The following is a 144,179-nucleotide window of genomic DNA, read 5'->3' as shown; positions in this document are numbered from 1 at the left end:
CATGTTAGGAATTTAATTAAAAGTCGATTTATAAAATGAAATGTCACAGTTTATGACTGTCAACTTAATAAATAGATGTAATTGCAACCCCGGATTCCAAATTATTGGCCTCTTAAAATACAGCAATGACCATAACTCTTCCAAATTTAATAACATGTTTATAACTTTATCGTTTGTTAAATGAATTTATCTTAGATGAATGGAACCGTGTAGGAAACTATAATTAAATCTTTGATAACATAAGGATGCTTTAGCTTTACATGAAAAAGAAAGGCGAACGACATCAAAGGGATTTGTTTAAACATATAAATCGTAAACAATGTGACAATGTCGTGGCGAATAACTGATAAAAGACAAAATGCAAAATAGAAAGCTAAATATTAAGCAACACAATTTAACAAAAACAAACGATGGTACCATGTCCTATGGTCGATTTTAGTTCATTTAAAGTTTGACATTCCTTCTGTACATGTTTACGTTACTACATGTTCAACTTGTGAAAATTTCATATTATTATCATGTTTATTCTGTTCGGCTTTTATTTTTGTAATCATTAGCTATACTTTCCAATAGTCTTCTAAAACAAATAAATCGCCCCTTTTATTGATCTTGTTTGCCTATTCGGCTATTTTTGTTATCTTGTTTACCTTTATGTTCCTTTTTTTAAAACCCCATCAAACCTTTTTAATGTGGTAAATTGAAGACAAAGAATTATAAGGTTCAATGCCAAGCTAGTAGGATAAATGGAAGTGAAAAGCATTTTGTCAATTCTAATAATGAAGGGGAGCATAGATCACATCCCGGTGTTTTAATTGGGTTCTATTACTTGAGAATTGTACGGAAAAGTGATATTCTTAAAGATAAAGACAATATGCCTTATCATTTTAGAGAATATAGGAATGAAGGATCCCCAAATAGAAAACTTTTTGTAAATTAAAAATGTATAACTTGTTATAAGGCAAGATATCTTCTTAGCTTCTAACGACCACGTATTTCTTTTTCAACACTATCTAAGTTAAGATCTTCAGATGCTTCTTTATTTACAAAATCGATTATATACTACAATTTAGTTAAGATACTACAATTAATGTTCCTAGGAATAACATAGCTATAAATATGAATGATAGGAAATGACGTCGGTAACGAACCATCCAATGTGGAAACTCTTTTATGTCTACATAATAAGATAGAAAAGATACCAAAGGTCAATAAACAGATCATCGTTTTTTTTTGCAAGGAGTCAATTTTAAGATTGTTGTAAACAAACATTTGTATTAATAACAACGATAAGAAACACAAAATTCAAAATTATATTACAAACAGACAGCATACTGGCCTAAAAGAAACAAAAAAGAGTGTATGTGGAACCACCTTCAAAGCATGAAAAGATTGAGCAGCAAGTTTTCACACAACAATGGAGTTGAACTCATTTGATCTCGACGGCGCACTGACAAATCTGAAGTCTAAAACATACCGTATTTAAAACTTTAAGACCTTGTAAAAGTTGTCGATTGTTTGAAAAATCTAAATTTGGTTTAAAAAAAATAATTCCTTGACTTCTTTGCAAGTACTAGATAGAATAGATTGTTCATCAATTCGGATTAGTTAACAAACACATTTCAAACATAAATCCCCAAATTACCAGAGGTCATAATTTATTTTCGATTACAAAACAAATCGTTAAATTTGACGATCTCGTATAGAAAATAAAACACTTTTTTGAAAATCTGGGTTATTTTAGAATTCCAATGCCATCTAGGCAATTTGATCAAAATCGCACTAATAATTTAGTATTTTCGACGACAAAGCTATACGTGTATTTTTGTTTAAAGTGAAATTGTATTTATAAGAGTTTATAATTTATGATTTTACAAATTTTCGGTCGCGAAACTAAGTTGATTTACAGTATACGTTGATTCATTGACGAAATAAACATTTCATATTAAAACACAAAAGCGCAGACTTTTCATTGATATTGGAATAAGTTATACAAGACATACATAAGATTGAATAATGTGTCTATGTAGTTGTATCAATTTATTCTTTAATAATTTAAAATAATTTTAAAAACTACTTAGAGCAGACAAAATGTCAGTCAATAATATTAAGAAACGATACATGCTTTAACAACATCTGAAAATTCTTATGCTTTTGTTTTCATTTACAATTCAATTTGATCTTACCTTCTGGTGAAAACCAACATGCATTGTAGATCATGTATTCCTAGCTCATAAATGTGTTACAGTTAAATGTCAATACATGAATTGAGGCATTATATAGATTTTTTCAGTATTAACACTAATCGGTTCACGATGTAACGTAAAACACAAGGCAATTATAGAAACTTTATCGTGTTTATATGACTGGTTGATTACGGAAATACCATCACTATAATAGTTGATAATATATAAAATTTACATTATGAAATCTAATATTTTGTAAGGGAGACATATCATATGTTGCCGGAAAATAAACGCATGATAATACATGTACAGCTATAAGATATAGCTGACAACAACAATACATTGTCTTACATGTACGTGTCAATTCTAATATTTCAACCAAATTATCTTCAAAATAGCAGAACATAAATACCAAAAAAAAATTATATTCTTGCACCATTATACATTTTGAACTTAAAAGTAAGGTAAATTTAAGCGGTTGTTTGCTCGTTATATTTTTACCTCATGGATTACTGCTAAAAAATATTAAATCGTGATATGCGTTACGATAAATAACTGTATGCATTTATTCAATTATTTCCTAGTCACAAACATTTAGTTTTAAAGTGTGGCAGTTCTTTTGAACTCATATGTAACATGTTTAAATAAACATCACATTCTACATTTTATGGTTATTTTGATTATTTTGTCCGTAAATGCATATGCATGTTTGCGCCTGTCCCAAGTCAGAAGCCTCTGGCCTTTTGTTAGTCTTGTATGATTTTTTAAATAAGCTTCTTGATTATAATTCGGAGTTCAATTTGACGTCCATTATCACTGAACTAGTATACATTTTTGTTTAGGGGCCATCTGAAGGATGCCTACGGGTGTCTCAGTTTTTCGCTGCATTGAAGACTCATTAGTTGCCTGCGGCTGTTGTCTGCTCTATGGTCGGGTTGTTGTCTCTTTTTGAAACATTCCACAACTCAATTCTCAATTTTATGTAGTAATTAAATTGCACTGAGGTAATGTTTTATATCAATTACTGCTTACAGTGACCTGATCTAGTTTTCTCTATAAGAAGATAAAAACTTATGACATAATTTGTCTGTCCAGGGTGATAATCACAATATATATAGTAATACGAGCTTAACTGTTAAATTGCATTCACTCTTCATAATTGGACCAATTACTTTTAACCTTCAAATTATCCTGAATATTGAGACACTTGAACTTATCGCTTAAAAATTTGTTTGAAAACATAACATAATTGTGACATTATATGTCTGTTTAAAGAGATTAGCGCAAGCTATATAGTATAAGGTACATAGCCGTCAATTAGTAATCGGTATTATTTAGGAAAATCGTGAATTTACAGCAAAATCAATCGTTCTATTAACATTGAGGTCTTCATGTCCAAAATGACAACGACAGTCGACCAACATATGCTTAAATAACTTACATGGATGCATGGGAATGATGGGAAGTTTAAGATATATACTATTGATAACCGTAGAATAACTAGTTGAATGTTAAGGCAATATAATTAAATAAAGGTCACACCTTATTATATGGGAATACTACGTAAAAAGTTACTGTTCATTACTATCGAAGCGTAGAAAAGTATTTTCTGCACAAGAAAATGTATGTACCAAGTCATCAGTTTGACAGCTGTTGTCCATTCGTTCGATATGATTGAGGTTTTGATTTTGTAATTTGATTAGAAAATTGCCGTTTTGAGTTTCCCTTTGACACATATTTGGGTTGGGTATTTTTGTGGTTTTACTGTTTATTCTATAATGGTCTTTGGAGGAGAATTACCTCAATGACAACAATACCATATCTTTCTTTTTTATTTTAAAAATATAGTCCTGTTTATTTCTGTAAAAAACACAGATAAGGCTAAACTATATGTTTACATTTAAACAAAATAGCCGCAAGAGTTGAAATTGAATCAATTTCGTGTTTCTCAGATATCTTAAAAGTGGTTTTTTTTTCACACAGTCAACGTGTTACGTCATCAGCACATGATTGGAATCCTGTAAACTGGGAACTATAACTGAAACCAACAGACTCATCCAATACTATCAGGGCAAAAATAATTGATATCCTAAACAGACAAACAAATAAAACAAAAAACAAAAAAAACATCACCAACAATGAATATTTTCATCATAGAATTAAATTGTATAAGAAGATTTAAAATCTGCAAGAAACTTCAAATCAAGCAACACATATTTGCTGAAAAAACACACTAAGTCTTATGGTTTTAATCGAAACGCACCAATACCTAACAGCTTGACAACTGTTAACAAAGGAACACATTTCTCTAATGTCATGAACAATATGATAAGGTACTTGCTGTTCAATTTCCAAATACAATGTGACATGTAGACATCATTAAAAAACAAGTAAATTGCAGATGGTATTTGTTTGTGTCATGACATTAGTATTTATGAGAGTCTGTATGGAGCTATAAATACAAAATAATGCATAAAATGTGAAAGTATTTGGAAAAGTAAAAAATATAAGCTTAAAAAAGAATGGAAAATAGATGATGCTGAGATAAAAAAAAAAAAGACTATAAGGATCAAACCAAATACCAAATAGAGATAACATGATTTAAAAAGTGAAACAACTAATAGAACGAATTACCTCAAATCTATATACCTCCTTTAACTACCAGACAATTGTTTCAAAATAACTGATGAAGTAGTAACCACGGTTCGCAGGTAAAATTAAAAAAAAATGATAAAAAAAAGAAGATGGATATGGTTAGCAGATTGTTGCTGTATACATTTAATACTGATGTAGTTAAACAGAATTGAAAAAAAATCTGCAATTAAAGCGTATTTAATGATTAATAAATTTCGCATTGTGTATTGCATAGAACATTCCGTTATCTTATCAACAGACTCATTTAATTTGAAAAATCTGGTCCCATGTAAGTTGGTTATAAAGCTGTTTATAAATGTTATTAAATGATACAATATCCACATCATGTGCTTTTATTCAGATATCTGTTGATTGGCGTTTTTATTTTTAACAGATATTTAGAATAGCTTTTACAGCACGAACACCGGACTACCATTGCAAATATTCAAACATGTTTAATATTCAAAGGAATGGAAAAAGCTAAAATACTTTTTCTTCATTTTACTCATATTTTTGTTATTTATAAAACCGCTGAGAGATATGAATTTTTCTAGTACACTGCTTCGCCTTGAAAGGAGAGGATTGAGATGTCAAAATATTATACCGATAATTAATGTTCGCACGATTTGCACACATCATGCATGTTACACTTGAGGGTCCTTATTTCTGTTTGTTTTTAAAATCATTGGGGCCAAATTTCTTACTTCTGTTTTTCCCCCGTTATTCTCTTTGTTATTGTTTACTTTTAATCCACAATTTTTTATCATATAGACATGTTGTTTGTTTGTTTGTGTGTGTGTTTTTTTTATGTCAGCCATTACTTTCTATTCTTAATATCCATTCAATACGCGAGAAAAAAAATGCAAAGCCAATATAATACCTACCCAAAAACATTACAAAGTTTATATGAAAAAGCCAACTAAAACAATTAAAACTTTAATTGAAAAAAAACACAATTTCCGTTATATTTCTCGTGATTCGAACACTACGATGTTATTAGCTCTTTGCACCTTTGATTATTTCTGTTGTACATATCAATAAGGTCTTTATCTCACCAACCTATTACCGACAATTGTTTTAACAGTTGCAACAGTTAAATAAGGTCGATTTCTGCTGTACACTATTCTAAAATTTCAAAATTCAGTATATCTTAAAGGCGCCGAGAAACGGATGTACATTTAGTTTGATAGACATTTGTGAATACAGGTAATAGTGTATTACTGTAACATAATGACTTGCGATAACTGTCATATGTCTTCATCATACTTTCGATCAGATTAGAGACAGATTTATCGGTCCACAGAACTTGTTTATATTGTACAAACACTTGTCTCGTGTTGGATACTTTTTGTTGCTCTCCTGACACAATTTCGTTTTTTTATAGATTGGTTGCTGTAACATTAATGTTATCCTTTTTTTCTGACAGGTTTTGAGACTATTAACTGCATGCTTACCGACGTGTTATCACATGTTTAACGTAGATCGCTGTGGATTTTCATAAATGTTTAAGCGGAATATAATAGTCATAAGAACAGTATGAGGTAGAAATTCTGTGAATGAATTGATTTTGGTTGATTGACGTCTGCTAGCAAATGATTTCAAATGTTTTCACAGGTTGGTTAATAGGATAATGACAATAATTTGGCTTTGAAACAGGCCAATAACAGACCTCTCAAAGAGATGATTCAATTGTTATAAACGTGTATAGTGCAAAATAGTCTTTCTACACAAGGCATCAGGTTTAACGTCCCAATTCTCACCGGACGAGGCGATGTACTTCAAACAACAGCACAGCTAAACGTTGGCAGGTGTTTTACTGCCGGTATGAAGCAGACTCATGATTATATTATTTATATTCCCAAGTCACTCAGGGAGGGTAACGAAGTGTTAGTTGTCATTTTATGTAATTTTATGTAATTCGAATAGACAAGGCTTCCGTGTTTATTATTGACAGTTATAGAATTATTTTATCGTATTGGATGATAAAAAAAAAATGATGTAAAACTCGTGTTAATGTGTTGCAATAATTGTCATTCACATCTATATGATATATTATCTTTTATTAATGTCTAGATGTCTGACTATTACTAAGTCTGAATATATATCGGTTAACATACAGTGGTGGGAATGAATATCATAGTGTAATATGTATACTAGTGATATAAAAGAGAAAACTATATATTTGATTTGGAAGTACAATGGTTTTTCTCCCTTTATAATCTTAACTAAATCTACGCGTCTGGCGTACTAAATTATAGTCCTGGTACCTTTGATAATTATTAACCCCACTGGGTCGATACAACTGCTGGTGGACGTTTCGTCCCCGAGGGTATCACCAGCCCAGTAGTCAATACTTAGGTGTTGACATGAAAATCAATAATGTGGTCATTTTTACAAATTTCCTGTTTACAAATCTTTGAATTTTTCGAAAAACTAAGGATTTTATTATCCCAGGCATAGATTACCTTAGCCGTATTTGGCACAACTTGTTGGAATTTTGGATCCAAAATGCTCTTCAACTTTTTACTTGTTTGGCTTAATAAATACTTTGATATGAGCGTCACTGATGAGTGATGTGGACGAAACGCACGTCTAGCTTACTTAATTATAATCCTGGTACCTTTGTTAATTATTCTACATTCTACGAGTTATTGTCCGATTCACGCTGTTCTACTTCCTTCTGCCATTGAATTATAATATTGAATATTGAACATATTCCGAACTAATAGCAATGAAGCTCAATTATTTCGCCGGTATTTCTGTTGTCGACAAAATGTTATCAAGATTATCTTATTAGAACTCAAATAGTTTGCATGATTTGAATTCACTCTTTGGGCAATCCTTGGCAATGCACTGGTCTATAATTTAGAATATTACACAGTTAGAACATCATCGGTCCATCTCCAGTAGAAATCAAGCCTTACAATGCATACTGTTTTAACGGTTGAATATCATAGTATCTTTTATCCCGCTGTACCTCTGTTAAACTGGTAATACAATTTTCAATAAACAGCTAAATCTGTGCTATTTTTACAATCAATTAAATTTCGTAAACAAATATTTTCTGGATTAGAAAGTTCATATGATTTCAACACTTTGGAATGTGCTGCATGTTTTGTACTTTTAAGAGTAAACACGTATTGTACTAACACCCAATTTATATCTTCAAAGCAAGGTTATTTTTCCACAAAAGACTATTGAATAATAATTCGTAGCCTAATCAGGTTCAATTATGTGTTTTATTACCCAGGGTAAGACATTTATTCTGCTTTTGTTTGTCACTTAGGCCCAATATTTGTTATAATCTACAGTTTCTGGGAATATGGAATATTAAATGCATTTTTAGGATAGAACAGACTATTGTTATGTATGTATTTTCCCTATGCTGATATCACAAGTAAGCATATTAAGGTATTATTGCTTACTTTTCAAATTTCGAAAGGATAAAAACACTGCTATAACAATATTCATAACGGATATATGAATTGAATGGCTGCCCTCAACGGGTTAATGCAAGTTCTTGTTAATTAATTTACACACTTCCATATATAATGATATTCAACATAGTTTGCATACAGGCCTTTATGCAAACCATTCATTCGGTTCAGCACGAATATATGTTTAGTCATCATAGTAAACATTGTATCAGTCTTCATGAAATCTTGATCACACGTTTTATTTGAATTTTGAATACATTTTCTATAAATTCTTTAAACATCAAACAGATATTGCCTCTTTGACATATTCCCAATTCTCATTCTCAATTTTATTTTTATTGGTTAAATTCTAAAATATAGACAAAGTGTTAGCTGCAATTCTTATGTGATTATAATAATGATTTTAGAAAAATCTTCCGTGATTCTTTAGTGAATTTCGTGCTATTGCGTTGTATTGCTGGACTTTTAATTTACATCTTGTCGATTATTTTCTATTACCAACTGAATGTCTGTTATCAGTAAGAATATATATAATAAATGTGTCTTAAGTACATGGATGCCCCATCCGTATCATCCTTTTCTTTATTCAGTTGACCGTGAAAAAGAGGTAAAATCTCTACTTTAGGCATTTACAATTGGACAGATAATATCATAAGGAATATATTAAGTTTCTAGTTGATTGGACTTCATCAACAACTACCTCGACCAAAAACATTAACCTGAAGCGGGACATACAGACGAACGAATAGACAGAAGACAGACGAAAGAACAGGCGGATAAACGGACGAACAGACGGATTCACATACCAGAAAACATAATACACATAAATTGGGCATACAACATAATTAAGATTGAAGAGTGTGTTTCTAATTTAAACTCTTTACATATTTTAATACAGATCATAAACAACGGAACATGCAGTTAGTCATATTTAATAATAATAACACTTATGATTTAAAAGAAGGAAAAATGATGATTCAAAATATACATTTAACAATAATAATAAACGCCAAAACAAACCGATGTTAGATTACATATGGGAAATCTTATTTTTAAACTTAATTGTCTTAAAATCTTAGATTGGATTTTGTAGACTGTTGATTGTTGTCTGTCGTTTCGTCAATTTACGTTTTCGACTAGCAAGTGTTGATTCATGAATTCTTCCTTATTTTTTATTATGTTGTCTCTCTATGTTTTTACGTCAAACAAATACAATTTATGGAACTGTTTGAAACACAGAATAAACTCAATTATTCTATTTTAAAAGCTGCAATCTTTTTAAATTATATATTTCCAAAAATAGGAGATGCATCGATTTATAACACAATTATGTCTCTACACGCACATGACGCAATGTTTCAAGTACATCTTTACATTTTTGTCAACATTTAACAAGGATTTGTTACAAAATCTGAAAAATTTGGAAGTACAACTATATTATCAGAAGGTAAGCTTTTAGATAAGTAAATGTATCAACGATTACTTATTTTTTTATTTCTTTCGCTACCATGTTTTTTGTTGGTTTTTTTTTCATTACTGATATGAGACGAGCGCATTAAATGCAATCATACCACTACGCTTTATATTGCTCATGTTTATATTGAAATACAAAATACGTTGCCAATGCAAAGCAGGTTCGAAATGTATAAGAGTACAGATTGATACATGAACTATATGTTTGTTCTTTATGTAACATCGAGAATTTCTTTAACATGAACTTTTGATGATATTGTCTATAAAGATTGTCATTCTTTTGTGTAGGTTACTTGATATTTGTAATCGTAGTTTACGCAAATGTCTTATTGTCTTTCATATTATGTGTGGCGGATTAATAAAAATAACAACGATGAACAATGACTAGTGCAAATATTTGTAAGAGATATAACATATCAACAAAAAATTAGGGTTCTTAACAGGATCGAATAATATTTGGTAATGTTTGTCTTTATGTAAGTACCAAACTACCAGTCCAACAGTAGAGTAATACCATCAATAGTACCAATATCTATACAAATAATGCTCATTTTGACAATAAAAGAGAATCGAAAGATACCAAAGGGACAGTCAAACTCATGAATCTAAAATAAACTGACAACGCCATGACTAAAAGTGAAAAAAGACAAACAAAGTACACATGACACAACATAGAAAACCAAAGAATACACAACACGAACCCCACCAAAAAATAGGGGTGATCTCAGGTGCTCCGGAAGGGTAAGCAGATCCTGCTCCACATGTGCCACCCGTCGTGTTGCTTATGTGATATCAAATATCTCTTCAGATACCTCTGACTGTTTGACCAATAAAACTTGGTGATGTAATTGATTAACCAACCAACAATATTGCAACCTACAGTCTTAAACAATGATCAAAGCCCAAAACGTACAGTCAGTTAAATCAGGCTTTAACCTGACAAATGAAGGTTCATTCAAAATTGTTAAAAATTTTTAACAAAAACAGAATAATAATCTTTTGATATCTTCAGCAGTTCTCAACTATAAACCACTTACGGCCTTCAATAATTAATAAATCCCAAGCTAAAAAGTAAGTTTAACATGCCCTGAAATGGCAAATATAAAACAATTAAAAGGAGGGAAACTAGTGTTATCAGTCTATTTTACTAAATCCTTCAAAAAGAAGATAACATGAGAAAATGCATCAGCTTTTATGTGAATATAACATGTTTTATATAAGTATTTACGATCTTTCATCGTTAATGTGTCTACTCAGTATTGTATTGTCAGATCAAATCATCCAGATTACTACGTAACAATAAATCTGATAAGAAAATTTTATTCCGTAAATATACAACAGAGTAGTAAGGGGAATCTACATTAATGTATTTTTGTTTGTATTCTTTCTTTTAACACTAATGTTACCCCATTCTTTATATTTAGCCCATTTGTCTACATTTCTTACGTTTTAGCCAATCTTTTTTTTCTACTCTTGTCTGCCCAAAATTCGACTTTGCGTCATCCCGTTTCCGACACTAATGTAATTTTCAGTAACTTGTGAGAATAAATTAAAACTTAAATGTTTTGCGATATTTTTCTTTAACTGAGATTTATTTTGAATAACAGTAAAAGCAGTAATCATTTAAATTTTTGATACATAGCGCGTATATATACATTTAGTATCTATTTGAGTGTTTAAGGGTATTCAGTTCATCTTTTATCAAAAAATAGATTACATTATTTCAAATTGTGTTTTGTGCATATTTTTGAAGCTTATGTTATGTTGTTGTCATTACATTAATGGACTAGTTCAGACAATACGAATCGTTCGAATTCTTTCATATCAGCACCATGCACATTTACGTGATTAAAGCTGAGTCGGCAAATACATGTTGCGATAAGAAAAGTTATTTTATTGAAGTCACATGTTTGTTTCTATTCTACTTAACACATTTCCCATCGGTCCTGAAACAAATCAAAAATAAAAAGAGTGATTAAGTAATCAATCATATTTGAAATATCATACTGTCGATTTCCTTATCTTAAAACAGATAACGCTGTTTCCTGGCATCTCATGTTTCATATTTTAGATGACTTTTGTTATTGTTTGTCGATACTATATTACCGTCAGCAGCATTTACGTAATTGGAGATAAGTTGGCAAATACGTGTTACTATAAGAGATCTTCTAATATAGAATATACATGTTTATATTTATTTTTTTAACAAATTTTCCATCGGTCCTGAGAAACATAAAAAAAAACTAGATTTAAAACCAATCATATTTAAAATTGTATATTGTCGTATACCAATGCATTTAGTGTGATATGATATTTGTTTTAATTGAGACACTTTATCTTTTTAATTACAAAAACGAGAGACCTGCAAAGGGTTTTAAAACCCATTGTCAGTCTATCGGACACCATAAACAATTGGATCTTTCAAACAGTTTCAGGTATCGTGTACGATAGACTATGGATAACTCCTTAGAACCTGTAGGAAAAAGTGTTTTTAAACTTTTTTTTTTTTTTTTTTTTTTTTAATAAAATAATGTCTTTATTGCACTTTTCTTGCTGTTGTAACAAATTACTCGACCTACAGCAGTTGGCCGAGTATCCCTGTGAATTAGTCACTGGATAACCAGGGAATTTATTCAGTGAATTCATATATAAGATCATAGCTTGTTAGTTTTACAGTTCATGGTTATTACATACATTTTACAAACTATATTGTTTCATGATTACGGAAAGTGTACAGTTTTGTCCGGTTTTGTTTCAAAAGATTAAAACTTTATGATCGTTGACCTTAACCTTATTGATGAAAACCGTTGAAGCTGGTTGATCAATTGTCCGGATTAATTTATATGTTTTATTGATACACACAAACAACTTCAACTTTAGTTAAAAATTACATGTGGTAAGTGTCGACATTGTAGTTGGAAATTCATTTGATTAAGTGATAAAGTGTGTGTAAAAGTATTTTGAGACAAAATTCTGTACATTTTCACAAAGCATGCTGTTTTGGTTTATTACCACGTGCTCAGATCATATATTGTCAACTTTTGCTACACAAATTCTATACATGAAAAAAATATTATATCTAGCTATTCATGATCATATGTATCTTTTTACATCATTTAAAAATTTGCTGTTTTTAGCATTAATATATATGTTAATTTCGTATGTTTTTAAAAATTCATTTCTGAAAACTGCATAAGCGTCTATGTCTTTTTGTTTATAATTTGATATATGAGTGCTTTTATGAATTGAATATAATAAGACAGTTAGGAAGAGATTTATATCATTACACATAGGATCATGTATTTTATAGCCAAGTACTAAAGTTTTAAAATTAAAAATATGTGACCCAATTTTGATTTTGCTTACAAGTACATATATTTTCTTCCAAAATTCATGAAAGAATTGACATTTGAGAAAAAAGTGTTCGTAATCTTTAGTCACGTTACACAAGTCACACATACTTGTTTCTTGTATGTGCCATTATAGTAATAATTGTTTACATGGTAGGATGAAATGGAGTAATTTCCATCTTAACATTTTATATTTGTTATTAATTAAATAGGTAAAAGTAAATTGAAGCACATTATTTATTGGAGTGATTGATTCTAGATGAAAGATATTTTTCCATTTGGAGAACCCTAGTGGTCTCTCCTCATTTTTGTTATTTAAATAGTTATATATATCTTTGGATGACATATTTTCAATTATAGTCGCCGTCACGTAAAATTGGCACCATGATTTTTGTCAAAATTTTCTTAAATATCGACCGCGTTTACTCGAGATCATGTTTTTGAATTAGCGGAATAAAAATCCAATCCAAATATATGCTACTGTCCTACCTTTTATTGTGTTTGCACTGTATAATCCTGACCTTCACATTTTTCAAGATTGTTTTCATTGTAAAACCGCCATCTTGGTTTCTATGAGGATCCCTTACTACATAACATTCGTTACTCTCTGGTAATATCATTGTCACTGATGATACGATTTCCCGCGCTTTTTGATTAAAGATGACGCACAGCTCCGAGAGACACAAGAAAATTGAGAGCACGTGGACTCCACGGCAACACTTCCGGTAATAACAATGTCGGATTCCACCATACAAATTAATCTTGGATTTTGTGAAGGTCAGGATTATACTGTGCAAACACAATAAAAGGTAGGACAGTAGTATATATTTGGATTGGATTTTTATTCCGCTAATTGAAAAACATGATCTCGAGTAAACGCGGTCGATATTTAAGAAAATTTTGACAAAAATCATGGTGCCAATTTTACGTGACGGCGACTATAGTTCTGTTTTTTTGTTAACAGTCAAGGACAAGTTTAATTTTGTTTTTACAGAAGTTTTCAAAGATTTGTCAGATTTTAATGTACTAACCCATTCTTTTGGAATGCAATTTTTCAATTTTAAAAGTTCTGAGATCCAATTGGTTTTTGAGGTTAGTTTCTCCAATATAAGTTTTTTGTGATATGTGCCCTTTTTGGTCAATTATATCATTAATGAAAATAATACCATCTTTTATCCAATTTGGATAAACTAAACATTTTCCTTTAAATTTTATATTTTTATTACCCCACAATATTTGCTGCCTAACAGTCAAACTCATGAATCTAAAATAAACTGACAACGCCATGACTAAAAGTGAAAAAAGACAAACAAAGTACACATGACACAACATAGAAAACCAAAGAATACACAACACGAACCCCACCAAAAAATAGGGGTGATCTCAGGTGCTCCGGAAGGGTAAGCAGATCCTGCTCCACATGTGCCACCCGTCGTGTTGCTTATGTGATATCAAATATCTCTTCAGATACCTCTGACTGTTTGACCAATAAAACTTGGTGATGTAACTTTATGATCGTTGACCTTAACCTTATTGATGAAAACCGTTGAAGCTGGTTGATCAATTGTCCGGATTAATTTATATGTTTTATTGATACACACAAACAACTTCAACTTTAGTTAAAAATTACATGTGGTAAGTGTCGACATTGTAGTTGGAAATTCATTTGATTAAGTGATAAAGTGTGTGTAAAAGTATTTTGAGACAAAATTCTGTACATTTTCACAAAGCATGCTGTTTTGGTTTATTACCACGTGCTCAGATCATATATTGTCAACTTTTGCTACACAAATTCTATACATGAAAAAAATATTATATCTAGCTATTCATGATCATATGTATCTTTTTACATCATTTAAAAATTTGCTGTTTTTAGCATTAATATATATGTTAATTTCGTATGTTTTTAAAAATTCATTTCTGAAAACTGCATAAGCGTCTATGTCTTTTTGTTTATAATTTGATATATGAGTGCTTTTATGAATTGAATATAATAAGACAGTTAGGAAGAGATTTATATCATTACACATAGGATCATGTATTTTATAGCCAAGTACTGAAGTTTTAAAATTAAAAATATGTGACCCAATTTTGATTTTGCTTACAAGTACATATATTTTCTTCCAAAATTCATGAAAGAATTGACATTTGAGAAAAAAGTGTTCGTAATCTTCAGTCACGTTACACAAGTCACACATACTTGTTTCTTGTATGTGCCATTATAGTAATAATTGTTTACATGGTAGGATGAAATGGAGTAATTTCCATCTTAACATTTTATATTTGTTATTAATTAAATAGGTAAAAGTAAATTGAAGCACATTATTTATTGGAGTGATTGATTCTAGATGAAAGATATTTTTCCATTTGGAGAACCCTAGTGGTCTCTCCTCATTTTTGTTATTTAAATAGTTATATATATCTTTGGATGACATATTTTCAATTATAGTCGCCGTCACGTAAAATTGGCACCATGATTTTTGTCAAAATTTTCTTAAATATCGACCGCGTTTACTCGAGATCATGTTTTTCAATTAGCGGAATAAAAATCCAATCCAAATATATGCTACTGTCCTACCTTTTATTGTGTTTGCACTGTATAATCCTGACCTTCACATTTTTCAAGATTGTTTTCATTGTAAAACCGCCATCTTGGTTTCTATGAGGATCCCTTACTACATAACATTCGTTACTCTCTGGTAATATCATTGTCACTGATGATACGATTTCCCGCGCTTTTTGATTAAAGATGACGCACAGCTCCGAGAGACACAAGAAAATTGAGAGCACGTGGACTCCACGGCAACACTTCCGGTAATAACAATGTCGGATTCCACCATACAAATTAATCTTGGATTTTGTGAAGGTCAGGATTATACTGTGCAAACACAATAAAAGGTAGGACAGTAGTATATATTTGGATTGGATTTTTATTCCGCTAATTGAAAAACATGATCTCGAGTAAACGCGGTCGATATTTAAGAAAATTTTGACAAAAATCATGGTGCCAATTTTACGTGACGGCGACTATAGTTCTGTTTTTTTGTTAACAGTCAAGGACAAGTTTAATTTTGTTTTTACAGAAGTTTTCAAAGATTTGTCAGATTTTAATGTACTAACCCATTCTTTTGGAATGCAATTTTTCAATTTTAAAAGTTCTGAGATCCAATTGGTTTTTGAGGTTAGTTTCTCCAATATAAGTTTTTTGTGATATGTGCCCCTTTTGGTCAATTATATCATTAATGAAAATAATACCATCTTTTATCCAATTTGGATAAACTAAACATTTTCCTTTAAATTTTATATTTTTATTACCCCACAATATTTGCTGCCTAATATTTCTAAAATTTATGATAGGCGTATTACTTGTTGGTGTATTATATGCTTCATACCAGCTCTTTAATATGTTCAAGTAAAATGAAGGTAGAACATTACTTAAATAAGGTAATGATTTTATGTTGTCAGGCATCATATGAAATATAAGGTTGTTTTTACCAAATTTATTGAAATAATATGTTGGAATAACTTTCCAATTAGCAAATTCTTTTGCCGTTAATCGTTTAACCCATTAAATATTTAGTGCATTTAAGAAGCAATCAATGTCGGTCATTTTTAGACCTCCATTTGTGTAATCTTTGGAAAGTGTTGAGCGTTTTACCTTTTCTTGTTTATTATTCCATATAAAATTATAAATAAGTTTTTTAACATCTTTTATGTACATTTGGGGTATTGAAACAACCGAAGTCAAAAAAGTAAGATTAGGTAAAATAAGCGACTTAACAACTGTTATTCGTCCTATCATGGTTAAATTTCTTTTTTCCCAATCAAGTATTAATTTTTTTGTCTGTTTCATTGTTTTTTCAATATTTAATTTGTCACATTCACTTTTATCTAATCCGAAGTAAACACCTAGACTTTTAATTGGTTCTTTGCTCCAGTGTATATTTTCAATTTTTTCTTTACAATGTTTAAGTCTACCTAACCATATACCTTCTGTTTTAGATTTATTCAGTTTCAAACCAGAAAGTGTTCCAAATATTTCTATTAGGTTTAATGCTTGGTGTATTTCATTTTTTGAACTGAGAAAGAGTGTTGTGTCATCAGCCAATTGGGAAATTTTTAAACTATGCGTTTTTTCATCAAGTTTAATTTGAAACCCTTTAATGTTTGAATCTTGTCTTACCCTACAGGCCAGAATTTCAACTGCTATAACAAAAATAAGAGAACTTAACGGACATCCTTGTTTTATACCACGGTGAAGACTATAGGTTTCTGAGATCCAGCCGTTATTAGACAGGCATCCTTTAGTATCATTGTATAACGTTTTAACCCATTTTAAGAAGGAGCGTGGTATTCCAAATTTTAGTAGAGATTCATACATGAAGGGCCATTCTAAAGAATCAAAGGCTTTGGAAAAGTCTATGAACAATAAAACCCCATCTATATTAAATTTTTCTGAGTAGTCTATAATATCTTGAATCTGGCGAATGTTAAAACCTATGTACCGATTTTTTATATATCCATTCTGATCGCTATGAATAATTTTGGACAACACTATCTTTAATCTTTGCGCTAAGGCATAGGCCATAAGCTTAGTGTCTACATTTAAGAAAGTGATTGGCCTGTAGTTATCTAATGATAATGGATCATTTTTTTTATATAATAAGGAGATAACACCTATTTTTTGGAGAGTTGTCATTTCTTCTTTTACATAACATGTATTAAATACTTTCACTGCAGATTCTTTCAGGTATGGCCAAAATGTTCGATAAAATTCTACACTGAGACCATCTAGTCCAGGGGATTTATTTAGTTTCATGTTAAATATAGCATTTGTACATTCTTCTAATGTTAGGTTGCCCCCCAATAGTTCACTGTCATTATTGGATAGTAAGTGATCTATCTTTGTTTGACTTATATAATTTTTTATTTCTGAAGGGTCCGGTTTAGTACTTTTATACAAATTTTGGTAGTAATTTTCCCCTAGAATAAGAATATCCGACGCGTCTGTAACAATATTACCATGGTCATTTCTAAGGGCGGAAATGGTTTTCTTGGTTTGTCTTGATTTTTCAAGACCCAAAAAATAGTTTGTGTTTTTTTCCCCTTCCTCTGCCCATCTGACTCGGGATCTAATTTGTGCACCTCTAGTTTCTTTTACATATAAATTTTGTAAATTGTTTTCTACATTATTTATTTCTTTTTTAAGATGTTGAGAATTACTTGATTTTTCATTTAAGAATTTTAACTTATTTTCTAAATGTTTAATTTCATTTTTACTTTCAGCAGCCTTTTGTTTGCAGTATGCAATGGTTACCTCCCTTACTTCAGTTTTGAAAATGTCCCAAGTAACTCGAGGATCATTATTTTTGGTGAGCATTTTTTCTTGATTAGTATCAATTAGTTTAATTATTATTTCTTTGTATTTTGTATCATTCAGTATAGTGTTATTTATCTTAAAGAATCCTTTGCCTTTATTTTGAGCTTTAAGTCTTATTTGTAAAGAGATTGCTTGATGATCTGTATGTGATATTAGTGCAGGTCTTATGTCTGCTGATATTATGTGCGGTCTTATATCTGGGCTTATTAGAAAAAAATCAATTCTGCTTGCAACACTTCTATTATTTTTTCTTCTCCATGTAAATCGACTGCTGTTTTGATTTAGTTCTCTCCAAATATCAATAAGTTTATATTTTTTTATAAGTTGCTTTAAACTGTTAACAGGTTTATTTTGATTATTAGGGCTAATACTTTTTCTATCAAATGAAGTTAAACTTTCATTCATATCACCCCCCATTATTAATATTCCTAAGCAGTTATTGTTAATGATATTGTTTACTTTTTTGAAAAAAGAGTTTCTATTTCGACGAATGTTCGGAGCATATACATTCAGTAGCGTAAAAATATTACCATCAAGTTCTATGTTAATGAGTATTATTCTTCCATCATTATCTCTAGTTTCATTAATAGTTTTATATTTTATGTTATCTTTTATAAGAATTGTTACGCCTCTTGATTGTGAATTTCCAAAACTATGGTAAATTTTCCCTTTTATCTCATTGTTTATGACATTTTCATGTTTTTCAATAAAGTGTGAATCTTGTATGAATAAAATATTACATTTTTGGTTTTTGCACCATAGGTTTAATCTTTCTCTCTTTTCTTTTTGCCCTAAGCCTTGGCAGTTTAAGGAACATATATTTAGTTTTTCACTCATTATGGAGATTATTTATTTTTATATTACACGTCATGCACATAACTTCAGAATTATACAATAGAGACAGAAGGTTGAGCTTAAAAAGTAAATAAGTTGATATCATATTGTTAATATACACACTGAAATTGTTTACATACACATATAAATTATACACATATAAATAATATAGATAACAGTTGAATTTTATTTCTAAATTACGTAGTATCATGTGTTTAAACCTAACATTAATCATGATGATGAATTTTATTTTGTGTGTGATAATCATATACTTGTTCACATGTTTGTTTAAGAAAAATAAAAAATAAATCATTATGACGTTTATTTTCTTTTTCAGGTTGATGTGTCTGTTGCATAGAACATGTAGAAGCGATTTTGTATTTTGCGCAAATTTACTTTTTGGATTTTCATGATACACAAATAGGAGTATTTTTCTTATAGCGTTATGAAGACTGTGATTTTGGATATAAAGTAGAAGCATAATAATATGACAACTGAACCATGATGACTGGATTTTCCTGTTCTCTTTGCTCAACAATTTTATTTTGATATTGAATATCCTATGAATATTGAGAAGGAAGTGTACAAGAAAATTAAATATTTGTGCAGTGTATAATGTACATTTGATTGGATTTAACAAGCATAAAAGTATTGGATTTGTGATAATATTTGGATTATGTCTGTGTGAAAATGTGATTCTAGAATTTTCCTGATCTAATCTGAGTGTCTTAGCATGAGGAACTGCTGATGTACATGTACATGTATCATAACTCTTTTTATGCATAATGGTTTTTTTGCGGATAACGTTTACAAAACATTTGATAGTTGTGATCCAGCTTTTATTATGACATTTAGTTGATAGATATATAGAAATTTGTTTGCCGTTAAATAGATCGTGAATTTTTAAAAGATGAGTGCTTTTCAACATGTTCAATATCAAAAATAAATTACATGTATACATATATTTTTGTATTACTCTTTCATGGGAATATGTATAATCTACTATTATACCATATCCGTTTTTTTTTTCATTTTTTATAATATAGGTAAAAACAACGAAAGAGACAAAAATAACATAGATAAATTTACATACACACATGATTATTTACAAAGAAATATTTGGGTGTTGGCCACACAAAAAAAAAGGGGGGAATTAAAAATACAATTTGTTCTTTAATCATAGTACATTGACTTGAATTATTTCGTCTTCAAATGAGTTAATGCCCTTTTGGTTTTTGAATAGGGACGGATCGTTCATGGACTTCATCAGTCGGTGTTGTTGCTGGACGCTTTTCACTGCGAGAGTCTGGTGTTCCCGCGCCAAATTGAAACATTGTTGTCTGAATATTTGATTTTTTTGCTGTAGCGTCTCCTGATTTTTTCCTTCGTTTTGTTGTTTTCTTTTTTTTCTTTTTGGGGTTTTCCACTTCCTCCAAAATATCATTGGTTTTATTTTCGAAAGAAAATGTCTCTTTGGTGATTTTCTTCGAGGCCTTTCCGAGTACATTTGATAACTTTTTCGGATTGACTTTTGTTGCTGATTTTGAAGCTGCTACATGCATGTTTTCTTCTGGTGTATCATCAATTGACTCAGTGTTAGATTCGTCGCTGTCAGTGTCACTTTGAGAAGAGCTGCTTCTTTTTGACTCATTTTCGTGAGGCATGCTGTTACTCTCCTTGTTTTGAGCTTCAAAACTTGGACAGTCAGCCTGCTTATGCCCTGGGAGTTTGCATTGTTTACAGACCCAGTCATTTTGACAGTCTCGAAATCTGTGACCATTTTGAAAACATTTATTACATACTAAGTTTTCATTTGTTGATGGCATTTGATCTTTGTGGAAGACCGTAGCTCTATACTTTCCTATTCTGATAAATCTTGGTAGGGGTTTTTCTAAAGGGTCGCAAAAAATAATGCGGTCACCCGTTTGGCATTCTGTCAGCAACCCATCTACTCGGAGTCGTTCTCTGTTTAATTTGTGAACGGTACATTTGCCTTCATTTTCAATGGCCCTCAAAATTTGACCATCGTCTGCAGAACACGGAACGTCTTTGACTCTGACACGTAGGTACAAGAGTGATGAGTATTCATTTGATTTAGGGTTTGTACTGTACACGTTAATTAGCTTGTTACGTACAGTTATCTTTTTGGTAATGAGAGTTTCTCTGTCATTCTCAGAATCTGGGTAGATGCGCCACATACCTCTTACTCGTTGTAGGCCTTTCAGATGGCTCTTTGGTATACATGAGTCAATGGAGTTGTAGAGTTCGAGGTGTGTAAGGAATTGATCTGGACTGGGTTTCACCTCACCAAAGAGGTCAGTTTCCAGAATAAATACAGGTTTTACAGAGCTAAGAGTTTCGTGAATATTGACATGAGGTTCACCATTCAGATAGTCTTTAGGTATAAGACCTAGTTTAACTGCATCATTGTATGCTTTGGATGAATTAGTGTTATGGCTGATGACATCACTGTCATTTTGTGGTTTACCTGCAGTAGCCATATTGAATTTACTGAGGTTTTTTTTCAACGTATTTTTGTATGAATTACAAGTTCAATTTAACTAATTAAACAGTATATACACGTCACTACATCTTCATAGGTTTGTTCTATCGAAAAACAGTCGTTTGAAGTCTTGTATTTACGATTATTTCGAAGATTTGGTAAGAGCTCAAAATTCTCCTTGGATAAGCTTGAGGCCGCTTACGTATTCCTTCAAGTTTTTAAACTTTTAATCATATTAAAGCATTTAAAAGAATGTAAAAGGATGTTTAGACGGAATCTTCCATGGAAAACTTTTTTTTTACGATCTGTAGAAAAACATGTTCTTATGTGAATTCATAATGTAAGTTGCTCTTATCATGATGTCGCAGTTGTAAATTCAGAGAAAGTTAGAATTTGTTCATCATAAACAGATTTTGATCATTGATAAAACGGATATGAAACAAAACAGGCATAACGAACAAAATACGTATTTTCAGTTTGTGTAAAAGCGATTAAGACTTCCATGTGATTTGATCTCAAAAATACCAACTTTTCTTATTTTGTATCAGTATAGTTTTTTTAATACATATATAAACAATGGTTGTGTCAATTTGCCAATTGCAGAAGACAAAATGAGCTGATGACAAAATTGGAGTTTAAAAAAAAAATTAAAGTTATTTTATTGGTATTATAAGTGTTGTGCTTACTTAAAGATTTAATGTTAATAAAAAAGATTTGAAAAACTTGAAGATTGCAAACATTGTATTCCGCAAATATAAACAATAGGTATTTGCGCAAGTAATCAAAGTTAATCATTGGTATCACAACTGTTGTGCTAAACAAAATATTTAAAGTAAATGAAAATATTTGAAAAAGCTTGAAGATTGCAAACATTACATGTACATTACGCACAGATATTTAAGGTATTTGTGTAAGTTATCAAAGTTAACTATTGGTTTCACAAGTGTGTACCAAACAAAAGTTTTAAAGTGAATGAAAAGATTTTAAAACTTGAAGATTGCAAACATAACATACGCACATATAAATTAGGTATTTCTGTAAGTTGTCAACTTCAAAGTTCATTTAAGTCCAACCAAGGTAAACAATTGAAAAAAATATCTCTCAAATCCAATGGTCAATCACGGAATTGACAAATAAAATAGCTATTAGTGAAGTTAAGCTTCAGTATTTAAAAAAACAAGTGAGTCAAACTACATTATACAACCCGTAATAGACAGATCAGTCAGACTTTGTTCCCATTTCGTTTATGTGTACGATGAATGATATTTGCCTCCAAACAATTGAATCCGCTTTATTTATCTTTTTTTTCATCCGCTGGTTTCTTCTAGACAAATGAATAGCTACGATTAAAATTGTAAAGTTTATTTTCACAAAATGAAATAACAATAAAAATAAAAAAATCAATGACAACCATCGATATGAATTTTTGGAACTGTTTTGTAATTTTGTTATCATTTTATTTATTAAAGTGTACTTGCTTGATTTTACAGTTTTTAGTTCTGCATTGTTTTTATTGACTTTTTTCAGCATTTCAGAATAAAGAATAAGTCTCTTAACTGGTAAAGTGTAATTCAATATGAAATTTCATATCAATTCAAAGTCATTGTATTACAAAGGAAAATCGTTCAGTTTCAGCATGAAGTCTGTTATGAAATATTCGGTATATTTAACCTTTGAGATTTAGCAAAATTGGCACATCTCAAACTTCGAAGTGATGGACATGTTGATTAAGCTTTTATTTAGCATAGCGTAGTAATGAAAATAATGAAAAAATAGGAACAAGAACAAAATGTCATTATTGCCAATAAGATCACCCTCCACCAAAGGCCAAATTGACAAAATGTTATCTTCATAAATGAACAACACATATTTTTTTTTATAGATAACTACGTTGATTAAGTTTTGAATTATTAAAAAAAAATTACGGGCATTATAAACCCAATTACCGTAAAAATTAGGGTTGTGATATTTCATTTTTGATAAAACAAAACTACAGAACAGCCGAAAATTTATTAATCAAATTAATCTATGAATAATATTGAATGAACGCATTACGTTATTTATGGTAACAGTCTATGGAAGGTGCGATACGATAAAAACTTTTCTTATATCAATGAGCGATATTGTCTTATATCAACGAGTTGCATTGTAGGAAATCTCAGACGAATGTTTACATTTTTATGAAGGAATGAAGATTTCTCGGTATAAAGTAATGATTCTCTTCTTAAAACAGGCTGACAGTTAACAAAACATACGTCTGCTGTATAATTTCCATGAATTATTTAAAGTTATACCAAGCAAGGTATATTTAAACGAGAAAATTAAATTGTTGAATAAATGAGACATAAATGCACGATTTATCATTTGTAGATGTACAAATTCAATTAATATCATGTAGCAAATTATGTGGAATGCAATTGAGATGAATTCCAAATTTGTCTTATATCATAGCGATATTTTTTTAATATCAAAAATTTATGAATGCGACACTTTTCTAATATTACTGCTATAGTTTTCTAATATAAAATTACTACGATGACACGTCACAATGCATGTCTAAAGAACCGCAAACACAATTCACAAACTTAGTTCATGACCGGCTTAATGTTTGAGGATGAATATCACTAAAATTTCGTATCTGTAACAAAATTAACGCTTACACGATCTTATCATTTTAAAAATGTTGCTTGATCCTATTGATAATTTTGAAAGGAATTAGTGTCGCAATGATGCCAGAACAATGCCGCTAGCAGCATCATCCGGCACTACTCCGGCAACAATCCTCGGACAACCTAATTAGTTTGCAACTTTAAAGCCGCAACGCTGCGGCAATGCTGCAGCAACATTTTAAATTGTATTAGGGGTTGTAAATAGACTACCAACCTATTAGATTCTAATATAGGTCCAGTGGCCAATCAATGCATTTGAATTGGGACATATGGTTGGACCCCACCCACTTATCCTAGGTTTGGAATCCCCTTTTGAAAACGGCTGGATCTGCCTTTGAGGTCACACTGCTATAGCCTATCCACATGGGTAATATCGAAACAGACAAAAACTAGATATGTCAAAGCAACACGAATTGCCCCGTCTTAAACTGTTGAAAAATCTGCAATTTCAATAACAAATGTGGACACAAACATGATGGTACATGTAGTCTCACATGTCAAAAATCAGCTCAACATCTAGAGGCGTATAGAGAAAGAGTCAGTATAATTGTGATTTTCAACAATTTTCGAAGTTGTTAACCCTTAATTTTTTGCCAAATTTAGCGGAGCAAAACAATTTTAAATTTCATCTGCAAATCATCATAGTTAGCTCACATACAAAAAAAAATCAGTCCAATATCTGAAAGCATTTAGATAAAAAGTCTGTATAACTGAGATTTTCAACAATTTATCAAAGTCCATAGCCCGTAATTTCGGCAAAAATTAGCCAAGCAGAACAAAACTTAATTAACTCACATAACAAAAATCACCCCAATATATGAAAGCGTTTTAAAAAAAAATCCGTATAATAGTTTGTTACGGAATGACGGAATTTCGAAATTACGGAATTTCAGAATGACGGAATTTCGAAATTACGGATTTTCGGATTTTCGAAATTAACGGAATTTTGAACAAGGGTAAAGCTATATGGCACCGACAACTTCGTTGCGTACCATACATATCATTACTTAAAAAAAACCAACATCCTTTCGAACAGTCCAATCCAAATCAGCTCAGAATAACAATAAATATTCAAATGGTAAAATAAATATTCCAAACAAATTAAAATGTACAAATGCTGATGTCCCGAACTTTGAAGATACCAACTGAGTAGCCTCAGACTATAAGTTGAACAACTTCAGATACAACGAAAATCAAAAATCTTGTCAAACAGAAAATTTATTTATTATTAACATAGAAAAAATATTGAGAAGAAAAGCAGTTCTTTTTTATATCAAAGACTTTCCCCGTTGGTAATCGATATCACTATGAACATAATCAGCTCGCCGCCTGGACGCTCTTTTACATCGCGATGACCGTGAGGGCATTCCGATGCATTGTTATCACAGAGATTTGACTTGCGTTTTTGACTAGTAATCGATCGTATAAATTACAATCCGTATCGCTTGTTATAAATTCATTTCTTCAATGATACTAAAAAAAATGTTTAGAAAACAAATGAATAAGATGTAAATGTCTGTTGACGTTAGAAATGTGTATATATTTTTTTCTAACAGTCTCATTTGTATAAAAAACGAGATTCAAAAATGCACAGGCCAAATTTTGTCGATTCAATCTGAACGAGAACAGTATGATTCATCTTTGTCAAAAGTTAGTTTCATTGTTTTCAATAAAGAAAGTCTTCCATGCATGCGTTGCAAGCATATCTGCTATCTATTATTTCGGTGCGTTCATTATACATTTGCTAATGTTATATATATGTGAACAATAATTTTGATACTTAGCTATATGATTACGACATTGTTTATTAAACCCCATCGGAACTGGCATTTTCAAATTTTGAAAATGGTGGATTGAACCTGGTTATATATATATATATATATTGCGCTAAACCTGTCACGTGTATGACTGTATCATCATATTCTGTCATATTTACAACGATGCATGAACAAAACAGACATATTGTTGTTATTTATTTATTATTGTCATTTTGTTTATTTTCTTTGGTTACATCTTCTGACATCAGACTCGGACTTCTCTTGAACTGAATTTTAATGTGCGTATTGTTATGCGTTTATTTTTCTACATTGGTTAGAGGTATAGGGGGAGGGTTGAGATCTCACAAACACGTTTAACCCCGCCGCATTTTTGCGCCTGTCCCAAGTCAGGAGCCTCTGGCCTTTGTTAGTCTTGTATTATTTTTATATTAGTTTCTTGTGTACAATTTGGAAATTAGTACGGCGTTCATTATCACTGAACTAGTATATATTTGTTAAGGGGCCAGCTGAAGGACGCCTCCGGGTGCGGGAATTTCTCGCTACATTGAAGACCTGTTGGTGACCTTCTGCTGTTGTTTTTTATTTGGTCGGGTTGTTGTCTCTTTGACACATTCCCCATTTCCATTCTCAATTTTATAATAGGTAAAATTGTCAAAATATGGACACAGCAGTCAAATATTAACACTAATAATTACTAATATCGATATTACAAAAACACCGCTATGATATTTTAAAAGTATCGCATTGATATTTTAAAAGTATCGCATTGCCTATTTATGTATATAAGAAAAACACAACACTTCAAATTTTACACGGACATAAACGTTAGCTTCTAACTAACTTCTGAATGTATATTTAGACTCAATTGTTGTTTATATTTCAACAATAAGTTTTAAAGTTAGTATTTTCTGAATTGTTCGTTGCCGAAAACAACATTTTCCGCATGGAATGTCTGCATATTTACAATTGATATTAGACAATATCGCTCATTGATAAAAGTTTTTTTTATCGATACGCTTCTTCCATAGACTGGGTAATGAAAGTCATGATTCCATTATTTACCAGTCGTTCATTGACTGAGGTGAAAGTATAACGAGCACAAAGTCGCTCAAATTTACGATAAGTTTTATAAACCGTTTGTTCCATTTGGAGGCTTTAAACAAGGGAACATGTTAAACTATTGTCTTGTGTCTAGGATATGCCATAGGTAGATCTTATGAAGTTTATAAACTTAAGAGGGTTGGATACTCATATTTAAAAAAAAAACAAGCTTTCCATAACACTAGTTTACATTGAAGGGGGATTGTAAAAGGAACCAAAAAAAAGCTATAAAACATATACACAGCTACTTTTGCATAGGTACTTTTTCTGAACTAAAAATTGGTAGTACTTAAAATCTACTTTTAATATTCAGTAATATTTTGTTACTCTAAAATTATTGTTATATGTAGGTACCTGTATTTTACAGTACTTTATTTGTACTTGAAATTTAGGTACTACAGATTTTTGGTTTCTACCGTTACATTTTCAGCATTTTGAAAGTTTTTCTATTTCAAATCTCTTAAAGGTATGATTTCCAAACATGGAATATTGTATCATTTTTGTACCAAAATATTTAGTACACTTCAAGTACTGTAAAATACAAGTACCTAAATAAATATTACAACAGTTTTAAATTAAAAAAAAAGTACTACATATTTAAAGTAAATTTTCAGTACTGCATTCTTCTAGTACAGAAATAGAACCTTTGCCAAAGTAGCTGTGTAGGTGTGTAGGTCAATGGGCTGGTTTTCAAAATGTTAGATATTGATTTTTTTTCTTGATGTTGAAGAGCTTTATCATTGACACATTTACGTTCTCAAAAGCTATTAAAAAATAACAAAGGTTTTATAGAACTTTAAAGATGGACGTTAGATGGCTAAAGATGGCTTATAATTTTTGTTCTTATAACGTGACTCTGTACTTCAAAAGATCCCTTTAGTATAATATTTGTCTATTATATGTTTATATGATATATTTCTATTATGAATAACAATATACGTTGAACCACAAACGTCAATATCATTCAATCACGTAGTGGAAATAACTATTTGTTGATTCTTATAAATTATATATATAACTTTTGGACTATTTTGAATCTCTGTCTATTTCTGAAATTTATTCTTACATACTTTTGATTTGTTAACCCTGTATGCTAACATTTCTATGAGAGCCGTGGTGTAGTGGTTAGTGCATCGGACTACTAAAACAAAGGTTCCTGGTTTGATTCCCGTTCGGAATGACTATTTCAGGAACTCAATTTTCGGCTCTCCCTTGACACCATTTGCTAGTATTATGGAACGCCATGACTGCCTTATGTTAATGATCAGCATTATATGCAGTGCTCACAACATTATATGCACTGCTCACACCATTATATGCAGTGCTCACAACCTTATATTAAGTGCTCACAACATTATATTAAGTGCTCACAACATAATATTAAGTGCTCACAACATTATATGCAGTGGTCACAACATTATATGAAGTGGTCAAAACATTATATGAAGTGCTCACAACATTATATGAAGTGGTCACAACATTATACGTTTTTTGTTGTATGATGAGATTGATGAATGATGAGATTGTTGTATGATGAGATCATTCGGTAAACTTCGTTTTTTAGCGGAAATTGCCGAATCCATAATTGGTATATAATTGGTAAATTACGGTCATGCCCGGCAAACAAATTTAAATAGTTATTAAAGTCATGTTATCATAAGGCAGTATACAATATTCAAAACTGATTGAAATAAGAACAATATAAGAACGAACTATGAAAATCAGTTGTACAAGTACCCGGCCACGTCCACTTTTATTTTTTGTCTATCTGATGAGTTAAGCCTTTTTCAATTGATTTTTATAGTTCATTCTTATGTTGTACTGTTATACCACTGTCCCAGGTTAGGGGAGGGGGGGGGGTTCCACTAACATGTTTAACCCCGCCACATTATTTATGTATGTGCCTGTCCCAAGTCAGGAGCCTGTAATTCAGTGGTTGTCGTTTGTTTATGTGTTACATATTTGTTTTTTGTTCATTTTTTTTACATAAATAAGGCCGTTACTTGTCTCGCTTGAATTGTTTTACAGTGTATTATCGGGGCCTTTTATAGCTGACTATATGCGGTATGGGCTTTGCTCATGGTCGAAGGCCGTACGGTGACCTATAATTGTTAATGTTTTTGTCATTTTGGTCTTTTGTGGATAGTTGTCTCATTGGCAATCATACCTCATCTTCTTATTTATATTAACTAATCAGATGGGTACAAATATAACTACATCTAACAAGAAAATAGAGTGGACGTGGGTGGGTACTTGTATATCCCAACAACAAACAGATTATATAAGTACTGACCTAAGAGTACTCGCAGTTACTGACAGCTAGTTCAAAGTCACTAACAACAAATAAAAAAAAACATGCATCTAAGTTTTGCATTAGGTAAAGTTTGAAACAAACTGTGAGTAAAAAAGAATGATATACTATTATTGGATAGTAACGATAGGCCTTAAAAAAAGAGTCATTTCCAATGCTCTTTAACTTTGTACTTATTTGGATTTATAAATATTTTGATATGAGCGTCACTGATGAATCTTAAGTAGACAAAACGAGCATCTGGCGTACTAAATTATAATCCTGGTCCCTTTGATAACTACTTGACCTAAATTAATTCTGGTTAAGGTACATAAAGATACAAAATGTAATCAATCTTATAATATATAATAATAATATCTTTTAGATCGCACTTCTTTGATAACAATGGACCTCGAAAAAAGATTCAAATGTGTGTTTAGGTCCAGATATTAGCAACAACACATACAAGAGGAATGCTATTTGTTGCTGAGAACTTCTTTGATTTTATTTAAAGTCCACACAATTTATTTTGTAACAAAAGCACAAAAAAACCCGATACTTGTTATTGTGTCAATATATAATTGTAATATAATTATATTAATGGAGAACTTCTAGTATTGTTTTACTGTGAATTCTTCTCGTTGTTGTTATTGGCGTTCTAATTCTTCTCACATACTAGTTTGTCTATAATCTGGGGATTTCTGTTATTTTTGCTACCATTTTTTTTCCATATCCCATGTTGGGATCAATGTAAAAGGTTGAAAATTTCATATCTGAATATTTGTTTCGTTATCTGGAAAGTTACTTTTGACAACGGATCTTATTAGTTACATAGTGTGTTAGTGACCTAATATCATGATATAAACAGGGTCAGTAAATTCCATATTGGGTGAGAGCGAAGCTCTAACCCCATATGGAATTTACTTACCCTGTATATATTATATTAGGTCACTAGCACACTATGTAACGAATTTATCTTACCGACTATCTTTATTTGTTGAATTTAGACTAAAGTTGTCTTATTTGCTAACATAACACATCTTCTTATTTCTGTATTAAAGCCAGTGTTCAAGTGTTCAATTTTAAGAACCTTCTTCAATTGGACTGCACTAAACAAATAACGTAAACGATAAATATCTTTTATCACCAACCTTGATATCAACAATATTGAACAGAACTGTAATAGTTTTGAATAATTAAACAGTGTCCATGTCGTAAATCCACAACTAACCGTGTATTGAAATAAGCCACGCTTCCCTACTAACCTAATATTGAATATACACGGTCTCCACGAGGTCGCTTTTAACCAATCATATTCCTAGAAATGTACTGGAGGTAAGATAATGCTTGTTTCTGTGGGGCTTCTTTCTCATGGATAAGGATCCCTCACGGAAAAAAATGAAAAATTGTCGAAACTAATTTGTCTTTTATGTATAGCATAGTCCGAATTATATTCTTAGAAGAATTTAAATTCACAAACTAGTTATTTTGCAACAAACTTTGCTGTGGCATGCCTTTTTAAAATATGATTGAAAATCGTAAATGTTTAAGTAAAATTCTATTTGCAATTGCTGATCAACATTGATAAAAAAAAAAAAATACAATGAACAATATACATGTACTTCTGACAAATATTTGGTTCTCCATGAAAAATACTGGGTCATTACATGATATCTTAATTACAATCCCGAGTAATCTGAATATATTTATTCAGAAATGCACAATAAAATAGATCTACATGTTTTAATACGACTGTCAAAAAAATGAAAAAAAATTGCTATCACGTCGTCGTCGTCAGCGTCGCCGAAGACAGATGTTTTCCGGACAATAACTTTTGTATAAGTGAATAGAAATCAATTAAATCTTAATCTTAAGAAAGGTTGTGATTGATTTTGGGGGTTACGGTCTTAACTGTTTAGGAATTAGGGTCCAAAAAGGGGGAGGAAATACACATGTTTGTAGTTTCCAGTCAATAAGTGTATAAATCTCTCTGAAATTATACCAAACTACTAAAGGGATGGTTATGATTTGCTCGGAGGTGTAGGTGGGGGAGGTGTTATGGCTCAAACCATTTAGAAATTAGAGGCAAAAAAGAGGGAAAAGCAAGGGTTTCTTGGTTAATGGCCAATTAAGACAATTAAGGCAATTTGAAACCAGTGTAAGAAAGGTGACCCAAATATATTAAGGTAATCCAGACATGTTTCATTACCTCCCTTACACTGCTTTAAAATTATGTGTAAAGATTTTTCCATATCAGATTTCAGAAAATAAATAGAAATGAGTGATACATTTTTCTTTTCTTGAGGTTGGGGTCAGTATACAACAGCAAAGTATATTGCACAAAACAACAAAAAAGGACGGTATTTATTTTGGTGGGCAACAGCGTAGTGCAAAAGCAAAAAATTAGGTATAAATTCAAATTATATAACCAATTTTTAGTTCTTTGACTACAGTTATTCTGTGTCAGAAACCTATTATGTGTCAAATATTTAATTACATTCCAAATTCTGACCTGAATCAAGCGTGAATAGTGTGTCCATTTTTGTCCGAACGGTTCAGGGTTTGCGGTCGTATCCAACTGCGTTCGGCGAAGCAAGTTAATAAACACTTAAATACATATATACATATTAAGTTGTGAATATGGTGAAACTGATCCTCAAAATAATTTTAAAATGCCCTGGTGCGGAATAAATTTGTGTTAAATTGATCATACTTCTTAATTTACTTATTTCAATCAGTTTAAATATTGTATACTGCCTTAATGATAACATATATAATAATAAATGTTTCAATTTGTTTGCCGGGCATTAATTTACCAATTATGGATTCGGTAATATCCGCTAAAAAACGAAGTTTACCGAATGATCTCATCATACATCAATCTCATCATACAACAAAAAAACGTATAATGATGTGAGCACTTCATATAATGTTTTGGCCACTTCATATAATGTTGTGACCGCTGCATATAATGTTTGGACCACTGCGTATAATGTTGTGAGCTCTTAATATAATGTTGTGAGCACTTAATATAATGTTGTGAGCAATGCATATAATGGCGTGAGCACTGCATATAATGCTGTGAGCACTGCATATAATGTTGTGCGCAGTGCTTATAATGTTGTGAGCACTTAATATAATATTGTGAGCACTTGATATAATGTTGTAAGCACATATTATAATGTTGTGAGCACTGCATATAGTGTTGTGAGCACTGTATATAATGATGCGAGCACTGCATATAATGGTGAGAGCACTGCATATAATGGTGTGAGCACTTAATATAATGTTGTGAGCACTTTATATAATGTTGTGAGCACTGCATATAATGGTGTGAGCACTGCATATTATGTTGTGAGCACTGAATATAATGCTGATCATTAACATAAGGCAGTCATGGCGTTCCATAGAGTATGGTCTTGAGGAAACGATGATAGTCCGTCGGAAGGGGACGATAAATGGCTGGCCCGTGTTAAGAGAGAGCCATATCTCTTGCACGTTAAAGACACCCTTGTCGATTTCGAAAAAGAGTCGGCTAATGCCGCTACAAGGCAGCACTCTCACCTGCAAAGTGGAAAGGGATTAATATAAGTTGCAAAACTTGTTTCCCAATCCACTATAAACAAATATGTTTAAACTGACATTGTCTATGTATAATATTTAAATTATTTGTATGCATATTGAACGAAATATGTATATGACGTATATAATTTTATGACGTCAGACACTCAAATCAATGAATGTGTTCGTAGATAGTAGATGTTTTTGTGTTCTGTTAAATTGTTCCTATTAAAATTGGTATACGATGATGACTGATGTACCCATCTTTTGACTATTTTATGTATTGTCTCTGTATATTTAACGCATCAATGTAAATATAACGGAATTTGATGAGACTGTCATCAAAATAGGGACAAAAGATACCAAAGGAACAGTCAAACTCATAAATCTAAAACAAACTGACAAAGCCATGGCTAAAAATGAAAAGACAAACAGAAAAACACTAGTACACATGACATAATATAGAAAATTAAAGAATAAACAACACGAACCCCACCAAAAACTAGGGGTGATCTCAGGTGCTCCGGAAGGGTAAGCAGATCCTGCTCCACATGTGGCACCCGTCATGTTGCTTATATGATTACAAATCCGGTAAATAGTCTAATTCGGTAGGTCACATTCATGAAAGGGAAGGAAATTGTAGTTACGACGTAAGGAACATATCCGATATCATTTGTGAAACGGCCAACCAATTTTACGAAGGGATGATTTCAACTTCACCATTTGGAATTCTTGGTTTAATAGATCCTTGTGAGCAGTAACCCTCTACCAAGACAATCATGATAGAAAATGCAAGCACGGGAATATCGTATCAATTGGGAGATATATACCTGTACATGTACTCATAGCTTTAAATTTACGAATGTTACTCTCAACTGTCAATAAATGATCCAAGGCAATATATAGATTATGTCAGTATTAATACCAATCGGTCTACGATGTTACTTAAAGCACAAGGCAATTATAGTCACTATTGATGACTGGTAGATTACCGAATATCATCATTTAAGTAGTTGACATTATATTTATTCTTTATTAAGAAACTATCATTTGTTAAGATAAACATTACATTTTTTTGCTGGAACGGAAACACACGGTTATACAATTATTTTATAATTTAATGAATACATGTATAATGTTTATTTATTACCGTGTTTTTATGGATGTTTTGTTATTATTATTTGGCAATTTAAACATGGGTTTCATATCATGGTGGTTTTATAATGAGTTGTTGCTTAGAAGGAAGTACACCACGTATTCATGGCCCAATTGCTTTCTACGTTGAATTCCTCAATTTCAAGCGTACACATCTCTTTTGTTTAAAGTTCTATTAAAGTGGCAATGATTACATGCCGAAGGAACACTTTTTGGTGTCTTCTACTTACACAAATCAACATAACTTAAATGGAATATAAGAAAGAACTGGTTACCGGAAATTCGGATTTACCAAAACATGTAGTTCAGATCTGACAAGCAGGCAAAATGTACCTTTTTTATAAAATTTAGTACTTTTTTTTTAGTATTTAAAATTATAAGTCAAAAAGCGTCCTACAATAATCACAAATTCAGCTTTCATTTGATATTAACAATACCTAGATGTTCTACATATTTTGAAAGGTACATTCAGGCGTAGGAACTATATATTTTGTGTTAACTATGTGCTACTGGCTGGTATGTGCTTTCTTGCCGAGCCGAATAAGTTGTATTAAACCTAAACCTTATTGAATTAGTCAAGTTGAATTCATTAATTGTGAGTGTTTACAGATTCTATAACGAGGTGGTAAATGTATCGGTTCTGTAAATCAAACTGCTGGGAACCAGTACAGTCTAATACTTAATTGAAGGTATGTTGAATTGTTAGCACGCAAACGATCAGGTATAGTTTTGAAATGTATGACCTCCAATTTATTTGAACTTACTATTTGAAGGTGCATTATATAATATACAAAGCAATGCATTAGTGGTTGTATACATAAAGAGCTGTTCAGTTCAGATCAGTTTAAACGTTTGGGATACAGATTTTTGTTTGACACAATTTATTAAACCAGTTTATAACATTCACTTAATCACTGGAAGAATGTAATTAATTGTGAATAAGGTAAACCAGAAAATAAAACATAAAATAACCAAACCAGTATAAAAGTGGTAGGATATTACAATGGAGTAGTAGAACACTACTAATCATCTAATCGACGAAAATAAACAATGAAATGGCAAAAATGAAAAATGTTTTAAAAAAAAACCAGAAGGCTTAGTATAAGATAGCATAAACGCTCTTACAAGATATTTGCAAAGGAAAATTCCGTAGTTGAGTTAACACGTTTTTTATCCTTCAATTTTTTTTGTAAAGGATATCACAATCAAGTATTATGTTAAAACCGATCAATATAATTTAGTGGTAGATTACTTAACATTAATAAATCCTTATCCCGATAACCAAATTTGATTAGATATAAGGTTAAAAGAGAAGCGAGAAATGAAAATTAACACGGATACTTTGAAACTGCTTAATAAATACAGGTAGCTTTTGTGAGAAATAAATAAAGATACAAAACATACTTTATTTAAAAAAATATATATGGTGAGAAGTAAAGATATATAGATCGATAATGATTGCAGGTACATGTACATTTGTACAAGGACAGATACTATTTTTAAAGGTTGATGTTAATAATTTATATTGGGAGTTTTTTTTTCTCATTTGCTTTTTCCCCGACAAATGAGACTGTAACAATTGGAGCCCCCTTAATTGCTCCCCTGGGCAACTGAGGGTTGATGTAACAGGCGATTGTTAATAAAATATGTTTTATATTTAAAAAAAAACCCACTTATATTGTAATGTTACAGGATGATATAGTTAAACTGTAATTTACACATATAAATGAGGATCTGTGGGAGGTTTTATCAATTGGTAATAATTGGCAAAAAATGCGAAATAAATGACAAAAGAAACAATAGACAAAAATGATAAAGAATATAAAAGCATGTGGTGCCAAAAAGAAATGGAGTGAGAAAAATGGAAAAAATTAAAACATCAGGAATCCCAAATCCAGACCTTTGTGTTTAATATATATACATAATTCTTAATATGAAAAAAGTGTCTACATACTACTTAAAAACATTAACTTCTGGGGTGTCCTACTTTCAAACAAAAACGGCTCATATTTAGGTGAAATCCCTCCTGAGGATATTAAGGCAGGGTTTTGTTTTAAAGTTAAGCCTTCCAATTGATATTTTATCGTGTGTTTTTCTATGTTATGATGTTATAATGTTGTCTCAGTAAAAAGGAGAAGATTTGGTACCATTATAACGATTTATCCCGCTGCAAATGTTTGCACCTGTTCTAAGTCAGGAATCTAATATACACTAGTTGTCGTTTGTTAATGTAATTTATACGTGTTTCTCGTTTCTAGTTTTTACATATAGATTAAACCATTGGTTTTCCCATTTGATTAATTTTACACTGGTATATGTGGAGCCCTTTGTAGCTCATTGTTCGCTGTGGGCCAAGGCTCTGTGTTGAAGGCCATACATTGACCTATAATGGTTTGCTTTTATAACTTGTTATTTGATGGAGAGTTGTCTCAAGGGCACTCACACCACATCTTCCTATATCTATACATTGAAAGAGGAAGTGAACACATCAAATAACATCCCATATTATTTCATGTCGTGAAACATTTTTTTGGTAATTTGTTTTTTGATTGAAAGAGGAAGTGAACACATCAAATAACATCCCATATTATTTCATGTCGTGAAACATTTTTTTGGTAATTTGTTTTTTGATATACAAGGAGCAATATCCAACGCTTTGGAATTTTTAGTCATCAATGATATTCAACTTGTAACTTGTTAGTCTTTATAACTATTTTGATTTGAGCGTCACTGATGAGTCTTATATAGACATAATTTGACATGTTGACAATTAAAAGGCACTTTAATTGCAGATATTTTTTTTTCAAATTCTATTTACATAGCGTCGGTACAAATTGTATTCAGTAGCAATATCGTTATGACACTAGCATTGATACTTACGATTCTAAGAGGGGGGGGGGGGGGGAATATATACATCAGCCAAAAACGAATTTGAATATTTTTACCTAAGAACTGATGCTCGAACTAAGTGGAAATATTTCTCAAATATCATAAAAAATATGATAATGTATTAGCTTTACAATTCCCAAGCAGATTGTAAACATGTATATAACATTAAAAGCGATTGAATCTAAAAATACAATATGTTGGTATCATAACAACGGTATATATGATAGTCTGGATGTGGCTAAACAAACAGATACATTTCCCATACGTTGCAGAATACAGAGATACAAATGATTGGAAAATGTAAAATATAAGCGAAAAAAGAATAGAGAATGGAAGGGTGCTGAAAAAAAATCAAATAGACAATAAGAATCGAACCAAGTTACGATTATTTATAAAATGATCTGGAAGGTTAAAGAAACTAAAAACTCTATCAGATAACTGGTATCAAATTACTGATGGATTAAAATAAAGGGTTAACAGGGGAAATTAAAAGTAAAATCCCATTGATAAGCATATATTTGGATATGCTTAGTGGACTGGTTGTTGGTGTCTTATTCGTGTTTTGTTTGTTTGTTTGTTTGTTCTGTCTTTATTTTATTTTTGCCATGCTAGTAACTGATGAGTCTGTACGTTTCATTTTATAGGATTTCAAACATGACCTACCGATGGCGCTGTCAATATCACATGTTAACTGTTTGCACACTCTTATGTTCCTTCTGAGAAACACGAATTCGTTGCATTTTCCTGCCTTTTTGTTCAAGTGTAAACATATTTCTAAGACTTAAATTAATTCTTCAAAATGTACGGGTTGAATTCTGTAAAAATAAAATCGGAAGATATGTTATTATTGCCAATGAGACAACACTCCTCGAAAGACCATAATAGGATAAACAGTAAAACCACAAAAATTCTGAACTCCGAGGGAAATTTTAAACGGAAAGTCCCTAATCAAATGGAAAAATCAAAAGCTCATAATGATCAAACGAATAGACAATAGCTGACTTGGAACATACATTTTCTTGTGCTGAAAATACCTTTCTACTCTTGGATAGTTTTGTACAGTAACTCTTTACGTAGTATTCCCTGTATTAAGGTGTGACTTTTAGTTAAATATAGATTCTTTACATTAAATTAATTACTCTACGGTTATCAATAGTATATATTTGAAACTGTCCATCTATCCGATGCATCCCTGTGAGTTATTTAAGAATATGCTGGTCGACTATTGTTTGTCATTTAAAACATGGTGATGTCAATTTTGATAGATCGATTGATTTCAATGTAAATTCACATGTTCCCTTTCAAAAAAGGTTGGGTCACTTGGCTTTCTAAAACGAATGACTCATGAAAATGATAATTTAACTAGAAAATGCATTTAAAGGGTGTTAAATGGTTTACCTGCACTAGGCCTTCTGGGGGCAACACAAATCATGAAATGATAACTTAAATATTTGCTGCATTTTCAAAGTGGTTGAACGGTGAGAAATTTTATAACTTTATTTTTCTATTAACATAATACTGGTATATGTATTTTAGGTCGATCATCTTGTTACATGCAGGCATAAACAAAGAGCAATACTAGTTTTACACAAAGGTCTGTGAATCATTTCCTATATAGTTTGTTTTAGATAATCATCCCTTATTGGCGATGATTAAAAACAATATTAAGTATTATCATTATCATTTCAAGTATAAAAACCTCGCACTTCATCGATCATTGTAATGTAGGTGCATCATCTCTCGGAAGACCATTACCTTGATATAATGTAAAGAAATTAAAACAGCATTCTAAAATTGTAAATAATAAAACTCTTATACATTAATTTGATCAAATTTCTCTTGAAAAAAGACGTATAATTTTGACATTGAAAGTACAAAATAATGAGTCAAGTTCATAAAATTATTTTATTTTCAATAGTATATGGTCAAATCTAACGATTTTTGTTTGTTATCAAAAATTGATAATGACTTCCGGTAATTTGCGGATTTATGTTTGAAATATTTTTGTTAACAAATCCGAATAATGAACAGGTTTTTTTTTTATCTAGTATTTGTAAGATATATTTTATTTGCAAAGAAGTAAAAAACGTATTCTGAATGTTTTAAACCGAACTTATCTTTTCCAAATAATATACAACTGTAACGTGTCTCCAAAGTTTTAAATATGGTATGGTTTTACAATTCAGATTTGTCAGTGCGCCGTCGAGAGCAATGAGTGCAACTCCATTGTTGTTTGGAATCTTGTGTTGCCAATCTTTACCTGTTCCGCAATACCTTTGAAGGTTGTTCCACATAAACTTTTTGTTTGTTCCTGTAAGTCCACATTGCTGGCTGTTGTTAATATAATTTTGCAATTTGATTTTTATCACTGTTATTAATGCAAATCTTTGTTTACAAGATTCTTATATGGCCCACTTGTGTTCTATATTTCGATGATCTTTTCATTTACCAAAGGATTTTAATTGTCCCTTGGTATCTGTTCTATCTTATTATGTAGACATAAAATAGTTGACAGATTTGACGGTTCGTTATAGACATCATGCCTTGTCATTCATATGCATGGCTATGTTATTCTAAGGAACATTTATTGTATTATGGAAACTAAATAATTATATGTATCATCGATTTTGTAAATAAAGAATCATTTGTGGATCTTAACGTTAAGACGTGTTGAAAACAACATGCTTGGTCTTTATAAGCTGAGAAGACGCTAAATTCCCTTAGAACAAGTCATACATGTTGAATTTACAAAACTTGTTCTATATCGAGATCCTTCATTTCTATATTCTCGTAAATGCGTACAGCATTTGTCCTTATCTTTAAGAATAACGCTTTTTCTGTACAATTCTCAAAAAGTAGAACCCAATTAAAACACCGGGGTGTGATATAATGCTCCCCTTGTTAATTAAATTGCCAAAATTCTTTTCATTTCTATTGATCCTACTAGCTCGGCATTGAATCTTATACAACCTTTTGTCTTCAATTAACCACATATGAAAGGTTTGATGGGGTTTAAAGAAAGGAACATAAATGTAAAAAAGGATAACGAAAATAGCAAAATAGGCAAACAATAAAGAAGAACAGGGGAACGTACAACTAATGTTTACAGAAATAAAAGACGAACAGAATAAAGAAGATGATAATGTTTTCCAAATAAAACATAAAGTAACGTACACATGCACAGAAAGAATGTCGAACTTTAAAGCAACAAAGATCGACCGACGAGCATGGTATAATCGGTTGTTTTTGTTTCTTTAAGTTACTCAATCTTTAGCTTATATGCTGAATTTTGCCTTTTCACCGTTATTCGCCAGGACATTGCCGCTTTGTTTACGACTTATATGATTGAAATATCCCTTTGATATCGTTCGCCTCTCCTTTGCATGAGAAGTTACAGCATCCTGGTTTATCAAAGACTAGTTTAGAGTTTCAAATATGCTCTCATTCATCTAAAAAAAATCATTTAACAATCGGTGAAGTTATAAATATGTTTTTAGCTTCTAAAGAGTTATGGTTATTACCTTAATTAAAGAGAACAATAATTTGTAATTCTAGGATGAAATCATTATCTTTAATAAATTTATCTATCTAAGAAATTGAAAGTTATCAAGTGTGGCATATTTTTTTATAAATCGACTCTTTATTAGATTCCGTACATGCATTGCAAGTTTTATGACACCACAATTCGTAGTAACATAATGCACTTAGAAGTGTTGCAGCATATTTGCAGAAATACAATACTGAATGAGAGAGAGAGAAAGTAAAAGACGGTAACAGTAATTTTTCAAGATCTACAATCGAAGGTTGTTACAGGATTGCTGTTTTCATTCATTGATTTACCATACATTATGCCATTAGTTTTTTTTTACTTTTTATTATGCCAGTATTTGATTTGCTCATTTTTCATAATAACACAGGTTGTATTCTTTTCAAATTGGCAAGCATATCTTGCCTGACTTATTATTGTCACGCAGTGATATTAGTTCTCTTTAAAACTAAGAGAATGCAAGTGGATTGCTAATGTTGACCTACAGCATGACGAGTTTTGTCAGGAATATGGCCATTGTTATATTATTGTTCGTTTCTGTGTGTGTTAGATTTTAACGTTGCGTCGTTTGTTTTCTCAGATTTTTTTAGTGTAAATTCACATTTCGATAAGACGCGGCACGGTACTTGTGTATCCCAAATTCATGTATTTGATTTGATGTTATATTTGTTATTCTTGTGGGATTTAGTCTGTGTGTGTTACATTTTAGTGCTATGTCGTTGTTCTCCTCTTATATCTAATGCGTTTTCCTCGGGTCAAACCCTGACCTGGTTTCCATCTGCATAGACATTATTTTGGCATGTGAACGTGACGTCTTATCGCAATGTGAATCTACACTCAAAAATAAGAGAAAACAAACGACACAACGTTAAAATGTAATACACACAGAAACGAACTATTATATAACAATGGCCATATTCCTGACTTGGTACAGGGTATTTTTAAAGGAAAAATGGTGGATTGAACCTGGTTTTGTGAAATGCCCAACCTCGCACTTGTATGGCCATGTGAACTATAACATCAAAATGACAACACAACACAACAGGACTATAATATAAATAAATTGGAGAAGACAATTGACAAAGGATCACACGAACAACAGCCAACAAAAGGCAACAAGTTCAAAATTTTAATATGCCAGAAGTGCATTTTGTCCACACAAGACCTACTAGTGACGCCCGGACACAAAAGTTTGAAAGTCGAAACAAGTACAAAGTAAAATAATATAGACCCAACTAATCTTGAATATACATAGTTTTCACTCGTCAAAACTTACACATTAAATCAAAGTCCTTTATTCTTTATTTTATCTTCAAACTTGGAGTTTCGATAAAATTGTCAAGTCTCCTGATCATAAAATCTAATATATTTACGAGGAAACTGAAAATGATGGGCTGTATTTAGATAAATAAAGCATCTCATTAAGACAAACACTCGATATAAATATCTCGGCAATAGAATGTTGGATACGCAAATGCAAAGTTATTTTCGATACGAAGCGGTGGTTTTTATGTCGATTTGTGCAAGTGGTTATATCACCTTAATCACCAGTCAGATATAAAAACCCAGCGAAATGCATAAAAAGGAGTTTTCTTTAAAAAACTTAAAAAGAAAATAAACTCAACTTGATTTACAACCATGTTATATTAATATAAAGAAGAGATACTATCCTTTTTTTCAGAAAAGGACTATTAAAGTGAAATAGTTAAGGTGGTATAGGAGTCTAAAATAAAAATGATAGAATTTGTTCATACTTTGCCAAAACGTAGTATCTATTGATATATGTTGAAAAATATAATAAAAATGATAGGTCATCGTGCATTTTCTCAAGCTACAGGACTTGACAAAATGATACATTGTGTATGGATTCTACAGGGAAAAACACCATTTTGTTATTAGAAACTAAACAAAATGATAGAATTGTTTAATACTTAAGGAAAAGATAGCTTTCAGACAATGCTTTGGTTATATTAAAAGAAAAGATAGGGTCACCGTACGTTTTTTCCGGCTAAAATACAAAACAGGAAAATTTCATGTAGAATCCTTCAGAAAATGAACTGTTTAGAGTTACCTCCTGTTGAAATACCAATTTAAAAAAAAACAAAAAAACAACCAAAACTAATCAACCTTTGCAAAAAAAACTAATATTTGTAAGTTATATTCTTATATATAAGTTCTTTTAAATAAAAATTCACATTAAATATCTTCATTCATGCATCACTTTTTGCTAACTTGATAGAAAATATAGACCTTTGATTCTCTGTTTTTTACAATCCAAGATAGAGGAAGACACCCATACCACCTTAAAAGACAAAATATTCGTAAAAAAAAATCAGAATAGTTGATAATGGCACCTCATATTATAAAACTAAAAGCCAAGCTATATTGATATAAATTAGATCTGGCTGGTGAAATATACTGTGTCATTTTTATAATTGTATATGGGATCAACCTAGTAGATTTTTTTAAAACACTTTGGATAATATTAAATGCAATAAAACATACTTTATACAATTTGAATAATCTTTCTGAAAATTGATAGAATAATAATACTGATCCTTTATATTTTATATTCTATAAAGTTGGACCAAGAGTCACTTTAACTTTCTTCAAAGTAAGAGACCCTTGATTTTAACTGAAACATATGGAACTGTTTCTTGAAGAGTAAAATACTGCCTAGAAATTATCCTACAGAAAAGGGATAACTTTTATACCAAAAATATTCACAGAAAATTCTTTAAAAAAAATGCTTAAAATTATAAGTGAAAGTGACACAATTTTGAATTTCAAAATTATTATTATTGTAGAATTAAACTATTAAATTAGCTTGCACAGTAGCCCTTTGTCTTTTTTCTCATTATATAGATACTGAAAGTAAACATTTTGAAAAAAAATGGTGCTTCTTCTCTTCAGGTTGCTGTATCAGCTGCTGTATTGTATATAGATTTTACCAGAATAATTGGATATCAATCTCATAAATGAAATGAAATTTGTGGGTCAAATCTTGTGCATATTACATTAATAATTTTCAATGATGATTAAATTTGACAAGAATTGGCCAAATAAATTCAATTTTGTAAGAACACATATTTTGACCTAATAAGCTAGTCTTTTCTCTTACTATTGTAGCTTACTAAGTAAAGAGATAATAATATAAGCAAGATTTTAACTTATAAAATATAAATATAATTAACTGACCTTCATTTCCTTTTTTGGTATGATTTTTCCTCTAGAAATTTCTTTGCTATGCATTTTCTATTGCTATTTTTCTGTGCCTTTGTCCATTGATAGGCTAACAATAATTTGTCAGATTTGTCAGAATTTTGTTTTTAACGTTACATGACGTATGTTGAAAAAAGAAAACAATGTCACCGTCAATTTGTGTAGGAAGTCAAAAGGGGTTTAGTAACTTTAAAATTCAGGTGTCGTATGGAATTGTGAAAAACGAAATTTAATCAAAAATTTATGCATATCTTTAATAAAATCAGTATTTTAGACTGTACTTTTAAAACAGGAACAATGAAAAGAAGCTAAACCTCACTGTTAATGAAATGAAGCTGAAACCAGATACAAATTGACATAGCTGGTGGTCACTCAAAATTAATGTATAACAGTAAAAAATTATGGCTTCAAAATTGTATAGTGATTTAAAATAGGTTTCCCGGTTTTATTTAAAATTATAACCGTTCTTTTCTGTATTTAGATACGCAAACGTCAAGTTAGGAAAATCGATTTTTTTTCGGCGAACAAAAAAGATGGCTATTTATTATAGAACGGACAGGATAAACGAATAGGAATATAACAAGCTTTTTTTATAATGTGTATATGTCATAAAGAAATTATATTGGTCAAATAACCTAAAAAATTTAAAATTTAATTATTATCAAAGCATTACAAGTTGAAAAAAATACTTTAAACGTCAATCTTTTAGCCGATTGATTTGGCGGACTTATTGACGTTACGGACGACTGTAACGCCACCTAATTAAATCCCCCTGCTATTGTTGCTGATAGAGCTTGACAAGAACGGACGTTTTCAAGAACTTGTTTTCCAACTGTATGAGCTAATAAACAAAAACAGTCAATCAGAAAACGCGTTCCGACAAAAATTGAATTCTTTAGAGATGGTAATATTTTCCAGCACTTTGTAGCAGAGAAACTTCTTTATTTTCAACAGAAAAAGAAAAATAATCTGCAGACATTTCAAAAATATTTGAAACTGGATTGACATTTTTATTGATTTAGTGTACCAATTTAAGAAGAAAACTGGCAAGCAATTTTTCTATAAAATAAGCAGACAGCATTATATTTCAGATCGGGACCTTTCTCAGAAAAAAATTAATGAATTGCAATACAAAGTAAAATTACTGGACTCCGAGAAAAATACAAAAATAATGTCCTTAATTAAATTGCAAAATTGAAAGCTCAAACACAACACACGAATTAGTCATATTCTATTCATAATACATGTCTTGTCTTATGTAGAAAATGGTAGATTGAACCTTGTTTCATAGCTAGCTAAAAATTCTATTTTGTATGACATCAAATTCCATTATATTGATAACGATAAATCTACCTGGAATTACTTCAAAGGTTAAATGTTCAATTTTGGAAAAATCCAAGTAATATTTCACGCACGAAAAAGGGAAGCTTTGAATAAAAATACTTTTTTTTAATTCGCAAAATAAATTTCTCTTCCAAGATTCATTTTTTCTTTTTTTTTTAAATATACAAATATCTTTCCTTTAAGCAAAATAGTTCGATTTAATTTCAACCTAAAGGCAAACATTTTAAGCATGATGTCTGGAAAATGCAAACCACCTTTATATTTTTAATAAATATGTGTTTCTCATGCCACATGATGAGTTTTAAATTGCATAAACAATCAACATATATATTCTTTTATTTGTAAATAGCACTTAGAAAGCATAGTCTGCAAACTATCTTAAACATTTAAAGAGTAGAAAAGCAAAACATATGGAATAACCATAAATGACACGAATCCAATGCATATACTTCGAAATATAACACAACGACAAAAAAAATACTTTCCATGTGTGAGAGTATGGATTGTCCTTATAAATATAATTGTCAATACGTTAGTGGCAAATCTCCAGTTATCGCTATAGAGAGTGCACACAGATTTTACTGTCCCCTTGCATCATCCGATCTAACAACATCTCACACCGCTATACTACTGTTGTCTTTATATATCCACCCCTTATTTGATTAATTTTACATTTTCATTGAATCACAGATCACATGTGTTTGTTCAGTGCATGTTAACCAGTGTTAAGACGTCGGTTTGTTTATCAGCTCATAGACATGATTGTGTCATGTGAACGTGACGTCATCAACATATTGTTTCATTATTTATTCAGGTTTAGAAGAGAATAAAGAATTAAATTATAAGAAATGGCTGTAATATTTTTCTACCTATTCAAAATAACATAAAAAAGTGGTGCACACTTTAAATAACATGATACGCGGGTTATTCAGTTTGCATCAAATTTTGATTGTTATTTCTTACTGAACAGAAAAAAATTACTACAGTCATACTTTAAATAAGAAATGATGTAAAATTGACTGTATAAGAAATTTATTGGATTAAAAAGTATCCAGAGAAAGTACTTTCAACGTCTTACATATTTTGCCTTTAATGCAGGAAAGATTATTTAGAACATATGTTTATTAAAAGAGGGACGAAACATACCAAAGGGACAGTCAAACTCATAAATCTAAAACAAACTGACAACGCCATGGTTAAAGATGAAAAAGACAAACAGAAAAACAGAAAAACAATAGTAAACATGACACAATATAGAAAACTAAAGAATAAACAACACGAACCCCACCAAAGACTAGGGGTGAGTCTGTAAAAAAACACGTTCTCCGAACGTAACAAATATGTTGTCAATCAAGAAATCAAGCATCTTGATAATATCGGTTTCAGAGAATTTTTTGTTTGAATCAGAGTGATTCTTTACAAAGTAGGATTTATCCCTCCCTAAGACAAGATACTTGTATCTACATTGGTCATTCTGTTTTAGTGTTGGCACATCTTATTTCCGTAGGTAGTGTTCAGTCCTGTACAATCAGTCATGGATCATTGTCTTTGAATATATTTTACATGTTAATGTATTTCTATTGTAATTGTTTTATTTGCATTATCAAAATAACAAATAGGCAAAACATGTCCCTGTATTAAAAGCTGATTATAAATAAGACATGTACAATTAATATAAAGATAATAATATGTGAAATGATAGCCAATGCATCATAATGGGACGTTTACTTTTCTACATTGGCATAGGCGGATCCCTTTCGTTGGAAAAAATGATTGATTATATAGGGAATCATTGAAGCATGACTGGAGCCCCCACTTCAGTCAGCTCCCCCTTAGGAAAAGTTCGGGGTCTGCCACTGATTGGCTAGAGGTCTATAGGGGGAGGGTTCAGATTTCATAAACAATTTTTACCCCGCCGCATTTTTGTGACTGTCCCATGTCAGGAGCCTCTGGCCTTTGTTAGTCTTGTATCATGTTAATTTAAGTTTCTTGAGTACAATTTATAAATTAGTATGGTTTTCATTATCACTGAACTAGTATATATTTGTGTATGGGCCAGTGAAGAACGCCTCCGGATGCGGGAATTTCTCGCTACATTGAAGACCTGTTGGTGACCTTCTGTTGTTGTTATTTTTCTATGGTCGGGTTGTTGTCTCTTTAACACATTCCCCATTTCCGTTCTCATTTTTTTTTTATATATTTACCAAAGTTCAAATGAAGAAAGTAACTAATTATAGTTAGGCAACTATACAGGCTTCAAAAAAATGTTGTATCATTACTAGGCCATTATAACTACATCAGCATTTATTGTAATATAACTTACAAGAAAATTACAGCACTTCAAATAGTTTCAGCTATGATTTGATAATTGTGCATACAATGTAGGGGCATCAACTGATGCAACTAAAACTGTTAATATGGCATATTCATACTAGAGAATATAGTTGAATTAAACCGTACACAACTGCTGGACCCAAGTATTGAAACTATTAATCTTACAAGAATATTCTTCCATGCAGCTTGTAATTATCAAACCCTACATGTATACTGCATAGCTTTAAAAGACCAGGAAATTACCAATGTAAAACAATAAAACTACAGCAGCATGATTTATGTACAAAACTTTTATGAAAAATGAATATGATAGACAGCAACAACTACCAAATTACTGGGTCCTCAATATGGACAGGCATAATTTTAACTTTTCCCTAACATGTTAAAGTGTACAGTATGTGCATAATCGCAGATATTACATACCCAAAAAATATGGACTTAACTTTTGAAAGTGACAGGATTGGATAGTGAAAACTTCAATGTACAACTATTATTCAATACTTGAGAAATAGCCGAGATAATATGTTCACCAATTTTTCAATAATATTCGTCTTAACTTCTGCAAAGTTTGCCTCTGCTTTTTTACTTAACTGCCTACAGTGCCTTTGGTGCTTTGATTACTGGTATTGATATTGATTTTGATCAGTAAACTGAAAGCAAACTAAATATTATTGTTATATACTTAGACCCGTCATATTCTGTATGTATTTGCACGTCCAAAGTAAGGAGCCTGTAATTCAGTTGCTGTTTGTTTATGTGTTACATATTTGTTTTTCGTTCATTTTACGCAAATCAAGCCGTTAATCATTTTCTTGTTTGAATTGTTTTATATGCTAATTTCGCGAATTTTATAGCTGGCTATGCGGCAAGTGTAATTTGGTTTCTTTTGGAGAGTTGTCTCATTGGCAATCATACCACATCTTTTTTTTTATCAATATAGGTCAACATGCGGTCTTCAAAACGGAGACTTAGCTAACAACGAACAGAATATTTACATGGTTTTTCGCTTATTAGTAACATCAAACGGATCCAGCTTTTTTTTAAAGAGAGTCCAAAGATACCAAAGAGATGTTCAAACTTCAAAGTCAATCAAAAACTGACAATTTCAAGAACAAATAAACAATAATACAAGAATAAAGCTTTCAGTGGCCGTGTGTTACCTTTTCTCGTCAGTTTTACTCTAGCGGCGAACAATAACATTTCCATGTCTAACCACTGGGTTGATGCCACTGCTGGTGGACGTTTCGTTCCCGAGGGTATCACCAGCCCAGTAGTCAACACTTCGGTGTTGCCATGTATACCACTGGGTCGATGCCACTGCTGGAGGACGTTTCGTCCCCGAGGTTATCACCAGCCCAGTAGTCAACACTTTGGTGTTGACATGAATATCAATAATGTGGTCATTTTTATAAATTTCCTGTTTTCAAAACTTTGAATTTTTCGAAAAACTAAGGATTTTCTTATTCCAGGCATAGATTACCTTAGCCGTATTTGGCACAATTTTTGGGAATTTTGGATCTTCAATGATCTTCAACTTTTTACTTGTTTGGCTTTATAAATATTTTGATATGAGCGTCACTGATGAGTCTAATGTAGACGAAACGCGCGTTTCTAAATTATAATCCTAGTACCTTTGATAACTATTATCATGTACTGTAATATGCCGTTAGATTAAAACTGACGAGGAAAGGGAACACACGGCCACTGAAAGCTTTATTATTGTATAGCCCAGGTGGTCATGTGGTCTAGCTGGACGACTGTAGTGCAGGCGATCTGGTGTCGCGATATCACAGTAGCATGGGTTCGAATTCCGGCGAGGGAAGAACAAACAATTTGCGAAAGCAAATTTATAAATCTTACATTGTTGGGTTGATGTTAAGACGAGTTGTATATATATTTAAACGCATAAGGGCTGGTGATACTCTCGGGTAAGAAACGTCCACCAACAGTGACATCGACCCAATGGTCAAAGGTACCAGGATTATAATTTAGAACGCCAATCGAGCGTTTCGTCTACATAAGACTCATCAGTAACGCTCAGATAAAATAAGTTGTAAAACCAAACAGGTAAAAATTAAGTTGAAGAGCATTGAGGACCTTAAAACTCAGAATACACACATTATCATACTTAATACGTTTTTTCTCTTACTTCGCTGTTCGGTTCACCAAATCTGTATTGTACAACACAGAAGACTTTTAACTACATGCTGAAAGTAGCATACACTTATGGTCGGTTTTTTTCCATGTGGAAAGAAGAAACTGGTGTCTTGATTGTACAATCCTGTCATTGTTTATTGTATGGTTTTTTTAATGGATGTTGATTTTGGGGGAGGGGGGAAGGCTTGAGTTTTATTTGGAAATTTGTCAGAATGTATCATTTTATATGAGCAATTAATTACCCACAAGATTGACATAGGCAGATTGGTTGAGAACTAAAAAAACATCGTTTAACTGTGCACTTTTAATGTGTCAAAACTATTTTCAAATTAGTGGTTGAATTTATGCTTTTTTTTAGCATATATATTATGTATGACACATTCAACAATTTGTTTCTTCACGTGAGGGTGTCGATGATTATGGTGTTCACAGTTTATTTGTAATATCTTGTTGTTATTTTGATTTTTGTTATACTTGAATGGTTTGAGTATTTTGTTTTACGTCATTTTATTACATAATCTCATTTTTTTTCAGATTTAGAATAGAAATATATAACAATGCTATAATATGAATAATCTTTTAACACTGTTTTATTATAAAGACAGATAACGCCGAAATATCATTCCTCAGTTTTGGATCTGTGATCTGTCTTTGATAAATAAATTTGATCTACAAAATTTCAAAAAGTCATTACTGGCAAGTGTAACAATTATTTCTTGTATGATTTATACTTTGAATAAATAAATGAATCAATTGAAACATAGACATGTAACGACTTACAAAGAAATATTTATTTTTATTTTTGCTCAATTTCAAAGGGCAGTTTATAAATAAAACAAGGTATCGGAGGTTTCCAGATATATCCGATTACTTTTTAATTGATAGCACTATAATAATACTACATGTACTGATATTTTAACATATACACATCATCGAGTTCTTAACTATTTAAGGCAAAAATAAACTTAAAATATCTTTTTTGTTCTTTCGTGTGTCAAATAGTTAGTTTCAAAACTTAGACTGTATGCTTTTTGTATATCAATCCAGTAATCGTGTCAGTAATATTCTTTTTCATATTCATGCTGTTTGGTTTTCGTCTCATGGACGTGTATTCATAATCTTTTGTATAACACCAGTAAACTATTGTTGCCAAAAAATCATAGTTGGTATTTTTACCTTTTTTAGTCTTGGCGTTGTAAGTTAAATTTTATATTCGACTTATGAGTTTGAATTTCCTTTTGTATCTTTTACCTCTCTTTTAAAAGAGGGACGAAAGATACCAAAGGGACAGTCAAACTCACAGATCAAAACTAAACTGACAACGCCATGGCTAAAAAAAAGACAAAAAATAAGGTGTTTTTTCATATAATATTTATACAACTGTGCATAACAAAACACAGACATGGTGATTCCTAATTTTTTCTTAGATTTTTTTTAAAGTAAGGTAAAAGCTGCATTTTCGGCATAGTATAAGATCATTCTATATGAGGAAATATATAACGATGCCTTACCTCAACATGTGCTTTTCTCTGACGACTTCACTTTTAAAAACATTTCAATCGAATGAACGGCTTTTCTACATATTATTTTGTTGATTGGCTTCAACGGGCATGTTTCAATTATGGTTGATCAGTGAAAAAAAATTGTATTTCATGTTTACATACATCACACTACACCAAATAATTAGATTATTGAATAGTTACCATAGTTCACAAATTGCGTGGATATCAATATATCTACAATATTCATCTGTCCATGTAAATCCATAACTATTCCTCATCAGAACACAGTCCGCTTTTGCATTGTTCCAAGCCACACCATTAGGTTCAGCCGGAAAACCTTGATACCAGTCCGTGTATGTCACAGGTTGACCAGAGATCCATTCAAATGAACCGTCTGTCTTAATGTCTGTTAAACCTATCCACCAGAGATCTGTACAAAGATATAAACAAATATATAGGCATAGTTTTTTTCAATATGAAACGTTATAAAATCATAATGCATCGTCTATGAATAATTTCAAAAAAAAGGAGCGTTAAGCTTGAAAAAATAAATAAAAAATAGCAACTTTGATTGTGTATTGATATGAAAATTCAAATGGAAAAGTCCCTGGTCAAATGGCAAGATCAAAAGGTCAAACACATCAAACGAATGGGAAACAACTTTTATATTCCTGGCGTAGTACATGCATTGCAGAACATCAATTCGAGATATTATAAATTTTCTCCAAGCGTCTTTGAATAACACAAACAAAATTGCGTATGACACAGTAATACCCTTGCAATATTCTTCAAGTTTAGAAGGTTGGTGCTCAAAATAACCTTTGAGAAATGTTAAGGTGTCTTACTCGTCGAAGCGCCTCCAGCAGTTTTTATTAGTGTAAGTATATTCTTTAAGAAATTGTTTTCTTCTTCAGTTTCTATAGTTGTGAGATTTCCACCTTGGTTTTTGCAAAAAGCCTACAAAAGGTAATCCTAGTTAAACGACTACATATATGTAGAAATCAAATTATCATAGTTTAACATGTTTTTTTTCTGATAAAACACATTGATTGGTACCATTTCATCTATCATGTACACTTATAAATACAATACAATCTGCTTATACACGATAAAAAAAGTTAAAAAAAATGGAATTAATGAATGCATACATCTCTTTGACTGTTTGTTCGAGTTCTTTATTGTATTTCTTGCTATTCAAGCGTATCAGCGTTTGCATGGGAATTCGGATCTTTTATTGTTTTGAAAAAAAAACCAGAAACTGTCAGAATGCACATCTGGTATATTAAAGTTTGGAAACATTAATATTATTAGTAAAACTATGACTAGTTTATTTTCATAGTAATATTCAAACCAATATAATAGCTATAACAAAGGATAATTTAAGGTGTGCGCCTTTTCAAATCGGCGTAATTAACTCTATACGCAAAAAGTTCAACAACTGGAACCTTGAAAATTGAACTGGAACTGAACATGATATATACATGAGGAGATATGATACGAGTGCTATTGAGACAACTCTCTATTCAAGTCAATATGTATAGAAATAATAAGTATTCGGTCGTCAACGCATATTCCTTGCTCTTACCACACAGCAAGCTATAACAGGCCTGGCGATGACTAATGAAAAACAATTTGTAATTTGATACTGCTATTTTAATGGGAAAGTTCACGTCAAAAAATGCTGAATTTTTTGTTCTGCCTTTTTTCAGATTTCTCTCTATCAACATTAACATATTGAGTGATACACCTAACCAACAACGACGGACAAACATCGGTAAAGGAGAAATGATATTTTAATAATTTCGTATCTTATTATCGGAAGTAAAGGAATACCTCAGCTTCATTGAATCTAAATTCACCACAGTTTAACTTGTACGTTGATCCATTAAAGTTAACAACCGTTTCTGGACAACCTGCAATAATCAAGTTTACAGCGTTATTTGTATTAGGCAATTACTTCGTTGAGCTATTATTTGAGTATATTATGTAAGAGAGTGAACTTTGCATTCTCATCTGAACAAACTTAAAAAAAATGTATTTTTCTTTTAATGTTTTTATTCTAACATAACATTTTATTTGACTTTGCAAAGGGGAACATATTGTACTTATATATATTAAGGTGGTACCAAAAACTTTTAGTAAAACTTATTTGGCTCGTTTAATTTTCATAAAATTTAGAAAAAAGTATTTACTTTGACCCTTTAACAAAAATATACAAATTTCAAAAATTTTGAACCAACTGTTTTATCAGAGAATATACAATGATTATATAACAGTTTGACCGACACCAATTTCAATCATTGAGAAGCTTAATATTCCTTTAATTTTACAACACAACGTAATTAAAATGTTTAGCTGACTTTACAGAGTTATCTCCATTAAGTGTTAGGTTCCACCTTAAACAAACAACAGTCATCAAACGTAAGAATATAATCAATGTTGTCCATACCAACGCATGTTAGGATGCCATCTCCACTCCATCCTGTTTCTTGGCATTTCTTCTCTATAGATTGGTTTCCAAGAAAAACATATCCTGCTTTGCAAGAAAAAGTTGCAGTGGCACCAACCTCTGTTCCGGTAATATTAACTGTTTGCCCGTTTTGAAGCTGATCCTGCTGGATATCGTCACAATGAACTGAAAACATGTTCTTAAGTTTAAACGAGATAGTTAAAAGAACAACAACAAAAATTGTAATCATCTATTCTTGATTACCTTGATTACCTTAGCTGGATTTGGCAAATCTTTTAGGAATTTTGGTCCTCAATGCTCTTCAACTTCGTACTTTATTTGGCTCTTTTAATAGTTGTGGATTCTAGCGTTATTGGTGAGTCCTTTGTAGACGAAACGCGCGTCTGGCGTATATACAAAATTTAGTCCTGGTATCTATGATGAGTTTATTTACTACCACTGGGTCGGTGCCACTGCTGGTGGAGATTTATTTTCCCGAGGGTATCACCAGCCAAGTAGTCAGCACGTTTTGTGCTAACATGAATTGTCATTGATATGGTTATATTCATAAATTTATATGTTTACAAAATTTAGAATTTTTGAAATACTAAGGCTTTTTTTAACTCAGGCGTAAATTACCTTAGCTGGATTTGGCAAAACCTTTAGGAATTTTGGTCCTCAATGCTCTTCAACGTCGTACTTTATTTGGCTTTTTCAATATTTTTGGATTCGAGCGTTACTGATGAGTCTTTTGTAGACGAAACGCGCGTCTGGCGTACATACAGAATTTAGTACTTGTATCTATGATGAATTTATTTTCTATTATATAAATTTAAACTGATTTTTTTCAAAATTTCTTTGTTCGAAGCACACATCAGAATTGTTATACCTAACATCAATTCTGATTACCATGTCCTTTTTCAAGAGAAAAACATGTTCAATTATTTATGCCATTCAGAATTCAAGAGAAACAGTCATTTTAAAGAAATATGTCCGATACGATACAATTTAGTTCTGGTATCTATGATGAGTTTATTTTCTATAATATAAATTTAAACTGACTATTAAAAAAAAATCTTTATTCGAAGCACACATCAGAATTGTTATACTTAACATCAATTTTGAATACCATGTCCTTTTTCAAGAGAAAAACATGTTCAATTATTTATGCCATTAAAAATTAAAGAGAAACAGTCATTTAAAGAAATATGTCAGATACGATAAAATAAAAGTGCGTTTGTCTGCTATTTAAATTAGAAACTCTTCTTCTTAATATAAGAATATACTGATATTCTATACGTTTGTGTTTAAACGTCAATTAAAAATGACTGTAATAGCGCACTAGACGTCAGATTAAAATAATCATGTTTAACAACTTGCTATATCATAATTAAAGAGACAACGTCAATACAAGCATCCAATGGTAAGACATATGTCTGGTCTGAAAAAGTCAAGCTGTGGAGTTAATATCAAAGTGTGTTGAAATACAGGCACTTGAACAGGAACACTGACATGGTTAGCGTCATATCACTCAGGTTCTAAATGTTTTAAGCAACTAGATGACCTCAAATAAGTAAACTTACACACGCAACATGGTTTGTTCCTACAACATTTCCCTTTTTCCCTCCACCCAGATCCGAACACGCTAGCACACGATAAGCCTTTTTTGCTGCCGCATCTTCCGTTGTCGGCCATACATTGACGGGTGAGTTCTTAAAAGTTCAATTCTATATTATGAAATATATATGTCATGCGACGTTTGTTATTTCTGACTATGCATGTTTGCACTATGAGAAAATAGTTTCATGGAGAATGAGAAAGCACGATGATTTTTATGCTTAAAATTTAAATCTGTTTCGTACGACAATAAAGTGAAACAGAAAAACAATTATGAATAAACTATATGTTTAAAAATAATTACGATACACGCAAACAAACATTTGAATATGTGTTTCTCGCTAACCTGTAAAGAAAAAATATATTTGGTGTGAAAGATAATCGAATGGTTAGATTCGTATAGTATTACGTTATTCGTAATATAATATGTCTTAGCCACTGAAAACATTACTTAAAAACGAAACTGTAGAAGTTGTTGTCCATTCGTTTGAAGTGTTTTGTCACATGATTTTGCAATTTGATTAATGACTTTCCGTTTTGAATTTTCCTCGGAGTTCAGTATTTTTGTAATTTTACTTTTTACATCTGAAACGCTTAACACAATAATAGCGTAGTAACCTAAACATTAAAAATCCAAGTAAGTGTTGGGTATTTAAATGCATTGTGACCCAATTTTACAATGTTTAATTCATATATATAATATTTAAAAAAAAAAAACTTACGTCCTGCGTTCGATACATGGTAAATGCTGAGGGTAATAACAATCACGTGACAAAAATTAAACATGGTGCTGAAAAAATTATATTCTCCATATTACATATTATACAATATTTACATTCTCCATGTTGCCTGTAATACAATATTTACATTGTCCATGTTGCCTGAAATGCAATATTTACATTGTCCTTGTTGCCTGTAGCACATTGATTACATTCTCCATATTTCATAATAGTACATATGGTTTAGCATCCTACTTATTTCATTGGTTATTATGATTACGTGTTTCAAATGTTATTTCAAGTATACATATATCTGAAGCCTTGTTTTATAATTTTAAGTATATTGACGCTATCTTTCCATTTATATGTGAAATTTATCACTTCGTCACAGTAAATTCTCTAGTAAGATGATAAAACTGTTAAAAACGAACAGACAGATGTACTTTTAATTTAATTATTGCATGCAAATTTTTTGTATTAATTCGTGTTGTTTTTTATTTGTGTACCTCTTTAGCAGTACAATGAAAATATACAGTCCGCTAAAAGTTTAGCACCACCTAAATATAGCTAGCAATAATTGTTTAACTATTGCGAAAAAGGCATTTGGTGCTTAAAAACAGTGTAGTCCTCATGTTGATAATCACCCACATGCGTCAAGACCCTTGTACATGGATGACAATGCTAAAACACACATGGCAATGATTGTAACCGAATACCAAAATGTAGAAGACATTGAAACTAACTTTTGGCCTTCAATGTCTCCAGATATGAAACCTCTCGAGCCTATGACTGTCATTGAAAACCGTCTTTGACCTATAATGGATATTTTTTTTTTTATTAACTTCATAATAATTTTATTCATCAAATATTGCTTGTTAAATAAACCATCAAGATTCCAAGCTTCTCTTGGCGTACCCTGTTACAATCCACTGACTACCCAGGGAATAATCAGCTGATTAAATTAATTGACATACATTTTTTACAAAACTCTATATTAACAATTTAAAAATATTATTCATTGACTATGTGTCTTTTAATGTAAAGTAACATTGGACTTATTGCCTTATGTCCATTAAAATTGGTATCTACTCTCTTGGTGTATTCGTTAATAAAAATTCTGAATACGTCTATGTTTTTTGTTTTCTGTTCAGATACATAGTATGACTTGTATATTGAAAAACTAATAATTGTAATCAAAACATTTATTGGGTAATACTTGCTGTCTGTAATTTTGTATCCAAATATCATGTGTTGTAATTTTATTGAAAAATGTAAATTACTCTTTTTTAAGAGTTCGTTTAATTGTTGCCAAAATCTTGTTAAATAAGAGCAATTGAAAAAAATAATGAGCATAGTCTTCTTCTAAGTTACAAAAATTGCATAGACTGTTATTAGTTATTTTCCATTGTAACAAATGCTTTTTGGTCGGTACAATAAACTGTAGTAGTTTCCATCTGTATATTTTTAATTTATTTTCAGTTAAGTATTTGAAAATAAAGTTATATAATGAATTTATATTTAAATCTTCTTGCAATGGTAAAATATTGAGCCATCTGTTTATCCCTATTGACGTTTCTTTTTTACTATTCACTAAAGAGTCATATAAGATTTTATTCGAAAAAAATGTAGTCTCAAAATAACGATCTTTCCATGTGATCTTATTTCTCTGGATATTTACATTACTTTGGAAAGAATTTTCTTGTTTAACTATGTCAATCCAATTTTGTGGAATGGATTGTTTCAATTTATGAAATTCAGCAATCCAGTTTACTTTACATTTTAATTTGTTCAAAATATAATTTTCTGATAGTGACATAGTGTTATCTAGAATGTCATTCAAATATATTATATCACTTTTAATCCAGTTTTCAAATATAATTGGTTTCTTATGAAATGCAATAAAATTATTTCCCCAAATTGTTTGTTTTCTTATATCAGCATATGTCACTGCTTGTTTTGTTTGCCCTCTCCCAGTCAAAATCCAGGACTTTATTACTTCTTTATAAAATTCTGGAACATGTTTCAAATATTCTAAATGATTAATATCATTTAAATTCATATTAAATATAACTAAAATATTATTAGACATTTTTAAATATTTAAAAGGTATTAGCTTCCAGTTGGCAAATTTACCATTTACTAGTCTATATACCCATGATGCTTTAAGCGCTATAAAATAACTTTTAAAAACGACCATTTGTAGGCCTCTTTTTTATAAGGAAGTGTTATCAGGTTTCTTTTTCTTTGTCTGGCTTCCCATTCCAAATATATTTAAAGCTTCTTGTTTCTATTTCTTTAAGATAGTTTTCAGGAGTTAAGCAGACACTTCCCAAAAACGTAAATAACGGCAAAATTAATGCTTTAATAATTAGTATTTTCCCTAAAATTGATAGATTCCTTTTTCCCCATGTCTTGAACAATTTCATCATTTTCTCTATTTTACAATTGCAATTTAATTTTTCGCATTCACCTTTATCATGTCCAAAAAACACCCCTAATGCTTTAATGGGTTTATCTCCCCAATTAATCCCCGCAATTTTATCTTAACATGATTTCAATTTCCCGATCCACAATCCTTCTGTTTTATTTCTATTTACCAATAGTCCTGAAAATGAGCCAAAATTTTCGATTATATTCATTGCAGATATTACATCGTTTTTATCTTTACAAAATAATGTTGTGTCATCTGCTAGTTGTGAAATTTAAATGCTGTGACTTTTCCCATCTAACTTAATAGTGATTCCTTTTACTTCGTTGATGTTCCTTAACTTAAGAGCCATAATTTCAACAGCCAAAACAAACAATAATGCTGATAAAGGACAGCCTTGTCGGATTCCCCGTGAATTTTTGAAATTTTCTGATACCCACCCATTGTTCATAACACATGTTTGAACATCTGTATACATAGTTTTTACCCACTTAATGAATGATTCATTAAACCCAAAATGTTTTAAAGTTCCAAGCATAAAATCCCATTCTAAAGAATCAAATGCTTTTGTAAAATCCACAAAAACAAGTGATCCCTCTATTTTGTATGTTTCTGAGTAGTCTATTACATCCAGGATTTGCCTCAGATTAAACCCAATGAATCTATTTTTAACATAATCGGCTTGATCATCATTTATAATTTTTGGAAGTACCTTTTTTAAACGTTGCGCAAGAACATATGACAGAATTTTAAAATCTATATTAAGAAGTGATATTGGACGATAGTTTTCTAAAAGTAATGGATCCCCTGTTTTAAATATCAAAGTTAATATACTAGTACGATGTGAATATGAAAGACTGTTTCTGTCGTATCCTGTATTTAATACATTTACCAATAATGATTTAAGTTTATTCTAAAAACATCTATGAAATTCTACCGTAAGTCCATCAAGACCTGGAGATTTATTTAATTTCATTTTAAAGATACCATATGTGCATTCCTCTACTGTAATCTTCACATCGCATATTAGTTTGTAATTTTCATCAACGGTATATTCTAATTTTGTATCGGTGATATATTTTTCTGTTAAATCTTTATTCAAACCTTTTTTTGTTATACAAGTTTTCATAATAATCTTTTATTTTGTTTAAAAGTTTCTCTTGATCCGAAATTATTTCCCCTTTATCTCCCATTAGCTTACTTATAGATTTTTTAACTTGGTTTTTTTTTTCTAACCCAAGGAAGTAAGAATTTTTTTTTTCACCAAACTCTACCCATTTTTTCCTAGATCTCACTATAATCTATATAGATCCTATAATGGATATTTACAAATTGTGACTTGGATGGAAGGTTGTATAAATGGCACTCACACCGCATCTTCTTAAGTTTAAGTATTGTTTATTTTAAAACATGTCTCGAATATTCCATTGTCATGCAGTCTTGGACAAACATTTCAGTAAAAACATTGCATAAACACGTTGGCTTCATGAACTTCAACTGTTAATCGAACAAAAATATGAATTTATTTCATTTATCATTTGAAATAATACTGATTGAATGTTTACCAAATTGAAAGCATAAAAATCTACGAAAAATCTTCTAAAATTTGTCTTATCATAATTTTGTTTATTAATTCTCCTTAGATTAAAAATTAATCATTATAATGATAAAAACTAAGATATGTCACAGACTTCGTTTTTACTGGTAACACCATTAAAAAAATGTGTTCTGGAGTAATGCGATGGTTTTGTAACATTTAAAAAACATTTTGACATTGTTGAATGTTACTCTTTTTTTTAAACCTAAAAATTTATTATATCATTTTTTTTAATTTGCACATTTGACAAACCAGATTGTATACCAGAACACAAACATTAAGAGATATTCCAAATAAAGCGAATTCTTAATTCTTTTTATTCTTTATTTTCTTGTTTTAAAAACTTAATCTTGACGAGCAAAATGGTAAAATAGCTCATTAGACACTGCCTTTAAAAAAAACTTCGAAAATATATAAGTTTTAATAATTTAATGGCTACAACGACTAACGATGTACATAATCAAACATTGCATCAAACAATTTCTATAATACAGTATTTATTGCGGTAAAAAACATCTTTACTTACAATTAAAACTGTCCCAATTGGTGATACCAACTAAGCAAATGCTATCAATTTCCTACACTGACAAATATATATACTTTACATAAAAGCATAAATCAATAGAAATATGTTAGTAACATGTGCAACCACAACAGAAAAATACATGTATGTCAAACATTTCTTTCAGTATTTTAATATTTTAATTAAAATAATGCTATAACTTTTTTTGTGTTGAATATAAATTAACACTTGATATATACACAAATATATATACTTTACATAAAAGCATAAATCAATAGAAATATGTTAGTAACATGTGCAACCACAACAGAAAAATACATGTGTGTCAAACATTTCTTTCAGAATTTTAATATTTTAATTAAAATAATGCTATAACTTTTTTTGTGTTGAATATAAATTAACACTTGATATATACACAAATATATATACTTTACATAAAAGCATAAATCAATAGAAATATGTTAGTAACATGTGCAACCACAACAGAAAATACATGTATGTCAAACATTTCTTTCAGCATTTTAATATTTTAATTAAAATAATGCTATAACTTTTTTTGTGTTGAATATAAATTAACACTTGATATATACACAAATATATATACTTTACATAAAAGCATAAATCAATAGAAATATGTTAGTAACATGTGCAACCACAACAGAAAAATACATGTGTGTCAAACATTTCTTTCAGAATTTTAATATTTTAATTAAAATAATGCTATAACTTTTTTTGTGTTGAATATAAATTAACACTTGATATATACACAAATATATATACTTTACATAAAAGCATAAATCAATAGAAATATGTTAGTAACATGTGCAACCACAACAGAAAATACATGTATGTCAAACATTTCTTTCAGCATTTTAATATTTTAATTAAAATAATGCTATAACTTTTTTTGTGTTGAATATAAATTAACACTTGATATATACACAAATATATATACTTTACATAAAAGCATAAATCAATAGAAATATGTTAGTAACATGTGCAACCACAACAGAAAATACATGTATATCAAACATTTCTTTCAGCATTTTAATATTGTAATTAAAATAATGCTATAACTTTTTTTGTGTTGAATATAAATGCATTAATTTTCTAAATTTGATAGAAATAATTAACCACAACCTGAATTCAGAACTTGTCTTTGCATCAGGAGTGTTTGTTTTTCATATCATATTTTTAAATGTTGGTAAAAGATACTTAAATTTAATTTTCACTATAATGAGTTTATTCACTATACTTTACAATGCAAATATTTCTTCTCTTGTATCAGAAATAATGCAACGTCAATTACTAGTCATTATACATGCCTTTCGATAAGAAATTTGGAAAAATTGAAGGGAAAATATGCATACACTTTTTTTTTATTAAGAATATAATAATTTCTTTTAATAAGTTGAATGGAAATATTGAACGCCATTGGATGTTTGTACTTTATCATGTAGATTTGTTTGTTTTTCATTAAAAAAAACAAAAAAAAAACATATCAGATAAAACATTCTAAAATATGGGTCGGATCGTTTAAATTGTTTTCTTAATTTGCTAAAAATATGTTATTTGAAACTAGTTACTGGTTGCAAAGTCCCCATGACAAGTTTTTTTTATAAGAATTTTAATAAAGTAGTATAAACATTTATCAAAGGTACCATGCTTATCATTTAGTATGCCAGAAGTTTCAAAAAGTTGTGCCAAATACGGCTATGGTAATCTATGCCTGGAATGAGAAAGTCCTTATTTTTTTCTAAAAATTCAAAGTTCAAAGTAAACAGGAATTTTATAAAAATTACACATTATTGATACTCATGTCAACACCGAAATGTCGACTACTGGGATGGTGATACCCTCAGGGACGAAATGTCAATCAGCAGCGGTACTGACCTAGTGGAGTAAATAGTTTTCAAAGGTACCAGGATTATAATTTAGAACGCCAGAAGCGCGTTTCGTCTACATAAGACTCTTCAGTGACGCTCATATCAAAATATATATAAAGCCAATCAACAAGAATGAATTTGAAGAGCATTAAGGATCCAAAATTTCAAAAAGTTGTGCAAAATACGACTAACGTAATCTATGTCTGGGATGAGAATGTCCTTAGTTTTTCTAAAAATTCAAAGTTCAAAGTAAACAGGAATTTTATAAAAATGTCGATACTCCTGTCATTACCGAAATGTTGACCTCTGTCATGATGATTCCCTCGGGGACGAAATGTCCACCAGTAGTGGCATCGACCCAGTGGTGTGAATAGTTATCAAAGGAACAGGTTTATTATTTAGTACGCGCGTTTCGTCTACGTTAAACTCATCAGTGACGCTCACATCAAAATATTTATAAAGCCAAACAAGTACAAAGTTGAAGAGCATTGAGTATCCAAAATTCCAAAAAGTTGTGCTAAATACGGATAAGGTAATCTATTCCTGGGATAAGAAAATACTAATACTTTTTTGTGTTGAATATGAATGCAAACAATTCTTCATTGTTATAGAAATAATGAGCCACTATCTGATTTGAGTACTTTTTGTACACCAAGATTAGATGTTCTTCATAAAAGTAAAAGAATATAAGGGGGAACACATACAAAAAAGTTTTCAAACTTATTTTCTAAAAAAAAAAAATCCCGATGTTAGATATATCTTTTTTTTATTTGAATGGTCTCGACATTATTGTGCTTAAAGAAATTTAGAATAATAAGAATACAATACTGAGAAATGTCGAAAATAAGACTCCAAAGTTTCCAATAAATATCATCTAACTTTTCTTTACAGTACTTTTAATCACTGTTAAACATAATAATAAGTAGTTTTGTTTTCGATACTGACTATATCATGTGGAATATCTTAACTCGTCCTATTATCTACCTATTATTCTATATTTACTATACAGATTTTTTTCTGCTACACCACTGTTGTCCACTAGTGTTATAAATTCCGGGGTTCACTTCAATTTATTTTTATTGACTTTAAATTTAAAAGAAGCATGAAGTTAAAACGATTATAAATCCTTTGTACTAAGTTTTAAAGACTGTTTTATAAAGGATTAAAAAATTTATAATTTGACACTGGGATGTTGTAGTAGAGCGTGTATTTACAGAAAAGAAAATAGATTTAGTGATTTATCGGGATTATATTTTATTGTCCTTTATTACATCACAGTTATGAAGTAGAGGTAATGATATTATGAAAATTAAGAACTTTTTTTTCGTATTCAAATTTTCTTTTAAAAATCTGAACCATTTGTATTAAACAATGCAAATATGAAAAACTGATTTTTAGGGTTGAATACAAGGTAATGTTGCTTTGTTTTTTTTATAAAACATGCACTATATTCATACTTAGATGTTAATTCATGTGAAAAACTGTTAAAATAATGAAATAGCAGTGAATTGACCTAATCGCAAGATCTATCACTCTAAAACAAATCGTGGACTAATTCACACGCACACGATCCTATAACTAGCTCAGGCAAAAATGAATACATTATTTCATTATAACAAGACGATGGTGTTGAAATGGATGCGATACATTATTAATTTTGTTCGGTAAAATATTGCAGACAACACTTAAATTTCTTCGTTCATATATCAAACAAAACTACTATATCCAATGACATTCTACACTATTTCCCTTTACAAAAACAAACTAAACCAAATGTTCATGAACACTAACAACACTCATAATACCTTAAGTTTGACGATATTGTACAAACCTGTGTCTGCCTTGATCAAGAAGTGAATCTGTAACTGAAAGTAAATCACAGTAATTGATAAGAAATTGATCTTAAATTACAATACGCAACAGTTGTCACCTTCTTTATTGAATAATTACACACCTTCTTTTTTGAATAATTACATACCTTCATTTTTGAATAATTACACACCTTCTTTTTGAATAATTACACACCTTCTTTTTTAATAATTACATACATAACGCATGAAATTAACAATAGTATAGACATCTGTTTTCGTCAACACAATCTGTTTCAGTTTTTTCATTTTATATAATATTTCTATTTAAAAAAAATTTGGTGAAGAAAAGGACATTCACTTTTTACCAATTATGATGTGGATGGAAAGTTTCATTTTCATTTTCCTAGCATATGACGGGCAACTGTTACCCCGAGGGTATCACCAGCCTAGTAGTCAGCACTTCGGTGTTGACATGCATATCAATTGCATGGTCATTTTTATAAATTTTCTGTTTACAAAACTTTGAATATTTCGAAATACTAAGGATTTTCTTACCCCCAGATGTAGATTACCCAAGCCGTATTTGGCACAACTTTTTGGAATTTTTGGGCTTCAATGCTCTTCAACTTTGTATTTGTTTGGCTTATTAAATGTTTTGATCTGAGCGTCACTGATGAGTCTTATGTAGACGAAATGCGCGTTTGGCGTATTAAATTACAATCCTGGTACCTTTATTAACTAGTTAACCATTAATGTTAGTTTCTTTTAAAGTACAGTATTTCAATGTACTGGTTATTTCAATTTCATTATAATGAGATCAAAGTGGATAACCAAGGGAAATAACAAAATTTATAACATTATGATAAAATAAAACGACAACCTACAAAAAACTAAACAGAAACACTACAGAACGAAAAGAGCCAGACAAACCCGTAAACGGTCAACTCCTCAACGAAAAGACCTTTAGTTCATCCTTAATATATTCGTATCAAAACTAGATCCACAGTATTGTATATATGACGCGAGCTATGTTTGTAATGACGATAAAGTGCCAAAAGCAATAATCAAATTAGAGGATGGAAACTTTATATTTATTCTGGATATAGGTTTGCATCATGGAAGTTGCAGAACACAATGTCCATGATACCAGGGGTCATTTTGGCATAAAAAGCGGGGGGGGGGGTTCAAACATGGGTGGGGTATTTTTTTTTACATATCCTAAATTTTCTATTGTATGTAGTGTAGAACTCTTGTTTCAAATTTTAAAGAATTAAAAAAAAAAGACTTGAGTTATTGTCAGTCGACAAAATGTGCATGTTCTCTGACAAGTTTGAAATACATGTTATTCATCATATGTTTGATTGAATATTCATACAGTCTTGTAAATACAAACATTTCGTGATTATTTAGCATGTTTTAAACAGAAAGAAATGTTCAAAAGTGCAACACATGGTATTCGTTACAAGAAATTAATTTTCTGACAACTTTAAAATCAAATGAAGTGAAAATCATTTGTAAGAGAAATTAATATTATGTAGAAATGACAATCTCTTACACAGAAAAACATATGCACGTGGTTGTTCCACTTGTCGGTCAAACGTAATGTATTTGCAAAAGTAGAAAAGGCGTTTGGTACGAGTTATAGTAACATTAGTTACGTCCTCTCCCTGTGGGTCTCAATAAACATATACAGAAATCTTGGTAAGAATTTAGTCTTAGGTGGATGATTAATTTTTTTATGTCAGATAGTGACTTTGAACTAGCTGTCAGTAACTTCGAGTACTCTAAAATCTGTAATTAGTGTCTTTTGTTGTTAAGATATACCCGTCAACGTTCACTCTGTTTTTGTTATATGTATTTCTATCTGTATTCATCTGATGAGTTAAGTCTATTTCAACTGATTTGAATAGTCTGATCTTATGTTGTACTGTGACACTACTATTTCAGGTTAGAGGAAGAGGAGTTGTAATTTGTCTTTATTGATTTAGAGTTTTCAAATAAACCATATTCTCTTTTTTTTTTTAAATGCAATGTTGTTTGCAATAAGTTATATCAAAATCCTTAAAGATACGATTTGTTTATATAAATTTACATCATAGAGAAATAATGAAAAGCCATATAATTACAGTATTGTCTTAATATCAGGATGAAGGAGATAACTGTGTTGTATTTTAAGCTCCGACGGCATCAATTGGGGATTTGATGGTCGCAAATTAAGTTTACTGGTGATGCCGTCGGAGCTTAAAATACAATATTGTTATCTCCATTCTAATGAAACTGACAGAAAACAACGTTAAAACATGTATTTAAAATCTGTCATATGCCGTCTGCGCTTGCGCGTTCGTCCCATAACATCATGAATGAACGTTACAACCGTTGTTGCATCAGAATGGTTGTTTTCATGACACATGCTGAAATTAATTGGAAAATACTTTTGTTCGTGTTGCTTACAAATACATTGTGTCTTCTTTTATATCAGAATTAATGCAAGGTCAATTGCAATCAGTCATCACGAATACATTACAATACGGACTTTTGTATAAGATGTGAATAATTGAAGGATGAATATTCAATCATTTCTTTACTTTAATGGACATTTTTGTACCGCTACGGGAATTTTTGTACTTTTTATTGTTCAGGACTGGTCGTTTTTCATTAAAACCTCAAGTATATCAGAAAAACATACTTAAATATTCATTTGAAAAAAAATGCAATGATATTTGTGACCAGTTATTTCAAAATCGTGAAGATAAAAGTTGTTTTTATCAGAATTTAAATTATGTATGGAGAAACATACTTATATTTGTTATGTGTTGATTATGAATGCAATATTTCATCATTTGATGGAAAGTATGAACCGCCATTTCATTTCAGTATTTTTTCTTCCTCGGGATTGGTTGTTTTTCAGATATTATACTGAATGTAAAGGAAAAGGTACTTACAGTTTGTATGCGTTGCATTAAAATGCACATTTCTTTTTTTTAATCCTAATAAAACACCCCATAAACACAAAAGTAAAGATGAGTAGAGTAAATATGTCATAGCTTTAAATGAAAAATATAGGTGTTTCCAGAAAAAAAATGGTTAAAATGTCTGGAAAAATCAAAGAAATCAATAATTTACAAAATGATGACGACAAAAAATTAACAAAAATATTTGTCAATCTGCAAAAGGGAATCAATGTTATAAAGTTCTTAGTAATAGCAAGTTTCCTTCCTTTTTTGTTTTTCCTGGTGTTTATCATTTTAATAATCAACAATATGTATTTTTCATATATATTAAATCTATCTCTGTATCAAACTGTAGGTGTATCTATCATATACTATGCTATAACTATGCTTTGAAATTTATATTTTATTCTTAACTTATTATTTGGTTCATGATTATAGTAAGGTACATGCATCTTATTGCATTTTTATCTTTCTGATGAATGATAGACGTTTTCATGCTTTTAGACAATGTCTTTGAATTTATATCAATTCTTATTACATAAACTTGCACAGGATTTAGGTTGAAGATCTGTCAACTTGGTGGAGACACAAATTCCCCTGTAGTATGCTTTCTTTGTATTTGTTTAATTGAAAAATCGTTGATATGTATACTACAGGGGATTATTTTTTAACAAAGATATATGGAATTAGTACAGCAAAGACTTTTATAGAATTAGTACAGCAAAGACTTTTATAGAATTAGTACAGCAAAGACTTTTATAGAATTAGTACAGCAAAGACTTTAATATAATTAGTACAGCAACGACTTTTTGGAATTAGTACAGCAAAGACTTTTTTGGAATTAGTACAGCAAAGACTTTTTTGGAATTAGTACAGCAAAGACTTTTATAGAATTAGTACAGCAAAGACTTTTTTGTAATTAGTACAGCAAAGACTTTTATAGAATTAGTACAGCAAAGACTTTTATAGATTTTGTTAGGTTGAAGATCTGCCAACTTGATGGAGACACAAATTCCCCTGTAGTATAATGTCTCTAAATATATATTCATTTGATATGTTTACCCCCAACTTTATCCCAATTATTTAAAAGATCTAGCCAAAATTTGAAGACTGTTGAAGTATACCCCCCCCCCCCCCTTTAGTATACATATCAATGATTTTTCAATAAAAATAACACAAAGATAGCATACTACAGGGGGATTTGTGTCGCAAACCGTTATTCAAAAAGTTATAATTTAGACTGGCTATTCTGCATTCGTCACATTTACTGAGATACTAAAGGGATTATATAGATACCGTTACCAACAATTTTGTAATCACAATCAATATGTGTCGCATATCGTTTTACCGAAACAAATATTAATCTAGACAGGATACTATTACTTAAATAGTGTGCTAGTGACCTAATACGATATATATGGGGTCTTTAAATTCCATATGAGGTGAGAGCGAAGCACACCCTTGTACTTAACACAAACAAAACCTTATCGCCGCCATAACTAATCTGATTTTAACATAGAAAACGAGACATATCACAGGTATGGTCTGATTCCAACTATGAATATCTTTATGGAGTTCACAGTGGTTTTTGTGTTAAGGTTGCTCAAACTTCAATTTTCGTTTGGTTTCGCGGACTCGGTTGGATTTGTTTCTTCTTTTGGTGGGGAGGTATATATTATTCACTGTCATTAATCGAAAATTTAAAAATATAAATCTTTAGTGTTAACTTTATTCATTTTAACAAAACTGTACATTACAATGGAATACAAATCCATAACATATATATCTAGTATATAAGCACCAGCAAATAATTTGTCCTGTAACTCATAAACTATACAACATCAAAATCTGATTGGACATAACGTTAACAGTTGTATGCTCAGAAACAAATAAATAGAAAATTTAATAGAAAATATAGTAAAACGGTTTAAGATGGTACGGAATGATGTATATCTTTATCAAACTAATGTAAGTCTTTATCAAACTAAACAAAATAATAGTTGTATGTTCTGAGAGAAGGAAAGATAATGGTGTTAACATAGACGGAACGAATTGAAAGGATCATGTCTTAAATAATGGTAGATAGAGGGCTCAAATTTGTTTTCTAATCACCTCACCAGTTTGAGGGGTCGACAAAATCCCAATGGTATCTCTGAGGATCTAATTAACACGGGTTCATTCTTGAGTGCGCATAATGCATGTGTTAAAGGCGCGTGTAGGATTTGTTTTCAAAATCCGTTAGGAACGGGTGTATGTGTTAATGCGAATACCATCATATCGTTATGTTTCTTCTGAAGCAGGCAATTAGTCTCATAAATACGACTTGTATTGACTTTTCCTATTAGGGTTCCGCAGTAAATTTATAAATACTATTTGAAGACATGCTGATACATAAAAAAAGAAGTTGAAAACATAGTGCGTGTATTACATAAAAGACAATACACCGTGAGTGAAGATGAGTATTATAAATAATTATGTCAAGAGTTCCATGAAACGTCCGCATATTTTTTTTAAAAATCAAATACATGTAGATCAGATGTAATTGTTCAAGAATATTATGTCAAGAAATTTTATTTAAAAAATCTCATTATACTTTTTGTAGGATTAAGTAGATAATTATTCAGTATGGGCATTTAAATACATGTATCTGTTATCGGCAAAATGGTCTCCATAAATCCTTTTATTGTTTCTTCTTATAATTAGCTCTTTGGTATATACATATTTGGGGATTAACAATTGATGTATTTTGTTTGTTTTACAAAACAATAGCAGTTTTCCACTGGCCATTTCATTTTAAATATTGCATTAAGAAAATTTTCAAATAATCCTGAAAACTTCTATTTAGCAAGCAATCCAAAAAAAAATTCAAATCAGTATCTGCTACCTGATAAAGAAATTGCATTATTCCAGCTGATGTTTAATTGTTATTATGTCTATTGGCATGAACTCTTAGCATTTAATATATCTACAGTAATACTTAAAGCGTACATTATTTAACGTGTTGCATGTACAACCCTTCAGCTTTGGAGATTTCTTTCCAATTGGGCTTAAGGGACACATAAGGATGTAAATAGTCGTCATTTACTTTAAGAATGTCACTTCCGGAATTACATGAACTAGACTCCGATTGACTTTTTACATTTTGATGTAAATAATAAGTATTTAATGCACACACATTACTCCCAGAATCCAATGAATCGGATACCGATTGCCTTTTTACCCACGGTTCTAAATAGTCATCGTTCACTTGATATACTTCACTTTCAGAAATATAAACATCGGATTTGGTCTCCAATTGACGTTCGACCTCTATTCGCGGCATCGTAAATATCCCCACTTCGTCATTTGACTCTATAGTATTTATCGGCACGAAATTGTCAGGAATGTGATCAGAAGGAATTTCATCATATATACTTGGACCATCAGTGGGTATGGTCCTTGGTCTATTTCCCGATACTTCACCAGAACATCGGTTTCTAATGCAACTACATAATACTGCAGGTAGGAGAATTATAAAAACTACTGCAGCACTGCTTATTACAGCAAATATTGTGAACATGCCTTCTTCTCTACCTTTAAAAAAATAATGCATTTACAACAATGTATACACAACTGGTATATTTTGGTGAATTTGTGTAATTAGTTTACATTTTTTTCTCAGTTTTATTATTCAAATGAAATGCTTGCAAATTATTTTTGTCTGTTGAATTCATTCATATTAGAATTTGAAACATATTAAAGACGCTCGCTTGTTGCAACTAATCGCAGATGATAGCATAACATGCTTACTCTGCCAAAGCACAGTCTTGCTCTTTTTAAAGTATGTGCGATTTCCTCAGCCTAACTTGACCTTGTTTTGAATTATACTCGTTTAAAGAGATTTGAAAACCGGTAATCCACTGATCACTTAGTACTGTAATTTTAAAGTTCTAGTCGAATATGTAATCGTAGGTTTATTACGTTTGTGTACTGGAATTATTAGATTTGTATCTGCGATGACTTCAAACTTTTTTTAAGTTGGTCTTTTAAATTCATTTTCCACAAAAGGCTTTACAAAGTGGTAACCTGCAAAAAGGAGATAAAAACGGCGAGTCCTAGCGTGTATAAAATTAATGATACGATTTAAGGGGATATTGTTTTAAACTTTAATTTGAGTGTTGTGATTATATCAAGAGATAAGACTCAACCTTTTATCTGAATTATTCGTATAGCTGTTTTATTGCTTTCTCCTAAAGCATTTTGAGCAAACATTCGAAAGAAGTATGTCTGTCTCGACCGAAGTCCAGATATTTGCCAAGACAATTCTGCAGATGCCGTCGAATTTAATGACTTCACACTAATCCAATTTATGTCGGCTTCCATTTGGTATTGAATGAAAAATGTTTGTTCTAAACCACCGTCGAAATTTTCAAGCCAGTTTACGATGACCTCATTTATCAATGGTATTACCGAAAAGTTTATCGGTATGCTTGGTGGACCTGCCAAAAAAATCAATGTTGAACATAAAGATGTAGTCTTAGATAGATTATGATATAACTGTGGATTAAGTATTATTCGTTAGATACCAAATTTCTTGATTTTCGTGGGTAAAGTTGAAAGACGATAAAAAATGGCAACGAATTACAGATTTTCCAAAGTCTTGTATGCAGACTTTGGAAAAACCATGAAATAAGTTATTCACCAAGGCACAATATTTTTTACAAACTACGGAAATTAGTATCCACGAAAATAAGTGAGAACACAGTATCGATATATAATTCGATAATGCACTAGTACTGTAGCAATCACACACACGATCGAAAGTTAGAAAAGCCAAACAGATCAATTTTGATTTTGAATTTGTTTGGAGTTTACCTTTTTGAATTAACCTTGAAATTCGGTAATATTGTTCTAAATTTTATTTGTAAGTGCAGCGGGTACAAATGATAAAAGTGGGACGAAAGATACCAAAGGGACAGTCAAACTCGTAAATCTAAAACAAACTGACAACGCCATGGCTAAAAATAAAAAAGACAAACAGAAAAACAGAAAAACAATATTACACATGACACAACATAGAAAACTAAAGAATAAACAACACGAACCCCACCAAAAACTAGGGGTGATCTCAGGTGCTCCGGAGGGGTAAGCAGATCCTGCTCCACATGCAGCACCCGTCGTGTTGCTTAGGTAGCACTCCACAGTTAGAAAATAAAATTAAAAATGAGCCACAAAATGTTTTATCATCTCCTATTCCTGGATTTCTAATACATTAACCTAACTGTTTGTGTTGTACATGTGCATATGTATGTAATCAGTATCTTCCATAGATTTGATTTTCAAAAGTGAAAAGGGTGAAAATTAATTCCTTTTATGTGTATCCATGGCAACATTCTGCATTTATTTTCCATAAAATATTGCAAAAAGGGGGGTGAACATGTCACATTTCAACCAAAAATTTGGATCAAACGAGAATTTCAATCCCTTTGAGTGATACCTTTTCAGAAACTGTTTCCCTTAATCTTCCTAATGATCAAATAAAAAATGGGTGTCTTTCGTCTCATTTTTTCGTAAAATCCAATCACAAAGTTCGTGCGATAAAAAGTTGGAAAAAAACATTGCAATAATTGCCGGACCAGTGTAAGGTAGGGACATGCAAATACGGACTGACATACAGAAAACAGCCTATATTACATACATTACATAACCTTGATGTTCATATAAACCCAATACAAAGGTTATTTTAATACTCAGCTATCCAAAAATGAATTTTATTGCACACTAGCTCTCATATTTGAAAAATTCACAGGGGCCAAAATGCGAAACTACACATCTAACTGTGGAGTGCTACCTTATGTGATTACAAATCCGGTAAATAGTCTAATAAATATCTTTCAATTTGTTTAAGCTAAGTTAACCATTTTTTTAAACAAAACTTACTAGCAGCCTGAATTGTAAAGTTTGTGGTATCCTTTCCATATCTGTTAGATATATCCAAGACGTACTTTCCGACATCCCTTTGTGAAAACGTTGGGAAATGGATTTTTAGCTGATACCCATTTACCTTCACTAATGTGTTGTGAAATTTGAATCTTAACAGAGCTGACTCATCTGTTATAACAGCATCTCTCTGTCGGTTCACGAGGACACCGTTTATATCTTTCAGTTGTATATCCGTAACTTTAGGAACACTATATACTTCTAAACGAATATATGTTGGCTCATTAACTATGCTGTAAAATATTTTCTTGTTTCTCTCTATAAAAACAGGTTTTCCTGCAATAGAATAATGAGCTTTATAAATGCATTGTATTCGTGTTTACTTACCAAAATATACTGTATGTTTTAATTATAAAGTCATGGTTTACAATGACTTATCGTCTGTTCCGGCGTAATATCGTTTACCTTCACAGTCAAACCATTAACAAACGTACGTAATATAGGCGAATTAGTCTTATATGTTTTATCCGTTCGTACAATTCGTAAAGTGACTGTTTTATTGTATGTCTGTATGTTTTATTTTTCCATCGTTTTCAATTTAATTGAATTTGATGCGACTGTCATTCAAGTGAGAGTTTTAGCTAGCTATAAAACCAGATTAAATCCACCATGTTCGACATACGAAAATTGCTGTATCAAGTCAAGAATATGACAGTTGTTATCCCTTCGTTTGATGGGACTGAGCTTTTGATTATGTCTTTTGATTAACGACTTTCCGTTTTGAATTTTCTTCGGAGTTCAGTATTTTTGTGATTTTACTTTTTTCATTAATTAAAGGCTTTTATTTTGTTTTAGTTTATCAGCTTTTCATCTTTTCATACAATTTTGATATTGAAATATTTCGGTCACGGGTATAACTGAAGTGGCATTCATTCATCATTGCCAAAATCCACATCTGGTGCATTAAAATGTGCATCTTTAACATGTTTAATGTTATTTTAAATATTTATTCTTAAAACCTTCACAGATAATGATGCTTATTATATTACCTTGTACAGATAGAAAAGCATCAGTTGACTGGTTCACTTGACCATGCGTATCTGGTACTCCGTTACTGACTGTACAAACATAGAAACCAGAATCTTGGTAGCTTTTGGTTCGAGTGGTTGGGAGGACGAGACTTCCATTCGTATATCCGTCAACGAATCGAATGTGTTCTCCAAATTTTGATCTGTGCTCCCACCGACTGTATGTATATGAATCTGGATTGCCATTAGCTACGCACAGTAATTCTTTTCTGTTTTCATTCTCGGTGTAATTGTTGTAGTCAATATGGACAGATGGTGGATCTGGAACAAACAAAACAAAAACTGGTATTCAAATATATCAATTTCTTTGATTAAAACCGTTACAGAGGATTATATGCTATCAATGTTCTTTCAATTATTTATTTTTTAATAAAAAGACATATGGTACACGTCACTTTAGTTTCTTTAGTTGTAATGGTTTTATTTTTATTTTTAATGACATCAATATCAAATGTGTGCGACAGTCATACAAATGAGAGGTTTTGCTAGCTGTAAAACAGGTTAAATCCACCATGTTTTACATAAGAACATTTCTGTTCTAAGTCAGGAGAACGACAGTTGCTAATAATTTGTTTGATTTGTTCGAGCTTAAGATTTTGCCATTTGCTTAGGAACTTTCCGTTTAAAAATTTTCTCGGAGTTTGGTAATTATATTATTTCACCTGGGTTTTTTTTTATTAAAACATAGCACTGTAGTGGATCATTTCAGGAAAATGTGTACATTAAATGCTTAGGTTAAAGATATCTTAGATCTCGCGGTTATTACTTATTTACAACACACTTCCTTTTTGTTGAAATTATTGTTATTCCTTTATTGTTTTGTCATAAAATCAGATTGTAAGGTTTCTCTTTTGAATCGTTTCAAATTTTGTCATGTTCTGGCCAGTTAAATACTAGTTTGCACATTGTCGTACGGTATGAACTACAGTTGCTTATATTTATGTCACTTGAACTTGGTGAATAGCGTAACATTGGCAATCAAACAAATCTCCTTACTTTCATATCGTTGTTTTCTTTTTTACACAATAACGGTTCCTTTCTTTTAGAGGTTTTAAACAATTTATACTTACAAAGGACATCAATACTGATGTTTGTTGAACCCGTTCCTATAGTATTAGAGGCTTCACATATGTATATTCCAGTGTCTCGTCGCGTGATCACCTTAATGTAGAGGATATGACTATTTGAAAACAAACGTGTTATGCCAATTGCATCAACAAGCCACCATTTGGGTTTACTCGATGGAGGGTTACTACTTTGAGCACACGTAACGTATAGAGATTGACCTTCTAAACTTTTAATTTCATCACTGCCATTTGTTGACAAAACTGGTTTATCTGCAAAGAGAAATGTTTCTCGTCTCTAATTTAAGGCTAAAGTAGATGATATTATTTGTTATTTGTGAATAATATACCAAAGATAAAGTGGATTGTTGGAATCAAAAAGCATCTACAAGATGATCACGTGTAAATATAGAAAAATGAAGGAAAAAAAAACAATTACCATGTGCTAATTGTACAAGTCTTTACCCCGAAGTTGTAGAACTATATGTTTTGCCAATTTTAAAGTTCTTGATTAGCTTAATTAGGTTCTTAGATATGTGTCTAGCGTAAATGTTGGAATGTCAACATATAGTTTTTTTTGTTCCTCCTTTACGAACTACATAAATACTAGAGAGATTGTAAGTGCTGCCGGTGTTACTTTTATCTACATTGTGAACATCAACCCTGTATCAAAGAACTCATTGTAGGAAATATAAGCCCTTGAATAACCAATCAATTCGGCTGTTCAAAGTAAGTTTTCGTAATGCCGGTTTTTCTGTTAGATTTATGATTCTTGATTAGACCTTTTGTCGGTCGTTTCGTTATATTACAATTGAATAAATACTTCTATAACTGTATACCGTTGATATGTCAAATAAATGAATAAACTTACACGCTATAACGAGCTGAATAGTTCTTTCAAGTGGTTCTTGCATCGCTGTGTTATTTGCCATACAGGTATAATTCTGTAAATGGTCTGACCGTTTAGCAAACCATTCTAGTATCAGGATCCTCAGTCCTCCGACTTTTACAACTGTTCCATTGCTTGACCATGACAATGTTTCCCCTGGGTGGCCATTTTTAACAGTACATGTCAATGTTATGAGTTGTCCCTCCGTTCCATGTACTTGGTCAACGTTGTCGCTTCCATCAATTGCAATTTGCTTAGTTGGTTCTAGTTAATGTACATAAGATATGAGAACAAAAGTAAACTCATTATGTTAGAAACCAGGTGACTTTTGAATGTTTGCATATTACGTTAAATTCAAAATATAAGCTCAATTATTCTTGTTACTCTATAAAAAATTACAACTGAAGCTTTCCTATTTCAATTAGTTTTTATATGTATTGTATTCACTACTTAAAAGGAGACTATGTAAATAATAAATGTCAATGGTTACCAATACTGCTTTAAAGCAAGCTCAAAATATTTAAGCAAATGCTGGTCATCTTCGTGTCGTACGGTCTTCGGAAATAAACAATACCCTGAACCGTATACAAGTCTTTGAAACCCCCAAACTAGATGAAATTCTAATTTTTACAGTTATATTTTCAAATCTTTTATCGGAAAGTTATTTTTTTATTTAAAAAGACAGTTGTTGTCCATTCGTTTGATGTGTTTTGTCATTTGATTTTGCCATTTGACTTTACGATTGAACATTCCTCGGGGTTCAGTATTTTTTGTGATTTTAGTTTTTATCTTACCAATTTGTTGATAAACTATCCTCCTAGAATTTTACAAAAAGTAAATATACAACACTGGCGTACGAGACGTGGGAAAGGGGACATTTAAAACATTTGATCCACCTCACCCTACTTTCCAACCTTTAACTACGCCACAATTCGAATACATATTTTTGTCTTGTCTTCATATTTGTGTATGTTTTGTATTGTTTTTAAATAATAATATATTGTACGTGTTTGTGTGCAGAGGGCGTACACAGGAATCGGCTGTTGATCAGTCAAATGCATTTTTTGGGATAAAATATGTTACGGCTTACGTTCTAGTTGTAGTTTTACTGTATGTTGTAATGGTTTACCGTCAACCACAATATCACAAGTATAGTCTCCTTGGTCAGCTGTTGTAACGTTATCAATTACCAATATGTATTCACCATTACTAAAATTTCCAGTGACATTGAATTTGCCATGCATAAAAAAACTGCTGATATGCTGCCCATCTGCAATAGGATACTCGGAATTTGGACCGTTCCATGTTGTAGGAAATATCTCAGTCCGCATAGGGCAGACGAGCTTTGCGGTGTTTCCTTCTTTTACAAAAACTGTGTTTGCTAGAGATGCTACTGTAAAATAAAACTAAGTAACATTTGTTTTGATGAGTGGTTATCATAGTTATATAGAAATTTCCACTAACAGCCAAACTCATAAATCGAAAATAATCTGACAACGCCATGGCTAAAAATGAAAAGGACAAACAGACACATGACACAACATAGAAAACTAAAGAATAAACAACACGAACCCCGTCAAAAACTAGGGGTGATCTCAGGTGCTCCGGAAGGGTAAGCAGCTCCTGCTCCACATGAGGCACCCGCCGTGTTGCTTATGAGATAAAGGTGTTCGTTTAATTGGGGAAAAGATATTAGATGGTAATTGAAACGAGCGTTGATCCAATAATTTTACCAGTGGCTTTAAACTGAGGTCTTTCATCAATTTGATGAACTTGCCTAAAAAAAAGAGAAGCGAAAGATACAGAGAGGGACATTCAAACTCATAACAATTAAGATAATAAACTGACAACGCCATCACTAAACAAGAAAAGAAAAGCTTAACAACTGTTTACATGACACAACATGGAAAACTAATAAAAACTGAGAAACACGAACCCAAACAAAAACTGGCGGCACTGAGGTACTCCGGATGGTAACGTAGATCTTGATCCACATTTGACACCCGTCGTGTTATTCATGTAAGTACACACCCGGTGATACTTTTAATTAACTTGATATATAGAACACTTTCGTGATCGTTAGCGCCCCAAACATGTTTCAAATAGCTATGCTTCTGAAATGTATCCGTCCCAAGTTAAAAGCGCCTGTATAGATTAGTGATTGTCGCATTGTTGATGTATATATCATTTAAATTTTTCGTTTATTGCTGGCATAAATTAGTCGGTTTTGTTTGGCCTTTCACATTTTGTACTCATCGGGTCTTTCACAACTGACTGACTACACAGTATGGGTTTTGTTCATTTATACAGGCCTATAGATGCTTGAATCTAGCGTTCTTGGACTCCGAAAACGCCATAATGGTAAATTGTAGTCGTATTATTAGCAGTCATGCCGCATATTGTTATTTGGTATGGCTACGAGTGGATGGTTGTTCTCTGTACATAATTACCCGTCTGAATATGCATACAATAACTACCACTTACTGTTATTCAATCAACTATCATTCAGTTTATGCGAAAAATGTGCAAAGAAGATATTTGTTGACGATCGTACATGTACGTTGACATATAATGGTTTACTTTAACAAATTGTGACTTGGGCGGAGAGTTTGCTATCTTTATTTGAAAAGAAACTATGAATTAAAAGATATACCTTGTAACCAGAGAAATAACGTCGTGAAATATACGAATTCCTCCATGTTGACATGAATTAATCACAACTATATGATTATAGTTGATTGTGTGAAATTGTTTTGTTAATTTATCAGGAACTTCCTGTAGTTTTGATCGTTCCCCCTTTTTTTAACAATATATACTTGACATGATGATATGAAACAATTAATAGACTATATACCATAAGTTTAAAATCTCTAAAAATAGTAACAATTGAACTGTTTCAATTGCATTGGCATTGTTATATTAGTTGATACTAATATATAAAAGTATTTCCGTATTTATCATTGTTTATTGAATACAATAATATTGTTTTCCTCATACGTAACTGTACAACGGGTTTTTTTTTTGTTGTTTTTTCGCTGGTACCGATTGGATTGGTGTCCAGTTTATGCAAACAAACAAATCCAATAAAACTAAAACAGAGTTGGGAAAATAACTAAACAAAAACAAACGTTAGTTCCTACACATAATCAGAAAGAAAAATAAAGTTAAAAACGAAATGAAACAAAAAATCGGTTTTAGAATCTACCAAGTCAGATATACACAATAACAATCTTCGTAAATTTAAAATGTCCAACAATTATATTTCATAAAATAACTTTTTAATTAACTGATATGACAACATATTTAAACTTTCATTTTAATTAATGTTTCATGGTGTTTCTAACTATCATCTTGTGATGTCATATATACATGTATACAGGTTCAATATAGGCTGACTGTTTGCGCCTGTTAAAAGGTTTTAACCCACTGAATATGTTTGCGCCTGTCCTAAGTCAGAAACCGGCTGTTCAGTGGTTGTTGTGTGTTGATGTGGCTTATATAAATACGTTTTTTTTCTCGTTTCTCGTTTTTTAGCTCACCTGACCCGAAGGGCCAAGTGAGCTTTTCCCATCACTTTGCGTCCGGCGTCCGGCGTCCGGCGTCGTCCGTCGTCCGTCGTCCGTCGTCGTTATTAACTTTTACAAAAATCTTCTCCTCTGAAACTACTGGGCCAAATTGAACCAAACTTGGCCACAATCATCATTGGGGTATCTTGTTTAAAAAATGTGTGGCGTGACCCGGTCAACCAACCAAGATGGCCGCCACGGCTAAAAATAGAACATAGGGGTAAAATGCAGTTTTTGGCTTATAACTCAAAAACCAAAGGATTTAGAGGAAATCTGACATGGGGTAAAAATGTTTATCAGGTCAAGATCTATCTGCTCTTAAATTTTCAGATGAATCGGTCAACCTGTTGTTGGGTTGCTGCCCCTGAATTGGTAATTTTGTGGAAATTTTGCAGTTTTTGGTTATTATCTTGAATATTATTATAGATAGAGATAAACTGTAAACAGCAATAATGTTCAGCAAAGTTAGATATACAAATAAGTCATCATGACCGAAATGGTCAGTTGACCCGTTAAGGAGTTATTGTCCTTTATAGTCAATTTTTAACCATTTTCTTAAATTAAAGTAATCTTTTACAAAAATCTTCTCCTCTGAAACTACTGGGCCAAAATCAAACTTGGCCACAATTGTTATTGGGGTATCTAGTTCAAAAAATGTGTCCGGTGATCCGGTCCACCAAACAAAATGGCCGCCACGGCCAAAAATAGAACATAGGGGTAAAATACTGTTTTTGGCTTATAACTCAAAAATCAAAGCATTTAGAGCTAATTTGACATGGGGTACAATTGTTTATCAGATCAAGATCTATCTGCCCTGAAATTTCCATACGAATTAGACAACCCTTTGTTGGGTTGCTGCCCCTGAATCGGTAATTTAAAGGAAATCTTGCTGTTTTTTGGTTATTATCTTGAATATTATTATAGATAGAGATAAACTGTAAACAGCAATAATGTTTAGCAAAGTAGGATTTACTAATAAGTCAACATGACCGAAATGGTCAGTTGACCCCTTTAGGAGTTATTGCCCTTATAGTCAATTTTTAACCATTTTTCGTAAATCTTAGTTATCTTTTACAAAAATCTTCTCCTATGAAACTACTAGGCCAAATTAATCCAGACTTGGCAACAATCATCTTTGGGGTATCTTGTTTTAAAAATGTGTCCGGTGACCCGACTATCAAATCAAGATGGCCTCCACAGCTAAAAATAGAACATAGGGGTAAAATGCAGTTTTTGGCTTATAACTCAAAAACCAAAGCATTTAGAGCAAATCCGACATGGGGTTAAATTGTTTATCCGATGAAGATCTATCTGCTCTATAATTTTCAGATAAATCTGACAATCCATTGTTGGGTTGCTGTCCCTTTTAAGGTAATTTTAAGGAAATTTTGCTGTTTTTGGTTATTATCTTGAATATTATTATAGAAAGAGATAAACTGTTAACAGCAATTATGTTCAGCAAAGTAAGATTTACAATTAAGTCAACATGACCGAAATGGTCAATTGACCCCCTAAGGAGTTATTGTCCTTTATAGTCAATTTTTAACAATTTTCATAAAATTTGTAAATTTTTATTAACATTTTCTACTGAAACTACTGGGCCAAGTTCATTATAGATAGAGATAAATGTTAGCAGCAAGACTGTTTAGTAAAGTAAGATTTACAAACACATCACCATCACCAAAACACAATTTTGTCATGAATCCATCTGCTTCCTTTGTTTAATATTCACATAGACCAAGGTGAGCGACACAGGCTCTTTGGAGCCTCTAGTTTTATATATATTAAAAGACCGTTGGTTTCCCCGTTTGAATTGTTTTACACTATACTTATTGTCGGGCTATTTATAGCTAGCTGTTCGACGATGACCCAATGCTGCGTGTCGAAGGCCATACTTTGACCTAGGATTTATTACGTTTTAGAAATTGCGACTTGGATGGAGGGTTGTCTCATTGGTGTTCGTACCATATCTTCCTATACCGCTTGAAATAAGACGATGAAGACATGGAATTGTTGGGGTTTTTTGTTGGTTTTTTTTTTTACATTATACACGAAATTGTTTCAGCCTCTTCGTCTTATTTCGCCGTCCATTTAGACCATTTAATAAGGCAAATCAATTCAATACGAATTTAGCGCGAATATATACATGTTAACGTTGCTACTTGACTAATGTATATTATGACGTGACTTATATAGCAATGGCTAGACGTTAGAATAAACACGATCTATACACAACGCATTCTATTTACTTTACACAACATTTATGGTGCCATGATTGTCGGAAACAATGGAATCGAAGTTAAAAGCAGTACGTAGAGGACACAGAGGGCAAGTTACAAAGTTATTCAAGAAATTCGATGAGATTGAAAAGAATTCGGACTAAGACAAAGACGATGTGAAACTAATTTCGGATGCAGTTGAACAGAAACAGAGGACTATCGTGGATTTGAATGAAAAGATACTGGATTTAACGTCGGAAGAGGGTGTAGAAGAGGAAATTCAAGAGTCTGATGAGTATATGTTTAATTTAGAGTCCAAACTTCGGAAAATTAGAAAAATATATTCTGATTCTATTTCTCAAAATGTCGCATCAATGTCTCTAGATCCAAATGCAAATAGCTTTATGCCATCTTACCCTACAAATTCATCGCTTACCAATGCCAATGTTATACGCAGCAATGAAACTGAAATTAATGTACAGCCAACCCATTCTGATAACTTCCGCTCCATGCAAAATACCACTCGTGACTTGCAGTCAACAAATAATTTGTACAATCAAGGCTTTTCTTCGGTGTCAAATAGCAGTCAAAACCACAGATTACCTAAACTAGATTTACCGCACTTTGATGGGGAAATTTTACAATGGCAAACCTTTTGGGATTCCTATGAATCAACTATTCATTTCAACAGTACTTTGACTGAGATACAGAAATTTAGTTACTTGAAGGCCCAACTCCATGGCCATGCCGCCCAAACTATTGAAGGTTTCGCATTGACAAATGTCAATTACACCACTGCCGTTAATTTGCTCAAAGATCGTTTTGGATCGCCTCACAAGATTATTCATGCCTACATGAAAGCTTTAATGGATCTTCCTTCACCGTCAAATGATTTAAACAGCCTAAGAAGGTACGGAGACCACCTAGAAACGTACGTAAGAGGTCTTGAATGTTTGGGTCAAACACAAGAAATGTATGGCGCGCTATTAGTACCTATAATTATTAGTAAACTACCAGTAGAAACGAGAAAAAGTATTGCCCGTGAATATGATAGCGATCATATAACTCTTAACAACCTCAGAAAAGCCATCACGAAAGAAGCGAGAATTCTTGAAGCAGGACAATTTACCGACCGCGACAGTTTACATACTACCGCAACATTTCTGACCGAAGCTCGTAATAAAACACAGCGAAATTTCAATACAAACAATCCACGTTTTAATGACAAAAAACGTCCATGCATCTACTGCACTGGTATACATTTTCCGGGAGATTGCACGATAATTTCTGACGTGAATGAAAGACTGAAAATCGTAAAGCAAAAGAAAAAATGTTTCAACTGTCTAGGAAACCACGGTGTTTCCGAGTGTAAATCACTTAACCGATGTAAGAAATGCAACAAGAAACATCACACCAGTATTTGCGGGGAACAAGCTACAGATGGAAAAGAACAGGAGAGCAAGGAGAAATCAACCGTTGTAGGCTTGGTAAAAACAGAAGAACCAGACACCGCAGTAATGTATACTTCACAACACACTAGCGTTTTATTGAAAACAGCTATCGCACCAATAGCATACGGGAAACAGATCACAGAAGCTAGTATTTTATTTGACGAAGGTGCCCAACGGTCATTCATCACTCAGGGCATAGCAGACAAATTACAGATAAGACCAAGCGGAAGGGACACAATTGAACTGTCAGCTTTTGGAGACAAGGAGAAGAATATACGCCATTTGGATACAGCAACTGTTCAACTACAAACAGACAAATGTGAGATTGTAAACATAAATGCATTGATTGTTCCAGATATTGCAGTCCCACTTCAAAACCAGACGAAATACTTTACACGCAATTTGCCATACTTGAAAAATTTAAAGCTCGCACATCCGGCAAATAACGCTGATAGCTTTGAAATTTCACTCTTGATAGGAGCCGATTACTATTTGGATATAGTTCAAGATCACGTGATAAGAGGGAATGGACCTACAGCCGTAGCATCAAAAATTGGTTACTTGTTATCTGGACCAGTAATAAGAAACGGAGAGAAATCCTTAACTTCATCAGTTCTTTTGAATGTTACTTCACATCATGCAGAGGAAAGCGACATCGAGAAATTCTGGAATCTAGAATCGTTAGGAATACGTTTACCACAACAGGACGACGAGGAGAGTTTTGTAAAGACTTATCAACATGACTGTATCAAATTTGAAAACGAACGTTATTCTGCCAAGTTGCCATGGAAACTGGATCATCCGCATTTACCTTCCAACATCATGATCGCTAAAGCAAGGACCGAAAGCACAATTAGAAGACTAAGTCGTGAACCACATTTACTACGAAAATATTCAGAAATTATTGAAGACCAAATGAAGAGAGGGTTCATAGAGAAGGTAAACGACGAGAACGACAATGGTAAAAGCACTCACTATATACCACATCATGCCGTAAAAAAAGATTCGACAACAACACCAATTCGTATAGTGTACGACTGTAGCTGTAAAAAGTCGCCAGATCACGCAAGTTTGAATGACTGCCTAATGTCAACCCCGCCAGATTTGAACGACTTGACAAAAATATTAATGGGATTTAGAACCAAGAAGTACGCAATAAGCACGGACATTGAAAAGGCTTTCCTACATATTGGATTAGATGAGAAAGATCGAGATTTTACACGCTTTTTTTGGTTGAGCGACACAGATAATCCCAGCAGTACTCTTACAACATATCGATTTAAATCTATTTTGTTTGGTGCAACAAGTTCACCGTTCATCCTAAATGCAACACTGCTTAAACACTTGGATGCATGCAACACAAATATCTCAGCAATGATGAAGAATGACCTTTACGTGGATAACATTTTGTCCAGTTTGGAAAATGAAGATGACGCCGAAAAGTATTTTGTACAAGCCAGATCATTGATGTCGGAGGCTGGATTCAACCTTCGTTCATGGAGTTCAAATTGCTCAAAACTTACAGATTTAGCCAAAAAACATAACGTATGTGAAAAAGAAACTTTTGTCAAAATACTTGGACTGAAATGGGACACAGTTAAAGATACGATAACTTTTCAAAAAGTCGACTTATTTGATATTGAACTACCTAATGTTACGAAACGTGAAATTCTTAAACAGTCTTCACGTATTTACGATCCCCTAGGATTACTTAGCCCTGTATCCGTACGAGCAAAAATCTTAATGCAGACATTGTGGGAACAGCAGTATGGATGGGATGAGCCACTACCATTAGAAATACAGACAACATGGGAAAATTTAGCCAAAGATTTGGAGAAAACGACTTACACAGAATTGAAAAGACCGTATTTTCCCAATTTACCAGATCAGAAAACCCAACTTCACGTTTTTGTAGACGCTAGTACAACTGCATACGGAGCAACTGTTTACATATGTAACCATCATGAGTCATCATTAGTTATTGCAAAGAATAGAGTAGCACCGCTTAAGCAATTGACATTACCACAGCTGGAATTAATGGCCGCATTGATTGGAGCACGACTAGCCGATCACGTAAAATCAGTTCTACACATAGAAGACATAACTTTTTGGTCAGACAGTCAGATAGTGCTACAGTGGTTATCAACTTCAAAGCAATTGAAAAGGTTCATACGAAATAGAGTAACGGAAATACGCAAATTGACCAATACACAAGAATGGAGATATTGCCCAACGAAAGATAATCCAGCTGACCTTCTTACTAGAGGACTCAGCGCGTCACAGTTTGAAAAGAACACACTATGGTTCAACGGACCCGAATGGATCACTGATGCATCAAAATGGCCGTTATGGAAGCCAAATGACACAACAGTACTACTAACCAGTACAGATATAGAAGACTCAAGTACAGCGGACAATGAAATAGATAATCAACAAGGAATACACCAAATTGTGTAAATTACTAGATATAGCACATTATCAAAATTACTACGAATTACAGCTTATCTATTACGATTTATACGAAATTGCCGTTCGCCAATATTACAGAGAAATAAGGAAAAGTACGTTACAAGAGAGGAATTACAGGATGCTACAGAGTGTTGGATACTAAATTGCCAAAGAACTTCATTTAAGGACGAAATGATACACTTGAAATTAAAGGATACTAAACCTTCTGTTTTAGTTAGACAACTTAGATTGTACCTGAATGACAAAGACGCAATTTGCTGTGGAGGGAGAATTCATAACGCACCTGTTTGTGAAAATACGAAATTTCCTTATTTGTTACCCAGAAGTCATCATTTTACGAAATTAGTTGTTCTTGATATACACAAGTACATGAAACACTCAGGAGTTTTATCAACAGTGACTCAGATACGACAAACTTACTGGATACCCCGAATTCGCCAATACGTAAGAGGAATTTTGCGAAATTGCGTAATTTGTCGAAAAATCAACAGTAAACCATATACAGCACCTGATCCGCCGCCACTCCCAAAAGTTCGATTACTGGAAGCGCCGCCGCTTTTACAATTACCGGCGTCGACTTTACTGGAGCGCTGTACGTTCGTGATACACATGATACTGAAAACAAGGTTTTTATATGTCTGTTTACTTTTGCTTCAACGAGAGCCGTACACCTGGAGGTTGTACCGGACTTATCAGAAAAATCCTTTTTACAAGCTTTTAGAAGATTCGCTAGTCGTAAATCTAGACCACATACCATGATTTCGGATAATGCCTCGACATATTTAGCCGCCTCGGAAACATTAAAGAAATTAACCGATTCACCATCGCTAAACAATACGTTATCAACATATGGAACAACTTGGAGATTCATACCGAAAAGAGCGCCCTGGTATGGTGGATAGAACGCTTTATAGGAATAACAAAAACTTGTTTGAAGAAAACATTAGGCAGATCTTACGTTACCATGGATACACTTCAAACAATTCTGACAGAAATAGAAGCGATCATTAATGATAGACCATTGACCTACGTATTACCGGATATTGAGGACGAGGAGCCGTTAACTCCGTCACACTTGCTGTACGGAAGAAGAATAACTTTAACGCCGTATCCACAACCGAATATTGAATACATTGCCGTGAATAGTGGAAAACAAGAACTGCATAAACATTTGAATAAACAGTCGAGTTTAATGGAGCATTTTTGGAACCGATGGAAATCCGAGTACATAACGACCCTGAGAGAGTTTCATCGCCAAACAGGAAACAATTTACAAACTATATACAAGTTGGAGATGTAGTGCAAGTCCAAGATGATAAATTACCGAAAAACCGATGGAACATTGCCGTTGTTGATGAATTGATCACCGGAAACGATGGTTTTACACGAGCAGCTATAATACGAACTAGTGCAGGACGTACTTCACGCCCTATAGTAAAACTGTACCAGCTCGAAATCCGAACAAACATAAACAATTTAGATGACAAAAAAGATGATACTTCAACAGAGGGATTGACAAGAATTCTACCAAAACGAGAGGCATCTGTCCGAGCTCGAGAGAACATAAAGAAATGGACTACCCAAAAGTGAACTACTAGCTGACAATTTTATTTGAATAGACTTCGTTAAAAGTGAAAAATCAATAAGTGAATTATTTGAATTTGTTTTAGAAAGACAATTAACTATTTAATTTTCAGTAATATCTATTCACATGACTTTTAAAGTAATTAATAATTTCATATTTTAACTTTTGCCGGCCCCGAGAATGTCGGGAATTTAGCGCGAATATATACATGTTAACGTTGCTACTTGACTAATGTATATTATGACGTGACTTATATAGCAATGGCTAGACGTTAGAATAAACACGATCTATACACAACGCATTCTATTTACTTTACACAAAACCATCATAAAAAAAAAATGTTTATTAAATATCAAAAATGTTTGGCTGTAGAATTATAAGGATTAAACACAGTTTTTCTAGAGGTTATTGATGTGTTAACCGGGGCTCTTACTCATAAACTCAACCTAAAAGTCCTCTTCGGACTTGTATTCAGTTTGACGTGTGAGTTAATCGCCCGATTTATACATCAATAACCTCTAGAACAAAGGTGTTAAATCCTATAATATTTTTTTGTTTAGAAATATTTAGAGATGTGTTTCTAGAAACTCAAATTGATTGGCGGCGTTAGGAATTCCACAATCAATCAATCAATCAATTTAAACTGGAATAATATCAGAATAAATGCGGTCTCAATAATTAGCGACAACAAGAATTTTAGCGACAAGAAGCGTCAAGCAGCGACAAGAATTATTTTAGTGACAAGAAGCGACAAGAAACTATTAAGCGACAAGAAAACATATTTTTTTTTTAATTTAAATTAATTATTGCAATTAATATTAAAAAAATATGCAAAAGAAAATAATTTTAACGACAAGAAAGTTAAAATTGATAGAAAAAAAATGAAACATTATTTACATAATATTTTATCCTCTGTTATGTATAACAGCCAGTATTACGTTTTAATTATTGTATTATGAGATTACTTTTCCTTGTGTTTTAGAATATATTATTTATCTTATAATTTGTTTTTCAAAACTCTTTTCGTGCAATATTTATTAAGCTCGCAAAATGAATTTTGACATAACAAGAGTACACTTAGAGCATAGTTTGAATCAAAATATCATATTCCATTATGCCCGCTCCATATATATCTCCATTCGTTTATTCATACTTTGACTAATCAATTCAAAATTTGGTGACTATGTGGATCGCATCTATCCCATCGAATTGGAGATAAAGGATACTACAGATACAGTTAAGTCGGCTTCATATCTTGACTTACATCTAGAAATTGACAATAAGGGTCGGTTGAAGACAAAACTTTACGACAAAAGAGATGATTTCAGCTTTCCAATTGTGAACTTTCCATTTCTAAGTAGCAACATTCCAGCAGCACCTGCATACGGGGTATATATCTCCCGATTGATACGATATTCCCGTGCTTGCATTTCCTATCATGATTTTCTTGATAGGGGGTTACTGCTCACAAGGAAGCTATTAAACCAAGAGTTCCAAATGGTGAAGTTGAAATCATCCCTTCGTAAAATTTACGGACGCCATCACGAGTTGGTTGACCGTTATGGATTAACCGTTTCACAAATGATATCGGATATGTTCCTTACGTCGTAACTACAATCCCCTTCCCTTTCATGAATTTGACCTACCAAATTAGACTATTTACCGGATTTGTAACCACATAAGCAACATGACGGGTGCCGCATGTGGAGCAGGATCTGCTTACCCTTCCGGAGCACCTGAGATCACCCCCTAGTTTTTGGTGGGGTTCGTGTTGTTTATTCTTTAGTTTTCTATGTTGTGTCATTTGTACTATTGTTTTCTGTTTGTCTTTTTCATTTTTAGCCATGGCGTTGTCAGTTTGTTTTAGATTTACGAGTTTGACTGTCCCTTTGGTATCTTTCGTCCCTCTTCGACTTTGATGAAAACAGATACACACATCATCTTATACATATTTTTCATATTTGAAAATAAAAAAAGAAGCTCAATCTCTTTCTGCTTCACAAATGTTTAATTTCTTCATCTACCAATATACTAATATAAACTTCACAATCTCTTTCTTCCTCACAAATGTTTCATTTCTTCGTCTATCTATATAATAAAACATTTTAATTAGACATATCAGCTCGATTATTTAATAAAAAAAACATTAAATACAAATATCTATATATCTAATAAAAAAAAAAAGTTTTCTTGTCGCTAAATAGTCTTCTTGTCGCATCTTGTCGCTAAAATAATTCTTGTTGTCGCTTCTTGTCGCTTGTTGACGCTTCTTGTCGCTTTTTGACGTTTGTTGTCGCTAATTAGTGAGACCCGAATAAGTGCAATCGGAACTACTCGGCCTTTCTCGTTTCACGAAGAATTTGTATTACACAATCGTAACTACTCGGCCATTCTCGCTAAGCAGTAAAATAATTTCTTCGTGCAACCAGAAAGGCCGAGTAGTTCCGATTGGGTATTACATAGCGACAATGCCCGAGTAGTTACGATTGAGAATAAATGTCGGTGCCGTACCCTACACGATCAGACAGTTAGAACCCGCCTAGCTGGGATTTTTTGTGGCTAATTTTAGCACAAACACCAAAACACAGCCCAACCATACACCTGAACCTGTACTTTCATTTTAATACTCTTATTATATTTATTTGGAACTTAGATTATAATACAAAGTAAGCAACACACTTCATTTACCTTTTTGGTGCGGTCTAAAAGTAATTAAAGAGGGACGAAAGACATCCAAGGGATAGTCCAAATAATTTTGACGTCTTGAAAGGCTATTATATTTTTTTTTCTTTGACGCCTGTCGAAGTAAGGCGTCAAAGAAATAATTATAATAGCCTTTCAAGACGTCATAATTATTTGGACTTCCAAAGGGATAGTCAAACTCATTAATCTGAATGTCATTAAATTAAAAAAAACCACCAAGCCAGTGTGATTCAATATAAGCAGAAAGGAGTGATATTTGGCGGGACTGCATGGGATAAGTCAAATTATTAATAGGAATCTAAGGACGGTCTTAAAGGGGGTACTATCATAACCAATGACGGACATTTTTTTGTCAAATGACATTAACAGTCATTTTTGGTGTTTGACGATACAATGTAAACTTTTTTTAGACTAAATTATCATAGACTGATTTTGACGAATCAAGTTAATGTTTTTCCAAAAATTACAGTAACGATAATTATTTGAGACTCCTGACCAATCACGAATTGTGACAATAAGGATAAGGATATTTTGACAAATCACAGTAAATTTTTAACTAATTTGAAGCTAAGGGTGGCTGAAAATGTCTGTTTGAATCCTAATGTTTAAGCCATTACCACCCTCTTAGTGTCCATTCTTCCTCCAAAAAACTAGTAATTAAGGAACCAAATTCATATTGAATGTTAGTCCAAATAATTATCATATGACGTCTTGAAAGACTATTATAATTTTTTTCTTTTACGCCTTACTTCGACGTCATAATGCTGAAGCTGCTATTTTCAGTTGGACTTTGAGAGCAAATTTAGCCATCAAACTGAAAATATGAGTTTGGTGTTATGACGTCAAAGAAAAAAATTATAATAGCTAAAAAATTATAATAGCCTTTCAAGAGCTAGATGTCATAATTATTTGGACAAATTGAATGTGTCCATTTTGGTAACAAATTGAATTTATTAGGCCCTAACTGTAGGGGGGCATTAAGTTTTACCCTTGTCTATCTGTGTGTACGTCCCGAAATTGGTTTCCATTCTCAAACTGTAGAGTGTTACATATATATTTTAAAAAAAATTAGTCCATGATCAGACATGTCAGATGATTTAGAAAAGTTTTTGTGAATTTACTTGTAATTTCAATTTTACATCATTGTATGTGCACACAAAATTAATGAGCTACAGTTTTTGACCTAATGATTTCTCTAGACAGAGTTTTCACATAGCATTGCACAAAATGTTGTAACTATATACATATACCTGTCCCTCCCTCTGACCTCCTTCCGTCTGATTATCCTCAACATGTCAGACATCACTTGAATTTTTTTTTATATCTGAGACTCAGACTTCTCTTAAACTGGCTTTATATGTGCGTATTGTTATGTGTTTACCTTTCTACATTGGCAAGAGATGTAGGGGGAGGGTTGAGATCTCATTAACATGTTCAACCCCACTGCATTTTTACACCTGTCCCAAGTCAGGAGCCTCTGGCCTTTGTTAGCCTTGTACTTTTTTTTTCTTTTAGTTTCTTGTGTACTATTTGGAGTTTAGAATTTAGAAATGTCAACGTATATGTTCCACCTGTCCCTGAATAGAAGTTCCTTCATAATATAAGTTCCAAATGGAAAAACTTCTCTGGAATATTATTTCCACAGGAATAAATATAACAGTAGATGTTCCTAAGGGAATAAATAGTATAGAATTTGTTCTGACAGGTATTATGACATTCAGGGGTGTAGCTAGTTATCCAGCAAACTGTAGGCACCAATCGGCAGGAGGTCTGGGGCCGCTTAAGGCCTCCAGTAGGTCCAGGGTATAGCCCTGCTAGTGGGTCCAGGGCCCCCCGACAGAAAACGGTTTTCAGCATTTTAACTGCATAATTTTATGTACAAAAATATTAAATTTACTGGTTATTTATTCATGATAATTATAATATACATGATGAAAAGTTCGAAGAATTATGAGTTATCTGACTAGTAAATTAGATAACACAGTACAGTCGGAAATATGGGGGGGGGTGGGAATTACAATATGCACTGCCCAGCGTAGATCAGCGTATCCTTTTAATTAAGCAGCACACCCTGTTTGGTATTTTCATATCTATTCCGTTCTGATTGATATATATATACATATAACTTAATTAATAGTAAATATTGTGAATCTGATGATCCTTCATTAAAAAAAATAAGGCACCCACGTAAACACTGATATTACTATATAATAAAACAATCCTTTTGGCTAGACAAAAACCATCAATATTTTTTTATTCTTAGGCTTTACCATAGCCACACAAACACATACAATGACATACGCACAGTTCTGTTCTGTTCATTCCATCGTAACAAAATTCAAGAAATTCGTATTTCTTTATATCAATCCTCTTTCTGTAAAATCCCTACCTGTTTAGGAATTTGGACATTTTTTTTTACAATAATACAACAGGGAGCTAGGTCCTGTAATAGGTGTCATCCAGGACGAAGGTCTGGAAATTTGAAAATGCCATGCATTGGAAAATGAGGGATTATTGGATCGGAGCAGAAATTTTGCCTTTCATTAGACCAACTATATTTGTATACGAACTCCACAAAGAGTGGCATTCTCTCTACAACTAGGCATTGGATTAAATGTCCCCATTCTGACCTGACGTGACTGCGTAGTTATACATCCTGCTCAGTCAAACGGACAACCAACATTGGCAAGTCGGGTGAAGGCAAAGTGGAAAGCTAGTTGAAAACTAACAACAACTAATTAAAGTAAAACACTCATGTGTCTAAGTTGAGGTTCATTCAAGTTTTTGTTGATAGAAGTGAAATGATCTGAACCAACTAAAGTTCTAGTTTATAGATGTTATATAAGGTAAAATCATACTAACATTCATTTCTATCCAATATTTCATTCACTATAAGAACGAGAGGCTAGTGTTCAGATGACATTCGATAATCAAAGAGTTTTGACAGATAACGTTGTTTATCATTTTATTTTAATAAAAAAGAATATTTGTGAAAAATTATGTGTAGGCACGTGCCTATAGAAACGGGAAGAATTGTGCCTGATATTCATATGATGAAATCATAATCTTTCAATCAGTTTAACTGAAGTCTTGAGCTGGCATGTCAGTTTACTGCTAGTAGTCTGTTGTTATTTATGTATTATTGTCATTTTGTTTATTTTCTTTGGTTACATCTTCTGACAGCAGACTTGGACTTCTCTTTAATTGAATTTTAAATGTGCACATTGTTATGCGTTTACTTTTCTACATTGGCTAGAGGTATAGGAGGAGGGTTGAGATCTCATAAACATGTTTAACCCTGCCGCATTTTTGCGCCTGTCCCAAGTCAGGAGCCTCTGGCCTTTGTTAGTCTTGTATTTTTATACGCCCGTCAAAATTTTAACGGGACCTATTATGGTATACAAATGTCCGGTGTCCGTCCATCCCTCTGTCTGTCTGTCCAGCGTAAACATGTCGCACCGTAACTTGAGAACGACTTATAAATCAAATTTCATGAAACTTCACATAGTTGTTTCTTATGATGGTCAAATGAACTATATACTTTTTGGTGAAAAATAGATTATAAATTTTTGAGTTACGGCACTTTGTAACTAAAACAGGGGTGTGTTTTTATATGCCTGTCAAAATTTTGACGGGACTTATTATGTTATACAAATGTCCGGTGTCCGTCCATCTGTCTGTCCATCTTTCCGGTGTAAACATGTCGCGCCATAACTTGAGAACGACTTATCCTAAATTCATGAAACTTATTATAGTTGTCTCTTATGATGGTCAAATGATCTGTATACTTTTTGGTGAAAATAAGATTAAAACTTTTTGAGTTACGGCACTTTGTAACTAAAACAGGGGTGTGTTTTTTTCACATGTCCCACTGTATATCAAAAACTATTTTTGATTATTACTTAAAACTTGACACACTTCTTAGTTATATTAATTTTAAGATCTGCATACTTTTTGGTGATGATTCAAAATTTCTTTTTTGAGTTATTGAGTATTTTGTAAAAAAAGGAGGAGGGGGGTTTTTACATGTCGCGCCGTATCTGAAAAACGATTTATGATTATTGCTTAAAACTTTACACACTTCTTTGTAATATTAATCTCAAGATCTGTATACTTTTTGGTGATGATTTATAATTTCAGTTATTCAGTATTTTGTAAAAAAGGGGGAGGGTATTTTTACATGTCGCGCCGTATCTGAAAAACGATTTATGATTATTGCCTAAAACTTTACACACTTCTTTGTTATATTAATCTAAAGATCTGTATACTTTTTGGTGATGATTCAAAATTTCAGTTTTCAGTCATTTAGTATTTTTTTAAAAAGGGGGAGGGTATTTTTACATGTCCCTCAGTATCTCAAAATCAATTTATGATTATTGCTTAAAACTTAACACACTTCTTTGTTACATTAATCTTAAGATCTGTATACTTTTTGGTTATGATTCAAAATTTTATTTTAGTGATATTTAGTTTTTTTGAAAAAAAAGAGGGGGGGGGGGGGTTCATATGTCCCTCCGTATCTCAAAATCAATATATGGTTATTGCTTAAAACTTTCTTAGAAATTATTTATGATTATTGCAATAAACTTTCACACAAGAGGACGGGCGTATCATGCGCTCATGGCACAGCTGTTTATTTTCACATGTCACACAGTATCTTAAAAACAATTCTTGATTATGGCTTAAAACTTTAAACACTTCTTAGTTATATTAATCTTAATATCTGTATACTTTTTGGTGATGATTCAAATTTTTTTTTTGAGTTATTGAGTATTTTGTAAAAACTGGGGGGAGGGTTTTTTTACATGTCGCACCATATCTCAAAAACCATTCATGATTATTGCTTAAAACTTTACACATGTCTTTGTTATATTAAGCTAAAGATCTGTATACTTTTTGGTGATGATTCAAAATTTCATTTTTGAGTTATTGAGTATTTTGTAAAAAAGGGGGAGGTTCCAGGTTTCTGACAGTTACAACTCAAAAATGCTTACAGCAATTCTCATGAAACTTTGGTGAATTGTTTAGTTCTATTGATGTAAGCTCCTTTTATATTTTCATAAATTTCCAATACATGTGTAATATGACATTGAAAAGTAATTGAACTTTATTGTTTCATAATGTGGCGGGCGTATCTGGGGCTCATGGCACAGCTGTTTATTTATTTAGTATTTGGTTTAATCTAATGGACATTGTTTTTAAGTTGGAATCATATAAGATCATGAAGATGACTTTTAGATTTGACCGTTATACTAATTTTGTAATTAACGATATCATTCTATGTATATGATAATATTTGTTTAAATTTTACTTTAGGGACATGGTCATGATGGTGTTAGAAGCAAAACAACACATATTTACCTTGGTTGTATTTTGGACATGCTTGCTGAATCAGTGTGGGGCATCAGGTAAATATATAAAAAAAAAATCCAAGTATGATGAATACAAATTCTATCACTTAATAAACAGTTTTATTCCATATTGATATATAAATGTATATACATGATATAGACTTTAGTATGTTTTTTTTTTTATCTGAATTGGATTTTGAATTAAACAGCATATATTTCTTGCATAAAAAACATCTTTGCAAATGATCTATACATCTTTAACTAACTTAATTTTGGATGTATCACACCTCCCGATTGGCTGACAGTGTTTTGTCTTTCAGCTCATAGACATAATTTTGTCATGTGACTGTGACGTCATCAACATTTTTTTCATGATTGTCTTTGGCTGTAACTTGAATTTATAGAATTTAATAATAAGGAATTTATACTGTAATATTTTTATGAAGAAATAACATAAAAAATGTGGTCTAAACTGATTAACCTGTGTAGTGGTTTAAAAAAACATTCATTTATTTTAGTTCATATCAGTGTATTGACTCCAGATGTAGACATAGGCAGTCCTGTAACTTTCAAATGTACAGAAACCAGAAGTAGTCATAAAAGCTACTTCAAATGGTTTGTTGATAAGAATTATGAATGGATGGATAATAGCACTGACGTGTCATTGTGGACTCTCCAGAATACCACAGACTTGAATAAAGAAGTGAAATGTACCTATGCAAATGAAATTGACATCATTAATAGCACCTCATACAATGATATTTTCTTATGTAAGTTTTTATATAGATGTAAGAAGATTGGGTATGATTACCAATTAGCCAGCTCTCCATCCACGTCAATCCAAGAATATTTATGACTCTTCTAATCAACATGGCTACCTTTGGACTGTTTTAATTAGTCCCCTATCGAAGTCGAAGGTGGATTGAGGTTTGCACACTTTGTGCTTGAATATATTGATTTGATATATGTTTTTTTCTTTTTTTCATTACAAGTTACAGATCAAGTTCAAATTTTGTTTGGTCTGATAATTTTGTTCAGAATTATAGTCCTTGGATTTAGAAAGTTCACTCAAATAATCTGTTTTTCACACGTTTGTTGGTCATGCTTGAAGATATTGCTTTTATAAGACATGTAAGACAGGTCTGTTTTTTATCATGACAAGTTCCAGATCAAATTCCAAATTTTGTTCTGGTCTATGTATAGATTGGGCGTATGACATTTGCGCCGATTTTGTAAATTTTCATTCTTTCATTTGCGCCGATTTCATTTTTTCATTTGCGCCGATTTTATATTTTTTCCTAATTGGATTTACAGGTAAGTTCATACTTTTAATTGGCCTTGAAAAGAGTATAAAGACAAATCAAGTGACATTGCAATTGGTAAATGGCTATCCCAATGTTTCGAGTTACCATTCCTTTCCCTAAATGAAATCGATGACTTCTTCACGTTTGACATTGTCTGACGCTCCGCTCCTTCTGATGACAAATTTCATACATTCGTAGACGACGTACAAGTACACATTCCATAACGGTCAACCAATTCGTGATGGCGTCCATAAAATTAACGAAGGGATGATTTCAACTTCACCATGTGGAACTCTTGGTTTAATAGCTCCCTTGTGAGAAAATGCCCCAACCAGTACGTATGCCAGACAAAGAAAAGATGGCCTTCTTTATCAACAATTACGCCAAATATAGAAGAGACGATATAAACAAAGTGCTTTTATCTTAGGTTTTTACTTCTTGATTTAAAACAGGAGACAACAGTTATATACAGGTTATGATTGACAATTCATAACAAATGTACAACTGTCTGACGGAAGAGGTCTTTAATGATAAATGAAAATAACATAACTGGGATGGAGAGTTGTCTCATTGGCACTCATACCACATCTTCTTATATCATTTCACCTGTAATTTACCTGTTATTTACCTGTAAAAAAATCGGCGCAAATGAAAAGAAAAATCGGCGCAAATGAAAAAAAAAATCGGCGCAAATGAAATGCAGATCGGCGCAAATGCAAAAGCCGGTATAGATTATAACATGCTCTTTTCCATATTGGCCCTGGTATCATCATGAGACGCCCATGTCGGCCTCGAGGCTTTAGCCAATATGGAAAAGACATGTTTAAATAATAATCTTTTTATCACATATTTAAGTTCTGCAGGAAAGAGAGAAAAGGTAAACTATAACAATTTAATGAAACATAAAACGTAAAATCTTAAACAAACGTGTCGTTGACGATGCAATGACATGACGTCATTTGGAATCGGGGCACAATATCAATATACTCTTTTTTGCCATAGTCAATTTCGAGGTTATTGCAAAACGCTTGTTAAACTTATAGACCTGATTCCAAGTTCAAAAGTTCAGAATTTTCCTATAGGAAGTGAAATAATATTAAACAGATATATCATATTAAGGAGGGGTATTTGCAAAAAATACCAGTCAAGAGAATGTTAAATTTCATGAGCCGTAAGGCGAGGGAAATTCATTCTCAAGACAGGTATTATATTTATATATATATTTATTAGGGAAACTTGCATATATAACATCATGAACATGTACTGTAAACCAACTTATTTTCACAAGCAATTTATTTTTGCGACTTTTACGAGTAGAAAAATAAAGCAAAAATAAATCGTCGCGAATGTATAAATCTTGGAACTATCCTTACCAAACTACATTAAGTAAATAAGAAAATCGAGAAATTAAATAGCCATGAAGTTGACTAGAAAGAGGAAAACGCGAAAAAAAGTATCCGCTTGTTAAGTTGGTTTACAGTATTACTGATTAAAACATTTAAATATAAATTAGATACACATCACAGCATGTTTTTCATTTATATTTGCAGATCTGCCAACCAAAAAAGAGATAATCGGCAATTATACCCAAGATAATAGCTTTATTACATTCGAATTGCATTTCCAAAAGGTCTACCCAGAACCAACTTGTAATTTGTTCTCTAAGGTTTGTTGTTTTCATTGATTTAATACAAAATTGAAGTGCCAAGTTAGCTTTTTTCATCACTGAATGTCAATAATCTGTTATCGTTGATCAATGTCATCGTTTTACTGTTACAAAAATGTTCTCCTCTGAAAATACCCGGCTAAATTAAACTAAACTTGGCCTAAATCATCCTACGTGTATCTTTTATGAAAAATTAATTTAATGACCCTGCTCATAAACCAAGATGACCACCATGGCTAATTTTAGAACATTGAGTAATATGCAGTTTTTGTCATATATCTCAGTAATATTCATCTGGTCAGTTATAAAGTCTTAACATCTATTTGCAAAGTTAATTTTTCAAACAAATAAAAATTTAATAAACAATCTGCATGACCTGTAAATACAAATAACAGGAGATTAAAGATAATAAACTACACAGCATTTTTTTAGCACATGTAAACCAAACCTAATTTTATATTTTCCCATGACAAGTTTTGTTATTGGGGTTTAATTAATCAAAAACAAATTTAAAGAAAATCACCAAACACCTAAACAAAGTAGGCAAAATGTGCTATACATAAAGTTTTTGTGTTTTACTCTATTTTATAGAAGATGAAACAGACAGCCAGTTCATTAAACGGCTCATACTACAATGTATTACTCAGAGAAAAGTGGCTAAGGAGGTTTTACAGATGTGACAACAGTTTAAAACTTAAATGTCATATAAAGAATAGAGAAATAACAAGTGACTTGTTACCAAAAGTTCCTTGTCCAGGTAATGTAACAATATATAAAATAATAAATGCAAAAGTTGCAGATTGGGAGACACAGAAATACTTTAAAGTGACAGAACTCCAAAAAGTTAATGTACATTTTTTTTCTTCCCTTAACACTTAGTAACAAAAGGCAATCATACTCAGTTTGGCATCAAATAAATAATGATTGACATAAAAACTAATATAAAACTTGACTTTCGATACAAATTTGATGTACTAATGTAAACTGTTAAATTGACAGTACATCTTTCAGAACAGTGCTGATCAATATTTAGGCCTTGCAGGGAAGTTGCCATATACAGATATACCAATAGTTTTACCCTTGTCCGAAATTCAGAAATTACGTCATTCTGCAACAAACCAGTTTTTTTCTAAATGCTTCAGATATTTGGCTGAATTTTGGTTTGTGAGTTAACCATGATGAAGTTACAGGTCAAGTTTAAGTTTTGTTCCTCTCAATTAATTTATGCCAAAATTAAGGGTTTACAAATTGAAAATTGTTGAAAATCACAATTATACAGACTTTTTTTCTAAACTCTTTCAGAAATTGGACTGATTTTTGGTATGTGAGGTAACCATGATTAGATACAGGTCAAATTTAAGTTTTGTTCCCCTTTGCTATTTTTTGCTGAAATTAAGGGCTTTGGACTTTGATAAATTGCTGAAAATAAGTTTTACAGACTTTTTTGTCTATAGACCTCCACATTTTCAGCTGAGTTTTGTAACAGTTATGCAGACTTTTTTTCTATTGGCCTCTGGATTTTGAGCTGAGTTTTGTTCCTTTAACACTTAAACTATAATTATGAACATCAATGTGAGACTACCATCATGTTTGTGTCCACATTAGTTATTGAAATTGCAGAATTTTCAACGTTTTGGGACAGGGCCATTGGTGTTGCTTTGACACATCTAGTTTATAAAAGAGTTATACCCCTTGGAACATTAACTAAAGGAAAAATTTCATTGTTACCCTTTAATGTGTATTCCACTGCAGTCTCAGTCATTAAACATTCACAAGGTATTATGTGAATATACTAGGTTTGTTTCATTATCAATGGAAATGATTGACTTAATTATAAAGCGGGGGTATACTGTTTAACCTCTGTCTGTCCTTCCGTCAGTCTGTCAGTCCGTCCGTCCCATGAATATTTTTCGTTGCATTTTTCTCAGGAACTATACAATACAAGGATTTCTGAAATTTGGTTTCAGGGTTAATCTAAGTCAGCTATACCGTGTGATGTGTTTTCAGATTGATCACTTGACAACTTCCTGTTTATCGAACACTTGTATGAGTTTACACATGATAGCCAAGTTGAAAATTTTCGTCACATTTTTCTCAGGAACTACAATACAAGGATTTCTGAAATTTGGTTTCAGGATTTATATAAGTTAGCTTTACTGTGTGATGCTTTTTCAGATTAATCACTCAACAACTTCCTGTTTATCGAACACTTGCATATTTTTACACTATTAATATTATCCACTTGCGGCAGCGGTATTATCAGTGAGTAGTAGCTCGCAGTTTCACTTGTTTACACTTTTTATTTTTTTCAGAATCTAAGCAATCCTTTTGGGGAGTAGCTGTACTTGTGGTCATAGTCCTAGGAATTTTTCTTGCATGGTCAATTAATCAAAACTGTACTGTAAGTACTATTGTCATGGTTGTTTATTTATTTTTTATCTTTAATGGCAATTAGTTGATAGAGCAATTTAAATCAAAACAAAAATAAATGGACAGTAATTATGAATGAAATTTTAAAACTGGAATGTCATTAATGTGACAGCAACCTTTTAAAAGAGGGGCAAAAGATTCTAGAAGGAGAGTCAAACTCTTAGATAGAAAATAAACTGACAACACCTTGGCTAAAAATAAAAAGACAAACACCAACCCCACCAAAAACTAGGGGTGATCTCAGGTGCTCCAGATAGGTAAGCAGATCCTGCTCCATATGTGGCACCTGTTGTGTTGCTTATGTTATTACAAATCCGATCAATAGTCTAATTCGGTACAGGTCACATTCGTGAAAAGGGAAAGGATATTGCAGTTATGGCATAAGGAACATATCCGATATCAGCTGTGAAACGGTTATTCCATAACGGTCAACCAACTGGTGATAGCGTTTATAAAATTTACGAAGGAATGATTTCAAATTCACCATTTGGAACTCTAGCTTTAATAGCTTCCTTGTGAGTAGTAATCCTCTATCAAGGAAATCATGACACATTAACATCAAGACACATTATCAGTGCAATAGTATGAATAGGAACAGAACTTTTTTTTTACAGCTGTTATGCCCTATATGTAGATGTACCGTTTCTCTTTCTTTTTGCTAATAAAAATTTGGTAAATAACAGATTTTTAAACTACAGGTAGTGTAAAAGATCAAGTAAGAGAATGATATTATATTTTTAAGTTCTTCATATGCAGATGATGATATTTATATTGTTGTGAAAATTGGAGAGATTTACTCAGATGGTGATTAAATAAGGATTTTTAAAGGGGATTGGCCTAGTGAGCCAACATTGGAATGGATACTTATGAAAAGTCTACTCGTTTATTATATAATAAGCTCCATAAGGAGAGCTTTCTCTTTCTCACTAAATCAACTTTTGTTTCTGGAAAAGTTAAAATGAGCTTTTTTTGGGTAAAGCATTAAGTTTCAAGTTTCTCTTGTAACAAGAAAGCCATGAAAAATGTATACCTGAGACACATGCATGTTTATTAATCATTAGATTTTTTGCCTTGAACAAATTTGTGCCCTTTTTGTTTTCAATAAATAAAATTTGCTTCTCCAATAGGTGTAGTTGTATTAATAAGTTTATATTAAATAAAAAGAAGAAATATGCTTTTACAGAGATTTCCCTGATTATAAAATATGTGAATGCTTTTCAAACTGTGTATAAATGTTTGTAAAAATAGTATAAATAAAATTGAGAATGGAAATGGGGAATGTGTCAAAGAGACAACAACCCGACCAAAATAAAAAAACACAACAGCAGAAGGTCACCAACAGGTCTTCAATGTAGCGAGAAATTCCCGCACCCGGAGGCGTCCTTCAGCTGGCCCCTAAACAAATATATACTAGTTCAGTGATAATGAAAGCCATACTAATTTTCAGATTGTACACAAGAAACTAAAATTTAAATAATACAAGACTAACAAAGGCCAGAGGCTCCTGACTTGGGACAGGCGCAAAAATGCGGCGGGGTTAAACATGTTTGTGAGATCTCAACCCTCCCTCTATACCTCTAACCAGTGTAGAAAAGTAAAAGCATAACAATACGCACATTAAAATTCAGTTCAAGAGAAGTCCGAGTCTGATGTCAGAAGATGTAACCAAAGAAAATAAACAAAATGACAATAACACATAAATAACAACAGACTACTAGCAGTTAACTGACATGCCAGCTCCAGACTTCAATTAAACTGACTGAAAGATTATGATTTCATCATATGAACATCAGGCACAATCCTTCCCGTAAGGGGTTTAGTATCATACCATCCTAACATATATGAGAAGAACATAACCCGTGTCATGCCAACAACTGTTTTTAGAATAAATGTGTTTAGTTCCGACGCAAAGACCTTATCAGTGACTCAATATTAACGCCAAAATATGCAATCTTTAATGACTTGACAACAGTATCGTAATTATATCCCTTCTTAATAAGTCTATTCAAAGGTTTTGTAAGTTTATGAGGTGAATACTGACACCTTTGTGTTTATAAAGAATATTTCCATAAAAAATTGGATGTGAAATACCTGAACGTATAAAAAGTCTGCATGTTGAGCTATATTTACGAATGATGTCTTTATACCGATGATAAAATTTAGTAAATGTTATGACTAGTTTGTGATATCGAAAACCCTGGTGTAATAATTTTTCAGTAATACATAAATTTCTCTCGTTAAAATCTAAAACATTGTTACATACACAAGCGAATCGTACAAGTTGAGATATATAAACACCGTAAGATGGTGACAAGGGAACGTCACCATCTAAAAACGGATAATTAACGATAGGAAATGAAAAATCATCCCTTTTATCATAAATTTTAGTATTCAGCTTTCCGTTAGTGATATAGATATCAAGATCGAGGAAAGGGCAGTGGTCATTGTTAGTATTAGCTTTATTTAAAGTAAGTTCACCAGGATAAATTGCATTAATTTACATACTGAAGTCGTCATTATTGATAGCCAAAATATCATCCAAATATCTAAAAGTATTATTTAATTTGTTTATCAGATGTTGTTTTGATGGGTCTTTGCTTATTTTTGTCATAAATTGTAACTCGTAACAATACAAAAAGAGGTCCGCAATAAGTGGTGCACAGTTAGTCCCCATTGGAATTCCGATAATCTGACGATATACGGAATCCCCAAAGCGAACAAAAATGTTATCTAGTAAAAATTCCAGGGCATATATAGTATCAAAGCATGTCCAATTAACATAGTTTTTTTGTTTATTGCTACTAAAAAATGACCTAAAAGAGTTTGAACATATATATTCACATTCTGATTTTTTGAATGCCCATTTAATTAGGTGTGTGAATTTTTTCTTAATGAGAATGTGAGGCAATGTGATATACAGGGTAGAAAAATCAAAACTGTGAACAGATTCAAAATCACCAATATAAGCATGCAATTTATCAAGTACTTCCAACGAGTTCTTGACACTCCAAAAGTAATTTATTCCACTATTTGTGAAGGCCTTATTTGAACAATTTATTATAAGGTTTTTAATTGTACCAAGTGTGCTGGTAAGAATAATAGACAATTTAGTAGTTGAACAATGGCTTGAAGACGAAATAAATCTATATTTCTAAGGGGTTTTGTGTAGCTTCGGAAGCCAATACATAGTTGGGACTTTCATTGTATTTGGCTCTGCTTGTAAAGCGGTGGCTAAAAGTTTATGTTTGTTACAGATTTCGTTTTCTGAAAATGGAGTCAGTTGGATTACAGGAATGTTGGTGAACTTCCCTGCATAACTTGGAAAAATATATATATTTTCTTTGCAGAATCAGCTGGAGCAAGAAAGTTTGCAGAATCAGCTGGAGCAAGAAAGTTCTGCAACAAAAACTCAACAATTTAGTATAGCAGTTGCACTTTTTGGAAATGCCTTTTCTTATGGATACAACATGGCTGTTTTGAATAATCCAGCAGTGGTAATGAGTTAAAAGCTACAATATTTTAACTGACATCATACTAAAAAAAAAAAAATTCTCTCTTCGTATATTTTCATAGAGTGTCAATTAGAGTCTCTGTTTCAAATCAAATCAAGTATAGTTGCATTATGTTTTCTGTAGTAAATAGTTATCAAAGGTACCATGCCAGGATTATAATTTACGTGTGTTTCCTCTACATAAGACTCATCAGTGAGGCTCATATTAAAATATTCATCAAACCAAATGTTTTAAAAAGTAAAAAGTTGAAGAGCATTGAGGATTCAAAATTCCAAAATGTTGTGCCAAATACGACTAAGGTTATAGTAACCTGCTATATCCAATAGTCCATGAATCTTTCAATAGTTTTTTTTTTAGCTTTTCCCATCTTTTCCCATCACTTTGCATCCGTTGTCAGTCCTCGCTAACTTTACAAAAATCTTCTCCTCTGAAACTACTGGGCCAAATTAAACAAAATTTGGCCACAATCATCACTGGGGTATCTAGTTTAAAAAATGTGTCCTATGACTGGTAAATCAACCAGGATGGCCACCATGGCTAAAAATAGAACATAAGGGTAAAATGCAGTTTTTGGTTTAAAATTCAAAAACCAAAGCATTTTGAGCAAATTTGACAGAGGTTAAATTGTTTATAAGGTCAAGATCTATCTGCCCTTAAATTTTCAGATGAATCGGACAACCCATTGGGTTGCTGCCCCTGAATTGGTAATTTTAAGGTAATTTGCTGTTTTTGGTTATCATGAATATTATTATAGATAGAGATAAACTGTGAACAGCAATAATGTACAGCACAGTAAGACCTAAAAATAAGTCAACATGACCAAAATGGTCAATTGACCCCCTAAGGATTTTTTTTTTCCTTTATTATTTTATAGTCAATTTTTATCATTTTTTATAAAATTTGTAAATTTTTACTAACATTTTCCACTGAAACAACTGGGCCAAGTTCATTATAGATAGAGATAATTGTAAGCAGCAAGAATGTTCAGTAAAGTAAGATGTACAAACACATCACCATCACCAAAACACAATTTTGTCATGAATCCATCTGCATCCCTTGTGTAATATGCATATATACCAAGGTGAGCGACACAGGCTCTTAAGAGCCTCTAGTTCATTTACAAATATTTAAGTCCTTTAATGCTGAGGTTATTATTATTTGGTTTATAGAAGAATTTACTCATTTTAACATGGCATTGTCTTTTTTTTCATCTTAGGAGTGTTAAAGTCCCTTAGTTATATTATGTATATAGCCTCTCTTTTCTATGCTTAGATTATCAGCATAAATGTTTTATGATTACATTTGATTCAGTTTCTTTACTTTTGTACAAAAATGAGATTTATCTTTACGCTACAAATTTATGTATAACATTTTGATTGATTGAAGGTTGCTTAATGTCCAATGGCAAATATTTCATGCAATGTTTAGGACCAGCACAAATTAACAATAAATAAATAGGTGGTTCATGTTATAGATGGCCGTTCTGGTTGAAGGTTGGGGAAAGTTGGACACTTCCACTGGAAAACAGGGGTAAATTGGATAGGTACAGGAATTTTTCCTTGCAATAAGCCACCAGATAGTTGTTGCAAGACTTCTAAAAGTATGTTATGCAAGTTGTAAATATTTAACAATTTTTATAGCAAAAATATTCAAACATGGTTTACTTTTATAATTTGCATTTTGGGTATTTTTTCTTAGGCAATTAAATATTATGAAGATTTATTTATTAATTCAATGATGCTTTTATATTGTAGGTTATTATTGCATTTTATCAAGGAATATCATCTGAACTGGAGACCAGGATGTATATAGAAAGCAATAAGAGTGCTAATTTTCTATTTTCGATATTCACGGCAGTGTACGTTTTTGCAGGAATTATTGGTGTATTGTTAGCAGAAAGGATTGCTGTAAAATTTGGAAGGTAAGTTATGCAATACAAAGGCTTTCACATAATCAAAATTCAATCACAGCCTGATTTTTGATGCCCTACTTCATGAATCAAAGGTAAATTGTCTATATCTATTGTTAAAACCCATTCAATTTTTATACGACCACAAAACAAATTTTACGTCGTATTGGCATGATGCTGTCGTCGTCTGCGTTGTTGTCGTCTGAAGATGCATTTAGTTTCCGGACAATAACTTCAGTTTTAGTGAATGGATCTCTATAAATATTTAACAGAAGGTTCAATATCATTAAAGGAAGGTTAGAATAGATTTTGTGGTTTGGGGTCCCAATAGTTTAGGATTTAGGGCCCAAAAAGGGCCCAAATGAGCATTTTTCTTGGTTATGGCACAATAACTTCAGAAAAAGTAAATACAAATCTATGAAATTTAAACACCAGGTTTATGACCACAATAAGAAGGTTAAGATTATTTTTTGGAGTTTTGGTCCAATCAGTCAAGGAATTAGGGGCCCAAAAAGGGCCCAAATAAGCATTTTTATACGCCTGTCGTATTTTAGACAGGAAGTATTATGGTATACCGTTGTCCGTCTGTCTGTCAGTCCGTCGTCCACACTTCGGACAATAACTCAAAAACACTTTCATTAATTTCCATGAAAATTAAGTGAATTGTTTATATCTATTGACGTAAGCTCACTTTCTTTTTTTTTAATTTCAGATTTTAAGTTTTGGATTTATTGGGCTTTATTCATAAAAAAGGGGGGATTTTCAACACTTAGGACAATAACTCAAAAAGGCTTTCATCAATGTCCATGTAACTTTGGTGAATTGTTTATATCTATTGATGTAAGCTCCCTTTCATTTTTAATAAATTTCAGATTTTAAGATTTGGATTTATGGGGCTTTATTCATAAAAAAAAAAGGGGGGATTTTAACATTTCGGACAATAACCCAAAAAGTCTTTCACTAATGTCCATGAAACTTTGGTGAATTGTTTATATCTATTGATGTAAGCTCCCTTTCAATTTTTATAAACTTCAGATTTTACATTTCTGTGTTATAAATTTTTATGCTTAAAAAAGGGGGATTTTCCAATTTTGGGACAATAACTAACACTTTCACCAAATTTTATGCAACTTTGATAAATTGTTTATATCTATTGACATTCACTATCTTTGTTATCAGCATAAAATGGTTTGTGATTCTGTAACATTTATAATAACTTAGTCTATTTTATCTCATCTATAACTTTTATATAATGTATATGCCTTAATAAATATAAAAGGTACTTGGTACTCAGAAAGTGTGTTGTGAACAAGATAGAATGTATGGATGAAAAATTAAGACAACAAACTTAGTTAAATTTGAGGTAGCCTTAATAGTGCATTTTTATTTATTATTTGGGGGGGGGGGTTGACAGGGCTCACACTATTTCTAGTTGATCATATAAATTCATTTAAAGCATAAAAGACAAGTTAAAAGAGCAATGGGCGTATCATGCACTAAAGCGCAGCCCTTTATTCTTGGTTTTCGCACAATAACTAGTAGACTATGAATTCATTATTATTCGTTGGATACCAATTTTTGTGGGTTTCGTGGGTACAGGTGAACCACGAAATCTAATGTTCAACGAAATGTATATTTTTCATAGGCTTTGTATACAGAGAAGGTCAAAACCACAAAATTATATATCCACGAATATGCAAGTTTACAACCATCCACGAAAATTAATACCCATGAAAGTAAATGAATCCTCAGTAAGTTAATAGAAATCTATGAAATTTTAACACAAGGTTTATGACCATAAAAGGAGGTTTGGATTGATTTTAGAAGTTTTATTTCGACAGTTTAGGAATTAGGGGCCCAAAAAGTGTCCAAACAAGCATTTTTCCTGGTCTTTGTACAATAACTTTATTATAGGTAAATAAAAATCTATGACATTTAAACACAAGGTTGATAACCACAAAAGGAAGCTTGGGGTTGATTTTGGGAGTTTTGGTCCCAACAGTTTAGGAATTAGGGGCCAAAAGAGTCCAAAAATATACTAATTATTGAGGTTCCTTGATTTGACGAATCTAACCGTGTATTTAGAACCTTAATTTTGGGTCACGTTTTAAAATTGGTCTACTTAAAGGTCTAAAAGGTTCAAAATTGATTTCTTAAAAAATTTGATATGACGATTTTAAGCATGTATTTGATTTTGGATATTGGACCATAATATATATGTTGTGTCAACTATTTAATCACAATCCAAATTCAGAGCTGTATCAAGCTTGAATGTTGTGTCCATACTTGCCCAAGTGTTCAGGGTTCGACTTTTAAATATAAGATGTGTCCTGAACCAATCCAATGAACCATGCAGAGGCTTAATTGATCCGTATTCTAGCGATAATTTTTCAACTCAGTCAGCAAGATCAAAGGAAAATTTTATGAAATAGTGAAAAAATATATTATTAGCTTTAATAAATTTTATTATTACAAAAAATTTATATGTGTTGTGTTGAAATTGTTTCTTTTTTCTTTTTTTTTTAGACGCAAACCTATGATGGTGAATTCTATTGTGATGTTACTTGCTTCTGGAGTTGGGGGAATAATGTTTTATTCAGACTCAATAGCTGTGTTGCTGTTTCACAGGATTTTATCTGGATTATACTGTGGTAAATATATCTTTTTCCTAGATTAGTTAACATTGATGTCACCACCAGATTTTGGTGGGGTTTGTGGTGCTTATTCTTTAGTTTTCTATGTTGATTGTCTTTTTCATTTTTAGACAATAGTAGTGGTTTGGTTTAGGGGGGGGGGGGGGCAGAAAAGACTGCATTGAGAGTAATAATGTGCAATATTATTTTGTGTTCATGCCCCCACTGCAGCAGAAAGGTTAGTTAGTGTTACTTAATGTTTGTTTGATGAACGTCTGTACATACATAAATCCAAAATTGGTTTCCATTCTCTAACTTCAATTTGCCTCAACCAAATCAGGGACGTATATAGACTATATAAGTCCTTGACCAAATGTAATGAAATTTTTACATAATATATCAATGCATATGATTACAAAACACACATCAAGTTTGAATTTTGGTGGTGTCACTTTTACTGTTATTATAAAAATAAGATCTGGTATGACTGGCAAGTCTCCACAAGAGACCAAATGACACAAAAATTTACATTTCTAATATGACGTGCTTCTTTCACTTTGTGAACAAACCCATGCTCTAAATCCAATAAAATTTGTTTGCATATGCATATATTAACTTCTTCAGAATAATGAATTTGATCAAATTATCATGCATTTAATATTTTTCCTTAACTTTAATACACTTTCAAAAGCTTAAATTTATAGTGCACATGATGTTACTAATTCATTTATTATGATTGTTATGTGTTGATTCCGAAATTGACATATTTGACCTAAATATGACAACCGTTCATGCTGGCTGTTCAAACTCCTCCCTCTGAACATATTTGACCTAAATTTGACAACCGTTCATGCTGGTCGTTCAAACTCCTCCCTCTGAAAAAGCAACGTGCCAGCCGTTTGCTTCACAAGCACTTTTACACTTATACTTATCAGACATAAAAATTACCTTAATTGTCCTATTCAGAATCAAAATAATTGATGCAAGCTATACTTTATTGTAATTTTAACATGGGAAGGCATTATATGCGTGTTAATTTAGCCTTCACTATTGCCTGGACCAAAATTATCACAAATATAATGTTTACCCATGTTAAAACTACAATAAAGTATAGCTTGCATCAATTATGTTTTATGGTCACTTGAAAAACACCGATATCACTCAGATTACATTTCTACCTTGACAGGTAAGTTTGTATTTAGCCTATGAAATACTTATTTAGCCTTGAGAATTGAAAGGTCAGTTTATCCCATTCATACAATAGAAGTTTACCTATGAGGGTCAGAATGGGGTTTACAGAATAGAGAATACATGTAATAGCAACAAAAAAATAGAGAAAAGAGAAAATGAACAATAAAATAAAATATAGAGAATACTGGGGTGCAAAAGCATAAATAATAAATGTGCAAAATAACTTGAAAAGGTAACTTTAGTAACTGTAATGCAATTCTGTTAATATAATGATCAATGTACATAATTGATAAATAATCTTGTAACAAAAAGACTATATAGTAAAATCATTTTCATGAACATTTTACAGAATGTCAATGAGAGTTATTTTTAAGGCTATTAAACAGGTTAAAAGGAAAATGCCATAAAAATTTAAAGAAGACAGATATTAAAAAACCCATGCAGGTCCTCATGTCATTTACATTGTCAATATATAGGACATGTCCAGTAAAACTGGTTTTAAACTAAACATCTGGTCAAACTGGTTTGATATAACTGATAGTTTCTTGCCCTAGTTGTATATTTCACAGTGACCTTATGTGTTTGTGCTAAGAGTACATTGTAATGTCATATTTATTGATTTTCTGTTGGGACATGACCTAAATTGTAAACATAAAAAACAGTGGGCTGAGATTTCAACTGATATTAGTATAATAAACAATGATAAATTAATATTTGGAATTTTATATCCTGGTTGATGATGTTTTTTTGGGACCAAGATGTTTCTTCATTCTAGTTTATATGATTATTTTAACCTTCAACATTGTTCAACGCACATTCAGGTCTCATTTAAAATATTTTGCAACTAAATAATAATTTGTCAGATTTGGTGTAAACTAAAGACAAGACAATGTAATAGATAACCTGCAAGCATAGACTATTTCTATAACAGTCAAGCAGATAGTTAGTTTTTTTAATATCTGAAAAAAAACTACCATGTAAAGAAATATATGCAATTTAATATAACCTTAAATAACCCCTAAAACTCAACAGTAACAGATTTTTAAGAATTAAATCAAGATGCACAAAGTTTTAAGTATTGTCAGAATATAGGGTTCTTTTGTACTTTGAACAATATCACAATAACAATAAAGTGACCTTAATTTTGGACAAGGTAAATGGCATGAAGCCAAATTTATCAACTTCTATTGTATGTATGGGCTAAACTGACCTTTCAATTCTCAAGGCTAAATAAGTATTTAATAGGCTAAATACAAACTTAGATGTGAAGGTAGAATTGTAATCTGAGTGATACAGGTGTTATTCAACTCACCATAACTATTGGCCACCTTACATGTACAAACTTCAACAATGATCAAAAACTATACTGCATAGTTTAATAAGCTATAAATGGTCCAGAAACGACAATTTTAAAACAATTTAAACTAGAAAGCTAAAAATGCCCCTTTTTAGCTCACCTGGCCTGAAGGGCCAAGTGAGCTTTTCTCATCACTTGGCGTCCGTCGTCCGTTGTCGTCCTCTTAACTTTTACAAAAATCTTCTCCTCCAAAACTACTGGGCCAAATTAAATCAAACTTGGACACAATCATCATTGGGGTATCTAGTTCAAAAAATGTGTGGCGTGACTCTTCAAACCAACCAAGATGGCCGCCATGGCTAAAATTAGAACACAGGGGTAAAATGCAGTTTTTGGCTTATAACTCAAAAACCAAAGCATTTAGAGCAAATCTGACATGGGGTAAATTTGTTTATCAGGTCAAGATCTATCTGCCCTGAAATTTTCAGATGAATCAGACAACCCGTTGTTGGGTTGCTGCCCCATAATTGGTAATTTTAGGGAAATTTTGCTGTTTTGGGTTATTATCTTGAATATTATTATAGATAGAGATAAACTGTAAACAGCAATAATGTTCAGCAAAGTAAGATCTACAAATAAGTCAACATAACCAAAATGGTCAGTTGACCCCTTTAGGAGTTATTGCCCTTTATAGTCAATTTTTAACCATTTTTCGTTAATCTTAGTTATCTTTTACAAAAATCTTCTCCTCTGAAACTATCAGGCCAAAATAATCCAAACTTGACCACAGTCATCTTGGGGGTATCTAGTTTAAAAAATGTGTGGCGTGACCTGGTCAATCAACCAAGATGGCTGCCATGGCTAAAAATAGAACATAGGGGTAAAATGCAGTTTTTGGCTTATAACTCAAAATCAAAGCATTTAGAGCAAATCTGACAAGTGGTAAAATTGTTTATCTAGGCAAGATCTAACTGCCCTGAAATTTTCAGATGAATCCGACAACCCGTTGTTGGGTTGCTGCCCCTGAATTGGTAATTTTAGGGAAATTTTGCTGTTTTTGGTAATTATCTTGAATATTATTATAGATAGAGATAAACTGTAAACAGCAATAATGTTCAGCAAAGTAAGATCTACAAATAAATCAAATTTGTAAATTTTTACTAACATTTTCCACTGAAACTACAGGGCCAAGTTCAATATAGATAGAAATAATTGTAAGCAGCAAGAATGTTCAGTAAAATAAGATGAACAAACACTTCACCATCACAAAAACATAATTTTGTCATGAATCCATCTGCGTCCTTTGTTTAATATTCACATAGACTAAGGTGAGTGACACAGGCTCTTTAGAGCCTCTACTTAAAGAAAATAGAGGCTCTAAAGAGCCTGTGTCGCTCACCTTGGTCTATGTGCATATTAAACAAAGGACACAAATGGATTCATGACAAAATTGTATTTTGGTGATGGTGATGTGTTTGAAGTTCTTACTTTACTGAACGTTCTTGCTTCTTACAATTATATCTATAATGAACCTTGCCCATTAGTAACAGAGAAAAATATTTGGTAAAAATTGACTATAAAGGGCAATAACTCCTTAAGGGGTCAATTGACCATTTAGGTGATGTTGACTTATTTGTAGATCTTACTTTGCTGAACATTATTGCTGTTTACAGTTTATCTCTATCTATAATAGTATTCAAGATAATAACCAAACACGGCAAAATTTCTTTAAAAATTACCAATTGGAGGGCAGCAAGCCAACAACCGATTGTCCAATTCATCTGAAAATTTCAGGGCAGATAGATATTGACTTGATTAACATTTAAACTTCTTGTCAGATTTGCTCTAAATGCTTTGGTTTCAGAGTTATAAGCCAAAATCTTCATTTTACCCCTGTTCTATTTTTAGCCGTGGCGGCCATCTTGGTTGAATGGCCAGGTCATCGGATACATTTTTCAAACTAGATACCCCAAAAATGATTGTGGCCAAGTTTGGATTAATTTGGCTCAGTAGTTTCAGAGGAGAAGATTTTTGTAAAAGATTACTTAGATTTATGAAAAATGGTTAAAAGTTGACTATAAAGGGCAATAACTCCTAAAGGGGTCAACTGACCATTTCAGTCATGTTGACTTATTTGTAAATCTAACTTTGCTGAACATTATTGATGTTTACAGTTTATTTCTATCTATAATAATATTCAAGATAATAACCAAAAACAGCAAAATTTCCTCAAATTACCAATTCAGGGGCAGCAACCCAACAAAAGGTTGACCGATTCATCTGAAAATTTCAGGGCAGATAGATCTTGACCTGATAAACATTTTTATCCCTGTCAAATTTCCTCAAAATGCTTTGGTTTTTGAGTTATAAGCCAAAAACTGCATTTTACACCTATGTTCTATTTTTAGCCATGGCAGCCATCTTGGTTGGTTGACCGGGTCAGGCCACACATTTTTTAAACTAGATACCCTAAAGATGATTGTGGCCAAGTTTGGATTAATTTGGCTCAGTAGTTTCAGAGGAGAAGATTTTTGTAAAAGATTACTTAGATTTAGGAAAAATGGTTAAAAATTGACTATAAAGGGCAATAACTCCTAAAGGGGTCAACTGACCATTTCGGTCATGTTGACTTATTTGTAAATCTAACTTTGCTGAACATTATTGCTGTTTACAGTTTATCTCTATCTATAATAATATTCAAGATAATAACCAAAAACAGCAAAATTTCCTCAAAATTACCAATTCAAGGGCAGCAACCCAACAACAGGTTGACCGATTCATCTAAAAATTTCAGGGCAGATAGATCTTGACCTGATAAACAAATTTACCCTATGTCAGATTTGCTCTAAATGCTTTGGTTTTTGAGTTATAAGCCAAAAACTGCATTTTACCCCTATGTTCTATTTTTAGCCGTGGCGGCCATCTTGGTTGGATGACCGGGTCACGCCACACATTTTTTAAACTAGATACCCCAATGATGATTGTGGCCAAGTTTGGTTTGATTTGGCCCAGTAGTTTCAGAGGAGAAGATTTTTGTAAAAGCTAACGCCGGACGACGCCGGACGACAGACGCCAGACGCCAAGTGATGAGAAAAGCTCACTTGGCCCTTTGGGCCAGGTGAGCTAAAAATGATGAATTTTGATTTTTCATTTCCATATGAACTTGTACCAAAGGCTTATTACTACAAAACTTGGATCAATTGCCAATTTTGGTGTTTTTCACTTTTACCTTTTTTGAGTTATGTCCCTTTATAACATATTACAGGAGCATCATCTGTGTCTCCATTGGATACAAATTACCATTCATTCTTTTGTTTATAGGTATAGGTTTGATATTGTCTGGAATGTATGCCATGGAAATTTCCAAGTTTACTATTAATAGTGTCAAAGGATCTTATGGAACGTATGACAGATGGTTCCAGCTTTCTATCACTGTAGGAATTTGCTGTTCATCCTTTTTGGGTATTGATAAACTATTAGGTAAGATAACACCAATTTTACAATCTATTATAAATTGGAAATTATACCAGCCTTAGTATGATCTTTAAGATACCACAGACTAATTTAAAACCAATTTTGAAGCAGTGAAGTATACAATGTAAAGTTTTTATACGACCGCAAAATTTGAAAATTTTTCGTCATATATTGCTATCACATTTGCGTCTTCGTCTGCTTCGTCGTCGTACTTTTAGTTTCCGCACTCTAACTTTAGTAAAAGTGAATAGAAATCTATGAAATTTTAACACAAGGTTTATGACCACAAAAGGAAGGCTGGGATTGATTTTAGGAGTTTTGATCCCTACATTTTAGGAATTAGGGGCCAAAAAGGGCCCAAATAAGCATTTTCTTGTTTTTGGCACTGTAACTTTAGTTTAAGTAAATAGAAATCTATGAAATTTGACAAAAGGTTAATGACCTCAAAAGGAAGGTTGGGATTGATTTCAGGAGTTTTGGTCCTAACAGTTTAGGAATTAGGGGCCAAAAAGGGGTTCAAATAAGCATTTTTCTTGGTTTTCGCACCATAACTTTAGTAAAAGTAAGTTCATTAGACCACATTCATTCTGTGTCAGAAACCTATGCTGTGTCAAATTTTTAATCACAATCCAAATTTAGAGCTGAATCCAGCTTGAATGTTGTGTCCATACTTGCCCCAACGGTTCAGGGTTCAACCTCTGCGGTCGTATAAAGCTGCGCCCTGCGGAGCATCTGGTTGCTTATTAATTAAACATTTTTATTAGAACGAATATTTCAATGGTGTTTCAACTTGAGTAAGGAAACAGCTGACTTAACTAGCTTCTTGTATGAAGTTTTGTATACTGTACTGAATAATTTACTTATTCTTTCAAAGTTTAATATGCAATGATGCCCTTTCGTCAATATTGTACATTGCAAATTCACATACATTGAATTAAATTTATTATTATTTATTTCATTATTAGGCAATAAGGAGCTATGGCCTTTGTTATTAGTTCTGAATGCAGTACCAGCATTATCTAACTGGTTTCTCTGTTTGTGTCCTGAAAGTCCTGTTTATTTATACCTTCAAACATCAGATCCATTGAGAACTTCTAAAGAAGGTAATTTATTTGCAAAATTTGTATTACTACTTTGAGCACTAGCTGTGTGAGGACACAATAAGATATATTTTGAGAAGATAAATAATATTGCTGTTTAGTTCAAATTAAATGGTGTTACAAACAATGTGAGCAGTTATGCAGTACATTAGTAAAGAAGTAATTTGTTGCCTCTGACAAAAGTTGTAGAAAGAGAGACATAGAGATTGCTTGTTAGCAACTGCAATTGCTAAGGTGTTAAAAATTGTAAAATTTTATGCTTAGGTTGCTTTGATAAGAACTTCTTGTGATAGATTATTGATATTTAAATGAAAGTTGCATTACTATCAGTACATATCAGTTTCACAACTATTTTAAGGCCCTGCCCTCTATGGCATGATTTAGTGACTTTGAATTAATTAGCAAAGGAGTAGGGGCATTAAGCCCTAGTTTTGGCCCAAAAAAATAAAATGTTTGATAACTATTTCAAATTTGCACATAATGTTTAGAAATGCATAGGGTCAAGAAATATAAATGAAAAACATAAGGATTTTTTTCTGATAGCGTCACAATTACGTCATTATGTGTACTATTTTCACAAAAACGATGAAAAATACATAATTTATGCATTTTTCTATCTCTATTTTGGTTGTGGAAACATCCTGCGCAGCCGAGAAACAACAAAATAATTTAACAGAAGCTTTATTATAACTATTGGCATAATCTCACCAAATATAAAGTTGTTTCTTGGGTGCGCACATACTTTTTCAATCTAAAATATACTTAAAATTTGATGAAAAAACAAGGAAAATCACAAAATTTTACAAAATATGCAAATAAAGTCATGATTTGTTGCCATGGTAACTTGTTCGATGTCAAATTTGTTTTGTTTTTCTTAGTACCTTATACCTTAGTCAAGTTTTCAGTAATTTAAAAATATGGATGATAACTTTTAAATTTGCATTAATTTTTGGGCCAAATAAGGGCCTTATTGCCCCTACTCCTTTAAATGTTTATATAAAAAATAAGATGTGGTATAATTGCTAAAGAGACAAATGGCACATCAACATATAGCTATGGCCTTCAACAATGAGCAAAGCTTGCACAACAAAGTCAGTCCTGAAATGATTAATGTAAAACAATTCAAACAAGAAAACCAACAGCCTATTTAATGTAAAATAATATGAACAAAAATAGATATGTTACACCAAATGACATCCACTGAATTACAGGCTTCTAACTTGGGACAGGCACATACATACAGTCATTTTTCTGCTCTTGTTAGTATGATAGGATTAACTTGTGATATATCTATGATATTTTGTATGACGTCGCTGTATTATCAGTATATATCAGTTTTGCAACTTTATTTTAATGAAACTTGTATAATTTTTCGTACAATTTTGAAAATTAGTGCTGATTAAAAATTTTGAAAAGAGTTTTGCCCCTTGGGAATATGAATTGTATTGGAAATTGCTTTTTATATCAGTATAATTAGTACTTGAGCCTTTATTTCTCTTAAGTTATTTGTAAAATGTTATAAAGAAAAACAAAAAAGGAATTTAACTTAGTTATTAGTTTGGATAGATAAAATATGTGTAAACCGTGGGGATATTTGCTATAAATGGCCCCATCATGATAAAATGGAACCTTACAATTACATTGGCCTAACTTTAAATGAAACAATGAAGAAAAAACATATATGACAGACAACCACTGAACTACAGGCTCATGACTTTGAACAGGCACATAAGGAATCTGGCAAGGCTTTGTGAACACTGAACCCTACCCTTAACCTGGGACATGATCTAGCAACTTATAGCTAATTTATCAATGATGTTGAGCATCAGATTGTCCTTTTTGTGAATTTTCAGCTAACAGACAAGACATATCTTCGTGTCAATAGTTTAATGAATTCTTACATCTGAACCAGAATCATCTTGTACTTGTTTTAAAAATCTTTTATTTAAGCCTTGCAGAGGTTATGTGAACGTGAAGATGTTGATTCTGAACTGTCAGATTTAAAAAAGGAGGCTACCAAGCAGAAAAAATTAAAGTTTTTAAGTCTAACAGAACTTGTCCAGGAGCCAAAGTTAAAAGTATGCCTGTTTTTAGTATGTTTTCTGCAAATTGCTCAACAGCTGTCAGGAATAAACACTGTAAGTATGACAGGAGTGGATTGCCTAGTGATTTTTTTTGTTTGATTGTCTGGATTTTGACAATCATCATAAAAAATTTCAGAACCTGATATGGTTGTGTACATACTATTCAAGCAAAACAATGGTTAAAGAAGGGATGAATTAAAGAGATCTCTTTATAAAAAGGAAGATGTGTAAATAAAGGCAACAGTAGTATACCGCTGTTCAAAACTCATTAATCCATGGACAAAAAACAAAAAACGGGGTAACAAACCAAAACTGAGGGAAACACTCTTAATATAAGAGGAGAACAACGACACAACACTAAAATGTAACACACACAGGTTCAACCCACCATTTTCATTCCCCTTTAAAAATGTCCTGTACCAAGTCGGGAAGATGGCTATTGTTATATTATTGTTCGTTTCTGTGTGTGTTGCATTTTAATGTTGTGTCGTTTGTTTATTTCCCTGGGTTTGTTACCCCGATTTTGTTTTTTGTCCATAGATTTATGAGGTTTGAACAGCGGTATACTACTGTTGCCTTTATTTACAGAAACAGACCGAGCATCAGACAAAATCCCACGAGAATAACAAATATAACAAGGAAGATGTGTAGTGATTGCAAATGAGACAACTCTCCACAAGAGACCAAAATGACACTGAAATTGACAATTATAGGTCATCGTTCAGACTTAAACAATGAGCAAAGCCCATACCACATAGTCAGCTATAAAAGGCCCAAAAATAACAATGTAAAACAATTCAAACAAGAAAATTAACGGCCTAGTTTATGTAGTTTATGTTTTGTTTACTTGATTTTGAATTTTTTAAATTAATGGTCATTATTAGTTTTGAAAAAATCTTTGCATTATCTTCATTATGAGGGATATTCCATCATCAACTTTTTAAGTTTATGTCTGGTTAATTTTTTTTCGACTTAGAAATTTTGTCTGTTTTTCAAAATAGATTGATTGATTGATTATTGGTTGCTTTACGCCCCATTAGCACAACAAATAGCTCAAAATAGAATATGGAGGATAAATATCAAAGCAAAATATTTTGTTGTTGTTGTAAACCTTATGATTATTTTAATATAAAAAAGAAGATGTGGTATGATTGCCAATGAGACAACTATCCACAAAAAAACAAAATGACACAGACATTAACAACTACAGGTCACCGTACAGCCTTCAACAATGAGCAAAGCCCATACCACATAGTCAGCTATAAAAGACCCTGATAAGACAATGTAAAACAATTCAAAGGAGAAAACTTTAAGCTTGCTGCAGATGTAACCAGATGTGCAAGCAAATAAAAAAAAGACTCAATGTATTGGTCTTTTAAAACAATGTACTGTCATTAGAATTTAACACATAATCCTAAATTTTTAATAGACAGCTTAATGTTAAGAATTCCTCATGACAATCAGTGGTGTTTATTGTTTACAGGTTATTGCATACTCAGGATTTATATACCAAAGTTCAGGGGTAGAAATAGACCTGATTGAGTGGATGGTATTTGGAACAACATTGATAAATGTTATCATGACAACATTTTCCTTGGATTTGATGCAGGAAAATGGAAGACGATCTGTGCTTTTATTGTCTACAATATCTATGGCTGTAGCTTTTTTTGTGTTGTTTGTCTCCAGTAATCTCTGTCAGGTATATATTACAACATTTGAAAATAAGAAAAGGAAGGATACATGATTTAACAACCTCCTGCAACAATAATGTATTTGTTGATTCATTAGCATTTGTAGTATATTAGATCTGTAGCTTTCTTAGGTAACTGGAAATAAATTTTGCTAACTAAACAAAAATAAATGATGCCCCCTGCAATAATGAGTCATTACGACGCCTTTTGTTGTATGACGTCCGAGAGTAAAATAATTCCGTTTATTTCATATATGTGAATTGTCGGTTTCTATTTAACTGGTAAATCAATGTAATTCATTGCAACCAATGTAATAAAAATGATTAATTAATTGAAATATGTACAATAATTTGAAAGTCATCTTTTTTTTTTACATCTGATTAAGATGTTTTAAACAAATGTTTTGAAATCTATAGTTGGGGTCAGTTTCTTAGAATATTGACTGAAATTATCAGATGAATTGCTCTGTAACTGTTCATAAAACAGTTCTCCTGACATCTCAATAATAGTTTCTGAAAGAAGCAGTTCTGCGTGTACCATAGAAAAACATTTGAGAAGTTTGAACAATTTTCTGTCTTGAATATTTTGCATTCATTCGATACTATGTCCATGTACATGTAATTACATATATGTACATGTATATGAATTATTTATTTGTTTTATTTTTCAGAACTATAATACCATATGTCCATATATTGCAATAGTCTCAGTCTTTACATATATTGTCTTTTTCTCTATAGGACTAGGTAAGTGTAAGAACCCATCTTGTGTTTTCTATTTGTTTAATCACTGCTAAGATGAGATTGTAAGTAAATGTATCAAGCAATTCCATAACAAACATTGATCTAGTACAGCTCTGTTCCAGAAAACTGTCCTCAAAATGAATTTATTATACAAATGCTTGTTGCATACCTGCCAACTTTTGCAAATGCCCATGGGGGTTTTAGCGCGTGACAACAATTTCAAAGTTTAAAATTCTTTGTGACGACTATTTTGCGCGCGTGTTTTGTAGTCTAAAAAAAGTGTCATATTTGCAAGATTTGTAAGATGAGCTTACATCCCTTTTTTTAAGTTTATTTGCATGAATCTAGTTATTATATCAGCAGAAAATATGAACATGTAGCTGTAAGACCAGGAATTATTTTCATGTGTAAGGATACTAAATAGTTGTTGACTTTTCCAATTTAAAATTATATACAAAGAAGGACCTTAATCAGGTTTGGAACAACACATAGGGATCCCCCTCAATGTTAGGACTGTAGCAGGAACAATTCTGCCTAAGATTCGGGAGTGCGGACCACAGCTAATTCTAGTTTGTAAACTGATTTGCGGAAAACGACTGATGCCAAAAGTGATGAGCTGTAATAAATCTAAGTAAATAAAAACCAAAAACTGAAAACAATATATGATTTAATTAACAAAATACAACTTTTATTATGTAAAGCCAAAAATGTAGAAATGGAGCATTCAAGAACACTTCATTTTACCGTACTGTGGAGGCATGTAGCATATGCACTAACCTATTGGTAACTGGTTGGAAAGCTTGGCTTTCCTTAGTGGGACTGAATGTCAGTCCTCAGAGGATTCAAATTAAGAATCTAAAAGAAGCTATATAAAATATATAAATCTCTCACAGAAGGTATCCAGAGAATTTGCGACGATGCAAATATTAAACTTTACAATTAAGATAAATATCTATAACCAATGAATTTAAATAGCAAAAGCTATGTTATTTATCAAATATATACTGAATTAACTTCATGTAAATTCGTTAATAAAGAAATATGAAATTTATAGTTGTAAACAAGGGAAATAATAATGTAATAATAATCCTAACTGCCACAGGACATTAAAAACCACTTTTTAAGTACGAATGAGCACACATTCATATGCATATTATTTGAAGAAACTTTTCCCAAAGAACTATACATCTTATGATTTATCTGGTATTATATGTTCAACACATGTCCAAGAATTTTGATATGTTCTTGGCCTTATATCTTCTTTATTATTCAAAATAATAGGACTCTTCATTTAGAAAAGCTGTTCCAAATATAATGTCAGAATTTCCCATTTTAAAGTAAATAAATCTACATTTTTCTATTATATTTTTTACAAGAGTGACCCCTTGACTAAGGGTAGTCCCTCATTTAAGGGATTCCTCATGTTGATGTGGGTGTGTGTGGGGGGGGGGTCCATGTGAAAAATAATGAATAGTACATTATACTTTAAATGATTGAATACACAAATGAAATTATGTTACAGCAAGTGTATAATGTAATGTCAATAAATTAGTGAATAAACTACTATTTATTATATTCATGATAGTACTTCATAATTGAAGTTTGTCAATCAGCCATGCTTTTATTCTTATTCTGTGTAAGAACCTCCTTGCAGTTGAAAAATCATTTGCCATGTTCACGTTTTTACATCAACAAACAGTGGAATACAACACAAGTTCAATATCTATCATGTTAAAACAATCTTGAGAGAAAACATTTTTGATTGGCTGATTAATTTGATCATGAGAAACACACACTTTGATTGGCTGAACACGATTTTCCTCCATTGGACACAGTTCAAACTCGGGAACAACAATATTTTCGTGTAGATTTTCACCAAATCGTGTTTTAGAGGGTTTTTCAGGAACACGATCGTGCAATTGTGACAAAGGGTCAAAATCGTGTAGTACACGCCTAAATCGTGAAAGTTGGCAGGTATGTTGTTGAGGGGTGTTTTTGGTTTTAACAGAGTATTTGCTTGTATAATGCCAATAAGTCATGTAGTTGCCTGATTTTTTTTTTTTATGGTTATTAGTATTTGATATCACTGAACTATTGAGGTTTCTCACTTTCAAACCATATAAATTAGTATTGAAAGTGACAAAGTAATATGATGCTTCACAAAAGAACAATTATAAATAAGTTATAGGAAAATTCAGTATTGTTGTGAAAACAATCATCAGTCAGGGGCATTACTTAAACAAGTATAACAATTAAAATCACCTATATAAGTAATGTTGAAAACGAGGCTAATTTAAATTTAACTTATATAAGTTATTTTTCTGACTATTATTTTTATAGGTGTCCAATAATACAGATTTTACAAATGAATGAGTTGCAATTGGTGGATAGCAACACTAACAGTCAAGTCACTGTAATAGCTTTAAATAATTTTCACAGTCATCTGGGTTTTTTCCCCTTGATATATAAAAACTAATTCTTTCGAAACACTAATTAACTTTCTGACGCACTTATCTTTCATACCGATGGTTTTGGGTCAAAGATTGGTCTCTTGGGACTATTAAAGTATCATTTTCCTCTAAAATCCTGAAGGTAGACTGATATAAATAGATAAATACTTGTGAATTGATTAAGACCTGAAGGTATTTATAATTTGTAACCAAAATGAATTACATATGTGCCTGACATAAGTGTAATTACTATTTTTTTCAAAGATGTATAAAATAACTTATTCAAGTAATATTTTTTTCATTATTTTTAAAGTAACCCTTTATCTCTATACTCCTCTCAAATCTGATAATTCTTTATGTTATGATATAAAATGTTGTTCAAAATCATGAAAACTACATTTAGTCTATGTTTCTATTGAAAATTTAAATAATTCTATTAAGTAATTTTATTATCTTTCAAAACAAAAATAACTTATATAAGTAATTAAAAAAAATAACTTGTTTAAGTAACGCCCCTGACTGATCATTGTGGTACAATACTTGATAGACATTTATGCAAGTGTACATTTTTAAGACTTATGTTGATTTTGGAGCATGAAAATGCAAACTTGAAGATGAATGTTTAATTTGTTGGTCTGTTTTGTAGGCTTCTTTTAACATGTTTAACAGTCAAATTGTGAAACAGTATTAGATTTTTATGCCCCACCTACAATAATAGTAGAGGGGCATTATGTTTTCTGGTCTGTGTGTCCGTTCGTCTGTCCGTCTGTCCCGCCTCGGGTTAAAGTTTTTGGTCAAGGTAGTTTTTGATGAAGTTGAAGTCTAATCGACTTCAAACTTAGTACACATGTTGCCTATGATATGATCTTTCTAATTTTAATGCCAAATTAGAGATTTTACCCCAATTTCACGGTCCACTGAACATAGAAAATGATTATGCGAGTGGGGCATTCGTGTACTGAGGACACATTTTCTTGTTTCAACCTGAAATAGATTGACAGATGTATTGATATTCATTAGCATAAGGTTGATTTCTATGAGACTCAGCTCATTTTATGTAATTTTGTTGAAGGGATGCTAGTTTTACAAAAGTCATTTTATATTTTCAGGTCCAATACCATATATAATTGTTCAGGAATTATTTGGACAAGAAGCACAAGGTGCTGCATTCAATGCATCAGTTGCATTGAATTGGATATTCAACTCTATTGTGATGTTAGTCTTTAGAGTTTTACAGGTTAGTCTGATCAATGTATATCATGTTTTATTTTCATCTATGAAAATTATGGTATTCCTACAATGTGATGCTTTAGGTCAAAATATTTGAAAATCAAGGCATAATACAAATATTGCTAGACAAATGTCAACTGAAAAGACTAAAAGTAAAGTCAACTAAGTTTCAACAGAATCAAGACTTTGATTGAGAGAGAAACTTCAAATAAAAACAAAAATAACAGCAATTCACAATAAAACAATTTATTGCATAGCACTATAATATTTCCCATAGAAAGTCACCAAAAGTTAGCGTGCAATAAATCTTCAAAATTCATGATGTCTTCAACAACAAAATCCTAGTTTAAACCAATTTTTACTTTCAAATGTTATATTTCTATACAATAAAAGGGTTATTGCATGGATATTGGTGAATATTGTCTCTCATATTATAATATATATTCTACTCGGGACAATATTCCCCAATATTCATGCAATAACCCTATATTATCATGACCATACAGAAGCACTGAGCTAAGTATTCTGGTAATTACATTGAAAATGGAAATGAGGATTGTACCTTTCCAGTGGGGTTTTTAGATAGAAGTCATAGATACTCATCATTGAGGTACAAAAGAATAGCTCTTTGGTTGTTATTGGTTACTAGTAACAGAAGCATAGAAGACAAGCGTTCAAATATGTACAGATGCCTTCAATATTTTTAAGAAAGAAAAACAATGTAACTCTTAGTATGATTGCATTCAGAAAGACATCTTTAAGATTTAATACTTTTATTAGCACATGTTGCACAATTGGAGCATTGTCATATCTTGTTTTCACACAAGTTATTTAACCCTGTATGTTTAGTTTTTCAACTTTGATTTTGTTTGCATAGGTTACATGTTCAATTACTTCCAGTTTAAAGTCATAAGAATCCTTAAATTAAAAAAAAAAAGTGCATATGTCTTTTATAACTCAGTGGATAGTTTTCAGTATAAAACTTATTTACATATACTTTTTTCTGAAAATAATTCTTTAATTTGTTCATATTTAGGAGAAGTTTACTTTATTTTAATTGCTTCCCTCTTTGACATATTTTCCGTAAGCAAAGTGACCTCAGAGTGACCCATCTCGTAAAAATCTGGTGATCGCAATACGCATGGATCATGTTAAACACTTGCTCAATGTCCATGCTTTTTGTTGATTGTTGATAAACAGGTGACAATCGTTAATCTTTGTCTTCAAAACACGAACTTTAATTACCTGCCTTTTTTTCACAACAACACTGACCAATTGAAAAAAAAAATTATGATCATAGGAAGTTTATGTGAAAAAATGATAAAATCGTGCACAGAAGACTAAGTTTATGATGTTTGTATGCATTGGTTCAAGAATTGGAATAATTCATATGACTTGGTGGTATGGGAGTCTAAGATAACAATGAAAGAATTTGTTCATACTTTGCCAAAATGTAGTATCTGTTGATATATGTTGAAAAATATAATAAAAATGATAGGTCACCACACATTTTTTCAAGCTCCAGGGCGCGACAAAATGACACATTTTGTATGAATAATGCAGGAAAAAACACCATTTTGTGCTTAGAAACTAAACAAAATGATAGAATTGTTAAATACTTGAGGAAAAGATAGCTTTAGACAATGCTTTGAGAATATCAAAAGAAAAGATAGGGTCACCGTACGTTTTTTCCGGGTAAAATACAAAATAGGAAAATTCCATGTAGAATCCTTCAGAAAATGCACTGTTTTAAAGTTACCTCCCCTTAAAATGCTAATTTTTGGAAAATGACGCAGTCATTGTTCCATAACTGCCGACCTGATTTCTCTGCCTACCGCGCTTGGTTTCGTATTTACTAATTTCAATACAAACTGGAATGTGCTTGTGTTATCATTATGCATGAGCATTGTGTAGTAATCAGCCAGGAACCAGTTTACAAACTAACTGGTTTCTGTTTGTATTCCACTACAGTCGAACAAAGTGTTGTAGTTTGACAGGAACCAGTCCAGAATTTTGTAAACTACAAAACGTAATCGGTTATTATCATTCCGTTTTGGTGTTTCATACCGACTTATATGGTTTGAATAAGCTTAAGACCCTTCAAACATTAATGTGATAGGTATATTTAAGACTGTTTTACAAAAGGATGAAACAGTTTTGCTTTAAAAGTCGTACTATAGTGATATATGTTATGTACGGATTTCCACTCTCACCGGTTAATTTCTTCTTTTACACGTGCTTTTGAAACTTCCTGTTTAAACATCGCAAGTTTTAAAATTGTTTTTTGAGTGAATTAAACTTATTTTAACAATCACGAAGCGTTCGGGAATCATTTCAAGCAGTTTCTTCGTCTCTTTGATGATGGAAAATAGGTTTTCTCAAGAAAATACCGCAAACGATCGCAGAGGAATTGAAACGTACAAGTCAAGTCGGCACCTGGTTAAATTGGCATCTAGTCAAATCGGCACCTATTTGACGTCAATTCGGCTTCCAATAATATTTATTATAATATTTTCTATTCAATTAATTAATAACTGTTACCAAGTACATAGTGAATATTAGGTAAACAACGAAACCAAAGTGAATATGTTGTTGTGTATAAAAGTAAACAACGAAGCTATTGTTTTAACCATTTAGACAATTATTAAAATTAAATGGAAAACTATGAGTCCCTTTCAATAAATCAAACTTTCATGCCAAATAATTAGCAAATTTAAGGTGTTTTTTTTTCAGTAATGTTTAAACAGCATTAAACAAACAATCCTGTAAAAAAATGGAAAACAACACGTTTTATAATGTATTGCGTCCGAAGCGCTTTTCTGGATTTACCTTCATCAGGAACGCTCAAAGCCAAACATTTGAAATCCGAAGATGTATAAGTACTGAAAATCGTTGAAGAGCTTTATGTCAAAAATACCAACTGTAAAAGACTCAACTGGTTAAATAATGCATAAAAATATCCAATATATCATGTATTAGTCCAAATAATAATGACGTCTGACAAGGCTATTTTATTTTTTTCTGGGACGCCTTCCTAAGACGTTCGTAGGAAGGCTTCCTAAGAAGGCGTCCCAGAAAAAAATTAACATAGCCTTGTGGTCATAGGAAGGTGTCCCAGAATAAAATTTAAAAAGCCTTGCCAGACGTAATAATTATTTGGACTCCGACTACTCATATATATCATTAAAAATACACCAAAAAATTCATGTAGTTGAGAAAAATAAATACATACAAAATGTACATGAACATCCAAAAAAAGTGAAAGTTAGTATTAACTCTTTTTGCTTTAAAAATTTACAACTGCATTTAAGTATTGAATGCTTTTTTTTTGTAAATTCATTGAGGTGTAAAAGCGTTGACCGAAGTACTTTTTGTATGAAGGGCGTAAGCGTAAGCGCTTCATTCTAAAAATGTGCAACGCTTTTGCAACCCTATGAGGTTACAAAAAGAAACATTCAATACTTATAATTACTTTTTTTAGCTAAGATCATGAAAAAACGAATTTTATAACTTTTTTATTCAATTTATCTGTGCACTTTATTGTGGGACCACGTGTTATCATGAATGAAAAGTTTTATTGAGTGATGCAATTGCTTGAGGAATAACATGTGATGTGCAGTTAGCCAATCAGAATAAAGTATTATAATGAAACATATATCAAATGTAATTATAACAAAATACATTATGTTGTAAGAGTTATCTCCCCAAACACTGTTTTTCTTGTGGCCACCTCTCCTTCGTAACCGTAAAAGATTTTATTTTACCAAATTGCTCGTTACATATTTAGGATAAGAATATTCGTTTGAACCATAGCTCTATGGGGACTCCATATGAGAGTTATTCCCCCTTTTTCATTTGATTCAAGCGATATGCATTTTCAACTGGTAAACCATAACTGATAGAGACCTAAGGTCTTCATGAGGTCATTGGTACTAAAAATGAAAATGAGGTCAATATCAAAGGTCAAGGTCATATTATAAATTTTGATTTTGGCTTATTTTCACTTCTTTTCAAATACTGTATGACATTTTGACAAATAATTTTTCATAAATTATTAGTTGCAACATGTCCTTACTTGTATATTTTGGTTGAAAGGCTGCGCATACAATAAAAGGGAGTTTTTGTCCATCTTACATTTAAAATTACGCGTCAAGTGGTAGTACTCATTAACCAAAAATATTAAAGACCTAGGATATTTTGATTCAAGGTCCATGGTTTGTGACCTTGAAATTGAGGTCAAGGTCATAGGTTAATAGGACGTCATAAAGCCATAGGAACTAACATTTTAAACTGATTTTTCATATTTCAATATAAAAATAGATCTTTTCTAGTGGTAAGACTTCAATTGTTCTCTGAACAATTTGTTTTTAATTTACTTCATATTTTGTGGGAGAAGGGGGTTCAGACTATGTGGTATCAGGTCTGTTTGCGCCCAATACACTTTCGCACCTCGCACGTTCACACCCAAGGTTCGTTCGCACTCTACTCATTCGCGCCCAATTTTAATTCAAATTCAAGTTGAATAATTGGAAAATCATGATTGTTGTTTTAAATTGCTTTGGTGTAAATACTGAATGTATTTATAGCTTGGTATGAGTAAAACATTGAAGATTTTAAAGGAAAAACACAAAAGATAATTGTTTTTAAGCCCTTTGATCTGAAACAACGTAACAATAAAATATAGGAACCAAAATATAGCAATCCACTGTTATAACCAAAACATGATAAAATTTATTCAACACACAGAGAAAAAAAAATAGTCAGAATCTCACTTCATTATGAAAGAGGTCAATGAAACAAAGTATAGCAATACACTAACCAAAACATGATTAAGAGTTATTCAACGCTAAATAAAACGTTGACAAAATACCACTTTATTTAGAAAGGATTATTATTATCTTTAACAATACGCTATCCCAAACATGATTAAGATTTATTCAACACAAAAAAAAAAATGCTGTCTCACTTTATTTTGAGACAATGACAACAATTATACTTATAAGAAAACACTTGCTTACAGAGTTATTAAACACAAAACCAATTAAGATTAGTTGCGAACATGTAGGGTGTGAAAGTGAAAGGGGGCGAACATGAGTTGGTGCAAACGTGAATGGGCGCGAATGGACCCGGATTCAGCCTATGTACCAGTGAGAAATATAGAAGCCTTTCCACGGGATTTATTTGTACAATTCAGGTAGTCTTGACCTATTCATTTGTCTTAAAAAAAAACCAGCCAGTTGGCACCTTCACTTCACACACACACATATACGAATATCAATTATATGCTTACGAGACATGTTGCTTTGTTAAACAAATTACGGTATGTGAAAATCAAGACTTGCATAAAAACTATCCCAATATTAGAGACAGTGGCGTCATTTTTCTTCAGAGCTTTCAGCTCTTTGATTATTTTTAAACACAACCAAAAATAATCAACATTTGCAAAAATATTAATATTGATAATTTATATTCTTATAAATCGGTTCTTTTAAATGAAAAATCACATCAAATTCTGCTTACTTGATAGAAAATATGAGCCTTTGGTTCTCTGTTTTTTTTTACAATCCAAGATGGAGAAAGACACCCATACCACCTTAATATCAACTTTTGTATTTTTTGCAATTTTGCAATTTTTGAGTTTGAATATTTCGTGTTTCCAAATTCAATCTTGTAGTAATCAACATGTGATCAGCTGTGTGGGATATAAATTTACCATATTGGAAAGAATGTCAACACATCTGTTAAATAATTTCGGGGTTGAAAATCTCTGCAAAGTCAGTACATTGTAACTGTTGATATGAGCCTTAGGTCAATGTCTATCATATGCATCTGAGGCTATTTGTTTAATTTCAGATGTCAATGGAGAGTTATGTTTACTTTATGTTTAGTGCCATTACTTTTGTCTTATGTGGTATAATGTATATGATTCTGCCAGAAACTAAAGACTTTGCAGTAACAGATATTGAGAACTCTAAGGAATACAAATGGGTGTTAAAGTTGCTTTGTCAAAATGTGGATAAAACAACTGTTACAGATAATCAAAGTCAAAGAAGTGCTTCAGAAGATGATCCATTAGTGGAAAATTCCTTATAAAAGAGAGATTTTATTAGACAGCAGCAAACACAGATGAGGCACATGCAGAACCCTTAAGGCGGCTCAGGCCTTTTCGAGGTTTCTATCAGAAGTGCCATATTTTTTTGTTATTTTAATCTTTAAAGAGAGTTCATCAAATTGGTCGAAAAATAGGGGGTCCCTGACCATTAAGCTCAAAATATTACTTTTGAAAAGGGATGTAAAAGGAACCCTTTTCAATGAAATTAAAGGGAAAATAGAGGTGTTGACATATTTTTATCGGAATATAAAAAAAAACGTTCTATAACACTTAAAGCTTTGGTCCAAAACTGTCATAGAGAAAGCTGAAATATTGCTTCAAAGAATGAGCAAAAATCACTGATAAAGAAAAAAAAAATTTGGCCTAAAACCTAAAATTTTGGCAGGAAAATGGTGAAATTGGGGGAAATGACATTTTTAAAGTTTTTCAAATATACACATAAAAAGGATTTTCATTTGTTAGTGACAAAAGTACAATAATTTAACATTTTTAATCAATTAAAATATTTGAAAAAATAATAGTGAATTTACAATACAAACTTTTCGTGTGCATGGTAATTCAGGAGTGAAATTATGCTCAGTTGAATAGTTCTGAGCCACATACAAGATTTTTTTTATTGATGCCAGTGATATGGTTGTAGTTTTAAAATATCATTTTTATAGGGCATTGCAATGATTATTTCTCACTTATTTACAACAGTTTTTGTTTGTATTTACTTGCTTTTATATATATATATTATTTATTTTTTGTTTTCTTTTAATTCTATATTGGCAAAATTATTGACCATGTTATAATCATTATTAGCAAAACCATTGACCATATTTAAAATTATTTTTAGCAAATCTTTGACCATAGCAATAATCATTATTGGCAAAACCATTGACCATGTTTATTATCATTATTGGCAAAACCATTGTCCATAGCAATAATCATTATTGGCAAAACCATTGACTGTTTATAATCATTATTGGCAAAACCATTGACCATGTTAATTATCGTAATTTGCCAAATCTTTTACGAAGTTTATTATCATTATTTTGTAAAATCTTTGATCATGTTTATAATCATAATTTGCCAAATCTTTTACGAAGTTTATTATCATTTTTTTGTAAAATCATTGATCATGTTTATAATCATAATTTGCCAAATATTTTACGATGTTTATTATCATTTTTTGTAAAATCATTGATCATGTTTATAATCATAATTTGCCAAATCTTTTACGATGTTTATTATCCTTTTTTGTAAAATCATTGATCATGTTTATAATCATTATTTGCAAAATCATTGACGACGTTTATTATCAAGGTTTTCAAAATCTTTGACCATATTTACAATACATTTATTACCAATGTTATTTCAACTGATGGGGCGGAGCTTACGATTTAATTTACATAAGGACAGTCTATTTGAAGATGTGTGTGATAAGGATGATTGCCATTAAAATTATTACTGATTTCTAATCACCTATCAGTGTCATCAAAGGAACTTACAAAAAAATTACTGGACACTTCATTGATGAGTTAATCCTAAAAACCTATCTATAGATGGACTGGTTAATTATGAGCGAACCAGTTACACTCTGCTCAGTCAAGTGAAATAAATCGAGTAGTAGTTATTTGCATAATCATTGATAATGATAATTATTTTTCGAAATCATTGACCTTGGTTATAAATGATATTATTGATATTGGTTATAAATAATATTGCAAAATCATTGACCATGGTCTAAATAATATTGCATAATCATTGACCATGGTCTAAATAATATTGCAAAGTCATTGACCCTTGTTTAAGTCATTATTTCAATGGCAATTATCAGATGTGAGTTGCTTCCATTAATTTATCCCAATGTGCTCACCAACCTTTTAATTATTGTTTTTAAAAGAATCACCTATATTTATATATTTATATGGACAGTATACTTGAAGGTTTTCCTAATATTGTTCAAGAAATCTTAGGTGCACTGAAGTCAGTGTTTGATTCTGATAATCATTAGTCTTCCTGATAATCAAAAGTATTTATTTTTATGTTAGACTATGGATATTATTATGACTTATGTTTTAATCTCTGTTAAAAATGGACTGTGGATTCATTTCCATTTAACATTGTTCATGTTGTTGATGGAGGAAAAATTATTTTGGTGATATTTTCTCTATGTCAAAATGTACACACAAGCCTATAAATCAGTTGTTATAAATTCATATTCATGTTCTACAAATATCAATGAAATCCATAAAATATTTAGGATGTCTCCTAAGGATGTTCGCTCCTCTGTTAAAAAATAACAAGCTTTTCAAAAGACTATTATAAATTGATAGTATATAAATAAAGTAACTAAAAAAGTTTAAAAAAAATAAGGGTCTGTGTGCTCCTTTTCGAGATATAAGCCATTGAAAATTTGCTGGGAAAAAATTATCTCTAGACTTTTCATATATTTAACATTGGCATCTTATTCGTTTCAAAAACTATGAAAAAATAACAAGAATGTTATAAAATTTTGAAATATGACTTTTTAAACGTTGCATAATAAAATTATGTTTAGTGGGCCCATTTTTTTTAATGACAATAAATGGATAAAACCAGAGGATTCCAAAAATCTTGCAGAAAAACAAATGGAGGAGCAAACATCCTTAATGTAAATATTGATGATATTAAAAAAAGTGTTTACCTGAACTGCTAGATGACTATATTTAAAATGAAAGGCAAAACATAACAACAGTGATTATTATACTAATAGTTGTCAGGTGCAGATACAAGATTTTGAAAAAAGGGGGGTGGCTTGATAAGCAAATCCTCGTTGTTGTGGTTATTTTAGTGATTACATTGTTAACATCTATGCTGTTTTAAGAATGACATCAATAGATATAGATTTTTAACATTGGTAATAACTTTAAAACATGTTAACTACTGTAAAGAAGTTATTTTCTAAAATAAAGTTTCATTCATAGTAAATCTGTACAAGTCATTAAAGTAAACCTTAGTAAGTGATCAGAATGATTTCATCATTAGATATAGGCTTCAAATGTTGGTTATATGAATTTCTACCTATATTATCTTGTTTGAAAAACATTAAATATCATTTAGATTTGTACCCAGTTTTTTATGCATGGGAAGGATGATAGGTGTAACATGTGTAAGATTTAAAACCCTTATTTTAATGCTTGTATTAATAGTATTAGTTTTAGTGTTCACTGCTTTGTAAAACCAGTAAGTGGTTGTGTACTACATATATAATTTTTACATATTTTTTGTTTGTTATTAGTCAGTTTATTTCACTGTTTATATCCAAGATATTTAAAATCAAATTTATATTTATTATGGGCTTTCATATTTTTTTGTAAATTACTTGTATTTATGAATTGATTTCATGTTGAAAGTGTTGTAAGTAATTGCATATTATGTACTAGCTGTGGAATAATAATAATCATTGCCATGAAATGCTGGTATACCAGTTATCATTGATTTACCTAACCATAGAATTTTGAGTAACAGTAATCATTGATCAAACTAACCATAAAATGGGATAATGCCAGTTATCAATACACATTGTATTACTTCTCAAGGAAATGAAGGGTATATTTATTCTGACTTGATTGGCAGACCAATTATCATTGATTTTTCATGTATTGGTACTAATGAAAAAGTACTACATATATTGTAGATGTATGACAAGGGCATACAATGTTTGTTCAGTTTTCATTGAGTCAAAATATTGGTATATTTTGGAAAGGTCCCAGTTCATCATGATTGTGTTAACTTTACAGTGGAATACCTGGACAACAGTGACTGATTTGTAAAGTATAAGTATTGTTTGATTTGTATAAGTTTTCATTAATGCACTTAAACATGAAATGATTTGAAGCTATTTAGCAAGTATAAATATTATCAAATTGTTTATTTCAAATGCCCAGGTTTCAACAGTGTAAGTTTAACATTTTTAACCATATCTAGTAAAACTATCTGGTATTTGCAACTCAAACATTCAAATTCATTCATGGTAAATTACACTATGAGGTCTCAGCATAAATGTGAATGTCTCCTGGACCACTTAGTTAATCCTTGTTAATAACTTCTACCTGACCACTTAGTTAATCCTTGTGAATAAATTCTACCTGACCACTTAGTTAATCCTTGTTAATAACTTCTACCTGACCACTTAGTTAATCCTTGTGAATAAATTCTACCTGACCACTTAGTTAATCCTTGTTAATAACTTCTACCTGACCACTTAGTTAATCCTTGTTAATAACTTCTACCTGACCACTTAGTTAATCCTTGTTAATAACTTTTACCTGAACACTTAGTTAATCCTTGTTAATAACTTCTACCTGACCACTTATAATTAGTTAATCATTGTTAATTACTTCTACCTGACCACTTAGTTAATCCTTGTTAATAACTTTTACCTGAACACTTAGTTAATCCTTGTTAATAACTTCTACCTGACCACTTATAATTAGTTAATCCTTGTTAAAAACTTTTTCCTGACCACTTAGTTAATCCTTGTTAATAACTTCTACCTGACCACTTAGTTAATTCTTGTTAATTACTTTTACCTGACCACTTATATAATTAGTTAACTTTTGTTAATAACTTTAACCTATAACTGTAGACTACTAATGACTGTCGCTGATCATTAGTTTCTAACACTATGGTTGTATCCTATGAAGGTATTAAATAATGACTATGTAGCATCTTATTTATTGACTTGTATTTAAATCAACAGCATCTTTTTTTATTGACTATTAGACTAATTGAAACAGAGATTGCAAAGCCTTGGAAAAAACCAGTTAGGCGACATTTTTAGAAATTGTTTGATATTTATAATTTCTTTAACAAAATAACTTTTATGAGAAATCTATTCCGTAATGAAAGTAGCTAGTTCATTGCATAAGAGGGGTATATTTAAAGACGCATTAATTCCACTTTAATATATGATATGCTTACAAAGCTTGTTTTGGTTGTTTTCATTAGTCACTGTAAATGGAACCATTTCACATGAATGGATTATTTGCATGATTTAATGTTGTTGTTTGTATTTCATATATTGAAAAAAATGTAATTTTTGTTTAAGTTGTATAAATCAGAACCAGGCATTGCTGGTGTATTAATTATGTGATATAATCAGAAAAAGTGATAGTATATTTATATATACAATAAATAAAAATGTTGATTTAATGTTTATGTTTATATTATTATGACTAAACAATGCACAGGAATATCAAGCTGTCAAGATAATAAAACTGACAACGCCATAGTTAAAAAAAGGAAAAGACCAAAAGGCAAACAATAGTAAACAATAGACATAATGAAAAAACGTAAGACAGAAACCAACCAAAAGTATTTCTAAGATAGAATGAGTAGCTCCAGCTTTGCATGCGACACCCGTCCACTTTCTCGTATAAAAACATTTTCACCTATAACATGATTAGAAACAACGCAAAAACATATTGTTATTTTATGTTTGCCTTATCTAATTTGACATCACCAAATTCGTATAACATCGATCATATAAATTTTATAATCCTGAAACCCAACAGATTTTGAAATATTATTTTTTTACAATTAATACATGGTTACAACTTGTATCGATCACGATGGTTAACCAACAGGTTTCCAGTCCAATACCAAAGTTCGTAATGGAATTATCATCCTGTTCGGTTTTCATATTTGACGTTGAAATATACATGTCACCTGTTACAGCGTAAAGTGAATAACCTAGGTCATTGATAAATAGAAAAGAAAACAAGTAAGGTAAAACTGTCATCTTGAATAAGAAACAATTCGGTAATTGATGGAGTTTTCGAACAATTTCTTCAGCCAACACATACTTTGAATCATTTGTTTCAATGAATTCAACAGTTTTGTGTTATAACCTGCTACTATTATACCCGTATAAATGACGGTAGTCTTAACAAGATTTCAATGTTGAATCATACTATGAATCTACAAAATGATTTTGGCACTATTAAACAAGATGAACACAATTTGAAATAATGTTTTAATGCGACGACTTTTTTCTCATTTTAACAAACTGGTGATGATTGCTCTCAACCCAGACATACAATTAGGGTAATCATAGTCCGTGTCATTCTTCACGCTTAACCTCAAGTTCTACGGCCATGGCTTGTAAAATTGCTTTCTTCATGTTTATTAAATTCTTCCCTACAGGCCAACAGAAATCTACCAACATTTTCAAAAAAATTAGCTTTGGGCTGTTTTTTTCTCATTTCGTTTGATAACTATTAATTAAGTGATTTAAATTTTAAAGGAACTATCGACATCTTCTGTTTACACCAAATGAGAACAACTGCAAGTATTTATTCTACAATAAAAGTTCGGTCAGTTGTCATATCTCTCCATCGCCTGAAGTCAATACCAAAGATGTTAGTATTATACCGTCGAATGGGCTTATTTGCTTTGGACTACTTAAAGTTTTCTGTTTGTCCTGATGATGTAGATATTGTACAATTTTTGGAAATAGGTATGGCGTTCATTATCACTGAACTAGTATATATATTATTTGTTGAGGGGCCAGCTGAAGGACGCCTCCGGGTGCGGAAATTTCTCGCTACATTGAAGACCTGTTGGTGACCCTCTGCTGTTGTTTTTTTCTACGGTCGGGTTGTTGTCTCTTTGACACATTCCCCATTTCCATTCTCAATTTTATTCTTCCGTCTGTTTGTGCAGTATGTGTATAAATTACTTACTATTTAGATTGTTCGTGGTCCGGCAGATGTTTCTAATTGCTTCAATAACATTCGACAATATAAAAATAGAAAAATGCGGTATGTTTGCATAATATAGTTTGTTGATATGCTGTTTTGTGTCAGATTTGCCTTTTATTTTTCGATATTGTCATTTGAGTCACTTACAATCGATCAATCCGAGTGTTGTTCACCTATTCGAAACCTAAGTCGATAATTCGAACGCTAGTACGAAATGAGTGTGTACCTTCTCACCTTCAGTGGGTGAAAAGTTAGAAATTGTTAAATACGTCCTAAATCAACTTTACTACGACATGTTAGTATTTTTAGTTCAATATGATTAAAAATAACAGCTTCCATGTTGATTCAAAAAAAAAAAAAAACTCGAATATTCAAGTCCTTGATTAAATATATATTTGCAACCGCTTTACATTTATTTTTAAACATTGCCTTCGTAGAAAACATTAGATGTCTATCTCAATTTCTTCTTTTTAATTATATTGAGAGCATATCCAATAAACAATACTGATGACAAACAGAATGATTCCATCTGAATAAAAAAATATAGCGTAGCTTCCGGTTTCATCGAAAAGGCAATCCTTAAAGAAACAAAAAATTAACATTACAGTATTAATAAATTTATCATGGAACAGGCTGGCCCCTTTGATAACTATTTTCACCACTGGGTTGATACCACTGCTGGTGACTGTTTTGCCCCCGAGGGTATACTAAGGATTGTCTTGTCCCATGCATAGATAACCTTAACTGTATTCGGCAAAACCTTTTGAAATTGTAGTCCTCGATGCTCATTGTACATTAAACATTGGGCATGTTGTACTTGTTTGACTTTATAACTATATCGATCTAAGCTTTACTGATGAGTCTTATCGAGACGAAACGCTCGTCTGGCGTATTAAATTATAAGCCTGGTAACTTTTTTTTACCTTTGGTAACTATCATTGATAAAAGGGTTACAAATGAAATGTTCTTCTTTTTTTTTTAAATCTTAGGCAACTCTTGCTGTAATTTGTAAATATGTTAAACAAAAACATAGCTTATGTTGTCGATCAAATCTTTGTATAATGATGTATTTCAAATGAATGAAAAATAATATCCGTGATGTATATATAATCATTATAAAAAATGTGCGTAAATTTGTATGTGTTTTTAACCTACAATTCTTGGAAAAGGTAATACATTAACCAATTACTAACCTGCAGCTGGTGTTTAAATCAATAGAAAAAGACCTTGGAATAGCAACATGTTACCAAAAGAACTAGTTAATTTATCTATTCCAACAAAATGAACTAAAATAATGGCGTTCAATCATATGTATACACCTAATATTATACAGGTTGCATATAATTCCTTTGGAAACTATGGGATTTGATAATTAATGAGTTTGTGCGGTATCAATTACTAGAGATTTCCATTTAGTTTATGACATGACTTTTACCTGAAACAATAAATGGTATAATCTCAATTAAATCAAAGCAGGTAAGAGCAACCGTTTGAAGTTAGTGGAATGAGCTTGAACATTATTTCCACCAGAAACCTTAGTAAAATATTTAAATAGATATTTTCATCTTCTATAATCAGTTGTGGGTATAACTCCAAGCATGACAAAGACAGAAGTTTTGGATTGTATTGAAAAAAATCAATGAGGAAACTCTTTCCAAAACACGAAATGACCAACATCACTATCGATCGAAATAGGATCTTTAACAATAAACACACTTCATACCACAAAGAAATTTATAAAAGGCATCAATATGTCAAATACAAAACAACTCAAACGTGAAAACTAACGGCCGCATTTATGAACGAAACAATAAACAATTATTAAAAACCAAATATATATATACAGCAACAAAAGACATACAATAAATGTTCAGGTTATTAATTTACATCTACAAAAAACTATTTCCTAGCTTTAGCTCCAATATATTGTTTATAGTTCAGAAAACCCTTTATTATGCTTAAGGTAATAAAGCTGAAACTATGCAAATCGATCATACTTGAATTTTGGCCATGTTTTTTTCTGCCTATATATATATAGCAGTTATAATTGATTGGAATAGGACGGATAACTTTCGCCTATGATGTGACACATGTCAATATTGTCATAATGTAAAAACGGTTTCATGACTATTTTAGTTAGATATAAAATGCAATAAAAAAAATTGAAGGGTTTTTCATTTATTTTACCGTTTGACTTTTAAATTCTCATGTAGAAGAAATGGCTCCCACTTTTGCAAAATATCTGGATCCACCACTGATTTGATCAATAAACATCGTCTCATTTTATATCCTAATTTCAACTTACACCACTCACTAGTTTTTGCAAAATTGCAAAATGATTCTTTATTTTGTAGTTCATTTTGTATTGTAACCAATAGTTACAAAAAAGGTACAAGAATTATAAATTAGTACGCCAAACACGCGTTTCGTCTAAATAAGACACATCAGTGACGCTCATATCAAAATATTTATAAAACCAAACCAGTACAAAGTTAAGGAGGCAAATTCCAAAAACTTGGGCCGAATACGGCTGAGGTAATCTATGCCTGGGATAAGAAAATCCTTAGTTTATCGAAAAGTTCAAAGTTTTTTAAACAGGGAATTTATCAAAATGAACACATTATTGATATTAATGTCAACTATTACAGACCATAATTTCTTAATGTAAAAATTTATGTCCGAGTCAAATTGGTTTCTTGATGAAATCAGGTTTAATCTTTCATTTTCATTCAGTATTTATTATATATCTATTAATCTGGCTTTTCTACTTTGAGTGTCAACAATTTTGTTGGAATTTTTATCTATGAAACTGGAAATAATACAATGTTTGAGGTGCACTTTGTTGACAACATCACTAATGACACTAACGTTGGCAATGTTGTAACCATATCGTCAAGTTTAACGTGAGATTTCGAACATTGCGGCGAAACAGTTGCCACAATATTGTTTGATTTTTCTTTTTTTTTTTATTAACCTTAGAAACAATGTTAACCAGTGTTTTCTCCTCAATATTAAGTGGTAATAATTTATTGATTTTCTGCTAGCAGCGACCAAAGATGACAAGGTTCCCTGATTTTGGAGGAGAACAAAAACTGTTTAGAGACTAATAGTCTCAGAAAAAATAGAATTCAGACAGTCAAAACAAAGAAATTCAGTCCTGTTCTCTCATTTCACTGCTTCCAATTTCAACATGACAACAACCATAACTACTTTTTTCACAACTAGCAAAAGTATTATATCCAATCTCATTTAGACAAAAAACGTTATTTCTGGACTAATATCATACAATACAAATAACAACAACGTAATCAAGACATCGGGATCATGACCAGATGACCCCTTAGAAAATCATCACATAGCAGAACTTTCTGTTTTTAAATTATAATTAGTCAATATTTCATGATTTTCAAAATTAATGAACCCTTCGTTATGTCATCTTCTCTGTTATTTATATTACAAATTGTCTTCATACATGTACAGTAGGCACAGGTACTGAATATTATCAGAAAAACAAATAATTCTGCATCCATCACATTTCACTCCTTTTGGGAAGGGGAAATAACTGATATAAAAAAACAGAAAAAAACTAGGCAAAATATAGATAAGAACTGATTTATAATTTTGTACATTAATTTACAATATTGTGATCAAAGTTCGTGTTTTTTAAATAAATAATAAATAATGTTGTAGTCGTACGCTTTGTTTGAAATTAAATTGCACCGTGGTGAATTTCGGATGGTGTATTAGAATGGGGAATGGTGTATGGTGATATGTATATATGGTGCATGGTGCAAAGGTATAACGTGTATAGTCTAATGGCACAGGGTGTATGGTGAAATTGTGAATGGTGTGTGTTGTAATAGTGTAATTGTGTATGTTGTATGGTGTATAATAAACTCATCATAAATACCAGGAATAAATTTTGTATGTACACCAGACGCGCGTTTCGTCTACAAAAGACTCATCAGTGACGCTCAAATCCAAAAAAGTTTAAAGGCCGAATAAAGTACGAAGTTGAAGAGCATTGAGGACCAAAATTCCTAAAAGATTTGCCATATCCGTATGATGTAATGGTGTAATGGTGTATTGTGTAATGGTGTATTATGTAATGGTGTTTGGTGTATGGTGTAAGGTGTATAGTGTATGGTGTATGGTGTAATGGTGTATGGTGTATAGTGTAATGATGTATGGTGTTAGTGGGAAGTTTACACCATCCAAGGACTGTAGCTGCGTTATTCATAACTGTGGTATTATCTTTCAAACCAGCGCGGGCACAAGTAACTATCTAGTTATTTTTTTTTAATGGAACAGAGAAGTGTTGTTTTCTAAACCGGTGGTAAAATGAATAAAAGACATTTAAGTTGTTTAATAAAACAAAAGAAGTATGCAATATTTTTAGTGTAAAACAATATTTTACAATGTGTCTTACCTAACTGTTGGTATCTGTTGAACTGTTGAATGAAGTGTTTTGTTGCATGGGATTTTCATGTTACTTTACACAATAAACGAGAGATCTTTGTATACACTTTCAAGAAACAATATTAAATGTTTCCTCTTTTGGAAGATCCAACCCAATAATCTTTCTAAAATAGAAACATCAAAAGCAACCGAACTTGATGAAGTTGATCCGTTTTTCATCAAATTGTCATCGGCAGCTTAAGCCCAAATATAATGTATTTAATAAACTTAAGTATACTAGAAGGTTTTTTTTCTCCAGAAATTCTTAAATTAGCTAAAGTAAATCCAATATTTGAAAAAAGGTGATAAACATATGTCAAAAAACTACTGACCTATATCAGTACATCCTACATTATCAAAAGTATTTTAAAAACATGCCGCAACAGATTTTTATCTATATCTGTCAAACTATAAAGTATTACATGAGGCACAATCTGGATTTCGATCTAGCCACTCATGTCAGACAGCCCTGACCAAATTAATTGACACCTGGCTCAAATGTATTGATGATTGCAATGTTGTAGGAACCGTCCTTCAGAATCTAAATGTATCAAATATTGGGTTCCCCAAGGGTCAACATTAGGTCCTCTTCTGTTTGTGTTATTCATAAATGACATGACTTTAGAAGCCACTCATACAGCAATTGCTATGTTTGCTTATGATATAACACTTCTTTCATATAGAACAAATAAAGAAGAGATAGGAAGAAAACAAAAATACGATGCCAACACCATAAATAATTGGTGTCTGAACAATAAGATGGTTATAAATCCCTTAAAAAATACTTCTATGTTGATTGGAAAAAAAAGAAACGGACATTGCTGGGAATTTTTTGAATATCTATACAATATAGCCCAATCACATCCGATGAAATATAAAAACTTTAGGGTGTTCATATTGACAAAAATTTGGAATGGACATTTCAAATTGACTGTATGTAAATACTCAAGTTCTCGTATCGCACTGCTATCTAAAATTAAGACATTTTTGGATATTATCAGTAGAAAGCTGTTTTATAATGCTTGTATTCTGCCAATGTTTGATTTTTGTTGCTCAATATGGGGAACTTGCTATGAGGATGGATATAAAAAAAATCTTAAAATGCAGAAAAGAGCTGCAAGGATTATACTTGATGCACCAATACTACCACCTCGTATAAATTCATTTTAAGAGCTAATATGGTTGAATTTAAAATGTAGAATTTCATATCATAATCTTATTCTTGTTCATAAAATTCTAAACGATAAAACACCTGATTACTTAAAGGAACTTTGTTGTCCAATTGTTAACCTACATAATAGAATTGCAAATAATAATTCAGCTGTTGTACGACCGAACACACACTCAATGAAGAAATCTTGTGCATTCAGCTTATCAAGACTTTGGAATAAACTACCAAATGAAATAAAATGTTGTGAAAACCTGGACACTTTTAAACAAAAATGCGTTGATTTCTTGAATATAAATGATTGATAACAACTTACTCAAATATTTTAATGATTTGTATTTTATGTTTATTTATATATGAATTTATTTTTTTCTTGTTCTACAGACAATTTATAGTTAGCATGAATATTGCATTTACATAATAAACTGTAAGCTTTGAAATATTTGTACTGTTTGTTCTTGGTGAGGGTCTCATGGTAAATTAGCGAAAGCTAATTGAGTCACCCTCTTTAAATAAAGGCATTACTTACTAATTTACTTACTAATATGGTATTTTAGCGAAACATTGCTTAGGTAGCGTGTGACTTTTTTTTAGCGTCCTGGCATTCCGGTATATCCGAATACCATCTGTCAATGTCATTTAGTTGGTTTATTTTTTTCTGTAATGACATTAGATTTAGGTTTTTTTAATGATTGATTGTTAATTCAGGAAAACAGGTATAGTCCTTGGATGGTGTAAACTTTCCACTCACAAATACAACATTGTACCAGTATCTACCATCCCACCATACAAGTTAAACCTGTGCAGCATACAACATACAATTTTACTCCTATCATTTCGGATATTGCAAGTCACAGACTTTTCAAATCCAAGAGAACAAAATCTTTACTTAAACTTTCCTTTGCCAACAAAGGTCTCGATTACGTCAACTTAGGCAATATCCTTCATCATAAATCGAAAATAGCTCCTTATTTTAAAGATCAGTATGTACCAATAATCTCTTATTCCTATACGAAATCAATTGCAACTAAAAAAATCAATTACAAACACGTTTTGCAGGATTTCAAAAGTACAAGGATTATAATTTAGTACGCCAGACGCGCGTTTCGTCTACATAAGACTCATCACTGACGCTCACATCAAAATAGTTGTAAAGCCAAACAACATTGACTACTGCAAGTCTCAACTTCCTGATTGCACCTTTGCTTGATACAAATTCACGTATAATCTGACTGGCCACGTTAATAGCAGATAACTCAACATTGTCAATAACATTGCCGTCCGAAATATCGTAAGGTTCAATCCATCAGTTGGAAATACAACTTCAAAATACTGATGAATTTAGTCGAGGATTATGCCAGGCAATTG

The 144,179-nt window shown here is 31.7% G+C and overlaps 3 protein-coding genes across 3 annotated transcripts; 2 read left to right on the top strand and 1 right to left on the bottom strand.

Moving 5' to 3' along the window:
- Positions 1-74,520: 74,520 nt before the first annotated feature.
- On the bottom strand, positions 74,521-77,615 carry LOC134694516 (sialic acid-binding Ig-like lectin 10). Its single transcript, XM_063555529.1, has 4 exons — positions 77,375-77,615; positions 76,267-76,548; positions 75,493-75,668; positions 74,521-74,592 (listed from the first exon to the last, which is right to left on the bottom strand). Exons 1-4 carry the CDS (start codon positions 77,613-77,615, stop codon positions 74,521-74,523), a joined length of 771 nt encoding a protein of 256 aa, XP_063411599.1.
- Positions 77,616-82,443: 4,828 nt separating this feature from the next.
- LOC134694515 (uncharacterized) lies at positions 82,444-85,977 on the top strand. The gene has a single exon (XM_063555528.1). The coding sequence runs from the start codon at positions 82,444-82,446 to the stop codon at positions 85,975-85,977; it is 3,534 nt and encodes a 1,177-aa protein (XP_063411598.1).
- Positions 85,978-90,107: 4,130 nt separating this feature from the next.
- Positions 90,108-132,082, top strand: LOC134694885 (solute carrier family 2, facilitated glucose transporter member 3-like). The gene is made up of 16 exons (XM_063555989.1): positions 90,108-90,240; positions 95,594-95,685; positions 96,147-96,398; positions 98,483-98,598; positions 99,190-99,355; positions 100,911-100,999; positions 104,376-104,522; positions 106,295-106,461; positions 108,976-109,100; positions 114,892-115,050; positions 116,010-116,147; positions 118,095-118,282; positions 119,712-119,927; positions 120,590-120,665; positions 124,222-124,349; positions 130,196-132,082. Exons 2-16 carry the CDS (start codon positions 95,598-95,600, stop codon positions 130,433-130,435), a joined length of 2,295 nt encoding a protein of 764 aa, XP_063412059.1. The 5' UTR covers positions 90,108-90,240; positions 95,594-95,597; the 3' UTR covers positions 130,436-132,082.
- Positions 132,083-144,179: the final 12,097 nt, after the last annotated feature.

The sequence above is a fragment of the Mytilus trossulus genome, chromosome 13, assembly GCF_036588685.1.
Source record: "Mytilus trossulus isolate FHL-02 chromosome 13, PNRI_Mtr1.1.1.hap1, whole genome shotgun sequence".
In the NCBI taxonomy this organism is placed as follows: Eukaryota; Metazoa; Mollusca; class Bivalvia; order Mytilida; family Mytilidae; genus Mytilus; species Mytilus trossulus.
This window is presented reverse-complemented; position numbering and strand designations above follow the sequence as displayed.

What these genes read in the sequence shown, in the direction of transcription:
- LOC134694516 (XM_063555529.1), bottom strand. Translation starts at nt 77,615, where the DNA reads ATGCGGACTGAGATATTTCCTACAACATGGAACGGTCCAAATTCCGAG. An exon ending in TATTCAGCTCGTTATAGCGT is followed by an intron (nt 75,669 to 76,266) that starts GTAAGTTTATTC and finishes TTCTCTTTGCAG; the next exon opens with ATAAACCAGTTTTGTCAACA. An exon ending in GTCATATCCTCTACATTAAG is followed by an intron (nt 74,593 to 75,492) that starts GTGATCACGCGA and finishes TGTTTGTTCCAG; the next exon opens with ATCCACCATCTGTCCATATT.
- LOC134694515 (XM_063555528.1), top strand. Translation starts at nt 82,444, where the DNA reads ATGTCTCTAGATCCAAATGCAAATAGCTTTATGCCATCTTACCCTACA.
- LOC134694885 (XM_063555989.1), top strand. Translation starts at nt 95,598, where the DNA reads ATGGTCATGATGGTGTTAGAAGCAAAACAACACATATTTACCTTGGTT. An exon ending in ATACAATGATATTTTCTTAT is followed by an intron (nt 96,399 to 98,482) that starts GTAAGTTTTTAT and finishes TTATATTTGCAG; the next exon opens with ATCTGCCAACCAAAAAAGAG. An exon ending in ATTGAGAACTTCTAAAGAAG is followed by an intron (nt 116,148 to 118,094) that starts GTAATTTATTTG and finishes CTTTTATTTAAG; the next exon opens with CCTTGCAGAGGTTATGTGAA.